This window comes from Poeciliopsis prolifica, unplaced genomic scaffold (assembly GCF_027474105.1).
Source record: "Poeciliopsis prolifica strain line A6 unplaced genomic scaffold, Auburn_PproV2 SCAFFOLD002, whole genome shotgun sequence".
In the NCBI taxonomy this organism is placed as follows: Eukaryota; Metazoa; Chordata; class Actinopteri; order Cyprinodontiformes; family Poeciliidae; genus Poeciliopsis; species Poeciliopsis prolifica.
Window position 1 is genome coordinate 7,941,758 of NW_026562377.1, and position 144,179 is coordinate 8,085,936.

The 144,179-nt window shown below is 35.6% G+C and overlaps 1 protein-coding gene across 1 annotated transcript; it reads left to right on the forward strand.

Annotated features, from left to right (window-relative positions):
• Positions 1 to 11,651: 11,651 nt before the first annotated feature.
• On the forward strand, positions 11,652 to 69,679 carry brinp3a.2 (bone morphogenetic protein/retinoic acid inducible neural-specific 3a, tandem duplicate 2). Its single transcript, XM_055057611.1, is given in 10 exon segments — positions 11,652 to 12,296; positions 28,887 to 29,252; positions 44,945 to 45,135; positions 49,117 to 49,307; positions 53,727 to 53,832; positions 54,048 to 54,284; positions 56,464 to 56,686; positions 62,526 to 62,653; positions 62,656 to 62,867; positions 65,374 to 69,679. Coding segments are annotated over 9 exon segments (2,280 nt in total). The 5' UTR covers positions 11,652 to 12,296; positions 28,887 to 29,031; the 3' UTR covers positions 66,145 to 69,679.
• The last annotated feature ends 74,500 nt before the right edge of the window (positions 69,680 to 144,179 follow it).

Sequence of the window (144,179 nt, forward strand, 5' to 3'; positions counted from 1 at the left end):
TATTGCATTATTTCTTTTTGCATAATGTTCTGATTTTTTCAGAAATTGTAAATGTTTTACTTATTCTCCAAAGTTTCGAACTATTGAGATTCAAAACTCTCAGACCTCATTACAAAATTAAAACTATTAGTTTGCCTGTCAATTGGAAAAAGGGACAAAATGAGCGGCTGAAAAATTAAACAGTTTAAAGCAACTGGAATGCAATGTGTGCAGTGTGGGTTCCACTTTTCATACCACATGTCCCTGTATTACCTTGTGATGGACTGACAACCTGTCCAGGGTGTATTCAGCCTCTCTCCAATTGATTGCAAGAGATAGGCACCAGCTCCCCCACGACCCTGAAAAGGATTAAGCTGATATAGAGAGTGGATGGATGATCTGGTTTTATTACAAATAATAGTCATAAAACACTTTGAATGTCATTGTTCATCATTCATGTTTTCACATTTCTTGTCAAAGAAAAAAGTAATTGGATTGAGAAAAATAGATCACTAAAAAAATCTGTATGCATGTGTACAATAAATTTTCCAAATCTCTGCTCAGATGAGATAACATATGGAAACCCAAAAGGCTTGAAATCAAAATTAATCACATCAATTTTTGAAAAGCCAAGGGTCCGTAAGCAAAATTAGCAAAGCAGATGAGCGGGCCAATAAGAGCGTGTCCTGTTGGAAATGAGGCATTATTGTCAAAATAGACACACACAGAGAATGATATTACCTCTTTGGCATTGTATGTCTTTCTGAGACCCAAGCAGCTGGAGTTATATTAATTAACTTGGCATTAGCAAGGCTGGGCTTTTGTCAACACCAAGTGCGCGAGGGTGTTTTAGGACTATTAAATTAGGGCTGCAACAAGGGAATGACTGCACCAGTTTCAGGGAAAATTACAGCCAGGCAAATCCACGAGGGAGGAGGCCTCCTCTGGTAGCTCACAGTAATTTAACACGACTGTCAATCACTGTTTGCAAAGGGCCCCTAAATCCCTTGTCTGTTGTGTGGATAAAACAACAATGGCATGGTTTGGCCACAGCGCTGTTTTTTCTGTAAATATTCACCAAAAACCCTAAAAGACATTTAGACTATAAATAAATCTTAATGGATGATTATGTGCTTTGAGAGAAATTCAAATGGTAATTATGCAGAATTTTAATTAAGCATATGACACACATGGACTTATTATGAAACTGCTGCAAAGACATTCTTCTACTAATGACTATTTACAATGTGATTATGTATTTCAACATATCTTTACGTGATTAAGCACAACTGAGGTCTGTATCTTCACTAACTATTGATTAACATATCTTTATTCTATGGTCATTCTATTCTCTATTGCTTTCAAAGATTTGGGACCAGCAAAGATGCTTAATGTAGATTAGCTAGTTGACTGACTGGCTGCGATATGACATCTGATCCACATTAAAAGTAAATGCAATACACTGTTTCAGTCCAGTAAAAACAAACAAAAACAACTAATTATTCAAAAGGATTTTCTTGTTGTGAGAAAACGTGGGAGACTGCTGAGAAAAGCTGCAGTTTTTTGAACTTACTTGACTTGAGCCCAAAACATCCTAATCTGTGATGAGTTTGATAGTATCCCTTTAAGTGTATAGCAGGCAACATTAAATAGACTTGTGCTGCGTAAAAGCCTGTGTTTACAAGCTAAAGAGCTTGATACCTGTCTTTAAAGTAATACGAACTGGACCACAGACCTAAAAGCAAAAATCTAACACCATTTAAGGATAAAACAAACTGCTAGATCAAGCAGAAATAAAAAGTCAACACACCACTGGTAAAATGCCAGGGCTTTGTGATTAAAAATCACCATTAAGAAAATATTACAAAATGTTGCCAACTTTTAATGTGACACTTTTATGTGTCTCAGCTGAAATCAAAAATGTCTTCGGACACAATAAAAAAAGGTTTTGAAACTCCTTTTGACTCAGTTTGAAAATTCAGTATGTTTTGAAATTAGTCTGTTAGCATCGCATGTCTTGACTTCTCAATTTTTAAGCTTCTTCAGGTGAAAGCATGACTATGTATTGATTTGGAGATTACTTACACTAACCGATAAAAGAAACATAATCCCTCTTTGTTTTTATCTTTTGAGCAAGTCTCAGTAGTTTTAGAATATTTTTGCCCACAAGTTTGAAATTGTGGCTAACAGTTAAATTTTAGTTTCATCAATCCATGATGATGGAATCCACAAGGTTTTGGGAGCTTTCAGCCTTGTCTGGATATTTTCAGTGGAAGAAAAAGTTTCTATTTTTTAGTCCTGCTTCTTCATCCTGACATTTGGAGGATACAGTAGATTGCTGTCATGTGTGGAATGCTGTTGATCTCTTGGCAGCCTGTGTGACTTGCTAGTCAATTTTCATCACCTATGAAATGACCAGGACACTGTCATCTTTATTTTCCAATTACTGATGACTGTCTTTTCTCTGTCATGAAATGCAGCTTTGAATTATCTGTTCTTCTCTTTACTGATACCTTTGTAGTATCAGTAAAAGTGAGATCACTTTGATCATTTGCAATCTTTCTCTGTATTTATGGCTCTTGAGATTCTTTATAAATGATGAAAGGCATGTGTCCAAGCAGACCAAATCATTATATCAATTCAAACGTTGCTTGAGCAAATTCTTATCTTGCAGGTTGTTACAGCCTTATATTTTTTATAATGTTCTTTACTCTGTGGTTTTGCAAACAGAACTGCATTATAGTAGTGTGATAGTAATTATAATGTACAATCTTTTCTATAACCACTATTCAGTGATAAAAATACAACTTTATGATTTTAATTTGTTTGCTTAAGCAAGAGTTATGAGAAAAAAACACTTTATTTGTTGATGTTATTTTCCTTCTGTTTGTCAGCCCTGGGTTTATCTTTGAAATGTATCAATAGCAAAATCTTACCAAAGCAATGTAATATGAGTGAGGTAAAATTCATTTTGGGTCCCAGCTGTGATATCGATCATTTATATCACTACACATATAAATGTCATGCTTAAGCCTGCACATTCTTGGCAACCTCCTCCTCTAGCTGGTTATTTTGACATCTTTAATGATGGAGGTGGACTCAGCAGCAGACTGGACAGATCCTGCAGCAGCATGTTCGTCTTTGATAAATTAACTGTGGACAACACAGTGCCAAACTCATCACATCTCAGACAGCTTAAGTAGTCGTAGGTGTAATGAATGATTCAGTAGACCCACAAAAATAGTGTCAATTTGTAATGTCCTCCAAATGTCCAATCACCTCAGCCTGCAGCCACAGAGCTTACAGATTTGTTTGAAACCAACTGTAAATTAAATTTTATTGTTGGGATTCCTTTCGCTGACTCATGCACTTTCCCCCCATTTTTGCTTTCCCCCACTTCACTCTTCTTATCCCAGTGCTGTCACAAAATGGTCTTCCTTGCTGCTTTTATATTATCTCTGTCAGCAGAGGGCCCATGGATCTATCAAGCCAAGCTGGGAAATACAGATAGTGACAGGGGTAATGTGGACCGGGTCACTTCACATGCTTTAACTTGTCCGTTTCTCCAGCACTCAATCCCCCACAAAGCACAGGTTGAGAATTTATCTCTATGACTTCCTCTTACCTTTATGTTGTTTGTTTTCTTTCCTTGCTAAACCAACAGAAAAGAGAGAAATAAATGAACTGAAATACAATCCCTTTCAAAAAAGATTATAGTCATCAAATGTCTTTAAATTTGGTCACATTCCAACCAAAAACGTACATTTTCATGGGTATTTTATGTGATAAATCAAGAAAGCTCAGTCAAACTGAATGTTTGTTTTGGTGTTTGGCGAATGTCATAATAAGGATTGACCTATATTATACTTAATTTCCTATTAAGTGTGGTTAGCTTCCCAGTACCCACTGATGAAAATCATCCACCTGGTGGATGGGCAGTGTTAGTGTTCATTTAAAGTGAGTAAATCAGTAAATCAGTAAATGGTCTTTACAAGTGAAGTTGGTTTTCTTTCTTTTTTTTATGTAGCACCTTTCACAATTATTTACAAGAAGAGTTAAAACATTTAAACACAAGTAAATGACAATATAAATGTAATCATGTTTAAACTCTTGTCAAATATCAAATTAAAAGATACAAATAAGAATAAATTTTAAACAGTAAAAATCTTAAAGTGGAAAAACAGGAGCAACTAAATGAGACCAACTTAGATTGGACCAACATAAACATGGGATTTCATTTCATCAGCTATACTCAACATAGTTCACTGCCAGAATTATAGAATCCATAATTTATCTAAGTGGTACCAGTGTGACATCATAAAATTGGTTAAAAGTTATCAAAAGAAAAACATATTATGCCCCAATCCAAAGAAATTCCAGAAGACATGAACGACAAGGTCATTGGCACCTATTATCCTTAAAAGGTTTAAAAAGCCATTTCTAAGAATCTGTGTCGCCGATAAAAACAGTGATAGAAATTATCTACAGAGAAAACACAGAACAGTAAAAAATCTCTAAGATTACATCATGTTCTTGATTCAACAATAAGAAAGAGTCTGGACATATTTGCATACATGGTAAAGCTTAAAGGCAGAAACAAAAGTAAAATGCTAATTCACTTGCTTTACATCCGTGAGACATAAGAGGACCTTTTCTGAAGGTTTCTGCTCTGTTACATCTCTTATAAAACTAACATAGAAGCACTTGAAAAAGGATATCTCTCACTGGCAGTCAAACATGGCTGGCCTAGTGTGATGGGGTGGAGTGGCTTTCTTTCTTTAGGTCTCAGACGACTTGCTTTGAATGATGGAACTATGAATTTGCTCTCTACTTGAAGCCTCTTAGTGAAAATGCCCAACCATCTGTTTGTAACATTATCCTCAAGTGTGCTGGGGTTATTATGCTTAAGAGGTGCTCTCTATTTCACATAGGTCCCGTTTAGTTTGGATAGTTTTTGTCCCTTAATAACTGAAATTACAAATTTCTGCTTAGTCTGGTTATTATGTCAGTGGTAGAGCAAACACACCATAAATACTACAGTCCTTAATTCCTTAACATTTACTGAATGTCTTTCTCTTCTCTCTCTGTTGACCTGTATGTCAAGTTGCCAGTGAATAAAAGACACACAAACCTGAGTATTATGAAACAAACTGATAAAAGTGTGAGGTGGCAGATACTTTTTCATAAATTGGATTAAGTTGGACCAGATGTAAATGGATCTGAATTTAACCATGCATAGCAAATGTTGTATGATATTTTGTTTGGCACTACATTGAAATTATTTGAATTCAATATATTGTCAGGGAAATGTTGTATGCTTAAATTCTGTTGTATTAGGTTTCCTGGAATCTTAAAAAGCTTCAAAATGTTTGTATCTAGGTTAACATGTGAGGGGTTAAAATATGACATCATATTTATGCTTTGGTCAGTTGTTTTTAGTGAATTATGTGAAAGTTATTGCTTAAATTCACATTTTTAATCATTTGAAGAAAGTGTGGCACACTTTTTTGATGAAGAATGTTAAGAGATTAAGCATGCAACATTTAAATAATGCAAGAGTTTATTAAAGACTTATTGGGTTTTATTTTTCTAAAAAGTTTCCTCATTAATGCCTGTGTGAAATCGAACCAGGTGATGCTTTTAGAAGATAGAAGTGGAGAAGCTCCTCAGCTGGAGTATGAGATTGGCCTTTTGACTTCACCCTCAGGCTACTACGAAGGGACTCTTCAGCCCATGTGGAGACAAATTGTGTGTTTTTTCTTTCCTGTCAGCACACATACACACCACCCCCAACAAGTAATAGTGTTGATATGAGTTCCCTAGTACACAGACAAGGGTTGCCTGTTGTATTGAAAAGAGGGGTCTCTGTATACTCTGATGGCCGTGGGGGAGTTTTTGCTTTCATCAACGAGGTCAGCCTCTCAGCAAGAGCTTGTTGCTGCCTTGTCATTTATCTACAGTACATTACATGTGATGGATGGGCATTGAAGAAGCTGCAGCCTTCTTATTCACTGCTGTATAACGCTTAGATAAATCTTTGAGCTTTATATATATGTGTTGTTGTTTTTTTTTCGTATAATGAGGAGCTAACACTCTCTGTGGCCTCTTAGAATAATAGTAGAAGACACAATTAACATGTTTTAAAAAAAATTGATTCCCAAATTTGACATTTTTTTTCTCTCATTGACCCTGGGGAGAGTTATGCATTCAAAGAAAAACACCTACAGTCATAGTAGGAAAAAATGTGTAACCCTCAGGGACCACATTTCTCATCTGGCCTGGGAATGCTTTGGAATTGCTCCCAAAGGATGATGGCCCTATGTGGATGTGGATACTGAAGCCTAGGGCCAATCTGGTGGATGGACGTAGATGGATGCAGATTTAGAAAAAACTTCAAAAATCTGGAGGTATCCTATTTACTTTCTGTGATTCACCTGTACCACTGCCAATAATACAGCCTCATCAATGTTTTTTATACATTGAACTCATGATTTACAGTTGGCAAACTGTATTAGATTTACAACCACTGCCTTGCCTCATCCAAACGTACTACTTGTCATTGAATTTCAATTTTTGCCTTGTCTGACCATAAAAATTTCCTAAAGAAGGTATTTGAATTGCACATTTGTGGCAGGTGTCAACTTCAGTCATGCTTGAAGCTGTCAATCTTTAAGCAGGTCCTGCTTTCTTGCTCTGCACCTCTCAATCCTTATTGATGTATTAACTTGCTTCACTGTGGCCAGTGACACTTTTGTTTTAGCATTTCCCCCCTTGTCAAGCTTTAGATTTTTTTTTGGCTGGGTCTGCACAGGCTAATCAATTTTCTTTTTATGTGAGTGTGGCAGGTTGTCCTGGAAATGAGTGGGAGTTCCAACAGGATAAATATCATAAATATAAACTAAGCTTGTTTTGAAATAGAAAATAAAATTGATCATATAGTTTTAGAAAAACTCCCCTAACACTGACTTTAAACCTATTGCAATATGGAACAATGTTTTGAGTGGATCATTACCAGGAAATGAACCATTTAATTAAAAGTCTTCTTTCACAAATCATACACAAGTGAGCAGGCAAAAGAAATTGAATGAATTTGGAGAAACTTAAGTATGTCATAAACATTTTAAGTTTGATAATAAAACTGTCCATCCATACAATTTCTTTAAATGGTGTGGGAGGACAAAACTTAATTTCTATCACAGAGGTGTACTGAGGAGCTGTATTTTTTTCTTTTCTTTATCATCTACAAAACATTAATTCTTTGGACTGTTTTTGCTTTGTTCTTGCTGCAGGGCAACAGCGTTACCAATGTCTTCACTGTGCAGCCCAGAAAATACTTGTGACATGAGCATATGACTGCAACGGCAAGGAATTTGGTGCTTAGGTTTTTTTTGCAATTACGCTTCAAATAAGTATTAATAAAAATTCAACCAAACTGAAGTAGTTGTGTTATTTCTTAATTTTGAAATATATATTTTTTCTATTTAACTGGCAGACAATCAGAAGAATTACCATGACAATTAGTGTTTATTTTTTTAAATATCTTTCAATTTTTTTTTTTTTTTTTGAGTTCCTCCTATGACCCTCGGTGAGACTTCACAAGGTTGCAGCCCCTTACGTTGAAAAACACTGGTTTAAAGGATCAAGTTTGAAAAAAAGCAAGTCTCATTTAGTTTTTGTCTTTGAAAAGGAATACATAGAAAAAGGTTAACTCTTGCCAAACACAACCTTCGTGAGCATTGTAAAGACAAAAACACCACACCAGAGACACTTTTTGGGACACATAAAGTTGAATGACCTTTCTGAGGAGTTTAAAAACTTCCATCTGTTCATAAAGCATTTGTCCCAGGATTGCAGAGATAAGCACATACTATAATAAACAGGGCAAGATACTGCTGCCTCTGGTTGATATTGTAATACCGAATCTGTGCTGCAGCAATAGAAATGGGGGGAACTTGAGATAGCTTGAGGTAATCTGTATGAAGTATGGGGTATATTCATCCCAAGCACCAAATAATCCCACCTGTTTTAAATATAGAATAGATAACTGCTGGTGCAATGGTATTCTGGGGGAGATGATAGACGGTGAAATGGAGTTAAAATGAATGGGCCCTTAGTTGAACAGACCTAAATTCATTCCACGGGCCCAGTGGAATAGAGTTATCTGAATCAACTGTCCTCGATGGCTGCCTGAGGGATATTGAAGACAGCTAAGGTCAAATTACAGGAGAAGTCAGCTTGTGTGCGACTGTGGTGAAATTACCTTAAGAGTTTACCAGAGCCTGACAGACAGCCAGTCTGCTATGTGATGATCCAGAAATGAGTCACACTGCTGAAAAAAGAACATTGAAAATTATGCTTTTTCTGAATAAAAGCCACAGTATTGATAAACACACCATCACACACTGTACTTAAACAAATACCTTTCCAAAAATAAAAAATGAAATATGTTCTGGATGTGACTAATCCCTGGCATGGAAGAGAATTTCATCCTAAACAAAACACTCATATTAGTAATTAAAACTAAAAAAAGACACCAATATGTGAGATTATGTTTACTGTCTCTACTCATCCACAGAGGCACGAAGCTTAAATGACCATGTTTCTCTGCAGACACTCCCAGGTCCTCTAAAGAGGCTGTGCTGAAGATGTAAATTAGTTACACATCCTCGCTCATTAAAGACACCAGAGCAGCAAATCCACTAGGTTGCTCCACTTCCACTATAAATGATGGGGATCCATTTGGGGAACATCATCACTCATTATTATGTTAATATATATCATTAAGGCTTCATAGTGAAATTAATACAATTACACTACTTAGTGGGTCACAGCCAAGAAAATCATGTGGGAGTGAAGATGGTTTCCAACATTAAGCCATAAAACATTTTCTGGGCAATTTTGTTAAAAGAAAATTACTAATTGAATTTACAAACACTAAAGTGAATTTCAAAACTATTCAGACCTCTTGAACTTTTTTGTATTTTACTAATTTTCCTCCATGAACCTTTAGTGGTATTGAAAGTGTTATACAAGCAAAAGTAAAATTTAAAAATGTGAAGTTTAAAATGTGAACACTGTGGTGTTTATTTGTATTGGTCACTCTGAGACAGTGCTTTGTAGATTGACCTTTCAATTAAATTACAGCTGCTAGCAGCTTTGTTCAGCTGCAAAACCTTTTTTTTTTTTTTTTTTTTTTTTACAAATTCTTCTTTGTAAAATACTTCAGATCTGTCAGATTGGAAGGACAGCATTAGTGTAGAGAACATAGTCTTCACACATCCTCAAGTCATTTTAGCTTTGGCCTTTGACTAGGCCATTCTAACATACTGTAAATACATTCCATTGTCTCTTACTGTATCGCAATCTTTCCTGAGTTTTCTTACAGCATTTCCTTGTATTTTGCTACATCTTTCCTACAATCACTCCTGTCCACCTTTTCTGTTCTTTCTAAAGAACAAACATCATGATGCTCCCTCCACCATGAAACATATCAGGAGTGGTGTGTCATCGGCTTGGTCACTCGCATTTAAATGAAATGCAAGTTGCATTTAAATGAAATGCAAGTTGCATTTTAATCTCATATGAACTGAAAATGTTTTGGCAGGCATTCTTCTTTTTTGCTCTTCCATGTGGGAAGACTTGGGAAGTCCACTTCAGATTGTCCCACTTGGCTGTAGAGCTCTGCAGCCCAGTGTGACCAAAGGTCTCTCACATATTCTCCTCACACAGCCTGTCAGTTTAGGTGGATGGCCATGTTTTGGTGAGTTTGTAATTTCCCCATACTTTTTTAAATGATGGATTGAACAGTTTTTTTGTAATATATTAAAGTTTAGGAAAATGTTGTATAATTTAACCCTGCTTAAATTTATCGACATCATGATGCATCATGATCTTATTTGTTCATTAATGATCTCAATAGGAGCCAAATGGCTTTCACAGAACAAAGGCACCCATAAATGGATTAAAGTTTACTTATGTAATTTTTTAAATTACACAGGTGAACTCCACTTTGTAATTTGGTGACATTTGAAGCTTGTGCGTTGTTCTGTGTGAAAGATGTTGAATGCAAATGCATCATGCCACAATTTTCCAATTTGTATTTTGGAGTAAAAAAAAAAGAGTGGTGTAAATGCAAGGTGCTGTGCACAAATCTCATATTTTCAATCTTTCTGGTTGTCTTCCACATTAGCACTCACAAGCAAGCACCGACCTGGAATGGCTTAAAATGAAAGATAAATGGTCCGTGATGGGGACAGTGGTGCCATTTTTCTAATGTGGCAAACATGGATGGGTTCACTTGAGAAAATAGTTGAATTAACAATATATTGCCAACTTTTTTTAAATTTTATTTAGGTTGTCACTGTTTGCCCCTTCGTTCTGATCAGAACCGGGACTTGGGAGAATAAAACGGAGACTGTGTCACGCCGGATGAGACACAAACCTCAGCAGGGACGCGACATAAATCAACTTCAGGACCACGGACAGCTCCAGTCCGCCACAGCATACTAAACGTCCGCTCAAACACACCGGGAAGTGGGTTAATTAGCACCACACTGAGGCCGCAGCGCCTACAGAAGAACTCCAGTATCTGATAGCTCTCACGGATTAATTTTAGTCGTTTCAGGGCAGATTTAGTCCATTTCCTTCCGGCTCAGAAAAATTACCAGGTGAACCTTAGACAGCACCTCTGTGACCTTTATGTGTATGAGAAACTCACTAAGTTTCTCTACAGCACTTTTAATTCGTCCATGGCTATTCATAATTAGCCTAGTGATAAACATCTTGGGTGTATTTCAAGCAGGCGGTCCTGAAATGTACCTGTCAAGAAAAAGTGTCCGTCACTGAATGATGCACAGGCTTAAAGCTGTAATTCTAACACAACACTTCCCTTGGCTCTAACGGCACATTAATTATTCCTGTAAAAGCCTTTAATGAAAAAAGAAATGGCACTAGAAAGGCAACAGTTTCCCTCCCTGACCAGTCAGCATGCTACACTCTCTGGAGGTGATTTTGATCAACGCAATCTAAAATGAAATCATGTGCCTGGTTACATCGCTGGTCCCAGCAGCTATAATGTGTACTGTCATGCTCATTATGAAAATGCCAGCCCCCATTCGTTCACTCTGTGGCCACATCGCCGCTGCGTGATGGTTTGAACAGGACAGCCTTTGGAGTGCCACTTAATGACTCACGGTTCATGCATAGGTGTGATCGGAGAGGATTAGACGTTATGCTCAACACCTTTTGTCTCTTCAAACTAATGTGACAGCTCAAACAGATAAGGACTTAAATGTTGACATCTTCTCGGGAGAGGGCGGGGGCGAAATTCTTCAGGAGGGGAATTCATTTAATTTCATTGCTCAGATCTTCAGAATCAAATGCTGCATTAAAAGAGGCAGATTAAACTTAAAGTCAATGTCATTTTCCTCGCAGGTCAGCGTTTCAGCTAACGCGAGGAATGGAAATGACTTTTCACAAAGCGCTTATTATTATTCAAGCCACGTCGCCTACCTCTGTCCACCCTCCTTTGGCAGCTATTACAGAGAGCTACTTGTGTTTTAAACATGTGACAAAGTGAGAGAGGGGCGCAGGGGGAGAGCTGAGGCGCTCATGCCTGCTCTGTGCAGAGCGCCTGATGACAGTTCCTACAGGATCCGGATCCTGCACGGCGATGCGGAGTAGGCGAATCAAGTAGCACAATACGCGGGGAGCAGACCGAATCCGCAACAGGATATTTCACAGTCTTCTTCTTGTTTGAGTGTCTTTTCACGTCCTTGCATTTCATCACATCTGTCCGACGCTGGACCCCACCGATTCCTGACCGCAAAAACTACACTTAGGGGTCCCTCTAATCTAATCGTCAGGTCCTTTGCGCGCCTGGTGGCTCGCTCTTCCTCCCTTCTCTCCTCCTCTTTCTCCTCCTGCTACTCGTGTCTTCTCTTGACTCCATCTCCTGCTGGACGATTTCATTTTGTAAAGTCATTATCCCCAGAAAGGTCAAAGCCTCCGCTTCCTGGAACCTCGTTTTGCTCTGGGATAAGCTTGAGAGTCGCCGTGCTTTCTGAAAGTTTGTCATTGGCATAGAACCGCAAAGGCTGCTTCGGCTGTCCGTGTTGTTGCCTTTCTTTGCAAATCACTGTTACCTGTTTTCGGAGCCCCGCACGTGCATTGTTTTTTTTTTTTTTTCATCTTTCTCTGTGGAGTGGCTGTTGAACACTGAAATGAGTTTCGTTGCCATTCCTATTACTGATAACGCTGAGATTCTGCAAGAGAATGGGACATACTGAGTTGAACTTTAAGTGTTGTTCCAAACCTTGGTAAGTAACTGGTAATTATGCTTCTATGTGTCAAATTTGACTGTCTAAACAGCTTTTTTTTTTATTGGGTAATTGCTCTTTAGTTTACTGGAGTTTGGTTTTATGCATGAGATACTGTGTTCCTGATCACAAAATAAGCAGAGACTCTAGAATGCTGTCCACATTTGCTCCACTACAGTTTTACACATGTGCATAAAGTTCTGTATTTTCCGAGGTTCTTCGAAAATGCATACACACAAGCTTTGCTCGCCTGATTTGTATGAGCACATTCTTTTTCTTTCCCCCTTCCTACCTATTCCCACCCTCACCCCACCCCTCATCAACACTGCCAGCCTTTTTCTGCCTTTCCAAGAAACATCTCTAATCTATATTACTTAGGGTGTATTGGTATTCTCCACCTGAGGAGAATCAGATCTCCAACACTGATGTGTGTGTATAAATGGGGTTGCACAGCATCAGCAGTGAAGAGGAACCAGTCTACTGTTGTTCCAAAAAAAAAAAAAAATAAAGCTCCAACTGATTTGATAATTATACATTTCACCCTTAAGCGTCCCCCTCAAAGGCGGTTTCTGAGTCAGAGTAACCTCATGAGATCATCAGTGGAGGCTGTGATAGCGAGCCAAAAGCCCTCAAAGAAAGCAAATAGGATTAATCATCCTGGCAAAATTGCAGTTTGGCTTGGGTGTTGTTGGTAGTATTTTAAACTTGACTTCACATAAAATCTGTGTTTTGGAGACACTTTATGACACTGGGAAAAAGTGGGTTGTTGTTTTTGTAGAGCTTTGTAGCATAAAAAAAAACAGGGTTGTGCAGCATCTCTCTCTGCCACTGGCTGAGTTTGCACCGAAGTGCCAAAGCTGGTTCTCTGTTCTCAAGTGTCCTTTATCTATCCCTGGAGACCAGTGAACCTTACCACATCCAGGCCTGAAAGGCAAACTGTCTCCTTCTTTCCTGTGTCAGTCAGCAAGACCACAGTCAGCACACGTCCTGAGTATCAAATAACTAATTTGTAAGATCTGAGTTTGGGTTGAATATGTTCATGTTCTATCTTTTGTCTCAGTTTATTTGTTTACCAGGGCGACAAATAGATATATACTGTACACATGAGAGGAGACCAACTGAGTTAGCAAACTGCTTTTACATAAAGCGTGTGCCTGAGTTGGAACACATGTATACTTGAGAATAATGCCTGAGGCAGGAATTACATCCTTTAGAGGGCTCCTTGTTCTTACAGCTTAGTGTTGGAAGGCTGATAGGGCCGAATGCAGCATCATTTATATGTTTGATAGCTGGCAAAAGAAGGAAGAAATGGGAGGAAACAAAAAGGAGCTTTGCCAGCCTCCTCCCACAGACTACGCAAGTAATTACAAATAATGCTCTGCAAGAGGCTTCTCCAGCTTATTTTTGGAAAGACAGGCCCATACGTTTTTTTTTTCTCTTCAGTGCGGTGAATAACAGCCGCTGATGAATGTTTCGAATTAAGTTAACCATGACTGATGTCTAATTGTAGGTGGGAGTATGAAGATTGAGGTAAAATCTGAGCTTAAAATAGATGTTAAAGGGGAGAATATTGGAGTCATAAAAGCTTTGGGGTTCGGGGTCTATTTCAGGGTCAATTTTTGTAAGGATATGCTGAATGTCCACGGCCCATTATTTTATGATAATGAGCAAGCCAACGAGTTTTACTTCAATGTAAAATTGAAAAGAGTGGCTGCAGGGAGAGAGAGATGAAGATATGAGTGTAAAGGAAGGAAAGGAGAACTTTATAAAGAGGTGAAAGAAAAAATCTCATTGAGGTACTTGAGATAGACTGGGCATTAAAATAGATTAGTTTGTATTAAGAAAAGCTGCAGTACTAAACTAAAATATCTCTCTGACTAAGACAACTGGTAATTGCTTGTATAGACATATTTTGGAGATTGGCAGATGCAAAAACAACTGTGTTTTTACAGCAAATTAAAAGTTTTATTTAGTGAAATATGCTTAGGTAGACTTCATTTAAAATGAAATTCTAAAAAATATACAAACAGACAGGATTGTTATTTGATTATTTATGTCTGGTGGTTTCTGGTGACCACTGGATTGTAGCAGGGAATAACAGCAGCAAAACAGAAAAGCAAGCAACGAGCAGAGAGAAAGGACTGGGTCCCTGTAATTTAAGATGAACCTTTGTCCCTGTTCACACAAGGCCGCCACTAGAAGAGATCTATTTGGGATTCACTGTGATTTATAGAAGTGCCACTCTCTGTGTATGTTCTCTGCTGCTCAGTTATATGCAACTATAAAAAAAGTTTACACTTTGAGTTGCAATTGTTAAAGCCACCTTTTCCCCTTTTAGCTTTTGGCTGAAGCTTTTATGCACAATAGCTCTAAGATTTACGATACACATGTAGAGGTAAATACTGAGTTTTGACTTGCGAAAACAAAATAAATAAAAATATGGAGGATTCTCCGTTAGATCACACAAAGGCATTTTTTATTTTATTTGATCTCTTTTACAATAAAATTGAGTTTCTATTTTCTTTGTTAGATTTCCAATTTTTCCAGTCGGGTCTCCATTTCATGTGGAAAGCGCTTTTTTATTTATTATTTGAACCATGTTTCTCTGTTGGCCTGGGAGTTGTCAACTGTCAAGTTTCTAGCTCTTAAAAGAAAATTCTGACATTTTCAAGCTCAGATTAGATTTTTTTTGAAAGCACAGGGTGTTATGCTCCTTAAACACAATGACACAGTTTGCCACAGCAGAGTTGCACTGTGAATTGACAAAAATGATACTCGCTTTTGGTTTTTCTGCTATCTCATACCATCTCTTATGCAGAACCGAGAGTAGATATGGCAGCCACAGGAACAAACAGCACATGACATTAATCTTTACTTTTACTTCACCCCGATATTGGTGCCACAGTTATACTCAAGAACAAATACTTAGATGTGCTTTGTCAGTTTCCAATTAGTTAATATCCAAATAATTATTTTCATCTGTGTAAAGCAATTGTATCCTTATCAGGAAAAAAAGCCTTATTATTGCAGCTCATGTCATAATTCCATTCTCTCTGTTCCACAGTGTGGCATCTAGGCTCACTGCTTGTTCATTTTGATGCGGCTCTCTGTGTCTTCAAATACTGCTCTGGGTTGTTAGTGTGGGAGAGCAGTGGCTCTGACTGTGTGTTTTGGTGAAATTTTCTCTAACACGAGAGGGGATGAGACGTTATCATTATGAGAAGAAAGTGTTAAATGCGTTTGGAAAAGCTTATTGGTGTTATTGTTATTGCTAAAGCTTATTAGAGTTGTGGGAGAGAATTGGAATTATGCAGAATTGTACTCACTGGGCCTTGTATTAATTACAGGTGGTAAATTGTTTATTAACCAAAATAGTGAATTAATCAATCACATTGATTGCAGTAAATTGCAACTACATAGATGTGGTGAAAATGAAATGGGTATTGAAGTAATTTGAAATGTGTTGCGGTATTTGATGTTACCTGATAGGCTAGGCAGAGAATTTCTGAAATCGCTATTCCTCTGTTTTTGTATGCTTTGGTATGCATAAGCTTTTGTATGCTTATCCATCTCCTCATGCTTATAGAGAATAGTTCAAAAAACATAAAATGTCCGTTGAGCAGCAGTGGCCTGCATGAAAATGCATTGTTGATGTCAGAGATCAAGTGAAAATTTCTGCAGATCCATTCAATACATTAGATTTGTCAAAAACACCAATTCTTGCCAGGAGCTTTATGACAAATTCAAGCACATTATGTAGATTGATTACACACAGGTGGATGCTTGAAAGCTTTTATTTGTGTTAAATGATGATTTTCTATTCACAGCTAATGAAAACATGACATTTAAAATTAGAATGTTACAATGGACCTATTAAAACTATTTAAAAACAGAATTATAGGATTAAAAAGAGAATGTTTAATACCTGCTTAAAGGTAATTTTCACAAGGTATGTTTGTCTTGCAAACAACCTATGGGGACAAATATTCTAATTTACTGAATATGACTGTAGACTGGATTGAGTTGATACAGCAACAGTAGTTTAAAAAACCACTAATTACAACCAACGTACACAGGCCCACCTCCAACATTTCAAATCTAAAAGTAGATAGACTAATGCAGCAGAAGACCATATTGCGTGTCAGTCTTTGGTGCTTTCAACAGGAAACTGGCCAGATTTTACACAGCTTCACCGAAATGAAAACTTTGTTGATGTCTTGTGGGAGTAGTGTAAATGGTGTGAGGATATTTTTGGCATTCGTTAGGCTGTCTCTTGCTAACTGAATCTAGTCAGTAGAGATCTGCAATGATTTAAGATTTGAAAACAATTCTTCTTGAAGTGTTGGCAGTAAAAAAATTCAAAAAGGATCCTAAGAAAAAATACTATTGCTTGCATGTTATAACATTGTAATTATAACAAGTTCCCACACACAGATAACACTCTATCATATACAATTAGCTCGTGACATAAGGCAGCCTCCAACAGATTGTTTTGAATTTGTCAAAAATTCAAAACAATAATAGCTCTTACATTTAATGTATACAGTCTGTGTTCACCTAGAGATTCAGCTTGAGATTTTGTTGCAACATTTGAATCACAAAAATGACCCAGTAGTAATGTAATTCATTCTCCCATGTAAACAATGTAGATTTATTTACCTCTGGTGACATGGAATAGTTGTAGCTGGAAAGAAAATGTATAGGAATCCCCTCATCGTGATAAAAACTGTTATAATATGCTCGTTTTAAACATAACGTACTTGGGATAAATTAAAATGCAAAAATTAAAACTGTTTACAACAAAGGAGAAAAGGAGAAAAAAGCAACACACTACTCCAAAGGAATAACGGGTCTTTATGTTTGCAATATCTCCTTCTTTTTGTCTTGTTTAGGCCTCTGTGGCACTTGCTTTACAAAACACCAGCATAAATAATAAGTACCAAGCACCTTTTCAGACAGATGTCACAACCTGCTTCACAGAAAGGGTAACCCAACAAAATACACAATAATGCACAATACAGAGAACAGAACACAATCACAGTCATACATGACAAAACAGGAAAGTTTTATGAGCTTTGAAGATCACTGTACACCATTCTTACAGAACTGGGCTTCATCTGTTCTGTTGCTAATTGGATCTACAATAACTCAAGATGTCAAAAAAATCAATTAGGAGGCAGACATTCCTGCACAACTGCTTGCGCAGAGATCCCATCCTCCCACAGCTACATCGCGCACATTACACTTCAAACTTTCATTTGACCTTCCACTGATCCACATATCTCTGATTCATATCTTCTTTCTTCAGCCATTAGTATATAATGATTATAAGTGCATGTTTGCAGCTTTGTAAATGTGTGTTTATCAGTTGGCATGTGAGCACTTTTAATTGTGACATTTCTTGCCTTTGAAGTCTTCCTCCCAGGACACCACAGCATCTCATCCTTTGTATTTTTTGTATGACAGCCGGATGAGTGCAACTGGCAATCGTATTAGAATTTCACAAAGGCTGTGTTTTACCCCTGGTGCTGGTATGAGAGGTATTGTTGACAGTTGTAGAAGAGAAGATAACTGGGTTAATTAGGGCCAAAAATCTCATTAGTCAGCACGGAAGGGAAGTTTTAAAGTTTATCAGTTCCTGTTTCCTTATTTTGAGGATGGTTTAAGGGCTGGCTTGCAGACAAGTTACAAAGCGGATGCTGTTGGAAAAAAACATTGAGATGAAATATTTTAATCAAATCCCCTCCGACAAAGCGCTCGCCTCACAGCCATCTCATTCTCCATCATTGTTTTTCTTTTAATGTGTTCCAACTGCAAGATATCACAAATGGTGCCTCATTTCAATTTGCACATATTCATGCAAACAAAAGCGATCTGCGGTGGTTTAGTCTTCCAGTCATGGATATGGACACAGAGAAGCCACACAGCCAGGTAGATTCACACACAAACAAGGCTCTGGTAGGTGACCATCGCTGCGCTGGCATCCTCCAGTAAGAGAGCAGATGTTCAGAGGCTGAATGCTCTTTTTTGTTCCGGTCTCTAAAGAAAACGGCTGGTGAAATTTTCAAAAAACAGATTGAGCTTGGGAGTTCCCTCATCTCATCAAGCTTACTGTAACCTCCTGAAGACAGGCTGAGAGTCAGGGTCCGACAATCCAGTCAGTAGCCAAGCATTGATCTCTAGAGGAAACATGTAATTTTGGCTACTTGCTTCAAAATTTGGCCAACACAAATAAATCAGTTGATTGTGAGCATTGCAGGTTGTTTAAAAAAACACCCAGCAGGTGAAATTTTTAGGATATTCCTTCTGTCAAACTGACAACATTGTTAAATGAGTTGAAGAAATCAGAATCAATTAAAGGTTATTGGGATAAGCCCTAATTGTCAGGTATAATTCACTCAGAAAAGTTTCATTGTATTAAATGAAAAGGCTTTTTTTGTCACAAGATGCTGGAAAAACAATTCAGACTCAGCCTTTGAACTGAAACTGGAAGATGTATTATTGCATTTGACTTGATCATTTGGAAGGAAAATATTACATCAACCAAGTAACAGATTTTTACACAGATGTCTCAGATTGCCGGAGGACATGCCAACCTGATACAATGCACGTCAAACCCATGTGTAACTACCAGCACAGCTTGTAATGAAAAGTGCCTTTGGCTCAACATCTTATCATTTTATTGACTTTCTTTTAAAACATTTTGCCTCGAGGAAAAACATTTTCTTTAGATCATTCATGGGCACATTTTATTATTTCTGTTCTTCACTTTAAAGAATATGCTGTACATATTTTTTATGTTATGAAAAAAACAATATATTTTATTCTGATTCTTTTTTAGCACTGTATTAACACTTGTAGGAGGTGCCTGTATCATTTCAAACACAAAGAAAACCACATGGTTGACAGTAACATGCAACACTCAAGTTTCTGTTCAAGCTTCAGTTAATAAATAAATATATATATATATATATAATATATATAATATATATATATATATATATATATAAGCTTTATATATATATAAGCTTTTATATATATATATATATAAGCTTTATATATATATAAGCTTTATATATATATATATAAGCTTTATATATATATAAGCTTTATATATATATATATATATATATATATATATATATATATATATATATATATATATATATATATATATATATATATATATATATAAAGCTTATATATAAGCTTTATATATATATATATATATATATATATATATATATATATATATATATATATATATAATATATATATATATATATATATATATATATAAGCTGCATATCTTTTTTCAAATTCTGACATGAACTTAATTATATGTTCTACAATATAAAAATACTGGAAAGAAACTGACAGAAAATTTGGCTGAATATTTTTCCATTAAATAAACACCTCAGAGTTAATTTGATATTTTTACAACCGAATGTCCCAGTGCAGCATGTGCAGCTGTTGGGAAAACCCCCCCTCCTCAATCAATATACCTCTGACTGGCATTTTATACATTCACAAAGTCAGGGCTGACTGAATGCTCCAGACTGCCATTTGGACTTAAGCTTACTTTTCTCCAGTATTTTTGATGTTTACTTTCGGCTTGATGTTGTTTCAGGTGAGTAATTAATTTAAGTGCAGAGCGAGCCTAATAAGCTGCTCTGCCTTAGCAGAGTGCCATTATTTGACTCCATTTTCAGAATACACGAGTAGCGGATTGAACATTTTTCAGGTTTAATGTTTCTGATAAAACACTGTGAGCTGTTGCAAGTGCTCTGTCGCTGGTGGTTGATTACATTGTTTTTTAGATGGGCAAGCATAGTTATTGATATGTGCGAAATGATTTTAATGGTTGCAATGTGATAATTAGGTTGTCTTTGAGGAAGGTTAAGCAGTATTTAATCTGACAACAATTAGCCATCAATATACTGCTGTTGTTTTGATATTGTTTTGTCCATAAATGTAAAATTCAACCATTATTTAAAAAATTGCCTGTTTTTGTAGCAATCGTATAGTCCTGTATGTCATTAAAACAACAAGAGCAAAACAGCTTATTTATTTGGCCATTGATCTGCTGAACCTTTAGGTCGAATAAAGACAAAACATTGCAATTAATACAAGGAAGTGGGGATTTTTTATGAAGTAAATATTTCTTTCAATTAATACATTCTCATCAGAGAACACTGAATGGATCCTCTTGTTATGGTGGGTGTAAGGAGTTATAGAATTAGAAACATTTTTGGGAGTCACATAAATGTTCTTTTGTTTCACACCAACTCTACGGTTTCATGTCGGAACATGAAAGACCTCCAAATAGATATCTCTTCCCTGACGAAATATGTAAGACCTTGACACAGGTGTTTGAAGGATAACTTACACAGGACAAACCATCAGTTCATCAGATAACAAGCCTGAACATGGTGTGCATGGGAACACATGTCAACTCTCAATTTAGAAAGACAATTGCTGGACATTAACTTAAATCCTGATGTTAGCTTGAAAGCATGATATACAACGATGGATGCACATTTGTGAAAAAAAAATAATAATTTGCACAAGAAACCAACACTTACTTGGTTTCTTGTGCATTAAGCCCATTTTCAGGTTTAATGTGGCGAAAGGGTGACTGTTTAGGCTTGAGGTCCTCATCAGTATTTTTGTATGGTAGACCATACTAAAAACTACATACACATAAGTTACATAGTTAATGTATTCAAAACCATATAGTGACAGTAATATTGAATTCAACAAGTAATCCTGTCCATAATATTATTAATAATAGAAATATTACTAAAGGCGTAGAAAAGCATTACAGCTAGTCATAGTTCTGCACAGATCACATCTTAAATATGGAGCAATTATCTCTAGTGAGACAAAAATGTTCAGGTGGAAGAGTGTGATCGATTTAAAGTCAGTCCTGGCTGAATTAATTTAATTTTGTGTGTTGTCAGCTGATTCACAATAAACATCTCATGATAATTCAGAAAATAAACAAATAAAATGAAAACACAGAAATATATAATTAGTTCAATCAACCATTAGGATAAATTCAAAAATACGCATACAATTTGATTCGAGTTATAAAACAGTGCATTGAAGTTTCGATTTTTATGTCAATTGATAAAAAGTTTTCAGAAAACATTGACTGCATCAAGTCACAGGTTTTGCAGTAAACCCTCATACTGAGTAGGTCTGTTATTATAGATTGAAGAAACAACTTTTAAGTTAGATTTCTCTCGAGGAGAAACACAACTTGCTGATAAGAATTGAGCCAGTAGTAAAAATATGGTGTGAAAAAGAGATTACAAAAGGAGTACCTCCTATTATTAATAATTTGAATGAAATTTTTGAATACTACTTGTAGAGTAATTGTGATAATGTTTTCACAACTGTCAAACAAAACAAAGCACCATAGCCCTTGTAGGGTTTGGATAATAAAACCCAGCTGCTTTTGCTGCAGTTCATCCTATTTTGCTTCATACTGAAAATAGAACTGGCATCTGCATACTTAGGGGATGCAAATCTTCATTATATTTGTGTCTGGGAAATCTCTTTCTCATCATTTGCACTGTTGTCATAACTCCGTTGAGAGGGCCTTGCACCATCAAAAAATGGCTTTCATTTTTATTCAGCATATCTGAACAGCCTTGGGCTATTGCTGGCACACATTGTGCAAAATTATATTTGAGTGGCTTTACAGGAGCCCCAGTGCTTGTGCTTTGCATCAAATGAAATTTCCATCCTGTTCTATCCTCCAATCTTTTGATATGTTTTTTCAGATTAAGGGTTTTCTTGCCTAAAGAAAAATTGATGGAAAGCAGTGTTTGCATAAGATTACAAATATGACATTTTTTTTTTCAAAATCCAAACAACAGAGTCTGCTGATAAAAGCTTAGTAGATAACTTTATTTGATTAATAATGTAATACTGTACCTACCTACACCAGCCCGAATGTTCGCTGGGAAAACTGTCACAGTAAGCATGTAAAATGTGGCGAATGTGAATCAAAACTGGGTTTCAGAGGTATTTGAGATTGCAGAGGAGGAATGGGGGCTGTTTGAGGGAAGAAGAAATTACCAGAAAAAAACAAAGACTATGAAAAGTCGGAAGAAGGTGTTGATGAGAATAGACATGGCAGAATTTTCCTGCATCAGCTTTTGGATAGCTGCCTGGGGGCTGATCGGATTAAAGAGTGTTTTAATGTGACCTTTGTGCTGTATTTTGATATTAACATGCTACACATTTCCTTTTGTGCAAGGTCACATTTTCTACACAATAGGCACAATGTAGACTGAGAAAGTTTCTACCTGTGATACAGAATATTGAATATATGTAGCTACACTGTCTGATTGATTCATTATCATACATTTTGATAGAGCAACCTAGTCTTAAAATAAATACTGTAAGGCTGTTGCCCATAACCTCGTCAGATTTTGACAATACACTCAAAGGGTGGCTCTTTACTGCTAAAGAAACATATGCTGAAAAAGAGGCAGATACTTGAGCTCAAACAGAGAGCACGGCAGAAGACAACAGAAGTGCTGGGAAGACAGATCTCCCTCTGTCTCAGTGCGAATAAACTATTCAGTACAGCTAGTATGAGAACAGAAGCTGTTAAAGTAGTCACTCACTCTTTTACTGCTCCCACAAAAAAAAAATGCAGCTAAGGAGACATTGCAGAGAATATGGTTGTTTTCTATGGTGAAAATCATTTTTCTTTCAACTGTTCTTTTAAAATTCTATGATGTGCTTAATTGCCTAGACTGTGTTTAATATTATAAGTAAGGAAAAATTCAAAATTTCAAGTATGCAGACTTGTTTCCAAATGTGTCTTCCTTAGGTATTTTCTCATTGACTGTAAGCTATTTCCAATTTGATTTTTGCTTATCTATGCAATCAAGATAAGTGGGGGGCAATAAGCCAAGTAAAAATTAAATTATAGTAAGTTATCTTTTGATCCACTTCAGAAGACTGATGTACAACATCATAGACAGGCAAGATGTTCTTAGTGCTCAGAAAATACTGATTTACTCTGAATAAAATAATCTCTTCTTCTACATAATACAGCCAATGAACTATGCCACAAAACAAAGTAAGGGATATCATGGATTATTTTCTAATTATATTTTTGTTGATGTAATAAAATAATTTGTTGATATATCTGGGACAATTCCAAGTTGCAACCAATGCTGTGAAAATCTGAAAAGCTTTTTGTATAAATGTTAAAAATTGTTTGATTTTCAGAAAGTTCAGTATTGTTCTCTCATAAGGGGTACAATACCACTGGATCCATTGACTAGCATGTAAGAGTTTTGAAGGTTAACATTAAGTGTTTAAACTAGGTAGGATTTAAATATTTATTATTATTATTATTATTATTATTATTATTATTATTATTATTATTGTTGTTGTTGTTGTTGTTGTTGTTATTATTATTACCAAAAATGTCAAATAATTGATTGCAAATCTCTTTTAGAGATTTGGGATTTTGGAGTCACTAGAGAGGACTGGTCAATTCTACAGTCAGGATATCAAGGTGCCTTTCTTTCAAGTCTGCCTGCAATTTTTTTGTGCAGCTGAGAACAGGGCTTTTTGGAGATCACTCCAAAATACGCACTTGTTTTCATACAGCCACTTAGCAAATTTGCTTGCATTCTTAAGGCATACAAGTAGAGATTTAAGATGTGTCTTAAACAATTCCATGCAATATAATTTTTCTGACAGTGCATCTTGTGAAATGTAGCAGTTCTTTTCTACAGCAAAACAATTCCAAAATATTTTGCTGTCACCCTGACTTTTGGCATGGTGTTCTTGGATACCAGGAATCATTTTTGTATCTCTTACTGATGTAACGTGAGAAAAACAAATGGTTTGTTTTCTTTTAATTTTCAACAGTGAGAAGGAAAATATTATATGTAATGGTTGTCCTTTTTTTTAGTTTTTTTTAAAATATCTAGCCATGTGAAAGTTAATGATGCATGCCCCTTACAAATAGAGTCGATTTAGAAGCTGATTGTATCACAAAATAAAAGACGATGGCATATTTTAGGTTTCCAGCTTGTTTTATTGTGTCTTATCTGTGATGTACAAAGGGTAAATAAAAAAGCAAGGTGTTACATGCTGCTTTTGTTGCTGTCAAATCCAGACATCAAAATATTCAATGCTGAGTACACCAACAATAAAACAACAAAATGGTTACAAAGAAAACCAGGTCCATAAAAGGCCAGGGTTGAAGCAAGGACAGACATATTCAATAAATTTTAATACTATTGCAGAGTTTATGTATTTCAGTAAGAATTAACTATTCACAGAGGCTAGCTTTCAAGCCTTTATTTTTATTATTTATGATGATTTTCCACTTATATTTAGTAAAAACATGACATGACCTTTCATATTTTCTTAAATTAGACCAATGGAAAAAAAAACTCTGAATACAGACTGATAGACCCAATTAAAATCAGACTTACTACACCTTAAAGTATAATGTAAAATTGACTTTTTTGAGCTTCACATCATGTTATGATGTTATTCTTTCATCTAAAACACACCTGGATTGTTGCTTTGATACTTTCATGCATGTTTGAGAAATACTTAAATCTCCACTGGTAACCACTCTGGATAAAGAAACGAGTGGGGTAACTGAGCGCTGCCTTTTCAACAAATCTCCTCTCCGGAGCTACAGTCTCCTTACTGAGCTTCAGAGTTACGCATTACGTAACTCTGCCACTTTACCATAACTCTGCCACTTTCCCATAACTGCCACTCCGCTCCTTGAGCGCTCAAGACAAGCGGTAGCTGCAATTAGCTAAAGCTGGAGAGTTGGAAAGAACACGAGCTTCTTAAAGAGACGGAAACCCGGTTTGAAATTTGAAATTTGCAATGTCAAATTTATTTTAAGTCATGTGTGATATATGCAGTATTCTTATACCAACTTAAGGTAACATGGTAACGTGACTGTGCTACATAATGGTGCTATTAGTCTGTAAAGTAAAGACCAACAAGCCCCCAACTAAACAAAATGAAGGGATCATCACATCACAATTACATTGTCAGAGTTTAGAAAAGTGTTGCTGTTATTTTGAAAGCAACTGTAGGGTAAACTAAAAAGCATAATAAAAACAATATGCGGGGGTAAAAAGCGGATGGCCAACAAATTTCAAATGTACTACAAAATACCGCAACAGCTTAGGGTATAGCCTCCATCTTTGGATTTGTTACTTAGTTTTGGAAATTCTGCCCAAAATTCTACACTTATTCCAAATCATTCCTAAAACTGCATTATATAAATATTGTTTTTGTATATATTTTTATAGAAAACTAAAGACTGCATCATCATTTAAAACATTCCTGAAAAAAAAAAAAAGAAATTAAGGTTTAGGATTAGTTCTCATTTTCATATTTTGGTGTGCAAGTGAAACAGATGCTTTATACAGAAATGCTCATAAAGACTGATTCTAGTAAAAAAAAAAATCAGATTGATATTGATTTTCAAATTGCTAGGTGATGTAATCTGATTAAAATCACTGAATCAAAGTTCTCTGTGATAATAACATTTCAATAATTAACTCAGGTGCCGCTCTCTGACAGTTCACAAACACATAATAAACGGTGATCTAACATTTTTAACCTGTAAATGTTCTTCTGATCCACCAACTAGTTTGAATACTATCTGTGCTGTCAACCATGTTGTCTGAGTGAGGTGATTTTCCAAATGTGCTATCCTCACAAGCACTCACATGGTTGACTGAATTTGACAGAATGTCATCAGAATATTGTAATTGGACTTAAGATCATACAAACACCAACGCGCGTTGGTTGACTCAATACGGACATCGAGACGTGAGTTCTGTCCAGACAGCATGACATTTCTCTTCATTTTATAAATGTCGATTTAGCTATACAAGCTCTTAAAAAAAACAAAACAAAACACATTTTTTAGAGTATAGTAATGCACTGTGTGGCCCAAAAAATAAGTCGCCATTTGGAATTATCTAAGCAAATACAGACGAGCCTCCTGTTTTATAATTGCTGCAACTTTCAGTTGGCAACAGCTTCTTTAGGGGCCGATTCCTTACTGTGCATCAAGTAGAGAAAAAGAGATCGCAGAAACTATTAAAATTGGATAAAGAACTTTCCGGCATATTATTAAAAACTGTAATGAAAGGGCTGAATCAACATCTTTCAGTCCCAGTGTATAAGCTTCTGATTTTCATTTGACAAATTTACAAGGACGTTCGAGGCTTGGTCAGTAGTATTTTTAACCTTTTTTTTTCAAACATGCATCTGCAGAAGTCACTTAATGTCTTGAAAATATGAAAGTTTTCAGCAATATCTTTTGTTGCAGACATCTGAAAATACCATAAAAATCATTTTAAAAAGTGCAAATTGCTAAGGCAGATGTGCATAAATCTGTTACATTTTTCTGTCAGCTAATTTCAGTTCATTCTATAGAGTGTGGATTCAGAGCAAATACAATTTCAAGGCACTTTACAAAATAAACAAATCCAGTTCATGGACTGATATGTACAGCTTGTCTGCACAATTCTTATTGAACAATTGAGGTGCAGTTAGATACAACTTAGCGTAACAGCACATGGTAAAAAAAAAAAAATCTAAATCTAAATAAAAAATCTAAGTAAATTTATCAAGTCATTAACTTTGCAATGTCTGACACAAAAGGTTATGTGCTGACAGTGAAAATAAAATATTCGCTTTTAAACCTGCTGAACCTAGTTTTGTGTAAGCAGCTATTTGCTACTATGAGAGTTTGAGAAGACTGAGCAAACACACCAAACACACAGACGCTGTGGTCCAGCAGCACTTTATAGAAAAAAATAAAGATGTAGTGGCTTTGTTTAGGAAAGAAACACAGCTAAGGAGATATCTTCTGAGCCATTAGTGAAATGAATAGGCATGAAGTTAGTAGCACCATTTGTTCCTTTAATTATTTTGTCTATAAGAAAGATAAAATGGAAGCATATTCTAAACATATGCAACTGAGAACAATAACAACCTCTGTTTTGCACACAAACAGTGAAATAAATCAGGCTATGCATTGAGGGGATTCTTTCTTCTCACAGCTTCCTGCCTACACTCTCCAAGTATGAAACAAAACATTCCTATAACCAAGATAAAATGAAATTTGCTTCATGACGTTAACATTCAAAAACCATCATCAATGCACAAAAATGCAAGTGAACAGCAATGCATGACATGATCCATTAGTTTTTTATTTTTTTTTTAACTGATAGAGAAGTGTCTGTCATTTCTTTGTTGGAGATATTTTAATTCAATGACTACTACAGTTTTAATATGGTTTTAGTTTTGATATTGCTCTCACAGTTTTGATAGTGAGAGCTGAAAGTCAGTTTTTTCAGTTAAACAAATTTAAATAAACTAAGTGTTAAATTCTACTTCACTCATAACTAAGTTCAGCTTAAAGTCAGTGTTACCAGCAAACACAGGTAAAGGCTGTTTCACTATTTTTAACAAATGTGCAAAGTGGTGGAGTATTTAAGCAGAATATGGAATAAATGGCATTCAAAATTAGTAGAGGTTTTTAAAATGAATCTGCTGTTATGGGAAGTTGTATGATTTTTTCTGTTCTTCTCTTTGTTTAGCAACAGTGAGAGTCCAACTTGCTGATATTAGCTTGTTAATAAGCCCACCTATTGGGCTCAGTTACTTAACATGCAGTCTTCTGCTTAACTGACCTGCTGCTTTTGTTCATGAGCTTAGCGATTGTGCTTTTAAAAAGAATCAGATAGTGTTGGGTGGAGCTCTTTTAGTGTTCACACCATGTCTTTTCAAAGAGCAAACTATCTTTCTTGGAAACAAGAAGGATGTGTAGAATTATGTCCAAACAGGTTGGTTATTTCAAATCATGGAAATTTTCTCACTTGAAAACTTTCCAGACTTCAGGATGAGCGATGGCAGCTTACCAAAGTGACCTGAAGCTATACAAACACTACACTTGAGCAGTAACACTTAAATGTTTTTTTAAATAGCAATTTTTTTTTAGATTGGCAAAAGATTAATGCTCCCAAGTGTGTACGCTTGTTTCTAAACATAGGAGCAGGATCCTATAAAACAGGCATCAGAAGAAATGCTCAGTACATAAATAAATGAATAAATAACTTGGCTTTAAATGAGGCAGCTCAATTCCCAAATAATAAATGATAAGTAATTCACTGTTGGTAGCCAGGAAGTTGGACTATGAGATTTTTGCTGTGACCTTTAGCATTTTAGGCACTGTTATCTGTTTCAGGTTTGAGGAGCTTTAGTGAAACTCCATCCAGCAGTCTGATTATCTTATGGGCATACAAAATGTGCTTTCTTGATGAAAAGTAGAAACTAAAATTTGAACATTACAAACAAATGATTTTCTTAATCGTAATTCAGTTTGTAATGATCTATAATGTACTTCTTAATGAGAAGTCAACTCACACTTTTCATCCTGTGCATGGAATGAAATGCCTTTAAAATTGATTTTTTTAAGCTTTTCATTATTGGTTGTATTCTGTCTTTTCTGGTTACCATGTTGCTTTTGTTGGTAACTGTGTGTTTATATTTTTCTAGGCGTTTGGGGGGCATTGAGGTGATGCAGGTCCCTCGGTTATCCCAGTGGACGAGCCAGCTAATGACGGGTGCATTTGTCTGCTGAACGTCCCCCATCACCGCCAGTCTCCATCCCTCCTTCCCTCCCTTCCGCTCTCTTTCGCTGATGGCTCTATGGGGCATCATCAGCCTCAGCCTTCATTGCTGGGTGTGTTTACGACCCTGCGTGACAGCAACAGCTGCTCCAGCCAGCCTCCCTAATGACAAACCCGGGGGACCTCTCGACTGGCTCCTTTCAGATAAGGGGCCGTTCCACCATTCCCCAGAGTACATCGACTTTGTGGAGAAGAACCGGCAGGGCTTCTCCACCAGATACAAAATATACAGGTGAGCTGTGCTCATGTGATGAAATGCCTCTTTAAATATATCTACACCTTCACATATTTCACCTCATTTTGTTTAGACATTAAGCAACTCTCTCTTTAGTTTCACAAAATAAAATTTGAAGTTGCCTTGAAAAATGTTCTTATGCCTGTAAGATTGTTTCAACATCAGTGTATCAGTAAGCATTGGTATTCATACAAGTTTTTCTTAATCATAGTCTTTGCAGGAAATATGAAATCAGAGCAACTTATTCATTTCTGAAACCCTCCAGCTATCATATTTGATTAATAAAAATGTGGAAATGACAGGTAGGAGACTTTCTTTTAAAACAGTTATGTTTTTGAATTAATGAAAAGGAAAAATATATAGGCACTGAAGACAAAGACTCTAAAATATTTCTGAAGGTGGCACAATGTAGTAATATGGAGTGAGAGTCATTCTGCATTATTCCACTGGGGTGCATTTATGACATCCCTGCTTTAGTTCACTTTAATGAAACACTAGTTCATTTGCCTAGAAAGTCTACTTTGTTTGGGGAGCTTTGAATGAACAATTGAACTCTGATGTAGACCAAAAGAGCAAACCCTGGTCCACCTGAAAACCTAGGTTTTGCTCCGGCTAAATGAACTCTGCTGTGGCTTGAATGCATATGCAAATGCCAAGTGGACTCATGACTGCACCAAAAGCAAAAAGTGAACTATAGCACAGGCTCTTATGGGTCAGTACAACCAAACACTGAATAATCTCACTGATACATATTTTGAAAAGTGTAACAGAGGAAATTGTCCTTTGATGGACCCCAATCTTTCCACTCTTCATTTTGTCTAATGACCTATTTCTCTCATAACGTTGTACAGTATAATAACACAGTAGCAAATGAATCAATGAGTGTTTGTTGCAAAACTATTTAGATTTTTTGTGAGTGCCTTGCTGAAGTATTCATACCCTTTGACTTTTATTATAAAACAAAATGAATCTAAAAATCCAAAAACTGCAGCTCACATGCAAATGCAGACTCTTTACTTCTAGTACTCTAACAAAATTCAAAACAGCCATTTGTCAGATTTTTGGAAGTATCAGAAGTTGCAAATGTTACATTTTGTCAATTTGTATAAGTTTCTAGTGTAAATATAGCTGTACTGTGAAGGCCTTAGAAGTTTACTAGAGTCAGAGTTAGGTTAACAAACAAAATCTGAAGTACAGGGATAGCACATGGTGTAGAAGTGGTGAGGCAGCTGCAAATACAGAGGCTGTTATTTCTTGATGCAACTGCTCAGGGTTTGATTCCAGAAGCTGAGATTTTTGCCTCCCCCATTATCTCTCTTCATTTTCTTTCAAACATAGAATTTAGATTTCATTTTACTCGTCTTGTGAGTCTTTTTAGTTAAATTTGGAGCTCATTGAAGCTCTTTAAATATATTCAATGTGTTTGAACTTATTTATTTGATCTGCCACAAATAAAGGCCACAAGTGGCAGTAAAAAAATAAATACATGTTTTTTTTTTGGTTTTGTTTTTTTTTTTTTAAAGTATTGGACTTCTCCTGGAAAGCCATTTTTATTACATTATCAAACAATGGAAAGAAAAGGCCACAACTGCAAACATACCTGGACTTGGCGATGCTCCCAAAGCGATAGACCAGGCAAGGCAAACATTAATCAGAAAAACATCTAAGAGGGCCAAAGCAACTCCATAGACTTTCTGCAGTTAGGGTGGAGAAATCTGTTAACATTATTATCTGTTGATAATTATTAGTTTTGCAATTCACAAATCTAGTCTTTGTGGAACAGCAACCAGAAGAAAGCTTTTGTTGAAAGAAAACAAGAAGTCACATATCACCATGCTAATAGCACGATTCCCTAAGTCATATGCCGCTTGCATCAAAACATATAGCAGACAAAGAAAATATTATGTAGGAAAGTATCCTGGTTAAATGATATCAGTGTATAACTTTTTGGGCATCATTGCATCATTGCACTGTGTAGCAGAAAGCTAATACTGATTTCATACTTGTCACCCTGTCACTACAATGGACTGTGATGTTAACACCATGCCACAGGGATACTATCCTCTTTTCATTAGCAGGGAAAGATAAATTAGGCAGTGTTAATGGGAGGAAAGGTTGGCCAAAAATAAAGAGAAGATCTGAGAGAAGTTATTTGATAGAAATATAGGACCTAGGATGAAAATCCAATTTAGTTAGAAGCTGTGTTCACAGCCCTTAAAACTATGTGGTTATCAGTTTGTTTTAAGATTTTCTAGAAATTAAGCTAAGTAAAAATAGCAATTTAGGAACAAACAGAGGGAATCTAAAACCAATGGGCATACAACATTGTAAAAGAAATTTAATTTGTTAATCTATATTAATTTCTGTGTGTTGTCATGGAGAATTACTTTAAAAAGAGTATCAATGAGATGAAGTGACAGATTTATCAAAACCTTGCAAGGTGAGAGTAATTAGACAGTCAATGGAGTCTGGCAAGTCTGCTCCAGCTATCTGTGGATTCTCGCAGTTTTTTATAGGTTGTAGTCAGATCTTGCGACAGGAGGTTATCACTTTTTTGTGGGTATTTCCCGACAAAGGGAAGAGAGGCTTGATTGAACTAAATGCATGAAGTGGTGGATTGTTATGCACCATGTGATTTATGGAGCTCAACAAATCTCCATAAAGTTCAACTCTTTATCCTCTATTTGATGGTAAAGAGGATAGCTTTGATCCTGATAAGTTCAGGAAGGTTACACAAAGATTGGTCTCAAGCATGAAGGATCAACTCTCTGCTGTTTTATGATACAGATGAGAGAGCTTTTGACCAATCTTAAAAGACAACAATATTCAACTAATCTAGAAGAAATAGGAATGAGGAGCACATTATAAATTTTTTTATTGCATTGTGGATGCAAATAAATCTCTGATATGTATGTGATAAGAGAGTGCATTTGCTTCTTGATGGATGGAAATACAGATACAGGGAAGTATTGTTTGTTTTTTTAGTGTTTGTTTTAAACCAGGCTACTAAAACTTAGATAGCAGAGAAAATATTTAATTTCTTAATTGCAACAAAGCTTCCAAATGGGTACTTAGATATTCAATTAGACTGATAGAGATGAAATGGAAAAAGAGTGTATTTTATTTAGTCTAATTAAATTAGATGCAAATTTTCCAAATGTGAGTCCAAAGACAAAGATGAAACTATAGTTACCTGTTTTGTTTTGCTGTGTGAATTTCAGTGCATACACTTTGCGCTGCACTACGCTGATGCACATTTAGTTCTCCCCTATGTATTTTGAAATATTTTAATTACTCATATGTTTTATTTTAGGGACTTTCCTTATTAAACTATAACCAAAAGAGGGAAGAGAAAATGCAGCTGATATTGAACAGTGGTCAGAGTACTTTATGAAAAACCCTTTTATGGATGGGTTGATAGCAGGCTGGATTATTTGGCTTGGGTTGTCATGCTGAAAAGATTCCTCACAGTCAGGCTTCAAACAGTCTGCTGTGGACAGACAGAATCAAGATGTGCTACATGCTTGCATGAAGTTATCAGATGACTCTATATCACTTTCCTCTGGCTTCCAGAGACGCAGGAGTTCACCTGATCATGTGGTCAAATGAGATATGTTGATTAGTGGCGTAAAAGAAAAAAAAAAAGATTTGTCATGACAGCAACACAGTCTTAGGTGTTGGAACACAAGGGTATCAGTACAGATTGTGTCATGAATCACATCCATCGTCACTAAAAAGGATGTTGTCCAGGCTCCTGGAAATGGATAGACAGGGTTCTTGACATCTATGGATTGCTGTGGGGATGCTTTATAGCTTATGTGATCAGTTGCCGTGTTTAAGCTTTTTAATATTTCCTTCTCTGGCAAATGGCAGTGGTCCATTGGAGCTAAGCTGCATGGGCGGCAAGATTAATAGTCTTATCATGTGGCCAAGTGATTAGTGAGCTCTTAGTACTTATTACTCTGCATTATCACAGAATCCCCTGAGAGGTTTCTGTCAGCTGCAAGGTTGTGTTTGAAGCCCTCTAGATTACCACAATGCGGCACTGATTAATAGTGTTGATATTAAAAGGAAAAACTAACCTAAAAAGTAAATAGCCTGTAAATCTCCCCAAATTGAATTCACTTGGATTCAGTCCCATTCGATCTCGTAAACCGAACTAGACAGCTGTGGGATTGTTTCTGTTTTGGCAAATAATAGCTTTCTTTTAGTGCCTATGTGGGTGAACTGGTGATGGTTTTTGTGTTAGCTTTCAAATAAAATAATCAGTAGTATTTTTTTATTTAAAAAAAACTAGTTCACTGAATTTTTTTTTCTCAAGGGATAGTGCTGTTCTTAACTAGTAATATTGGTCCTTAGACACAGTTAAATTATGTACTTAAGTAAAAGAATGAATTGTGACTTAAATATGGGTTTGTCAAATATTGTTTCTTAGTTAATAATCAATCAATATAAAGTTATTTAGCACAATCTGAACTCCTAAGCTTCAGACATCTATCCATATTCTAAAAAGCTGCATTTATTTTCTGACCTGCTATGGAGCAGATCTCCCCCAGTCCAACCTTCTGATTAAATGAGTGAGTTGCTACATATCATGTTTATTGACCAAGTCACTAGATTTACTCAATAAGTGTTTTATCTGGGCTTTAGTTTGGCTCAAGAGTGCAAGCGTGGCTCCTTTTCAGGAGTGAAATTTGCCATGGGAGCTTATACTCCAGCAAGGTCTTTTGTGATATGTAACACCTGGCATTCCCTACGACCAAGGCCATTAAAAGCACTACCTATAGTGATTACCGTCTCTCTCTGAGTTGGAGGGAAATGCTGACAGCACACTTTTACAATTCTTGGCTCACTAGTCAATCTCGTTGTGTTTCTTATATTTGGTTTAGATAAAAAAAAAAAATTCTGTTTTATCATCAACATATATAATTTTTGAGACAGGGTTTGCACACTGTGTTTATTGTTAGACTAGTTTGGACTCTCCATAAGTTTATCTATCAATATGTCTGATTTCAGACATATATTTTCAGACATATTGAAATCAAGTTCTAGTTAGCTGCTTACTGTCACACTACGCTTTCTCCACCACACAAAAAATATTGCCAGAATATTCTTCGCCTCTCAATACAACTTTTCAAATGTTGTCACATTGTACTACATAATAACCAGGAATTCAAAATGTGTGTGCCCATTGAGAAAAAGACTTGATTTATCTGCATAGATTCAACATAAAAAAACGGAGTTACATGTATTCTGCTCTAGATTTTATAAATCAAATGTATAAGAATATTTTCAAAGATGCCATTGGAATTTTTAAGCGTATTTAAAAAATTTAAATTTACATGCAATATTTGACTCAACAGACACTCTTTTGAAGGAATACTTTCTTAGATATTCAGAAAGTACTGCAGAGGCACTGGTTGTCAAGAAAGATTGCAAGGCATACGTCAGTTGCAATGCGATTCTACAAAAAAAAAATTATTATTTTTGGCTTGCAGGACATGAATGTTGATGTACTCCTCAGGTTTTAACAAGTTGTGTCGTTTTTCAGGTGCGTTACCTGTACATCAATAAATAATGAGCTATAACAGCTGGATTCCAATAATTCACCAGACACAATTTATTTAACAAACCAGGGCACATATGGTACGCCCTCCCTCTGAGGTTGATGAAATCAAAATAAAAGCTACTTTCTGTTTGATACAGGAGATACTTCAAATACAGGGAACAACAGCAGATTTTGTTAGCCACAGGGGAATGTGCAGAAGCTCTGAACAGAGTTTAGGTGAGAGTTATAAGGCACACTCTCTCTACGGTGCTTCTTAAACTACCAGTGCTACATTTTTGCTCATGTTTGTCGCCTCATTTCTTTTCCTAAATTCTTCCTTAAAGCTTTCAGTTGTTGCATGTGCTCCTAAGGGTTCTTTAAAAACAAATTTGTCAACCTTAAGAACAATTTTCACCCCCTTTTATCATTTTGTAGAACTTGATAAACTTAATCAATTCTGTGTATCACAGTATACCTACTTAAATTGGTTTATTGCTATAGGCTATGAAAGATCAATATTTCTCTTGAAGATAACAAATGTCAATGATGACATTATTACTAATGCTATTTTTAGTGGCGGGGAGTTTTAGACTCCCCATAGGTTTATGGTTATGGGTGACAGACAACGGTGCAGGACCACACACAGCTCCTACAGACTGCAGAATATTTCAAACAAAAATAATGAAATGGACTAAATTTAGTATAGACATTCTTGTCCCTAGGCAAATGAAACCTTGTCCTTACTTTGGGGATTCATTAACTTTCCTGTAGAGGTACCAAGCACTTGGCATTTTGAATAAAATCTCTCCACACCTTGAGATTGGACTTTCTTAAAATCTCTAGGATCTTCTTTGGTGTGAATGTTAGGTTCAGAAAATACTCATTTTAAAGAAAATCATCCTAAGACACCACAATTCCATCAGTCTTGTAAATTGCTGTGTTTTCTGCAAACTAAACCATAAAGTATGACAATTGTCCATTACATATTTTGGTCATAGTTTCACTGAGCTTACATGTGTACGATTTGTGTAGCTTTCAATATTCATCAACTGATTATACCACAACAAACTTTCAAATATACTTTTGGTTTTTGAATTGCTTTAACAGTACAGAGAGTGCTCTCAAATTAAAGTAATCTAAATTATGAAGCTATAATTTAGACTATGTGAGATACACTGGGTCAGTCTGACATTCCAATAAAAATATTTACCATATTTTATATCCAACATCTAACTAAGTAGAAATGCAAACTTGATAAAATAATTTACTCTGGAAAATCAGCTAACGTTTGTTGAAAACAAGACTTTGTAAAAAGACATAATTTGTCAAATTAACACTTTTGGCAATGTGTTTTGCTCTTTCTTTCTTTCTCTCTCTCCCACCCTTTGCATATTCTTGTAGTCATATTCTCTAGACAAGGACCCTTAAGCATCATGCAGCACAGAGCTCGTGGGTAAAACAAATAGAGGAGGCAAAATCTGTCCCTACAGAAATTAGGCTGATCTACTAATTTCACTGTGTTACATAAGAATGGTATCCCTTTCCTGGATTCATTTTTATAATCGGTAAATCATGTTTGTTTTGCCTATGCCTATTTCTTTTCCATCTCTACACACGATTTTATATATATATATATATATATATATATATATATATAAAAATAAAAAAAATTCCCTTTTCACCCACTGCGGGTGGTTCTTATCCTCTGAGCTCGGGTCCTCTACCAGAGGCCTGGAGCTTGAGGGTTCTGCGCAGTATCTTGGCTGTGCCAAGGACTGCACATTTCTGGACTGAGATGTCTGATGTTGTTCCTGGGATCTGTTGTAGCCACTGCTCCAGTTTGGGGGTTACTGCCCCGAGGGCCCCGATGACCACAGGCACCACTGTGGTCTTCACCTTCCAGGCCCTCTCCAGTTCTTCCCTGAGGCCCTGGTATTTCTCCAGTTTCTCGTGCTCCTTTTTCCTGATGTTGCAATCACTTGGTATTGCTACATCTACCACAACGGCTTTCCTCTGTTGTTTATCCACTACGACAATGTCTGGTTGGTTCGCCATTACCATTTTGTCTGTCTGGATCTGGAAGTCCCACAGGATCTTAGCTCTGGCGTTCTCCACCACCTTTGGGGGTGTTTCCCACTTTGATCTCGGGGTTTCCAGTCCATATTCTGCACAGATGTTTCTGTACACTATGCCTGCCACTTGGTTATGTCGCTCCATGTACGCTTTCCCTGCCAGTATCTTGCACCCTGCTGTGATGTGCTGGACTGTCTCAGGGGCCTCCTTGCACAACCTACACCTTGGGTCTTGTCTGGTGTGGTAGATCTGGGCCTCTATTGCTCTGGTGTTTAGGGCCTGTTCCTGGGCGGCCAGGATGAGGGCCTCTGTGCTGTCCTTGAGTCCAGCTTTTTCCAGCCATTGGTAGGATTTACTGATATCAGCCACTTGGGTTATTTGCTGGTGGTACATCCCATGTAGGGGCTTGTCCTCGCATGATGGTATCTCTGGCACCTCAACCTCCGTTCCCTGTTGTCTGAGACATTCACTGAGCACATTGTCTGTTGAGGCTTTGTCCCTGATGTATTTATGGATCTTAGTTGTTTCGTCCTGAACAGTGGTTCTCACACTCACTAGTCCTCTGCCTCCGTCCTTGCGGCTCGTGTACAGTCTCAGGGTGCTGGATTTGGGATGGAACCCTCCATGCATGGTTAGTAGCTTTCTAGTCTTAATATCTGTGGCTTTTATCTCCTCCTTTGGCCAGCTGATTATTCCAGCAGGGTATCTGATTACTGGCAGGGCATAGCTGTTTATTGCACGGATTTTGTTCTTGCCATTGAGCTGGCTTCTCAGGACTTGCCTTATTCGTTGGAGGTATTTAGCTGTGGCTCCTTTCCTTGTGGCCTCATCGAGGTTGCCATTTGCTTGTGGTATACCTAGGTACTTGTAACTGTCCTCTATGTCTGCTATTGTTCCTTGTGGGAGTGAGACTCCTTCTGTGTGGATCACCTTCCCCTTCTTTGTGATCAGCCGACCACACTTCTCTAGTCCGAATGACATCCCAATGTCAGTGCTGTAGATCCTGGTGGTGTGGATCAGTGAGTCGATGTCTCGCTCACTCTTGGCATACAGCTTGATGTCATTCATGTAGAGGAGGTGACTGATGTTGGCCCCATTTTTGAGTCGGTATCCGTAGCCAGTCTTGTTGATAATTTGGCTGAGGGGGTTCAGGCCTATGCTGTATATGCCACATTTGATGGACACTTGTGCAAGTGGTTTGCAGTTGGCTTCAAGCGTGGTTTTCCACAGCTTCATCGAGTTTGCAATGAAGGCTCTCAGAATCCTGTTGATGTTATACATCTCTAGGCATTCAATGATCCAAGTATGCGGCATTGAGTCATAGGCTTTCTTGTAATCGATCCAAGCCATGCACAGGTTGGTGTGTCGGGTTTTGCAGTCTCGGGCAACTGTGCGGTCTACGAGGAGTTGGTGTTTGGCTCCTCTGGTATTTACACCGATACCCTTCTGTGCCGTGCTCATGTGTTTATCCATGTGTTTGCTTATCTTGGCCGCTATGATGCCTGACATGAGCTTCCAGGTTGTGGAGAGGCAGGTTATTGGTCGGTAGTTGGGTGGGACTGGACCCTTTGATGGATCCTTCTGGATTAGGATTGTCCGCCCTTCAGTTAACCATTCAGGGTGAGTCCCACTTTGTAGCAGCTGATTCATTTGGGCTGCCAGTCGCTCATGGAGAGCAGTGAGTTTCTTTAGCCAGTAGGCATGGATCATGTCTGGTGCTGTTTAGTTTTTCATGCCTGAGACCCTTTGACATCTGTCACAGTGATGGTTACCGGGGCTTGCTCAGGGAGGTTGCTGTGGTCCTCTCGTAGAGAGATCAGCAACTGTGCATTGCTGTTGTGGGACGCCTCCCTGTTGTTATTACCCTGCCATTGAGAGTACACCTTAGCTGGTTGAGTGGAGAATCCTTCTGGATTCATTCTCCCTTGTGTACCTCTTTAGGCGGCTGGCCAAGGCTTGGAGCCTCTGTTTGGCAGTTTCAAGTGCTTCAGGTATGGGCATCTGACTGTACTTTCTGGGTACTGGTCTTTTCATTGTACCCTTGTGGAGCTCTGTGGAGCTCTTCCCTCCTTGTTACCTTGATTTTAGCCTCTAACCGTCTTTTCCATGGTGGGTATTGGGTCTCATGGTTGCTCTTATAGCCAAGTATCTCAAGGATCACTGATGCTGAGTTGTAGATCAGCTCATTGGTTTCTGTTATGGTGTTGGTAGGGATCGTTCTCAATGCTGCATTCACATTCTCAATGAGACTTTCTGATGGTACTTCACTCAGCCGTTGTAATTGGCACCGAGGAGGCCTGGTTGTCATTCGGGTCATGATTCTCTCTCTCAGGTCAGCAGCTGTCTCGTTCAGCTCTGTTTCGCTCATTGGGGCCGTGTATCCCCTCACTGGGTGGGGACTTGTAGTTAAGTCCCCACAGTCCTGACATCCGGGTTCCTCCCTTTTGCCGTAGCATTTGTGTTGTATCTCGTCAATCTCAAGTTGTGATAGCAGTTGCCGTTTGCGGATGTTGGAACACTGAGCTACTAGTTGTTTAGCGCTTAGTGTTGACTGGGGATGTCGAAGTAACCATTCCTTCCCCAGTCTTTGCATGTAACCTCTCTCACTAGGGTTACTTGAGTAGTAGCATTCCAACAGATCCACATTTTCATCTCTCGCCCATTTCCGTCTTGTTCCAGTAGCCCATTTGTCATCAAGGTGCTCTGGTTCCCCAACACCTGACGCAGACCTTGTTTGGCCGGGCGACGTCTGAGCCGGCATGTTACGCAACTTAGTATCTCTCATGGTATGAGGTAGGCAGTAGCTTGAAGGGTCTTGCCTAAGGACCCAGACTGGATTCGAACCCCGCCCTCTCGGGTGATATACTGATGCCTTATGTATTGAGCTATCCAGTCAGCTATATATATATATATATCTATATATATATATATATATATATATAGATATATATATATATCTATATATATATATATATATATATATATAGATATATATATATATCTATATATATATATATATATATATATATTGTTTGGGAAGGTCTATCATTTTGTGCAGATCAAAGAGCAGTTGTGATTGGAAGTGACAATATTATTTTTTGTACTGGTCTTCCTCATGCATATCTCTGCTAAATTTTAATAAATGCTCAATGACAGGATAAGATGAATTACCAGAATCAGTCCTACAAGCCACCTCAGCAGTGATAGAGTAATAAATTCGCACCACGTTATGCAGGTAATCAATTCCCTGCTTTTCTTACTGATTGAATATGAAAGCAGTTTAACTACTGCGTTGAACTAAATGAAGGAACATTTGTGTTTTTGAGGATGCATGAGCATATTTGAGTTTGTGTGCTTTGTAAATTCACTGGAAAGCATCCCCATGGCTTGGACTACAAACACAATGTGGGCCTTCCGCCTGAGCCACCTGTTCACAGCAACTGCTGCCAAGGGAAAGCTGCCATGTTCACCAGGGTGAAGGTAGGAGGGATGACATAGGTTTGGCCCGTTTCTAAGCATATTGTATTAGGATAATCTCTTTGATTACTTCATTGGGATACAATATGATTGCATACAATGTCTAAGAAAATAATAAACTGTATGTGTAGTTTTGAAGTTTAAAAATAGAATAAAATAAAAGGCAGTTGTTATGTACTGCTTAAATGCAAACCCACCATTCTAAAAATATTTAACAAAGACTTTAGCCTTAACACTGTTTTAAACATATTTCTACAGGAATAGCATCGATACTCCTCCCTATCCCACCTACGTATCTGCTACTAAATCCCCTTTCACACTGTAGTGCCAGACCCAGCCTGCCTTGCAACCCAGGTCAGTCAATGTTTTTCATGGTGTCTCTTTTGAACTAAATCTCCAGTGAGGCGGGGTCACTGCCTTGAGTGCTGCAATGACCATGGGTACTGCTGTTACCTTCACCTGCCTTGCTCTCTCTCTCTGCCCTGAGCTCTTGGTATTTGTTGACTTTCTTGTATTCCATTTTTCTGCTGCTTCCATTGTTTAGAGCAGCCATTTCAATCATTACGACTATCCTCATCTGTTTACCAATGTTCAGAATGCTATTTTCCACTCAAAGGTGATCTCCCCTTTGACCTCAAGGTCTCCAGTTCTTATACGTTTTATCATAAAACATAAAACTTTTATGAATACACTTTCTCTTTCCAAAAAAATAACATTCATGGCGTGCCCTCCAAATGCAACCCACATTTGGAGGGCTTGAGTCCTCGATGAGGCTGTTGCAGGTTCGATTTCCGTACCCGACAATATTTGCCGAATGTCTTCACCCCTTTCCTGTCAGCCTGGAGGGGAATAAAAAAAAACATTCATACAACCTGTTCTTTTGCATGCAAATTCACACAAATTGCATAGAATTTGTGCTTTCGTCTTATTCTTGATTACACTTTACTTTTTGAGGAAAGTGGAGGCTCTATTTTTACAAAAAATGAAGAAAAAAATATATAAATTCTAAGAACTCCTCAGTGAGATAGTGCTTTGAGAATTAAACTTGTGAAACTGATGTGCCACTGCAAACAGGAACAATAAAATTGATAATAATAATGACTTAGGTGGTTGTAGGAGGGATTGCAGACCCTAAAATCAACTCTGTGGTGAAACCCATTTCATTTCGTCCTCTTCCTGCAGGATGAACCATTTGGCCTATCGAGGTTTTAAGATAAGACAGGGCTAGCTTATCACAGTCACTGATAACGGAAGAAACGAACGACGGCAGGGATTTGCGAATACGCTTTCTGTACCTGTATCACCCCCAAGCCCCCCTCCCTATGTATTCCTCTTTTTTTTTTCTTGCACAGAACATGCTGCACCTTTAAACTTCTGCTTCCATGCTGCAAAGTGGAACTCAGGAGACACTGTGTCCCATTTGAAGAGGTCATTTATTTGTATAGCATAAAATGAGGTGGAGATTTATAACTACACTAGATATGTCTGAGCAAGAAATTAGTCAGTGGCTTTGTCTGAATACTACAGTGTCAGCAAAAAGGTCAACGAGCACCACTTCTTCATTTAACATCATTATGTTTACTTCCCATACTGCTCATAGCTCCCATTTAACAACGCGTGCAACCGTCTCCGGCTCTCTTAATATGTAATAATAAATTAAAACTAAATGCGAAGCAAATCTGTGCTACCTGCTCTTTAGGTTTTCTGTGCTATAGTTTGAATTCCTAGTGATTTACACCTTGTATCATTTAAACATCTGTGTGTTCGAGCTTTCCTCATTACTCCTGGTTTAATGTGATATATACCCTTTCAAAAGGCCACACTCCTTCCATCCATCATCTGCAGCCAAGGTTGCCCAACCCTTTCTGATTACAGCAGTCAAGCTTTTACGGTGACAAGAGAGAAGTGCAACATTTGACTGATTGGACAAAGCAGTTCATATAAATTTACTAAAGGTTTATTTCCGGTCGCACAGTGAAGTATGACCAAAAACAATCTATCACTCAAGACAGCATTTGATTTTCAGGAGGCATCCAGATGTAGCCCTTTAAAAATGAATTTCTTTAATAAATAAATAAATAAAAAAAATGTTGTCTAATATGATTTATGGTTATCAAAGAAACATTTTTCCTTTCATCTCATATTCACCTGATTATCTGGAATGTAGCTGCTTAGTGCCAGGCTGGCCTAAGCCTGGCACTAAGCAGTACCAGAAAACCTAATATCACATCTATAAGATACAATTTCCACTGATTTCCACCAGTGACGTCTTTCTCAGAATTCAAAACTTTGTAGAAGTCCATGAAGTGCATTTGTAAAAAGAGAAAATTAATATCCAGAGTATGACCTCAAACTGTTGCTCTTCTGTAGCTAAAGCTTGAAATTTGAAATCATAAATTCTAATGAGCTACAATTAAAGTTGATGAACTAAGTTGTTTGGTTGTAAAATGCTTGCATTTTATCCTCCATTCTTATGCCACATCACATACATGCTGTTTTACATAAAGTGTAAGTGAACATTGGATTTAAAGTTGGATTTGTCTATAGTTATTTTCTTATCTTGGTTCTTTGAAGTTCTGGCTTTGCTTCCCGTCATTCTGCTGTCCACACAAAATACAACAATTAACTTAGAAATATGAAAGAAATATAACATTTTTGGACTTACTGTACTATTATTTATCATAAAAAAATATTTAACTAAAATTAAAAATTATGAAAGAAACATTTCAATAGCATTACTGGAGAGACAAGCTGACTTGGCATATAATTTGTAGAAGGTGTAAATCTGTAGAAACAGATAATAGAGACAGAGTGAGAGTTGTGTGATTCGGTTAACTTTTAAAATAAACTCCTGATTTGTTCCCCCATGCAAAGTGCTTGAAGTCAAGATGACCTGCATGGATATTCATTTATGGCAGATATGTCTCTGGCCTTCACTGGTTTTGTGCTAACATTGATAATACTGAAGCTAAAGTTAAATGGAAAACGGACAAATGCCCCCTGTCATATTCAACTGAGCCGTTTCCTGGGTAACAGCTGTAATTGAAAAGGACTTAGCAAACAATGCCGGTCTAAGATTGTAGCTCACATTTTCCTTGGAGACTAAGTTTGCTCATCTGTCATGGAAAAATACAGCTTCATAATTTTTAGTTTTTTCCAAATATAAAAAATAAAGGCCATGTTTTTCCATGAAAACATAAAAATGTGCATTATTTATGTGGTAGTAGATTAAATTCTATTTAAAGGCCAATATTTTTATGAGTGGGTATACAATAATAGTTCTCTCTTTACATTAGAAAGATGCTTTAAAAATATAGTAAAAGTCATGGCAAAGGGAGTTGAACATGTTGGAAATTCTGGAGCAGTGCATTTATGTTTGAAAGATTATTTCTATTAGAACAAGTTTGACTTTTTGTATCCAGTTTCACATTAAATGGAGCCGTATTCAAAGGAAAGCTTCTTTTATGCTTGGAGCATGTAGGAGAGATTTCATTGGTTTCAGGTGATAAGTCTTTGGAAGCAGTTAAGCAACCGAATACGGAGGCCCAGAGGCAGTTCATGTATAAATGGTGCCCTGGGCTTACCAATTTTTCTGTGTCTGATTCTTTCTCTTTTTTTTCTTATCTTCATAAATTTAATTAAGCTTTCCAAAAAATCAGTAACCAGTTCAAAATATTGAATTGAGGTTTGAATTTGAGGTTGTTTGAGTTTGTTTTGTCATTTGTGCTCCTTACTTGTTTTTATTAGTTCTCCCTTGTTTCTATTTTTACTTCAGTTCCTCCTTAGTGATTCTAGTTATGTTCATTTATTGTGTCTAGTCCTTTCTTAGTTACCTTTTATTATGTTTCTTAGTTATTTTGTGGGATTAATTTTCTAGTCCTGAGTGCTCTCCATAGTGCCCTGTGTCACTTCCTCTCTCTCTCTCTCTCTCTCTCTCTCTCTCTCTCTCTCTCTCTCTTGCCTGATTTCTACTCTCTCACCACACCTGCAACCCATTAGCTCATCAGTCTGGGTCTTTTGTTCATCATTCAGTCTCCCAGTACTTAGCTAACTCATTCTCAGTCACACTTTGCTGGTTCCTGCTGTTTAATCCTGAGAAGTCCTGTTACTTGACAGGACTTCCAGGTCATGTTTAGGGCAGATAATGTTGTTTGTTTGTCTTCACTGATGGATTAATAAATTAGGCAACTAAAATAATTATTTTAAGTAATTAATTGAACTGATTAGATAGTTTATTTTAAAAAATTGTCCATGATAAGTTATGTTTCTCAGGTTTAATTACATTTTAAGATCAGCTTGTTTACATCTTCTTTTCCTGGCTCCTGCTTTTGGTCAGCCATTTTATAAGTTACTTTAAACATTTAATTAATAGGCACATAACCAAAATAAACAACCTTGTGTGGAAAAACAGCTTGTGGGTTCTAGAAGTCTGGCCTCCCTGGAGAATATTAAAAAGTAATGACTACGCTTTTTATTTTTTAGCAGTTCATATGAAAATGCATTTGATTTCAGTAACTCACATGTAAATCTTTGGAGTTTTTATTTTCTTTTTTTACTTTATTTTTTGTTCTTGTGTGACTATTGTTAACAGGGAGTTTGGGCGATGGAAGGTGAACAACCTTGCAGTGGAGAGAAGAGATTTCCTGGAGTCACAGTTACCCTTAACCCCAGAGTTCATCAGAAACATTCGTCTTCTGGGCCGCAGACCTACAACCCAAATGATCACTGATAATCTGATCAAGAAGTACGGGACTCACTTCTTATTAACAGCAACACTTGGAGGTAAAAAAAAAAAAAAATGAAAAAAACATTACTTCTTATCTCTGACTGATTATTTTTGTTTTTAACATTGAAAATGAATTAGACAAGAATGCAGTTTTAGCATTGCAGCATTTTTGTTGAATGCTGCAATGATGTCAGCTTTGGAATGTCCACATGTTCATAAATTTTCTTTTTCTGTTTGACATTAACACACTTCCAACACTTACCTGAGCTACTGATACTCTGATCTTTTCAACAGCATCTGGTGTGGGAATCTATTACAGTAAATCTACTTCCAACATATTGAATTTTTAATGGAATGCAAAGTGTGAACGCTTAATAAATAATAGCTAGCACATTTAATATTCTGAAAAGTCCCCTGCTATGTTATCAGTGCATACGAAGATACTGTAAGGACAAGGCAATATTATGCAGTCATATATTCTGCGTGGATTCACCAGTTGAATTTAACTTAATTCCTTTTAAATTAACAAGGAATAAATAAATCAACAACATTCACTTCAAAAGTGCTTTTGTACAATGACGTTTTGAAGTCAGTTATGCAACATTTTCTTGAAGAACCCTACAGAAGTGTGCTTTTTATAGCAAGACTCTGAACTTTATGAGGTTCCTGGTGTGAGACAAGAGCATTATTGACTCTAACAGCCCTACAACCATTATTGTGTGATTTATGAATGTGAGTATGAGAACGTCAGAAAGAGATTTGATACACTGTCACAGAAAGGGAAGCTATGTAAATACTTCTTTCTTTGGAATTTCGTATTTTTTATATGTCTATGTTTCACTGAACGTCCAACAGTAATGCAAAGTGAAATGAAATAGATGCTGTTGTATGTAATATATGCTATATGTGCACAACAGGTGAAGCTACAAAGTTAATCGGAATTTTTCCTTTTTCTTTTTTTTAATGCTATTGGCTTAAGACAAAGTAATAAAACCACAAGAATGTACCTTCTTTCCTTTTCTTTTAATTATTTAAAAATTTCAGATTCCAAGCATTTAGCTCATAAAATACAGTATGGGCCAGGGTGAAATCTTACTGAATTAATAATTTTTCTAGATGATGATCTTGGCTTCACTAACTTGTGCAACTTGACATAATAAAGTCTTCCAGGTGTTCTGTATGGACAGCAGATGGTGATTCACAGTACTGGAGTTTACTCAGAGTAACCAAAAAACATCCCAATATAATTTAATATATTGGTTTAATATGTAGGTTGAACCCCTGTACTCCTGTAACGCAGTCAATCTCAATTGTTGTTTTTCAGCAAGACATTTTCTCTCCTTGACTGCTGGTGGTGGTCAGAGGGAATGACTGACTGTAGTTTGGAGCTTTCTGTTGTCCTCTGACTTGATAAAGCACTATACAAATGTAGACCATTTATTTGTAAATACTTGTGCAGGTCATGATCATCCAAAGCTTGATTTTTTTTTCTCCACAGACTGTTGAATGCTCATGCACTAATGGCTCACTGACTTTCCTAAAAAGGAAAAGGAATAAAAGGAAAACTTTTTAAGATGCCAGAGAGGTCGAGGCTTCTCTCAAAGAGATTTGCTTTTACAAAGCAACACTTGTCAATTACTTTGAAAAGGTTGCTGTTGTGAGTGGCTGTACATAATGCAACCATCTCTGGCATCCTGAGCTGATGTTGCCCCACAATCTGGCTCTCAGCCAGAGTGTTAGTGTCGTAGACAGAGGAGAATGAGGAGTTTGCTTTGGATCTTCGCCCGAGAAACGTCTCTGCAGTTCCGTATGGATTGCCTCTGTGTTCAGAAACATATGGACTTAATGAAATTAATAAATAGATTGTGATATTAGGAGTGTGCCCTTCAGCAGTTGAGCAAGAAAGGCAGTTGGCAGAAAAATGACTCAGAAGCATTAACACTGCATTATAATGAGAAAGATGATGTGCAGTGTCTGAGGAACTCTTAAAGCATAGACCGTCTGCTGCACCCCAGCCCTTAAACTTATGAAGAGGCGATTGCTATGATCAGTGGCTTTAGATCCTGGGTGGCATGGCCTATTCTAGCTATGATCAAGAATCCCTCTGCTTTGGAGGTATTTATGAAGGCTGTGCTGGTGTTTCGTGAAACTTATAATTTTCTGTATTTTTGAGTGGCTCTCCTGGAGCAAAACTAATTTTGTTTTAATGTTAAGCCACTGTTAATCTGCTAATTAATTTCTGAAAATTGCCCATGAATGTATTTGTGGTGCAAATGTTTCTTGCTTGAAAATTTGTTAAATGACATAAAGTATAAAAATTGGGAACTACAGTATAAATCATGCTTACTTCAGAGAAGAGAACTGAAGAACCTAATGAAAAACATTTTTTAACATGTATTTTTTCATCATCTTGGTAATTTGACCACCAGTCATGGTTTCTCTCCAATGTTTGTAAAACAGTATTTGTTGACAAAGCAATTATTAGACATCTAAATTGAATAAAACATTTTAGAAAATCCCAATTTGTAAAATGAACACAAAGGGTATGTGGCCTAAAATACCAGTTTTCAAGAATAGACAGATTCAGTGTTTCACATAGCTTTCTGGGGGTGCAATTTGTAAAATTCCAAAAAGATGCCAAAAACATTTAATAGAAATCATCCTTTTACTGTGAACTGTCCATTGTTCATGACAACCTGTTCATACATTGAAGCCTCGTAGTCATAGTGGTGATCACATGCATATCTTTCAATCTTAACTCTTAAATTATGTTTTTTTGGCATTTCAGAACAAAACATATAAAGCAAAAAAGAAACTTGCCTCTGATATTTTTTTCCCCTCACGTTAGATTCATTACTAAAAAACAAACTTGCTATTCAGTACTCTTTTGTTCACCTACTACAGTGCATCCTTTCACCCTTTGTTTTATAATTTATTTCATATTGGAACATATGTACAGCTTCGGTATGGAATTATTTCAGGACCAAAGGTAGCTAATCCAATAATTCATCTTAGTTCATAAATACTTTACTTATCCAAAACCAACATGCAATCTTGTAATGACTCATACGATCCAAAATGTCTTTGATGCTGTGGCCAGGAAGAATTTCCAGTAGAATTCAGTTTTGCAGCAAATATACTTGTACTTATATGTAAAATTATGATGATATTCTGTATATTCTGGATGAAACCATCAGTTGTTAGCAAGCACTTCTAATCCACCTCATGTACTCTATAAGTCCTAGTTTGGTCATATGGCTGGAAAGCCAGGCTAAGAGGTGCTGGTGTTGGGAACATAATCAGTGGAAAAGATGGTTTGAACTTCCTCCTTTTCTCTCTGTACTTTGGTTCTGCTCTGCATCCCTGAAGCCTCCTTGTCAATTCCTCTGGGATGTGGGGTTGTAGTTCAGGTACTAGTTGAGCTTTTGAAAGGCTAATCAGCTGCTCCCAGTCATAATCTAAAACACTTGTTGCAGTGGTTATGAATCTTAATAATAGCCAAAATAGTAAAAAAGGGGCAAAAATTCTTCCAGCTGGACAGTATCAAAGACGGAAGGGAGTAATTGTCTGAAAAAGCAATCAATAATCCAAAAAAATATGAACAGAAGTCTGCAAAAGGAACAAATCAGAACAAACATAATAGAACTACTCATACATGCTGCCACAGTGAAAGTGCAATTTTACAAACATTAGCAATAGACTTCCAATCAAAAGCATGTACCTAATGACACTGAAGTTTTCTGGGAGTATTCATATTACTTCTGGTGCCAAAAATAGACAATGAAGAGCTACACTCTTATTCAAACATTTGGAAAGCATCACACTTTGTCACTTTTAGATAAACAGTTCATTTTAATGTGTTCTGGGTGTTAAAGCCAGAGAAAATGTCTGAAATCACACAGACCACTCTTAATTTTTAAACATGCCACTGCAGAATATTCTCTTGAAAGTTCAGAGAAAGGTTATTGCAAGGCTCTGATGCACCTCTGATTCACTTAATAAAACAACGAGATAAATTCTGTGCTTTTTCCACGCAGGGGAAGAGGCCCTCACAATATTTGTGGACAAAAGGAAGCTGAGTAAGAAAGCAGAGGTGAGCGATTTCTCTGGTAACTCCTCTACTGTGACTCTGGAAGCTCTGCACCAGCTCGCCGCTTCTTACTTCATTGACAGGGAGAGCACTCTGCGCAAACTGCACCACATCCAGATTGCCTCCACTGCCATAAAGGTAATGACTTTTTCCTCAAGATTTTTTAAAGATATTATTTATGGCAGGAAATGTACATACTATCACATTTTCCATCTACATTGACTCTCAAATAAAACAATGACACATTAAAAAACCTCACTGATTTATTGACAAAAGTCTCCACAGGTAGCTAGAAAATAGCTTAATTCTCTATCTCACACCTGGCAATTTCTTGTTTTCCCTCCTATTCACATTTATAAATTACATTTATTAATTTTGAGTATCTTTGAACATTTGAGTATTCTCTTAGACTAAAAATTCATCTTTATCATGGACAACTGTTTTAGACTATTTTCAGTCATATCATTTCATATTATATAGTGCAAAAAGCACAGAAGAAAATTCACAGTAAAATGTAAAGTTAAATAAAAAAAAAAACTAAAAAAAAAACTTTTTATCTCAAAGCTGTGTATGGTCCTAAGGCAACTAGCCTATTTCCTGTCTGACTAAGGTCAATAAATGACACAAAAAACAAAAACAAAAAAAAAAACAGAAAACCAGCTGTTGGCGAGGAGAACCATCAACAATTATTAGCTCATCTATATAAATGCCATAAGAAATACATTCAAACATTATGATACCAAATCCTTACAGGGATCAGTAATTTCACCCAGTTTTTTGACAAAGCACAAATACTGCAACCAAAATGTCTAACAAGCTAAACCCCTCTACTCTTACAGTCAAATCCCCAGCATGTTGTAATTGTGGTTGTCAGCATGTTAGAAAAGGTTTATCAAAATCTAAAACTAAAATGTGTGGATTTATTAATAATTGTTTTTTTTTTCTCTCACTTATTGTCTTTTAGCTATCAAACATAGTACAAGTGTACATAGAAATATTGATTAAAGTTTACACAGATCAAATGTGTGCATATTTTTTATATATGTATTATTGTTTAAACTGGGCTCATTTCAAACTGTTTGAACACATTTTAAGCAAATCAATGCTCAATCTTACACATTTGAATTTCAGATTCAAATTTAACATCAGAAAGATGGCTTGTTGTGCACAGTTGCCATACTTAATGTCCTTAGTAAAACGCCATTACAACATCAATGAGAGCTAAAAAGAGAAATGTTCCTTTTATTCGCCTGCTTGTGATGAAATATGATCATCAGCTGCTTTGAGCACATTGAGTCTGCAGGAAGCACCATGATGGGCACATATGGTGAGGGGGAAGATAAATGAGTCCAGTGAAACACGGCTGGGGACAAGTCACAAGCTCCAGTTGTCACCTTCAGGTAGCATGGGGTTAATAGGGTGACAGAGGGAAGGGCGTCCCTCTTCTCTGCCATTTTCTGTTCTCCGGGCGCAGCGGGAGCTGGCTGTGGTAGCTGGCTGTGGTAGCTCCTTTTCAACAGAATATGAGTCAGATTCTCTACACTTATGTCAAAGCTCTGTGGCTGTTTCAATAATTTGTTCAGAGAACGATGAGTTTTCGCAGTAGAAGTGGGCACACCAGCGGAGTTGCGGCAAATGCTTTTGACTGTTTTATTTCTGGGAATCAAGGATTCCTTCTGTAGTTACAGAGGGAAAGAGAGTTTGTGCTAGTATAAAGGCAGTCATCTTGTGTGACTGACAGGTGGAAAGTGGAAAAAGCACAGATTCACCTTTATAATCAGTGGAAAGTGAGTCAAAGGGGTGACAGATTCTTCCACACTTGTGCATCCTTTCCAAAACGCGTTGACCCACAAGATAGCAGAACAGATTGGAACTCTCTGCATAAATCTAAAATCTAGCAAGCTGAGGAATGAATGAGAAAAGACCGATGAGGCATTGCCTGCATGCTTCAGCCATAAAAATTGCAAATTGAAGCTCATTTTTGAGGAGTATAAATGCATCACGATGCCTTTGAAATGTAGAATTTTTCCAGGATTTGTTGGTGGTGGGGAAGTTTTCTGATTGGATCTGCTTGTTTGTACAAAGAGTAATGCCTTCAGATATATCCATGAGCAAAGGGATGTATTTTTGTTGCACCTTGCAATTTTTGTGAATCAAATCAATATAGATTCTTCTGCGTTACTCAAATGTTGTTTGCCAGTCAGTCTACACAAAGTGATAAACACGGCTTCAGTCTTGACCAAGAGAACAGCAGGGACCTTTAATTTTATCCTGCCATCCGATGGCTTGCCTCTAGATTTATTGCACTCTTGTAATGACAAACACATTTCTGTGTACCCAGTCTCTCTCTATTGATCTCTGTCTGTTCCATGACCAAATGGATTGGCTATAGTGGGGAAATACCAAAGTATATTCATTAAGAACTTCATACTTATTGTGAGTTGACTGTGTTAATAACTTCACATTTCTGCTCTGCCTATTTCTGCTTTTTTAATATGATTCCCATAATAAAAAAGCAGTGTCTTTTGAGCAAATAGTGTGTGCTGCGTAGATGTACTGTCCAGGCACCAAACTGCACTTTTCAGATCCTAACAAATTTGAAATTTGTAGGAAGACCAAATCATGTAAAATTACCTAAAATTCTAAACTATAAGTCTCCTTTATTCCTGTGGGATGATACAATTTAAACAGATTAAATAATTTACTCTCAATTCAGCTGTGTTATTCTGTTACCACATGAAAATCTACTTATACTTAAATTTACAAAGCTGTGCATCTTTCCATTTATAGCATATTTTGTATGTCCTGCTTTAAGTGTTCAGCCTGAATTTATTCTCAAACCCACATAAAAAAATCGACAATTTTCTGTCCATAGGATTGATTTATCAGTATCACTAGAGATCACATTTATTTAACATTGAAAAATGTTGGGTCCAATGGATTAAAGTATCAAAAAAAACAAACAAAAGAAAACAAAAACAAAAAACAACCACAACTGTTGTGCCCATGTATATGGAATCAATTAATGTGGACAGACCATACACATATGCTTTATAGGTTGATGGGCTATTAAATTGTTATGAAAAAGGTAAAAAAAAAAAAAATGCTTCAGTCACACTTATTAAATTTGCATAACATTTCCAAATCAGGTAACATCCTAAAAATGGCTTGTGAATAAACATATGATGTAAAAATATTTTTAAATAATGTAAATAATATGTCAGTATCTAGCGCTGTGGGTAATAGCTGAACATGGCGATGGCTTCTGCTGTCATATTTGAAACCTCCTGATGTTTTATATTCTCTATAAAACATCAAAAATATTTTTTCTCTATTTTTGTTTGTTCTAAATTTCTCAATTGAGATACCCTAGCAAAACACATTATCTCTACCTAATAAGAAAAGATGTATTTTTTTTGTAAATAAAAAAAAACAAAAATCTTGAAAATATATGGCATATTTCTGCCTCAGTGTACACAGAGCATCAAGTTCCCACATCATGAGAGACACTGTTTAACAAAGAGGAGAGCAGTCTACCACAATATTCCTCCATCCACAGTGCTTCCAAATTTTATCATAGGCCTACAGACAGGTGGCTAATAATGTCCTATTAAGCTTTTTGTAATATACCAGAATGTATCAGCAGTGAAAGGCAGCTGCTAAGCAAAGCGGAAATTGAATGTCCTGATCATCATTCAGTGTTTTTTCCATATGGCATATCATATGGCTCATCAAAAAATTCCTTTTAAGGATTAAATATGCATGTAGTTTAGAATCTAGCATTGTGTCTCATTTCCTCGCATTCATATAAGCATTGAGATTAATAAAGTGATATTTAAGTGTATTTTAAGACATTCAGTGAAGCAATTCCCCTTTCCTTCTGTTTTGAAGAAAGGATGTTTTGTCATTCTATTTGTCTTTTTGTTCCTATGTTTTATGCTGTTTTATAAGAGAATACTGAGTTTGTACATACATGCAACAACAGTTTTTTATTCATCCCTTTATGATTATCTTACTTATCAACTTATCCCAATTATCTCGCCTCATCCATCTGTCCACAACAACTGTCTCCAAACAAGCCTGAGTTGGACAAAATTGCTAAGCAAAATACAAAGTCAAAAAACGACAGAGAGAAAAACGAGATCTACTTAGATGCACGTCACTGTCACCATAAGAGAATAGGAACAGGTAAAATAGGCTCTTGGAGATGAAGTGAAGAAAGGGGCTTTGTGGCAAGAGTCATTTGGAATGTCCTTAATTAGGGGCTTAGCCAAAATAAATAAATGAATAGTGTGGAACTATTCTTGCTTTAAAATGAGAACAGCAAAGTGCTCCTTCAGCTCCTTTCAGCAGAAAGGAGCTTACTTATTTTACATTCAAATGTACAATTGATTATGTTAAAATGGCTTTATTTTAAGAGAACAGGAATACCAATTTACATTACCCTAGAAACATTTTTCTTTTCTCATCAAGTAAGAGTACTCTTTAGGTTAGCGATGTACTTTGCTAAAATGAATAAAGTGGAGTAGTTATAAATTACATTTTGTTGTTGCCCAGGTGACTGAGACGCGAACAGGCCCTCTCGGGTGTAGTAACTATGACAACCTTGACTCCGTCAGTTCTGTCCTCGTTCAGAGTCCTGAAAATAAAGTCCAGCTGCAAGGTTTGTAAAATCTTTACCTGTTTTTCTCTCTCTCTCTCTCTGTCTCTTTTTGTATGTTTCCAAATACATGTGTTTGGCACACAGATTTATAGATTTGTAGATTTTATTAAGTAAGTTATCAGCTCTTTATGACCCCCAACCCCCCCCTGCACTTTCACTGTCACTCCCTTCATGCACATCTTCATGGCAGTACTAAAACCAGCTTGATTTTACAGGCTTGCAAGTGATCCTACCAGACTATCTGAGAGAAAGTTTTGTGCAGGCTGCTCTCAGCTACATAGCCTGCAATGGAGAGGGCGAGTTTGTCTGCAAGGACAATGATTGCTGGTGCAACTGTGATCCCAAGTTTCCAGAGTGCAACTGCCCCTACATGGACATCCAAGCCATGGAGGAGAGCCTGGAGAGAATAACAGAGACATGGGGGTTGCTTTATAAAGAATTTGAAGAATCAGGTGAGAAAGTCCTCATAAAAAACAGGGAATTATTGCTTCCTCTCAACTTGTTTGCCTCATCACACTTGTAGAAAATACGACTTTTGCATATAAATCATTTATATGAGAGAGGGTGGGCATGAATTCAGGTATTTTATCCGCACCATTAAACTTGAGTGAGAATCCTATTCATATATCTCTCCCTACTCTGATTTAGGGTTGAACAATAATAGCTGAGTAAGAGTGTTGGATTCTCTTACATATCTGCATATAGAAAATTAAAAACATGACATAAATAGAATAGAATAAGATAAAAAAAATGTAAAAAAGAAACAACTTTCAGCTTGGCCAGTTTACAGTACGTCTGCAGAAGATTAATCAGCTATAAAACCCATTTATTGCTAGTCCAGCTTTTCCAATCACTGGGGAAACAGAGGTTGAATAGAAGCTCTTAGCACAATGTTTTGTTATTATTGCTGTACTCGGTCACCCTGCCCTGACCATTATTACTCAGGTGAAATCAAAATTGATGTCTTTTTATCCAGATTTGCATTATTCTGAAATATTACTCACTGCAATTACCTTCAAACTTTATGTTTTAATTGCTGGCTGTAAAGTGAGGGCAGAAGTGTGTCCAGAATGCAGACACCTAAAAGTGTCATAAAAATGTCCTTCAATAAGAGATATCACAGTGCAGTGCTTTATCGACTAAAGATGCAAATAAGTCCTAGCACTAAAGCAGAGAGAGTATAGGGCTAAGGGATTTTATCAAGTGCCAAAAATATAACATGGCACTTTTAGTGATACATTAATGATGTAATGCTGCCTGAGATGTACCAGGTCTTCTGAATGTACAAGTATATCTCCAATTATGTTTTTCTTAATCAGAATAGAATAGAATAAAATGGAAACTACATTTGTTATGTGTTTGTGTATTTTTTTATTAAAATGCAAATGTGTCACAATAAGTACATTAACACAACCTACACAATATATCTAATGTACTTTCATGTCATTTAACATTTTAATACTTTTGTTTGCTCATAAAAAGATGTCGATGTTATACCAGCTGATCAGTAATGCAAGCATGTTCGTCCCATAGGTCTCTGTAAATAAGAAAAAGAGATTGTAAATTGTGTGACAAATAGTTTACAAAATCATTAGATACTGCCTGTTAGGAGAATCTGACGATTATAAGTTTTGGGCTTATAGATAAATATTAGATTTTAAGGTCTAAATTCATATTTCATATTCTTTGTCAAAATAGAAAGTGTTTGAACACTGTCTTTGGAGCAGAATGAAAAATGGGGTCTCTACTGGAAAAACATAAAGGGTGCATCCAGTATGTTTTTTAGTGTACTTGGCTGCATGACGATCTGTTGTTCAAGAAGTGATTCTTGTCATTTATTGAGGTGCGCGCTACATGAACAAGCAACAAAAAAGCTACTGCTGAATTTATGTGACGGAAACAAGCAATAAACATGAATGCAGACTTGTTGGCAAGCTTCACATGCTGTACACTCATGACAGAGAAATCTAAGTAAGAGCTGTGTGGTGTGACTCAATGTTTTTCATCTGTTCAGATGTAAATTCACCTCACACTACAAACTTCTCTCTTGTCCTACTTTCCCAACCCTGATAGACTAAACTTTGGCTTCTGAAAAGTACAAGTTTCCAAAAGACTTATGTATGCAAGACTCATACAAAACATGGGCGGAATGACTTCTAAGTGAATATGATTTCCTGAATTCTTGTAACTACTTTTTGCATTGATACAGGAAAATGTCAGGTAAATTTCTATCACATTCACGTGTTCACTAAAATTCAGTATTACTTTTTTTTCTGTAAATATGAACTTCAATTCTCACATCTAACTACTTTTGAAACTGCCAACCTAAATATGTTCATGAGTCCTGTGCTACAGGTACAAGTACAATTCAGTGCTGATATTGGACAGAGTTATGCAAATGGTGCTAAACCGCACTTCTTGCACTCCTCATTAAATATGATTTCTAAAAATATCAGGAATTGGCTTCTTTCTGTTTGGAAAAATATTTTCTAAACTGAATTGTGGTGTTTCTGTCTATAATTTTTAACACAATTTTGTCCTTTACATATAAGTCCCTGTCCTGCTGTGCTGATGCCATGTTTCAGAACATAAACACTCTGATGATGTTGACCCTGATTATTGTTGCTACAGATGAATTTAAAGCCTTCTACACCAGACTGCCACAGAGCTACTTCCTGAATGTGTCATCTATTCAACACTTGTGGTCCTTGGACAGCCTGTTCCAGTGGCGGTATGAGCAGCTTGAGAACAGCATGCGGGTCCTCTCCAAACGAGCCCAAAGAGTTATTTTCAAGCTCTTCAGTCTCAGTAAAAGATGTCACAGACAACCTCAAATTCGGATACCAAGAGAGCGGTGAGGACACATTTATATTCTTTCTTTATATGTTAAATATTTGCTTAAGTCAGGGGTTTTTAAAGAGTAACTAAAAAAATTTAACTGTGAACATTTAGCCAACTTCACCAAGTTTTTGCCAGCAATAAAATGGATAGTTGTTTTTTTTTCTACCATTTAGGTGAGCAAGGAAACAGAATCTGGGCCAAACACATAAAAAAAGAAGGAAATACAAGATCTGAAGATGCTCCTCTGCCACAGTGTTATCTACTGAGCTCTGGGAGGTTTTTGACTGGAGGGTAAATGAACTGCAGTCACAGCAAAAAGTAGTTCATACTTTTGTCACTGTAAATGACAAGGCAACGCAAGCATCATTTTGCATTGCAATACCCACAGCTTAAGCAGGTAAATCCCACAACATCAGGAAAATATGTGAATGGGATAATAAGTATAACAACAACAAAAAGTTTACAGAATGAAAACCCCTGCTTTAAGTGACTCCACTTTGTGCATCCCAAATTTACAGCTGTGTTTTTACATGCTTTTGTCATGTAATTCTTATTCACTTTAAACTATATAGAGTGATGATTTTCTTTCTTTTTCTCTCATTTTTTTATAAGGTAAGCACCAACCTCCCTGAGAAGTTGGATGGTTTGGTCATTTTTTTCATCATTAGTATATCGTCATTAGAATACAGTTAGATTTTTAAAATATTTTATAATTATTTTTTTTTGTCACTGGCCTCACAGTTTAGTGAGGCCAATGTTTTATTTTTAGAAATAATACCCAACGCCCCCTATATCAGGGGCTTCATTTTTTTTCACATAAACAGCAATGGTTTATTGAAGACATTTTTACATTCACTAAAATAATCAAATGAGCAATTAAAAGTTTTCAGAAAAATAAAGAAAACACTGGTATTAAAGCTAAACTTTTATATGCCTTGGCCGCCCCAACCACCTTCATAGCGATGTGGTGTGTTATAGCTATGCTTGGCTCCTTCAGTGTTTACTGTCAAGGAAAGACAGTCATTATTTCTGTACCAGAAAACAGTCACTTGTCAGTAAAACCTAGACAAGCCAATGCGAGGGCGCTGAAGGGGTGTTTGCAAAAGGTGATGCTTCTAGCCATCACTGTCAGTCATGCTACATCAGTTCAGCTCAGCTACCACAGTAATGGCAGTAGCAATGGTGGCAACAGCACATAGATCAACTGCCAGATTAATCCATAGAGGGTTCTTGACATACAGTTTCGGTCTCTTTTCTCTCTCAGCATTCCTGCTTCTGAACTGCTCTGGTTTCTCTTCCACAATATCAAACTCACATTAATCGCTTATCTATGCAGCTGATATTGCCTTCCACAGCAGGAAGTTTTGTCGCCAGCTTCTAAACCTTGCTTATCTCAGTTTTTACAACCACATCATCTTTAAATTGTCTCCTAGGTTTTCTTTCTCTACATGGTGATATTAACTCTCTATGGAAAGCCATTTTGAGCTGAATATTTGCACCTTTGAGAGAGGAGAAGGTCTCTCATCGACATCCTATTTTCTACACCTGAGATTAACAAATGATTTGTGATTGATTTTTGCATCCCTTGTCTTATGTTAGAGGCACAGCACATTTTTGCTCAAAGTTTGACTATTTGCATTAATGATTGAAACGACAGACTCAGATCTTTTTTTTATGTTTTCTGTAAGCTTCTCAGAAAGCGGTTTCCTCATATGCATCTTCCAGACTGTTTGAAGGCTTTTATGAAGGGATCTTGTTATCATCCAAATACTTGTTGAACGCTGTAAGAAATTCACTCTAAAATTATTTTATAGATTTTTAATAATCCTTTCAAGGCTAAATTTTCTATAAATGTTGTCTTTAGATTTATGGTCATGTCTCATGCAATTTAATCTCGCATGAAGGACAAACTGAATTTATAGTTATCACATCTTTTAATCTGATTCTATGTACATTTACTTCATGATTGACTTTGCTTGCTTATCTTGCGTGGGTTGAAAAACTGGTTGATTTTGCATGCTTACCTTCTGAATACCTTTCGCGACATTCCGAAAGGTATTCATAAGCATTTAACTATTTTACTTTTAGTCATATTACAACCTCACAGTTTAGTGATTTCATTGGAATTATATTTCATAGACCCACATCGAGTGACTTGTAAAGTCAAAATGAAGCATTTTCACAAATAAAAATCTGAAAAGCATGCCTTTCAAATTTATTAATAACCATCCCATTGCAGTTTTGGATATTAAGTTTAGGCTCACAAACCTTGTGGAATACCAAACTGTATTCATGTATTAAGTCTTTTGCTGTCTTAAATATTTTAAGGCGGCAAAAACTATTTAATACAAAGATCTATTTGTATTAAGCTTCACTCATCTTCTTCTCAACTCTGATCAGCTTCCCTGTTTTCACTAATGAAAAGCATTCTTACATTATGATTCTACCACCCGTTGAGGTAGAATCATACTGGTGGACATGCAATTTTCTACAACACATTACATTTTGTACGAAGGGAAACATCTTTTTTAAATAATTATTTTTAACATCACATCTTGTTTCCTGTATTTGACTAGCAAATTGTAAACATAACTTCTTGGAGCTTTCCATTTCCATTTCCACTAGTACTTCATAAAGATCTGATTAGTGAACTGCACTACCAAGAGTTGTTAGGTGGATAGACTCTTACCATATACGTGGATATCTGAGGCTCCTACAGAGTTGCCTTGGGTCTTTTTTCTGCTTCCTCGTAAAATTCTTTGTTTGGATCACAATTCAATTTTGGTAGGTTGCCAGATAGTTGTATAAAATGTTGAAAATCATGAAATAGTTTCATTCAACTTCATAACTATGCATTTTTGTGTCTGTTTTATAAATTCCCTATGAAAAACTTAAAAGTTCACAGATGTAACATGACAAAATATGAAAGAGTATTAGTAACAGAAAATAGAATATACGGCAGGTGATCTGGAAGAAACAGCACAATGCTTCCACATGTGTCGTTTCTACAGATATAACAGTGAAGATGTTGGTAGTCGTTAAATAGCAATCTGACCAGTAATAGGGGGCACATCAGTAATGACTAAAAAAATAAAAGTTTCTATGTAGCAATTTTTCTGTGACTAAGGCACATTATTTAGTGGTTCCATAAAAACATTGTCTAAAAAGCGTTTAATTGCAATGACCACACAAATTCTCAAGTTCACTTGAGGAAGTATAATGACCCTTAACAGTCAAGCCTTCAGACAAGGAAACTAACAGTGTGCAATCTGCATACTGGTTTAATTCCTGAGTGGAAAATTAACTTTCCCTGTGATTTCTTATTTGGTAGCCTGTTGTCATAATTCTCAGTCATAGTATGAATAGGCTGGTTCAAAGGAATTCTATTTTTACTTCAAATCTGTTAGATACAGTGATGTCCTAAGTCTGCATGAAGAAGAGTCTCCTCCCTATGGTAACTAAAGACACTGATTAGAAAAGACTTTAATGGAGTGAAAAGCAAAATCTTCACTTATTACAGAAAGTACTTTCAAACATCCCCTTCATTATTTTTTCCAAATTGTAATTTCAATTATGTTTACGTTTTTTACTTTGTTTTTCATAAAGCATGAGGCACAGGGAAATTCATCTCAAGAGAGAAATGCTGTCTGTCACTTTTTTTTTCTTAGAGATCAACATTTTAAGCTGCAAAGTGAGATACAAAAGTAGACATGAATGATAGTTAGATGAAAAGAAAAATGTATAAGCAGGCAAGAAACTCCTGAGCTCAGACAGAAACCCTATCTGAAATCATATTCATCATCTAACAAAGGAGTGGCAATAGAAATGGAAAACAAGGACACAAGCAAAATGGGCATAAATGCAGCCGTAGACTCCAGCAAGAGAAAACCGACAAGCTGACAACTGAAAAAGGGGAAGATGTGATTATAATTGCATGGAGAACTAACTGGGAAACAAGATGCAAGTGAAAGAGGAGACAGAGAAAATGCAGTTATTTAAGATTAAACGTGTCTCACCAGGAGAGCGGAGTCTAACAGGCAGCAGCAGTGGGCAGAGACGGAGAGCTGCAGCAAAGATCTGAAGTCTCCAGCAGTCTTCATTTTGTATAAGAAGTGATAATTGTCTCAAACCTATACATGAGCTTCTGCATAGATATATGATTTATGCATTTAAGGCGGCAGGATATTTTGAAGTGATGTTCTGAGACCAGTAAGATAACCAGTAGGAGCTTCCTCACATTGATAAGGTACAAAGCTATATAAGCCATCCACTCACAAAGGATCTTTATTAAATTTTATTGCTGTTTTCTAAGCCAAACATTTTTCATATAAAGCTAAAGTTACTTTGGTTGACAGTGTGTGCTCTTGTCAGTCTGAGTCAGTAGATGTGACTTCTCAGTCCACTCTTGTGTAGAGCAGAAGAAACTTTTGGATTTTGCGACAGGCTGTCAATTGTGCGAAAGCAGCAAAGATAGTATGTGCCCACAGTTAGTTGTGACGACCTTGTCAGGTGACAATTTGCCGAGTTGTTGCAGGAGCAGATGCACTGGCGACATCAGCCAATGGATCTCCAGGGTCAGGTGGATAATTACAAACTTAGTTTAAGAAACTAGATGATACATATTCATTACTCATTACTCGCATTACATCCCAGAGATATATGCCTTTCCAGATGGTTGTAAAGTGCAAAAAGAAAAAAAAAATCTACATGAACTAATAACGTAAAAGAAAGTTGGATATGTTTTCTTCTGCACACGCTAATGGCAATGTAATATGTGTACTGCAGGGCAAAGGAACTAATAAATAAAATAACTTAAACAATTTGCACTTTTAAATTATGTATATATTTTAAAATTCCCCTTTTTAAAACTTTTGCTTCCTTAAAAAAAGTATTTTTTTATAGTTCTTATGGAGAAGATTCTTATCTTTTTGGATGTTTACAGCCTTTTTCAAATTAAATTCTGTAATAGCCTTTAAAGGAGACAGTTTCTTAGAAGTTTTTTCCAGGCCTAAAAGATCACAACAGAAAACTATCAGAGCCTTCGCTGTCTTTACTCTGTTAAAGCTGTTGGCTTATCCACAGGTCCTCTGTGAAGTAGAGAAAATGTGCTTTTAGTTCATTTCACAGAAGCTGCATTTTATTTTACTATTAAAATCTCAAAATTTCTGAACTTTGGTTAACTTCTCAATGAAATTTAATAAATTTTCCAAAACACTTTACAAACACTTTAAATTTAGCATAAAGTTTTCCTCAATACAAACTTATAAACAATGCTTTTTTTTCCAAACAAAAGTGCAGCTTTTACATGCTGATCATTTCTCTTCTGTAAGCAAAGATGATAAGAGGCATAAAGGGATCATGGTGGAAAAATTGCAGTAATAAAACTACAATTCACATTGGGGAATTGTGTGCATGTCTGAAACTAAGTTAGCCTCCGGCTACAGTGCACTTCTAATATTTATGACATAAATTGATCAAAGATAACGTTCTCTGCTCTTCTGTATGTCTGTCATTTTCTTTAATAATCATCAAGCATGGCAGGAGTTCAAATTCATAAACATTCATGAGAATCTCAAACAGAGAGGAAAATGTAGACTGATATTCCTGGTAAACAACACATCATGATAGAACAGTGTTAAATGTTGGGCAAATTTTCTAGATACATTTCTCTTGATCTGAAAATAACCTGAACCAGGATTAGTTAAATTCTCTCTGGTTTGTATATTTATAATGAGCCAGCTGTCTGATGGCTTATTATAAGACAGGTGTCTTGTAAAGCTTTTCCCCAGTTAACCAGCTCATGTTGAAAGTGTATTTTGATCTCTTTATATCACTTATTGTCATTCCTGCAGGCCTCACTCCTACTGGCTAGGACATATCCAGTCCCTCCTGTACTGCTCAGAGAACAACCAACTTGGAACATTCTCCGAGGAGCTTCACAGCTGCAGCTGCCGATATGAACACAGCCCCTGTCAGTCGCCCCACCCTGCTCTGTTGGCGAAGGCTCAGCCTGTGCAGTGTGTGCACCAGACAACCACACCCGATGTGGAAGCTGTAACCCAGGATTTGCCTTGATGCAAGGGGCTTGCAGAGCTATGGTGGCAGACTCCACAGAGAACTACCTGGGCTTTGAGACGGACCTCCAAGATTTGGAGTTAGGCTACCTACTGCAGAGAGCAGACCGCAGGCTTGAGGTATCCCTTTGTTCGCTTTTGTTTAATGATGTCAGGTTCACTGCTAGTTGAGCTGTGCCTAGAAAAAAAGACACACAGACTCCTGGGAATCCATTGTATAGTGGCCAGCTTCTGGCAAAGGGAAGCTTTATAGTTTCTCCACATTTCTGTTTAACAATTTGTTACACTGTTTTTCAATGGAATCTATTTGTTGTTTTTGTCAAACTTAGCTGTGTAATATCTGTGTGTTTAATTTATTTGTTTGACCTTGCCAGATATTGAATATATAAATATTGTTGGACTTTAAGTATAACTGTGTGTGCAGATCTTCTATGTGGATGCCACAGCACATTAAAAACAGTGATGGTACATTTGACAGGTAGCATTTTTAGATCAATTAACCCAATTTCTTTAAACCAAATAAAACATCTTCAAATACATAAAACTTCACATAAAGAATAACACGACATACTGAAATGTTTTTTTTAATTTATGACATAAAACTTGCTCATAAAGCAAATTACACTTTTTGAAAAGAGCTTTCATAAGAAAGTATCTGGATTCAACTTCCTGAAAAGACATGCTTACTGTTTGAAAAGAAATTAAGACAGTGAAAAGCAACCCGGTGATAGTTGAAATTAATTTGAGAATCTTGTGCAAAGGCTCCAAAGCCAACAGTCTAACATGTTTTGACAGTTTCGTGGTTTGTAGCATTTAACTGTATTCGTAAGAGACTTTTGCAGAGGTCTTAGAAGAGCAAATGCTGGTGTTCAATTATTCATTAAGACATTTTACCAGTGGATGAAAATCAAGACAGCAACCGATATTGCAAGAAGTGGATGTATCCTGCTAGTTTACTCCAAAGTCTGATCATACAACAACAAAACAAAAGGCTATTAATTATTTCCCCACTCTTGTGGCCAGTTAGATTTTTTATAAACATTTTGTATAAACATCAACAAATATAAATAAATAAACAAAACAAAACAACTCAAAGATCTACCTGATTCTTGCAGTGGTACAAAGAGGATCTTCACTAATCCCAATGCTGGTGCAGGTGCATATCTTCTGACCCTGAACTTGTCTTCTGTGTATGTCAATGACACAGATGTCACAAGTTTGAGTCTCAGCCTGACAACATTTTCTGCATGTCTTCTCTCTTTTTTAAAAGCACTTGTGTACTGGAAGCAAAAGGCTTGGACCCTACTTCTTCAAATCATTCATGTTCACAAAAGATTTTAGAGAAAGGAGGTGCAAATCCTAACTTCAAAGATATATATTACATTTTCAAACCTTGCTTACAACAAAAAATAAAATACAAAATTGACTGAACATATAAAGCTCTTTTCAAGGGGTTAAATGCCTTGTACAGAGGCACATCTAAAGGAAGACCCTGAGCTCAATTTGAGGATTGTAAGACAATTACTCCCTTTGAGCTACAATCGACCCAATGACCAGCATGGCCTCATGGATCGCTAACAGGTTTTTAAGAGTGTATTCTCTCTCATGCTTCTTTCATTAAATATCTGTTAGAAAATTCCTGTGTTACAGAAGAAATCTGTATAAGTTTCACATTATTACATACAATGATCATACATTTATGGCTAAAACTCTGAGTTTTGCCACCAACATTTCTCTTCTATTCTCTCCTGATGTCACACCAAAAGTATTAAAACATCAAAATTTATGTTAAGAAATAAGGGTCAGGGTACTTTTCCTTCTTTAGTACCTCAAAATATTGTGTTGTAAATTAATGATTTACATCTGTTTATGTGATTTTTATTTATTTATTTTTTTTAAATCCAAATCAAAGATTTAGGCTTAGGATTAACTTAGAAGATCTGAATAAACACTCCAAATCTATAACAAAAAGAATGAAAGAAAAAAAATGGAATGTTTTAGTTAATAAGAAAATCTCTGGATGAAAGTAAAATGTATGGTTCAGATGGGAAGTTGTTAAAAATAAAAGCTTTCATATATAAAAAAAAAAGTCTTTTGTTAACATCATAAAAACAAATTCTAAGAGAGTTGTTAGATGTAGTGAAGAAAAAATTAATAAGCAATGCTTTGGATTGGTTCATTTGTTTCCCTGACAAAATAAAATATGATTCTTATCTTAAGAAAATTGAAGGTCTTGAACTTCTATGACAAAGAGGTGTGAAGTGTGTCTGCTGCTCTTTTTTTCCCAGGCTAGCTTTCTTCTTCCTTTTCAGAAACTAAATCTAATAACACCAGCAAGGCTTGCTGTTCATTTAATATTGTACATATTCTATATATACATATACATCTAGGATTTTATTGAATCTTACAGTATTACATAGACTCTAATGAGGATTTTGAAAATTATGGAGTTTGCACAGTGTGAACTGTACAACTCTGTACAATACAATTTCTTCATCTTCTTTCAGTGATTTTTATAAGGATAATGTCATAAATATAAAGCTTTCTAAAAGTAGCATGCATTTAATACACATCATTATTTTTAAATAAATTAATTGGATTTGTTTGTGTCTTTTCGGTCACACAGGTTCATGCTATTTTCATCAGCAATGACATGAGACTGAACAGCTGGTTTGACCCGTCATGGAGGAAGAGGATGCTGTTGACGCTAAAGAGCAACAAATATAAAACCAACATGGTTCATATGCTGCTTGGAATATCCCTTCAAGTTTGCCTTACAAAGAACAGTACCCTGGAGCCCGCTCTCACTCTTTATATTAACCCTTTTGGTGGGAGCCACTCAGAGAGCTGGTACATCCCCGTCAATGAGAATGGTTTTCCAGATTGGAAGGCCACTAAATTGGACCTACCCTTCGAGTGTTACAACTGGACTTTGACCTTGGGTAACAAGTGGAAGACATTCTTTGAAACTATCCACATCTACCTTCGGAGCCGGATAAAGACTCAGGATGGAGCAAATGACAGTGTTTATTATGAACCTGCTGAAATTACTGATCCTGCTCAGAGCCTGGGTTACATGAAGATAAACAGCATCCAAGTGTTTGGCTACAGTATGCACTTTGACCCAGAGGCAATTCGTGACTTGATCCTCCAACTGGACTACCCTTACACACAGGGCTCCCAGGACACGGCCATCCTTCAACTCTTGGAAATACGAGATCGCGTGAATCGCCTTTCCCCTGCAGGCCAACAAAAGATGGACCTGTTCGCCTGTCTCCTCCGCCACAGGCTCAAACTCACTCCCAGTGAGGTGGTTCGCATTTTTGCCTCCTTGCAGGCCTTCAGCGCACGTTTACCTAATTCAGTGGAATATGAGACCACCAAGCTGTGCAGTTAACAGCTGGTTGAAAACTCAATTGTAAATTGTGTACAAGGAAAACTTTTTGAGTCCTTGATACAGATGCATACACATGTGCTTTGTCTCTATTAATTATGAAACTCTATGGTTAATCATGAGGCAACCAGCCATGGACAGCTGAAGAATGTACTGGACAATGCCCATTTCAGTGCCATGTGAAAAAATGGGCTGAATCTTTGAGAAAATGCACAACTGTTTCTCAAAATAATATTTCTGCTGTAGAAACTCAGAAACCACTGCATACAGCTGAACCATCCTGTTTCAATATGATTCTGCTCATTTATACTGTAAGTACCAATGCTAAATGAATAGACATTTTATGGTTAAAATGGTACTCTCTGTTTGTTTGTATTTTTATATGTTTCTTTGCTTTAGTGACTGTGCACTTTCCATGACTTGAAGATTGCAGTGGTGTAAAACAAGATTTTGTAGATAAATTGATATTAAAGACATCATGTTATAACAGAGTTGATCCACTGAAAAGTTGAGAATTTCTTTCAATGCCACAAAACAAGTATCATTTCCTTTTGTCTGATTAACTTTGGCTTTTCTAAGTGAGGAGTATACTTAAATGCCTCTAAAACAGAGAAAAAAACACCCTGAACAAGAAGATACATTTACTAACCTCTTTATCAGGTACACATTGCTAGTACTGTTGTCCTGTATGGCAAGATGTTGAAAACATTCCTCAGATTTGGGATCATATCAACATAGTGGTGCAGCACAGTTACTGTGTCATCTGGACATCCAGGATGCAAAGCTTCCATCCCATTACATCCCAGAAGTGTTCTGTTGGATTGGGATTTAGTATCTTTTTAGAGTTCTGAAGAATAATGAATACACAGAAACAAAACAGTTTCAGATTTCTTAGTTGAGCTTTTCCATTCGGTCTTCTTTTTGGCTACATGCAGTATGAGCATGACATGATCAGCACCAATACCGAGCTAAGTAGTAATATTTTAACTGGGAATCCCCAACTGCCAGACCCCAGCTGGTACCATGCTTATATCGATACCTGAGTCCAGAGTAATGAATGTGTAATCATTTTTGTGTCCCATTTTCCATCGCATTCTGACCCAATGGTACACTACAATATTTGGGAGGAAAAGTATGACCCATGGAAAGCAAAAACTGAACAGTCCGTTCCTATGAATGATGCACATTAACACCTCTTAGCCAAAATCAGACTGAATGTTGCAGCTTACATTGAAACTCATAGGACCAGGCAACATCCAGTTGTTGTTTTTTTATATTACGTATTTTAGATGATAGACTGAATTGTTGCCTTGGTTCCTTTTCTTTGGCAGCCATAGTAGCACCCTGTGAGGTCTTCTGTTGTAATCTGCTTCATGGTTCAATGTGTTGCACAACTGAAGATGATGCTCTTAAAATCTCACTTGTCAAAAGTGCTTTTTTTAAACTTTTTGAGTCTTTCTCTCTTAACACAAGAGATGGTTGTGGGTCAAAATCAAAGTATAAATCGTGCGTATACATCAATATCCCACTCTCTGATTCAAGAATACAATTTAGAGATATATATCCCTTTTTCGGAAATGTTATTTTTCAGTGTTGTGAAACATAACACAGCAGGTTTCATCATCATAAAGGCTTGGAGATAAATATAAGCTGCTCAAACAGCTTTGACTAGAAGAAGCCCATAGTTATGGTATTTGAATTCATTTTATTTAAGTTATTTTATTTAATTTAAGTTATGTTTCCCGGTGATTTAAACTTTTCAATACAATCTTTTAGGGGTTAATAATGCAGTGGGTTTTACATTGTCTATTCTGAAGGAAGGAACAGTAAAAAAAAAAAAAAATGTATTCTTGCTTTCCAGTCAAGCATTCAGTTGAATGGGCTGTATGTTATGAATAAGGGCTGACTGAATGTGTTTTAGTTCAGTTTTCCATTTTTCTTATCTTTTCTGTTTTTGAAGAAGTACAAAGAATTTGCAATAATGCAGTGTTTTTTTTTTCTGTTTTGTTGTGAACATTTTTAACTCCCTTATGCAAACACATATGGTTGGGTAGTGAGCTGTAAGCTCTGTCAAGCAGCCACGAGTGCACAGCACTGAGCTGTGGTTAAACAGATCCAGTATAGACACTGACAGAGGACAGTAGCTGCTGCTATTGTACTGCTGACATGCAACTTCAGCAGTGTGTCCACTTTTAGAACAAATACAAATTAGCTCAGACAGCATGCTGCATTTCTGTTCCACTCAAATGCAAAGCAACCCATTACCAAACCATGCTTGCACAAAATGGCTTTATGTGGCTGTGTCACCTTGTCAAAGTATTCTGAGAAGAAGGAGCAAAGCAAAGTGCTCTATTTTTAATCAGTGTCATTATCCTGCACTCAATGTTGTTTGTTTGTGTAATTAAATTCGTTCATGGCCACAAAATTTCCATAACTTGGATGTTTTCTTAAAACTATATTTAAAATAACCACAACCCCTTTTAACAATGTAAATATGAAGTGGAGTTATTTCTTATATTACCTGGGCTTTGCAGAACTCTGCAGGTTATTTGTACAGTTTTTGCATCATCAATTTTGCAACTTGTCATGTTCCAAGTTTGGTCCAAGCCTTTGGAACTTTGGGACAGTCATCTCATATGTTTTTCATATGCGAGAGGGATGATGTTAACATAAAATCCCGTATGATGTTTTATTTGCCCATAAATACAGTTGACTCGCCTTGGTTGTTTTATGTTGTGGCAGCAGGGCCTGCTGTTGATAGCTGCTGAATATAACTACTAATGTAACTTGCAATGTAACTTAGTTACTTTTACAATGAAATAGTCATTAAAGTAACTAACTTAGTTTTTCAAGGAGAAATGAGTGATCAGAAATCTTTTGCAAAGTAACTGCATGATTACTGCTTGTCATATTAATTGTTGAGGTTTTTAAAGCATTTGATCTTGCTCTTGTTTGCTGTGATTTTGTTGGGGGTTTTGGCAGTTTAAAACACAATAGGGTATAATTGGAAACTGTTCACAAACATGAGGTGCATGAAGTATGACCTGCTGGACTGAAAGAGACCACATTTCAAAATAATTAAGCAAGCTATACAGCTGTGTATATCAGCTGTTTTTCTTGCTGTTATATACAGCAAGAAGAAATTTAAAAAGACTTGAGGAGAGGTCTTAATTTTATAAATTTACTTTCAAGACCATTTAAACTGCAGCATAATTCACTTCTTACAAGTGACAATGGAGTCTTTAAAGCAAATCTATTTTTATTTCTGTCAGTCAATTCTAAATAGCATAACAGCAAGACTGCAGTAGTGTTCTTTTAGCTTTATTCTTACTAATTTGAAAAAATAACTAATTTCTGAGTTTCCCAAAGTAATCCATAACTCACATAGAGGGTAAACCATTTGACATTTTGTTGCAGCAAGACTTTATTAATTTTGAATGCTGAAAAGTCACAGGTTTTAAATTAAATTTTGCAGCCCTATGTTTAGTTTTACAGGTTTGCTTTTGAATGTTCAGTTCTCTCTTTGAGTTCAATCTTATTGCCATTGTTTCCAGTTTAAATGTAATTTAATAAAGCTAAAGAGATACAAAAACCTGGAGGGCTTTTCAGTCCTTGATCAAATGCTTTGCTTATGCACTGTAGGTCAAAGATTCTATCAGCTGTATTAATGTCAGGTGCAACATGCCATCTCTAATCAGGGAGCTTGTATGAGCTTCAGTGACACTATGGACCAAAGGGAAGTCAAGCGCCTGTGAAGGTTAACAGTCATCACCTCAATTTGTCTACTCCTCCCATCAACTCGAACTTGTGTCAAAAGCTACATTGGATGGGGGCTGTTTATGGATGAGTAGTGTTTGATGAAATGTAAGTGCTGGAATGCATTACAAAATGTCAGCATGTCTATTACCTGAAAGAAGCGGTGTCAATTACACAGAGGAAATGAGTCCTGCACCGTAGCATAGGAAGAGCAGGCATAGAATATTTAGGGACACATGCTCTGGTTTGTGAATCCTTTGTGATGTTGTGTCAACCTAGGGCTATTAAATGTTCAAAAGTGTTTTTGGTTGGTTTGAAAAGAACTGTGGAGGAAAGATTATTTGAGACAAAAAAAAAATCAGTGTGAATATTCCCCATCTTTATGAAAAATGCTTTAAAAACTCCACAGTCTGAGGAATTTGGGAGTTGAATTGTCTTTTTTTTTTTAAGGAAAAAGGATGTTCGGGACTTAAATATATCTATGTATTTATTCATGCCTCTAAAGAGTGTCTGTGCCTCCTCCAGCAAAGTAAAAAAATCCCTAGGTAGTTCGTCCATAATTACAATGTTTAACAGCACTCTGCTCATAGAGCAATAACCAGACTGGTCCCTAAAAACCTTTCCTGTCGAGGCAGCTCACTATAATTTATTACTGCTTGTAAGTTGCTTTTTTCCCAGCAGTTCCCCTAGTCTTTCTTGTGACAATATGATTATATAGGAAAATATTGATTAGAAAATCTCTGACATTTTGTTGTTTGTCAGTTTACGATAGTCGAGAACTACAAATCCAGCTAATAGCGTTCTCCTCAATCCACATTATGATCAAGACCTCTTATAACAGAAAGACTGTAACAGTGTCTTACTTTCTGTTTGACTGAACCCGGAAGAAACTTTTACATAAATATTTAATTTGTGCATTTGATATAATAAATCCCCAGACAACAAGATGCCTTACAAGAGTTTTTATACTTTCACATTCACTTTGAAAGAAAACTGAAATAGAATATGTCTTATTTGTTACTGTAACTTATCTAATCCGTTGGCCCTCAAATGGATCTCAGCTCTTCCTCAGAGCGACAACCGTATGACAGAGACCTGAAACACCATTGCACCGATCATTAATAATAATTACTTGCAAAGCAAAGTACTTCATCTATGAAGCAAGAAAACAGCTTTGTTAGTAAGTTTTAGCTGATGTGTTGTAGCAAACCAAACTCTCCAGAAGCAATAGAATTGTAAAGCTCAAGTTGGAACTTAAAACTATTGTGGATAATTTTATACCAAAAGTATGGAATTTAAAATCTGAATTGTCATTTTAGAAAAAATGACATGTGTACTGTCATTTAATAATGAAAATACCCAAGAGATAATTTAGCTTTAGCTTTAAGACAATATTAAGATCCTTCTACAAAGCAGGAACATTTCTTGTTGTTGAAATTTATTAATTATTTTTAAATTAAAAAAGAATTTACTAAGAATGTATTTTGTTTGTACAGCATGGAATTATGAAAAATAAAAATTGAACTTGGGAATTTTAAAAAAATTAAAATGGAAGAAAAAAACATGAACTAGCTTCATAGCTCATGGTTTAGGCATATTATTGAAAGGAGAAACTTTTTCCACAGTAATTTATTTCCTACCTTTAAGATTAAACTCGATGTTTTGCAGCACTTTATGTTCAGTTTACTTATTCATGTGTGTAAAGTAACAAGATATGAAATGTGATTTAATTGGCAGAGTAAAAGCACAAAATTTCCATAAGGTTAATAAATTGTACTGTCAGAAATTATAGGAGCGCAGAGACACAAATAAACAGTTGTACACATAAAGTGAACTTTTGCTAATTTCTGGACCTTCTCTCAAAAGTAGATTCAGATTTCTCAGCACATAGTTTGGGAACTTCTGGGCTTTAACCATCAACTCATACAAGCTCACTTAGTAAGAGTAAAATATAGGGAAATATTCAAACTTAGGAAGTAAATAAAGCCTACTGGGAAAGAAATACAGCAGTTGTGCGTAATCATCAGCTTTAATTCCTAAAATATGATGGAAATACAGTTTTACTCCAATGTAGCAAGAGTGAGAAAACTCCAAAATAACTTTTAAAACCACATTTTTATCAAACTCTGTGATTCACATAATAGATGAAAGTGTTTTATCGTATTCACTGATAAAATAAGGCACATCTGAACATTTTAGTTACTCTGCATTGTAATCTATATAGGGCCAGGATTTTAGTTTTCAGCAACAAACCCTGCAGAGGGGGATTTTTTTGTAACAAAAGATTAAGACATAGAAGTGCAGTGGACAAGACATTTCTCCACTGCAAAGTATAAATATAGAGAATCTGTGACACCGTAGGCCAGTTTTTCCTTCAAACACCCAGTGGATCTTGTTAAGATTTCAGAGCATCATGGACTCCAGGAAAATCCAGTCTTTGTCATTGAAAAGCTCAGCGGCCCCTACCAGAAAACTGAAAATGGGTCACCATTGGGCCATTTAACAGGACAATGATCTAAAACAGTTGGATAAGTCAACACAGAAATGGTTAAATGAACGCAAAATCAAACTCCCACCATCTCTGTTGGGAGACCTAAATCCTTAAGAGTACTTATGTGGACAACAGACAAGAAAAGTTCATAAGAGAAGACCAGGGATGCTGCAGGATCAAGAGAGATTGTACACAAAAAAATTTCGAATCTCTCTCTCTCTGTATGTTCTACAAGTTGCCACTTTTACCATTTGTGATACTGAGAAAATAAATCGGCACGTTTGTGAATAATGACAAAGTCCCCTGCTCTGAGAAACATCCATTTCACAGATATGTGCTTGTCCTGATCAATACCTCCTGCAGTAGTTCTGCAGTGAGTCTAAATCTCAATGTCAGAATGGATGTGCTTTTACTTAAAGTGTAGTGCTTCAGCTTTTGTACAGACCAAACTTTTCCTCTCTGGAGACCCGACAGGGGAATGAAACATAGAACAGGAGGAGAAGGCAAAAGGTAACTGTCGCCCGCCAATAAATCAATACGCTGCTTTATTACTTCAGAGAACAAAAGGCTCTGCACCAAGATCGATTACTGAGCTGAGGAGCCTCCAATATGAAAAAAATATAAATAAATAAAACTCTGCTGGCATTTGGCTGTTCCATCCCTACGACCAGATCAGCATCAATTTATTACTGATGTGATGGTTTCCGCCTGATGTGTTTTTGTATAAGCACAAATCAATCCTGAGTTTATTAGCTGCTATGAAGCATTGTAAAATGACATTACTTCTGGTGCTAGATGAATGCCATTCATTAGAAGGGCGGACTGGATCGACTGATGTGCTGAGAATAACAGACAGAGAGTAAAAGAGGTATTAAAAGCGGAGCATTCAGGTCTTTGGATGAACATAGCAGTGACTGGATATTATAATCTTCTCTGTGAACTTTAACATTTAATAACACATGTAATAGAATCAATAGTATACTTTCCACATGCAAGAAAAACAACGACCCTCCAAAGTAAATGAAGCAAAATCTGCTAAACAGAATAACATTTTAATCAATAATTATGGATATAACTTTAAAAAAATAAAAATCAAGTTAAATGTCCGCATTTAATCAATCACCCAGTTTTAAAAAGTTTAACGATTCCATTTAGTAAGTACCATAATTAAAAAGAAAATTAGCTTAAAGCATAAAAATGCAGTTTTACTGTTAACTGTTGGTTTTCTTTTGATTTATATGGCCACTTTTTTTTTTTTTTTTAACTGAGATCCAAAAAAGCTGGTTAAATGCAACAACCACTAGATTCAGAGATATGTGAAAGAGAAGCTTTGTACTTTAAATCATAAAAAAGTAGCCCTCCAGGATTTATTTTGCTTTCATGGGTATCTGTAATGTATGAGTCAGTTTTCAATTTGGGAAAAAAATAAAGTTCTTAAGGCTCCTTTTAGTGCCTGAGTGACGACAATCAGCCAGGAACAGGAGGGACCTCCAGTGCCAATCACTGCCCCTTGAGCTGTTGCTGTGGTTACCTCTCAGTGCACAGATGACAGCCGTCCCCTGCAAGGAGGACCTTTGGAAGCTGACAACAAGCAATGTTTCCAGATGTTTTATTGTTAAATATCTGGCATAAACAATGTGTTATAAGCCTATGTTATGTATGATGGAATTGTGTATTTTACAATAAGTTTGTAGGTAATGCTGAACTTACCTGCAAATATTTTTATTGGTTAAACAATCAAACATTCCTTTCAAAAGTTAAAATTTCACCATCTTCAGTCAGTTTTGTTTTTCATGTTCCGTTATATTGCATCTTGAAAAAAAAAAACTAAAAAAAAAAAAAATTCCTTTAGAAAATGCAAAATTGTGGTGTCCTTGTAAATTATCTCACACAGAGAGGAGAAAACAGCATGAAACAATCAGCATAGAGGATGGCAGAATGAGTCGGACACTGGCTCTACTTTCATTATGGAAATATTCTTTCAAAAGTCCTCACACAACATGGTGGTAATAAGACTGCTCAGACATCCCTGCAGAACACAAATGTTCCACGCTTCAATGAAAGTGCAGCTCATAAACCACCAAAAGCACACTGTGAGCTCACTTTAGAGTGATACTCCACTCACATTCAAGGACCACTGATTTATGTGAGCTAACAGTTGCTGAATATATACTGTATTACTTCAGCCGTGCCACCGCCTTAAATAGTGCAAAAAGGAAAATAACTGACACGTAAAAATGTTTTCACTAAACTAGTGCTAAACTTGTGTTAGTGCTTGTTTCAGCTCCAGTTTTTTGCATTTCCACCATAACATGTATGTGATGCAGGTCCTGTGTTAGTACCAAGTAGGAGCTTCACCAGTGAAAATAATCGCTTTGATGAGAGACTGGCCAATGGAAATCAAAAATTGAGCTAATATTTTAAGCACCATATTTAACACATAGCACTACCTATTGTATAAAACTGCGCTATATACAAATTCATCTATTACCCAAATTTTGTACATTCTCTACCCACATATAAGTATGTAAAAACTGCAGACATTGTAAATATAAATACTTTTATATATAAACATGTAAACAAAATTGTTGTTTTCAGCCTATTACCCTAGGATATTAAAATTTGATTGTGAAGATTTAAAAAATGGATTAAAAACTGTTTACCTTTATTAATGATGGCCAATTCTTGGTGTTCAAAATATTCTTCAGGTCGGCAGCCACACATTTACAGATTAGTTGAAAGACAAATGACAGTACACGCAGGAATCTTATCAGCCATAATAGGATAATTGGATGTGAAACTGTCATTTTACCTGGTGAGTTACTGGAAGGCGAAGGAGTGCGGATGTGGGGGGTAATAGTGAAAAGAAAACAACCAGCAAAAAAAAAAAAAAAAAAAGCAACCTAATCAGCTGTCCCTATCGAGAGCCATTTTATGCTGCAACATCAATTACTAAAGAATTGCTTTAGGGAGACTGTGGCCAGGCTTTCCATTGCTTCCCTTATTAGTCTCTCCTTTGCTGTGACATGTACTCATCAGAGGATTCAGGCACAGCCACGAGACAAGGTCATTTATGAATTATTGGGATTGTGTCAGATTTTAGCAAGTATACAGTCTCACAGTCAATGTCTGGATCTGTGTATGTTGACAATAGAGTGGATTGTAAAATCAGCATTATTTGTTCTCTGGACAAAAGAGGCCAAAGACATATTACAGTAGTAACTCCAAAAGGATTATTCTAAAATATTTTCACCTTGAGGGTTTTTAAAGTGCTGACTGGAAAGGTTGCCTCTATATATAATGAAATATCTCTTCAAATAAACAAGTTTTGTCAGGGTTTAGATCTCTATTTAAGATTCCATTAAAGGTATATATATAAAATAATTCTGATAATTAGTTTGCCACATGAGATATGTTTTTATTTTATTTTTTTATTGCATATAAGTGAATAAAGTGAAGATAATCGCTTTTGTCTTCACTCACTGGTCAAGACAATTTAAAGCAGAAATTTGCTTTAATTTCTTCTTTAAAGCAAATTAAGAAAAAAATCCCAGCCAATTTGTCAGGAAGGAAAGTAGAAACCTCCACAGAGCTACAAATGTTTTGACATATTATCACAATGGTTTGACAGGACATTGTTTTTTTGCCTAAGAGTTTCAAGTTTGTTCAAAGGAATGATACATTTTCTTCACACTCCAAGTACTACAGGATTCTGTTCTTGAACCTCTTCTTTTTGATATAAAAAAAGATAAATATTTTCTTTAGTCAATTATTAACAAAACTAATAAATTAGATCAAAATCACCAAACCTAAATTTTATAAAAATAAACAAACTTTTTTTGAAGTAATTTCAATAATGAAAAGAATCAATTGTAATGCATGTGTGACTGAATTAAAATGTTTTTTTTTGAAATGTTGTGAATTGATGCTATAAAAGTAAACTGAATTGAATTAAACTGATATCTGAAGGGGCCTCTTTCAGTTGTAAACTGCCTGGAATGCTGGTGGGAATGTCCTGTCCAAGGAGGAGGCAGAATCTGAGCATTTTTTTGTGTCTAAGGTTTGTATGTTTCAGAAAGCACATTTTATTTCTCTGAGGAATCATGATTGAACACTGCATAACTGTTAAAATCAAAATTAAACTAAGTATTCCTGTGACAGCGAGACAGTGAGAAACAAAGACGGCACTTCAAGGTTGGAAAATGGCTAGTTCAATCACTTCAAAACACAAAAAGCCTTCTTAAAAAGGAATGATTGAAGATGGGAAAGTTCATCCTAAGAGACTACTTGTAGGCTTTTTTCAATAAAGCTTCCATTACAGACACACACAACATATCAAATCCTGACCAGCCCTAAGTGTTAAGAAATGATCATTAAGAGCCTCAATGCTCCTCCAAATGTTGCAGAGGATGCTTGTACTCACAACCTCATGGTGATGTATGTCGGTAATCAGCAGAAGATGTTGACTGAACGACTGGGATAATTAAGGTTGAACCAGCAAACATAATCAAAGTCCAATCAGGCTGCATTGTGGCAAACCACTTTGCCTGAAGAAGCCCATGTTAATTTATGTCCCAATAAAGTGTTTGGCAAGGGGAGCAGAAGTTGTTTTGTGTTTAAGTAAGCATTTGATCTGAACAAAAATAAATATTTGTAGATTATGATAAAAACCTAGTCACAAGTGGCAGCATAGATTTACTCAGCACTTATGTAAAGGTTTTGGATTGTTATAAATTCCATAAAAAGAAGATATTAAAAATTAGGTTTTATATTCCACCTTTGTGTGTGTTTTGATTACTTTTGCTTCTTACCTCCTCCAAACATCATTTAGCATCCTGCCCCAGGGTGAGGAGAAAATGCAGTTTAATGCAATTTAATAGCTAGGAATTTGTCAAGCAATTTGACATTTAACTTTCATGTCTTTTCTTTTACGTTGAACAAATCACAGTTGTTTTTATTTGTTTTTGCAAATATTTTTACAAATGATAGTTTTGTAAATAGTTTTTACAAAACTAATTCACAACATTTCAAATAGTTTTTGCAGACTGAATTGAATGTAACATTTGTCAACAAACATATTTAATTCAGATTTAGTAATCTTTGGCTTAACCCTCCCACTGTCTTAGCACAATGCACAGAAAATGTGCATTGTCATGGAAGGACAAAGGTGAGTGTGGAGGGTGTCCTGTCAGACTGTCAGTTACAGAAACCACACACATATGCACACACACAAAACAAAAAAACTTGGAAAAGCTCACGCAGGGTCAGTAAGGTCGCAGTGGATTCCACAAGGGGTGAAAAACTTGTGGGGACCCAATGATCCTGTTTATTAAAACTCCAAGAGGGTTAAAGGGAAATAAAATGTTCACCTATATAAACTTTTGCTGAACTGAAAAACATTTAAATGACTGCTGCAACCTAGACCCTTCCTCCAAGAAGCTGAAAGGCATTTTAACCACATGTTAATTTGTTAGCTACAAATTAAACCCCACAAGAGGATGATCATTCCATTTTAAGAACAGAAAACATTGAATGTGAAACTCCCACAGTGATTTACATTGCCAGTCAAATAGTATAGCCTGAAACATCTTCTATTGTATTTTGTAGGTTTGAACTGTCACGCAACCAATTGTTTTCTGCTGCAAGTGGAAAACAACATAAGGAGCAAATAAGGAGCAGTTTGATCCTGCAGTACGTATGTGGCACCATCGTAACCTAAGTTTCTTAGTGGTGTATACAGTGCATCCTCATTGGTAACATGCAATATTAACAGGTTGCTTGTTTAATTTTTGGGGTCAGTATACAAATGTGTTAGGAAAAAGAAATCCAATAATTCAAGTTAGCATTTAAGGAAGAAACTAAGGTCTGTTAGATAGCATCACCAAACCTGTACACTCACTACTTCCCAATAAGACTAACAACAGGATTTTAAAATGAAAATCTCAATGCAAACATATAAATCTGTGGATTTCTCCAAATATTTCTTTTCATTTAGTAGATGTGTTGTGTAATAGACGTGGGCAATGCACTAAAATAATGATGAGGCGGAGAAGCCTAGTTTTTAATAAAGGAATTTTATCATTGTCATCACTGTATTCATAAACAAGGGTTAAAAGCTGTAAAACTGCTTTAGCAGGAGATATATATTATTGATTGAAGGGGTAGATTAGAAATTAATGACTCATGTGGTCCACATTGAATAATCAATTTCAATTATTATCAATTTCACAGTGCAGCTGCTCTGTAACAGTTCCCAATATCAGCTTTGGTGGCATTAATTTTTCAACTTCTTGGAGAGAATATGCACATACATTGAAGGAGTGCAAGCAAAGTGTAGTCCAAGCTACAACAAAACATGAACTCTGTTGCTCTCCTACCACAGGTGGAAAATCTCGGTCTAACTATACTACCTTTTTGTCATCAACACAAACAGATCCTCCATTTCTCCCCTTCCAGGCAAAGCAAAGTGCAAGAATTTGGAGAGAGGAAGTAAGATATCTCTGTTTTCCCACTTGGCCCTGAAAAGCATCCATCACACAAGTCTGATTTAAAATGACATTGATAAGGCGCCTTAATGTGTGTGTCTGTGTGCATCTGTGCATGTAACTACATGTGGTAGAGAGGGAAACATCTCCCCTGAGGGGGGCAAGTGATATTTTAAATCCAAATTGCTTGGATCGGGTGATTGCTCCACGCAAACAGAGTAGTGACATCTCAATAGGCATGCCCTTATCAGAAAAATAATAAGGCTAGTTTCATGACCAAAACTAGATATGCAGACTGTCAAATGAGAGGAAAAAAGGTCCAAAACAATTGAACCAAAGACGATGCTTATTAGAGAAGTTCAATTTGCATAAATTGTGTGTCAGACATATTGGCTAAAATGTCAAAAACTAAATGAAAAAAAAGCTTTTCTAATGTCACTGCTAAAATTGCTTCTTGATCAGTGTGAATGAATTTGACAAAGCAGTAACATTATGGCTGTCTTGTGGAAATAAATTGTTGCTGAGACATATATCAAACATAGCAGCAATCTGCCTACCAAACCAAATCAAAACTTGGCTACAGACATTCAAGATTCTTTCTCAGACTATAGTTACATCTTGATGTGGAGCTTCTGACAAAAGGCATATTTAATTATTTTTATGACTTTTCTTAGTCACTCCTGCTCAGGCTTGCAGCTCATGAATGTTAATCATTATCATATCTGAAGATGAGAAATATGCAAAGACAGTAGTTGGGGTGTCTGAAAGTAGAAACCTAGAAACCAAACAAGGTTTAAAAGCACTCTGTTCTTAGCCCAATTTACCTATAGTGATGAATGAATCTGAAAGTTTTAATAGAATTCAGGTTGACAACATTTCTGGTTCTGACAAAATTTTAATACAAATAATAGCTTTTTTTTTTTTTTTTTTACACAAAAATTCTGAGCCTGAACATTTGTATTAAGTCTCTGGTTCTTACAACAATATCTTCATACAACAACAATGGATGTCAAAGCTGTTTTTCTTTTTTTTTTTAGTTTGGCCTACTAAGGGTTAACTTTTACTTAAAAAACATTATTCTTTGCAATGTGATGCAGTTGAAAGACTTTCCTATTTGCAACTTCTGAACATCATTTCAGTAAGTCCCTTTTAAAAGCACACCAGAAGAAGACTTCTAATGGATCAGCTCCATCTCAGACACATTCAAATCATTCGGCAGATCGCTGGTGGAATGTTTCTGAGAATCAAGCCGGAGGGCCTGTAGTGTCATGCACTTCTATAACAAATGATGTTTTCACCCTATACTTGAGAATATAAGTATTCTGCATGTGTATGACAGAGTGGTTCCAAGTAAATAGAGTTGTTGTGATTGTCATAATCATCATTAGGTTTGCATGTGTTGTTTTCAAAAAGCAAATGTGATAGTTAGTGAAGCTGATCATTTATGCAGGAACTGCCACCTTTTAGAACTTACAAGCATTAATTAGACATCCATTATGAACCCAAATCCATCAGAAATGTGGACATTATGCCGAGTGGCAGCTCATTATTTGGGGCCTACGTTGTATTTTATATGCAAAGGTTGTTACAGTTTCTTAAGCTTTGTGTAAAAAAGGAGTAGCAAAGCCATCTGTTTCCAGTGGTTCAAGATGCAGTTGGAATATTGATAAGGACTCAGGTGTTTCTTGCTACATGTGCCAGTTTGATTATCTATCAGATAAGACTGGGCAGCAGGTTATCAAGAAACTTATCAATCCTATCAATCAGTTCCCCGTGCAACTTGCTTTACTTTACTTACACTAAAAGGATCAATTTAAAAATCATAGAATCATTATTTTTATAACAGTAAAGTGCAAGACTATTTCTGCTCTTACATGCTAGAATTTTTCTTCACATTTAGTTGGAATACTGTTGATAATCAAGACTCAATGACTGAAATATTGAAGTCAAGATATGTACTGTGACATTAACATCTGTGGAGAGGCTAGCTCTTTTCATTCCTCTTCTCATTTTGAGATTATTATGAGCTCTTCCCCTGAAAACAGAAAACATTTCTAGGAAGATTTGGAATTTGTCCAGATTATATTATTTTAAATATCAATTTTATAGGTGTTGATCCATATTAAAACTTTTCTTTAGCCTATTTTTTAAGAAATTTGGTCCAGTTTTTTCACTCAGCCAGCAAGTTAAATAACTTTCAAGAGGGGATGGATGTTCCCTACTTTCTAAACATTGGGTAGAAGATGTGAGGTATTTATTTGTTCAGGAGTTTTATAAACATCAGTGATATCAGTGGAATCCCTTGTGCTATGCCAAAACACAGTTTGATCAGCCTTCCTTTTCAGGAAGTTGGCCCAACACATGCTTACCTGCTACACGTCACATCAGCACATTTAAATGTGAAACATGGTCTAATTAATTCAGCATGGGTGTATCGTATGGTGGATGGGGGGTAACGTGGACATGTCCCTCAAACAATCTCTATCTGTGCACCGGCTTCCTGCTGGTGCAACTGCTTTATTATTTGTTGTTTTTCTGAACCAGTTTTAAATGTACCATGACCGTATACATGCCAGTTTTACATGGCAATGTTCGTTAAAATTATGGCAGTGTCTGAGAAAGATGGCTTTATAACGTGGGGATGTAACACGACATCAACCAAACTGTAATCTGGTAGCCAATGGGAAAATCTGATTGCAGTTGCCACTGTTCAACTCAACAATGGCAGCATTATGACTGACTTTGGCAAATTATTGTCGAATTAAACAAATTTGCACAAAATTGTCATGTTTTGCACAGACACATACGGATCGCACTTTAACCAATTTAAACAGTTTAGCTCCAAAATGGTTGACTTGGGATTAAATGATCTTTAAAAGGTTACATATTTTTGTTTGGGATAAATTTGTGCTTATGATTTTTACTTTTCTATTGACTCTAATGATTACTTCATCACAGAAAATGTGTTAATTAGAAACTGATTAAAAAAGAAAATTCAACTGTTAATTTTGACTTAAAACAATGTAAATAAAATGTGTTGATGTCTATCATAAAACATATTTTTTAACTTTGCTCAGTTCCAATGTGCTTACATTCATGTCAACACATCTAAGGAGTATTGATTGCTTTTGAGATTACTAACGCTGTTTAAGCCTGTTTAAACTTAATTGCTCCCCAGTGTGTTGTGAGAAACCATGACAGTTTGTATGATTATGTGCTCTATATTCACATTTCCACCTACGCAGCCAAGTGTAAACGAATATTTCTGTGGGTGCTGCCAGGAAGAATTGTGGAGGCTGAGTAATGTGAAAGCCATCCATCATGTTTTGATCACCATGTTTTTGAGCTCAGTGTAATCTGATGATAAACTGCCACATAAGTGGCTGTTAAGTGAACAAGAATTGCATTGTTTCTTTTTTCCTTCCTTACATGAGCATTATAATTTAATGTTTACAGTAATCACCTGACAACAAGGTGAATGTTAAGTCAGCTACCCTGTTATTTATATCTGCATCTCACACAGTTGGAGCCACTTCCTTCTTTGATGGGCAGAAACATTTGCAGCTTGGTTCTGAAGAATGGCGCAGATACTGAATATGAGATCCCTTGACTGGTGTAACAGAACCAAATTATGCATAAGCTGTGTGAGAGAGTGTGAAATGTGAAGCCAATCCTGTGATTACACTTGGGTAATGTGACAGTCATCAAATATTTATAAAACAGAATCATATCTTTGAATAACTAAACTCATGTGAACATTCTCAGCTTAGAATTCTGAAAACATTCAATTTAAATCTTGTTACTTGGATAATAGTTACACTGCACATTCACTCACTTAAAAATAAAAAAGCATCTATCTATCTATCTATCTATCTATCTATCTATCTATCTATCTATCTATCTATCTATCTATCTATCTATCTATCTATCTATCTATATATCTATCTATCTATCTATCTATCTATCTATCTATCTATCTATCTATCTATCTATCTATCTATCTATCTATCTATCTATCTATCTATCTATCTATCTATCTATCTATCTATCTATCTATCTATCTATCTATCTATCTATCCATATATATATATATTTATATATGGTGATGTAACCATATATATATATATATATATATATATATATATATATATATATTGGCCCCATTTTTGAGTCTTATAAAATGACTCAAAAATGGGGCCAATATCAGTCACCTACTCTACATGGATGACATCAAGCTGTATGCCAAGAGTGAGCGAGACATCGACTCACTGATCCACACCACCAGGATCTACAGCACGGACATTGGGATGTCATTCGGACTAGAGAAAATGTGGTTGGCTGGTCACAAAGAGGGGGAAGGTCATCCACACAGGAGTCTCACTCCCAGAAGGAACAATAGCAGATATAGAGGACAGTTACAAGTACCTAGGTATACCACAAGCAAATGGCAACCTCGATGAGGCCACAAGGAAAGGAGCCACAGCTAAATACCTCCAACGAATAAGGCAAGTCCTGAGAAGCCAGCTCAATGGCAAGAACAAAATCTGTGCGATAAACAGCTATGCCTTGCCAGTAATCAGATACCCTGCTGGAATAATTAGCTGGCCAAAGGAGGAGATAAAAGCCACAGATATTAAGACTAGAAAGCTACTAACCATGCATGGAGGGTTCCATCCCAAATCCAGCACCCTGAGACTGTACACGAGCCGCAAGGAAGGAGGCAGAGGACTAGTGAGTGTGAGAACCACTGTCCAGGACGAAACAACTAAGATCCATAAATACATCAGGGACAAAGCCTCAACAAACAATGTGCTCAGTGAATGTCTCAGACAACAGGGAACGGAGGTTTGAGGTGCCAGAGATACCATCATGGGAGGACAAACCCCTACATGGGATGTACCACCAGCAAATAACCCAAGGGCTGATATCAGTAAATCCTACCAATGGCTGGAAAAAGCTGGACTCAAGGACAGCACAGAGGCCCTCATCCTGGCCGCCCAGGAACAGGCCCTAAAACCAGAGCAATAGAGGCCCAGATCTACCACACCAGACAAGACCCAAGGTGTAGGTTGTGCAAGGAGGCCCTGAGACAGTCCAGCACATAACAGCAGGGTGCAAGATACTGGCAGGGAAAGCGTACATGGAACGACACAACCAAGTGGCAGGCATAGTGTACAGAAACATCTGTGCAGAATATGGACTGGAAACCCCGAGATCAAAGTGGGAAACACCCCCAAAGGTGGTGGAGAACGCCAGAGCTAAGATCCTGTGGGACTTCCATCCAGACAGACAAAATGGTAATGGCGAACCAACCAGACATTGTCGTAGTGGATAAACAACAGAGGAAAGCCGTTGTGGTAGATGTAGCAATACCAAGTGATTGCAACATCAGGAAAAAGGAGCCCGAGAAACTGGAGAAATACCAGGGCCTCAGGGAAGAACTGGAGAGAGCCTGGAAGGTAAAGACCACAGTGGTGCCTGTGGTCATTGGGGCCCTCGGGGCAGTAACCCCCAAACTGGAGCAGTGGCTACAACAGATCCCAGGAACAACATCAGACATCTCAGTCCAGAAATGTGCAGTCCTTGGCACAGCCAAGATACTGCGCAGAACCCTCAAGCTCCCAGGCCTCTGGTAGAGGACCCGAGCTCAGAGGATAAGAACCACCCGCGGTGGGTGAGAAGGGAATTTTTTTTAATTTTTTTTTATTTATATATATATATATATATATATATATATATATATATATATATATATATATATATATATATATATATATATATATATATATATATATATATATATATGCTCATATATATATATATATATATATATATATATATTATATATATATATTATATATATATATATATATATATATATATATATATATATATATATATAACTGTGTGTGAATGCCTGCATCTTTATCATTTTTATCTTCTGATAAATAAGATATAACCATTCTTACAAATGTTTTAGCCAACAAAGCAAAAGTGGAAAATGATTACAGGGAATAGAAGATGTCCATCACGCTGGGCTGTTAATAACATACAACAATGCAAACAGTACGAACTTTACATAATCGCACTTAGTTTTAGAGTAATGACACTTGCAGGGTTAAACAAACATCTACTTTTTATTGTTGTTATGTCACTTATTGTACATATGGTTAGACTACAATTATATTTGAAATTTTTGGATCGTTATAGAATTTAATATGTAGGAGTGGAACAACTAAAAGCTTTAGATATCCTTGCTATACCTACCCCAGCATTAAAGAACGGTATGTACCCTTTAGCAGATTTGTCATGCTGTTAACCACGAATCATAAACCAGAGAACCAATAAGAAAGGAAAAAGATGGAAGTAATGTAACGATAACTGTGAAACCACCACTTTGAACTCTGTGCTATTTAGTTGACTATTAGAGGGCGGGATGCTCAGCCATCAAAGTTATTCTAAACTTGTTAATTGCAGAATTTGATGAAACCTGCATTTAAGCGTTGCACCTGCTCATGCGCACATCCATGTAATATAGAGGTTGAACTGATGTTCCCATGGAAGCCTCCAGTCTGGCTGCATTTTCTGAGTCATTAACGATGCACTTCTTCAGAGTGGGTCACCGGTTTCTGACAGTGGGAGCAACCAGAAACACAGTGAAATGAGGTACACTCAGTCACAAATAACGACATAATGAAGGATATTACTTCCCTTTTCAATTTATGTCATTTTTTTCCAAAAACCTATAGATTTTTTTCCCTTTCCAATTTACTCGACATGCAACAATCTGAAACAAAGAATTTAGCACATTTGCAAATTTTGCAACTATTATATTTTTAATTACACTAAAAATAAAATGTGTAATGTAAACTGATTTATTTTTGAAAGAAACTTTGACATATGGATAAGAAACATTTTTTAATGAAAATTAAATGTTACATACATCATTGCTCAATTAGTGTGCAATTATGCACAGTTTGTTGAACAGAAACATTTGCTTAGTGTTATTAATGATAGCCTGCCAACATTGTTTTTTTGTTTTGTTTTTTTTTCCATTTTCACATCAAGTCTGCTTTGACAGGCTGTTCCTATCCTTAGCAACCTGACAAAAATCTGCAATCATGGCAGAGACAGGAGATATTTTTTTCTCCCTAAAACTTGAGAAAGAATAACTTAGGTTCAAAGGCAAGTATTAGCAGATGCATCAAATTTATGTAAAAGAAATAGCAATTTAAAGTGGGTTTTAATTTCTCAGCACTTACAGTGGCACCCTTTAATTTAGCATCTGGTTGAAATTCTAATTTACTCTGATCCATACTTATCTTGTTAGAGCTTAGAGTTGTTAACACTTTGTTTGAAGTTTTCCCACAGCCAAAGCCTCTTCGTTACTTTTGGCCATGTGTTCTAATTTTGGGATCAATAAGCTGGTTTATTAGCACTTTTTCTTCATGATAGCACTCCACCATGCTGAAATGTCTGCAGATAATCACCTGAACTGTGTGTGAATGTCTGAAGAAGTTACCCAATGTTCTTGGGCAGAATTGTGAGTAGGTCTGCTCTCAAGGATAAGAAGCAGCCCCTCATGTAGCTCAGAATGCCTCTTAGCTGGTTTGATACAGGACTTATGTTGTGTCTCACCTTCGAGACATGATTTAGTAGAAGTTTCAAACAGTCCTTGGAAAAAAAACAAAGACAAAAAAACTTTGTTGCCATTTTTCATAGTTCAGTAATCTTTTTTTTTTTTTTGAGACAAATCCGGTTTACTTGCTGTCCTTTTTGTTACAAGTTTGATTTCTAAAGATTTTTTGACCCTACTGTGTAAATATACACACAGCCATCTGCTGTAGGGTAGGAATATTATCATGACATGGCCTCTACGGAGTGGCTTACACTAACATCTGAAATATGAAACAAATAAATAGTTCATCAACTATGTTTTGCATCCCATGAAACAATTGTAAAGGACTTGTGTACTGATAATAAAAAAAAATTCAGAAGGATTTTAAAAATTGGAGCTTTTTTTAAAAAAATAGATAATTATATGTTTTAGAATGAATCTGGATTTCCTCATTTAAAGAGCAAAATAGTTACACTTAAACATAACTTTATCTCCCTTTTGAAATTGCTCAGAGAGATACTGCTGTATTATCAACTTGAAAAAAATGTGCATGACAATAATTCCTTTATTAACACAAAACTGCATTATAAGATGTAAGATAGCAGTGTTTGCATAGAAAAGGTATGAAGACTTCTGACCTTATGGAAGTGTATGTGAGGAAATATTGCAAAATATTAATTTCTTAAATAGTGTTTTTGAATGTTGCTAGGGAACATTATTCCCTTAGCAACTACTGTGCCGTTTAGTAACTGTTAGATGCCAAATGCTTTGAATACAAATCAGATCATTTTATTCAGCTATTGTTCATTGTTCACTTCTTTAGATTATTGCAGACTTAAAGTAAGATAAAGATCAATTAAAAACTTTGGAAGTAACACTGTTGCAATTTCTAAAAAAGAAAAGATTTGTGATCTGCAGATTTTTAAAAAAGAAACAAATAGTGCTGGTAACATCATCAAAATGTTTTACAGTGTTTGCCCCTGGACTGTTTGCCAGATTACCAGAAGTTTAACATGGCTGTGACCAGCCCTCATCAACTCCCATTCCAACACCTCTCAGCTGTGAGTGTCTTTTCACCTTTCACAAAATAATAATTAGTTTGGCTGGGAGCTTCCTCTTGTGCTGGCACAGCATCCCAGTGTAGCAGAGATTGGAGAGGGAGAAGCAAGACTGTTCATCTAGATAAAACAGGTTTATATTTTCTCCCTGGTGCATGTTTAAAAAGCAAGAAAATATGCATAATAAAAAAGCTAATCACTAAACATTCAAAACATTGACTGTATCCCACTGAATTACTTAACACCCTAATGAATACTGTTTTTCTAGCATTTATCATATTGTTCATTTGGAGAATTGAAAGTTTTCATGAATCTCACCAGCTTCTAAAATGTGACCTACTTATTCTCTGCGTCTTTAATAAGGACTGACTGAGGGCTCAAGCGGCCTTAGCGTATTTGTGCCTAATGCCTGGTATGGCAGAGAACCGGACACTGGTGGGATCAGCTCTTATTCCTTCTGCCTTGAGATATTGCTCTGACCTCTGCAGTCGGCATCCCAAGATTACCTTGACATCTGCTGGGTGGGTTTCTAAAAGCTAATTAATCCCTGCTGACCTTAGGTTTGGCTGTCTGTTCTAAAATCAAGTCTAGTCTTGGGGTAAAGATGCACTGAAGGTCAACTCACAGCTGTCCTATGACATATTCATGGAAAATGATGTGAGGCTTTTCTTGGACAGCTCTTTGGGAAGGCAAGTATTAAATTGGAAAGTTTAATACTTGTCAAAAACTTCAAGATTCAATTTTAAATATGCATTTACATACATAAAGAAATTGAATAACATTTTTTTCAGTCAATAATCTAGTCTGTATATCTCACAACCCACACTTCACATTTGAATAACTGCATTGTTTTTTGGCCTCCTTCAGCTTACTGAATATTGCATGCAGTTTCTACTATGAGGCAACATTATTATTCATGAATAATATTATGCAAAAAATATTAATTAGTAAAGACGATGCCAATATATTTGGCAGTGTGCTACAGGACTGTTGATAGTGCTTGTTATTTTTCTTCTATTTCTATCATCCTCAAGTCAGAAAAATAAATAAATCAATAATTATTACTAAAATCCCAATGAAAAGTTAAACTCTGCTCTGCACAGAGGTAAGATTACTTTATTTTCAGAAAATAGGGACTGCTTACACATACTTGCTAATGTATTGCTCTAGTTTTCAAGCAGGTGAGGAGGGCCTTGGGCAAAATTAGGTTTATCTGAGCAATGTTTGCTAGCTATTCTGAAGGGACCAGATAACCGTTTCCGTTTGTCATCACATAGATGAGTGTGCTCAGCTGCTGCATCAAGGGAAATTACTGGAGTGTTGTCTACATAGGAGATCCAACTTTTTAAATATGTCGGATATACTTTATGTCGTTCAGAAAATGTACCATTTACTGTCAATAAAGGTCAGAAAGAGAGGAAGAACTCACAAAATATTTAAACAATTTTCTTTTCTGTCCTTTGGTAAATGTTCAATTAATTTGTGAAGCCTTTTTTTTATTTTTTGTTTTAAGCATGGTTAAATTGCGTTGCTATTCTACCACTACTCTATTATTTTCAGCAGCACATTAAGAAACTTTGAAGTCGAGTTAAATCATTTAGTCTGACAAAAAAAAGTGAAGTTGCCCACCTGCTCTGAAGAAAGAACTACTGACCGATCACGTCCCATAACTGTTGGACTTTACTACAAGCGTTAGCTTCAAATATGATGCAAAACAAGAAACATTTGGAGGAACACTGATGAACTATCTAAACAGATTGCTTCTCTGCAGGTTACCTTGATGAGGCTACAGTGTCATGACACACAGCAAGGGTAATGTCTCTGGCCTTGCTTGTACACTGTACGGTTGAATGCACAAATAGACCACTGGCGGCACGCCTCTTAACAGACAGTGAGCATTCAAGTGTATAATCATGCCAGGGGTTTGTAGCAGTTTACAGCCAACCCGTACCTTCACCCTCTGCTGAGATGAATTGTACTTGATGAACTGTATCTTACCTTTACACTTGAAACAGTACACAATTTATTGGAAGACCTCTGCTTACCCAATATGTTTGAACCCCTTATCAGAGAAGAGTCTAATTAGTCTCAATTTCCCTGTGTTTATTTCTTCCTCTTTTTTTTTTTTTACCTCAGACCTTTTGAGGATAAAATACACACAGGAGAGAGTTCACTACCTCATTGCCAAACTATCCTGAAGAGAAAATGTGCACATTCAAAACATACAATTATTGAACCTGTGGGGGTTTTATGTAATCATGTTTTTTTTTTTTTAAGTTTCATTTCAGCTTTGCAGATGGAACAACAGTTTTAGCAGTTAAAATATTAGCAATTTAGCATACCATAACATTATATATAAGTTTACAATACAATTTTTGGAAAGCTCACTAAAATGTGACAAAATATTATTTGACAGTGTGCCACAGATTTAATAAGTTTTTAAATAAAAATGGAACAAAAAAAATCTCAAATTATTCATACTTGTAATTATATATTTTGATTTTGAAAAAAAGAGGACACTTGGCCCACTCCTGAAACGCTTTTTATTTATAATACATGTAAACTCATGAATTCTTGACCATCTAAGGGGAGAGAGAGATCATTTGGCCGTAGCTTAAAGATGTTATATGATAATAAATTAGAATTATGTGTCTGTTTGGATCTGATTTGTTTGAAGTGTTTTGTTCATTTGTTTTTGTGTTAAATAAAAATTAAAGGTTAAATTAAAATATAATACAGAAGTAAGTATGCCTGCTTTCATAACAGAATAAATACAAAATTTTCACATTTTCCAAGTGAAGCTAAAATACCAGGCTACAAATGTTAATAAATTAAGAGCCATTTCATAACCAAAAGAACTGGTTGTTCTTTGGGAGCTGAGCCAAAAGAAGCAGAATTAAGAGAGCTGATATTAATGATGGCTTCCCATCATTAATATCAGCAAATTAAGATTCAAATTTTTAAAACTGAATTATATATTGTATTAAAACCAAAAATCCATAAAGAGAGCTCACATCCATTACAAAAACAAGCAAGCTTCCACAATTTTGGAGCTTTTTCTATAGAAGAATAAACATACCTGTGTGGCGACAATGGTAAATGGATTTGAATTCGTAGAAAAAGAAATTATGAATAGTTGGCCGAGTATCACATTGTGTAAATTTAATGCTTGAATCACTTCTATACCGCATTGTTCGAGCCCTTCAGAGAAAGCCATGTTGCGCTGTGGTGCCACTATTGTTCAGCAAATCTTTATTTCTTTCCCAACACTCCAGATGCCTTGAGACATTTTGCCCCCTCCAGGTGTTGCCTAGAAATTAGCCTTCAAAATCATATCTTAGATGCATTGAATTTGCATATGAGATAGGAGCTAACATGGGGACATATTACCAGAATTAATTTCTGATTAGGTATTTATATGTCATCAAGCTCACAATTAGCACAATTGTTTACCAGTTTCTCATTTGATTGTCATCTGTCTTTTGTGTCTACATAGTATTATATTCCTAAATATTATTATTATTATTATTATTATTATTATTATTATTATTATTATTATTATTATTATTATTATTATTATTATTATTATTATTATTATATGGTAGTTTTTGCATTAAAACAGATATATTTCAACTTTATAATACTATCTGGAATAATATATGTTTACTATTGTCAAGCGCTCAATTTCAAGTTCAATGGATGCATTAAAATAAAGCTGTCTCTTCAAACAGTCAGTAGTATGTAAGATTAACTTTTTTGAGTTTTACATCGTGTTATAATGTCAGACTGAGAAAAATAAATAAATAAATAATTAACGTAAACGGAGAAGTCTTTGCCCATTAAGTGAGCAGACTCCTTTGCCCTCCTTTCCCTAGTTTGTTGTCCAGTTGACCCTGCTCACGGACATGATTGACAGCCTGCTGGGTTCTCTCACCTGCCTCCAGGTGATCACAAAGACAGGTGACCTGTCTAGCAAAGACCAGCACTTCGACCTGTAATTTTACAAGGACATCTCAAAGTGACAGTGTGTAAGAAAAATCTGTCCATATAATGTAATGACAAGAAAAGAAAAGAGAATAAAAGTAACAGCACTAAAAATCAGTTTCAGACTTTCAGACAAGTAAAACTCTGAGTCGGAGCAGAAAAAGATTTTAAACTTGTAAAACCTATTTAGTGCAATTTGCAGAGAAGGAGTGGACTTTGTCATTCCAAACTAAAACAAGATTTTTTTTCCTTATCTGATATTCAACATTAACCGGTTTTAATCTCTTTCTATTATTCTTCTTTTACCATCAGGGCAAATATTATAACTGATACATTTTTTTTTTAAATCAGCAACTAGCAAATTTTTAGATGGTAAATTAAATGTTATTATATAATGTTGATAAATTTTAAAAGAAACACATTATTATTTCATCTGATAATTTAGGCATAAGGACAAACAGAACAGCTATGGACTCATTTAGGGATGTAGAGTTAGGAGTGCTCTAATGATTGTGGAGTAGAAACACACACACAGGTATATATATATATATATACACACACACACACACACACACATCTGTACTGGTATGTGTATGCAACACCACTTCCATATGAGAAGAGCAAATGTGATGTATTAGGAAACCAGGGATTTATGGTTTGTTTGTGCTTTAAGATGGATATTTCCAAAAATGATATATCATTCTCAGCTCATGGATTAACTGGTTTGATGAAATACATGTATGTGTGCAGCAGCAGCTAGATGTAAGGTGTGCTGGAAGGTAAGAGATAAAGGTATGAACAGTTGAGGTTCGATGAATGGAGATATGTTTTCCTTCTCTTTCCCTCTGCCTTTTTTCATTTTTTTGTCTTCAAAGCATGTGTTCTGGAGGGTGCAGGGTTGCCTGGCAGGTGGATTTTTTTTGTCAGCATCCTCAAAGTGATACTGCCAGGTAGTGACTGGAGATCCACTAATAAGGCTCACATTTATATGTTATACCATATGCTGAATATAAGGTTGCGAATCTCAAAGAGAAAGTGAGGATGGTGAGCTCACCATAAATTCAGTACACATTTTAAATTTTCAATACAAATAATTTCAACGCTCATTGATTAGGTGAAAAAAATAGGTGTCAAAGTAGAGTTGAGCCTCATGGTTTCCACAGATATCTTCACAAATTAATTTCTACTTTGATCACTATTTTACTCCACAGATTCTTGACTGGCTTAAATCTCAGTTCATGCTGATATGACTTTCAGTCAGAAGAAAGTCTTTAAAATTAAAGATGGCACTTTTTCCAATAACACAAAATTACATTGTTAACTCTTTGAATATCACTGTTACTCATTATACTTAAATTTTCAAAAGACTTTATAAAGATTGCAGTGTAAATACTGTTAGTTTACACTACAATCTTATATACCTTATACATGATCTTGATTTTAATAATTTCTACAGTAAATTTACTCTGATGTGTTTTCTTGGTTTATTTTAGTCGGCAGCACATAGTAAAAAGATATCTTCCAGTACTTGACTTTTTCAAGATACATCTTGTCAGGGATTGTCTTTTGCTGCAGTGTGTGGCAAGTTCAGCCAGATGAAATCCTTGTCAACTGTGTCACCTTATTCTTGGCCAACCCCAGAATCCCTCTGAATTGTACGAACACAAAGCCTTTATGAATTTGTCACCTCCTGTCATTTTATCTTGAGCTGCAGGCAGTCTTTGTTCACAAAGCCTCACAGCAACTGCAAGCTGTTCTCTGACAGGATTTTTTCCCATCGCGTTTCTGAAAAAAATGGCAAGAGTGTTCTCAATGTTATCAGAAAATTATTCAGAATAGGACGTATAGGCCGGTCATATCTCCCTAAGTTGAAAGCCACTTTTATTCCTAAGTCTGCATCATTTGGGTGGGCCCTCCTGTCCAATTAGCCATCATTAATTCATTGTACATGTTGGACAAAAAGGAAAGACGAATGTTAAATGAACTGATTACTCCATGGTAATTATAGGATTTTCAAAAGGACATCTCATCTGTCTTCTTAACCAAGGCACTAAAGACAGAGAGTAGACAATGAGAATGGTCATTTCAATATAGTGCGCTGAAAGGTTAGTTTTCTTCTACAATAATGAATTTTAGTCTCAATGATCAAGACGTAATAAGTTTTATATTTAAAAAGACAGATTTAAATCCTTTCTTTATACTAACCCTTGACACTGACTTGTTTTTTACAAATTAATTTAATTATTATTGCTTGTTTCAATGAAGTGTGTGATATATTAACAAAAAAATTGCAACTGTATGTTCCTTTTTATATTTGAAATACAAATAAAATTATTATTATTTATTTATAAATAAATTAATTAATTAATAAATAATAATAATAATAATAATAATAATAATAATAATAATAATAATAATAATAATAATAATAATAATAAGGAATGTAATTATTTCATGAGGTACATTGTAACAATTCTGAATATTTTTACATTTAATTAGGTAAGTAAAATTACCTTTATTTGCATTTGCTTATTTGTTCTTTTTATGTTTAATATCTTGGCATTTCAATAAAGCTGAAACTGAAGAACAACAGATCGTTTTTTTTTCTTTTTTTCAGTCTTATATTGACTTTTCTGAAGCCTTGAGTAGTTCTGAAAGCGATTATTATTTAGCTGTTGATAAACAAAAACTAAATGTGCTCACAATACAGAAAAAATGGTTAAATCCAAGGCAACATTCAAATCAGTCACTTAGTAGTTAAACATGAGTGATCGTTTAACTACTAGGTAAATTTAAGGTAAATTTGTCATTAATTTCCAAACTTTAAGATATTTTGGGAAAAAAAAGTTTATATCATACCAATACTTTGAAAAAGACCAGATTTAATCAATTAGTCAAGTTTGTTTGCATAGCACATTTCAGCAACCAAGTACTATAGTTTAGAATGCTTTACATCACAGAAACACACACACACAAAAAAAAAGTTACAGAACACACGATTACGTATCAAAATATTGATTATTGTTTTTCTTTTATAATATTTCACACATTACTCTAAACAGATGGGTTTAAAGTAAGGTTCATAAGTAATTTAAAAAAAAAATTGTAAGACACAATAATGTGTCAATTGTAACAAGTAGTAATACTGGCTTTAAGGTTATATGTAAAAAAGAAAAATAGCAGCAAAAAGGTGATCTGAATCTTCCTGCTGGACTGCTAATGTCATACTTGTTTGTCCAGGCACTAGTCTGTCCACAAACCTATTAAAGCAAACACAGTGAAAGCAGCTAATTTGTGCCAGTGGGGCTGTCGGAAATTATTTTTAGACAGTCTGATGATCTTCATATTGATTCTTGAAGTCAGTGGAAAAGCAGATTCTTAAATTTGGTTTTACGTCATTGTTAAAAACACTGCTACTAACCTGCCAGCATGTATAAGGTGAAAAAGTACCAATGGAAAAATACACACAAAACCACCTACTGTATGTCAAAAGCTTATTCTAAAGGAGAAGCCTGACTCAGGCAAATATCAGTGACAATAATATATCAGTGAGCCCTGACAGTCTTATGAAATGTGGATTTTTGTGAAATGATAAACTGAAACCCATATGGCAAAAGAGTTGTTGAATTATCCTGTGAACGGTGGTTGATTACATATTGTCAGAGCTTGTTTTGTGAAACAAGCTCTGACAATAACAAAGCTTGTTTTGAGAAGAATCAGGCTGAAACATGACAGCCAGTTTTCATCTGTCTTTTTAATGGACACAGCACATTCTGTCCACTTGATCTGCCATTGAACACTGAAAGTCAGGATACCAGTTTATGAATCTCGTTTCTGATGTCCTCACCTTCAGAGTGGCATCACGAGAACAAAAGACAATGTGTTGCAGGGGAGACCATCTGGCCCAGTTAACTAGGATCCGTCAACTGCAGCTAAGGCCAAGTGACCTTGGCAGGTAAATGAATCTAGAAATGCAGAGACAGTTCTATTAAACTGCCACCCTGCTAACATCGGCATGCAGACATTTTGAGAAGATCCTTCAATAAAAATGAGAAAAGGTGAAATAAAAAAAAAAAAAAAACATAAACTGAAAATTTAACCAAAAAGATAATTATAAAAAAATAAACAACATTAGCGTGAGATAAATGTTTTTCTTTTTTTTGCATAGTTCTACTGTGACAACTAGTGCATAGTGCAAAAACTGCAGAACAGGGCATATTTAAGCTATATAAAGACAATTTAATAAACAAATTACCAAAGCTCATGTATGATTTTTTTTTTGTTGTCATTTTAAAATGTTTTCTTGAACAGCTTAGAATATGTATATGTTTGGATCAAAGCCAGCATGGTTTGGAAATAAAATGTGCTTTTTTGTTTAAAGTTTGTGAAGAAAAGATATCTAGAGAATGAATACAGAAAATCAGGGTTGAAAAAGGAAGAATAAAGCATATTAAACACCCAGAGTAACTGCAAGCCACAACAAAGTGAAATGGCAGAACACACACTGTCCATTCTTCCCAGTTTCAGAGACATTTCTCTCACAGTGGAAGCCTAAAAGAACACCCTGGACCCACTGATTCATTTCTCAGAACAAACAATTTACTGCTGTCTACTGGGTCCAGTCAACTTGAACGATCCTTGTGATTCCCTGAAGGAAACACTGCAGCTGAAATGGAGCATTGTGTTTCATGGTCTGTATCCTAAAGATTGATGGCATTTTTTCTTGAGATGACCTCGACCAAATCAAGAACACTGCTTAAATGTTAAAATCATTACTCACAAGGAACAAAGTCATAGACCTACCATCAAGACTTCCTACTTGCATTACTTGTTTAATAAGACCTCCTTCTTTGTAATGCTGCTGTTATACATACAGGTATTGATACTGTTTAAATAAAATATTTGCAATGAAAATAAAGTGCATGGATCAACCATGTACCCTGCCTCTCGCCCTATGACTGGTGGATAGGGACCAGCCCTCCCAGTCTCACCCTGCTAGGACAAGCGGGTTTAGACAGTGGATAGATGAATGGATACATGTGGCTACTATCTTGTTCTCATGGTGAGACTCTCAAAATAACTTACTATCTCAAGCCTGCATTGATACAATGCTTTGAAATTAATCTCATAATATATTTCAGGGATAATTAAACTTTTTAAAAGTAGGTTTTTGCCACCATCTTATCATGAGTCTGATGCACAGGGAATTTATATGATTAATTTGTGTATTTTATTACCAGCTTTCACCAAACAGGATCAAAAAAACATTATGGATAATTGAAAAGTAAGACCAGATTCTCAGAGAGGTAGGGGAAAATGGATTTGGATGAGTAATTCTTTAGAGCAATGGGATTTTAAATTCTGTGGACCATAAGATGCATATGTTAAATGTAGAATATCAATAAAAAATTATTGATATTCTATTATGTAGATTAACATGTTTAGGTCATAGGGCATGTCAAGCTGTGCATGAAAATACACTACACTTCATTCTTTTAACCTAAAAGTATCTGGAGGAAGTTTTGGATATTTATCACATATTTGGGGGAAGAAATTAAGGTTGAAAAATTAATCTTTTGGGATAATATTGAAGAAAGGAAGAAAATTAGAGATAAAAGCATACACTTAATAGCTGGCAACATGCAACTCTCAGACAAAAGGAGCTTTAGCCAACATACAGTCAATAGATAAGAATATGTGTTCCGATAAGGCTATGTTGCACTGAGAAAAGAGGAGTCACTCCGACTTATACTTGCCTAATTTTTTGTATTTGTTATGAAAGCAGGCATTCTTACCTTTGAGTAATATTTTAATCAAAATCAAAATTTTTATTTTCAAGACTGCATACAAATCTACCAAACAGAAACAGAAGCAGACTCTGTAACCGACTTTGTCCCCTGCTTTTATATTTCCAATATCTTCAACTAGCATCCAGACACTGCTTTGTTTTTGCAACACACTGTCCTCTGCACCACTGACAGAGGTACTGTGAGTTTTGCCTTGAGCACAGGGGAGCCACTGTGAGTGAGAACTGAACAGAAAAAGGAGAACAAAGTGAGCTCAGTGATAGTGCCAGTGGTTTTGAGCATGACCCGATATTCCCTCTGTGAAAGACATAACTGAATCTGTTTTAGCCTTTTCACAAACTTTTTGGATGTTTCAGCTATTGTAAGGACTGCTGGTATCTAGAAAGTGGGATTTGTGTAATCCCTTTCCAACTTTTTTACCTTTTGCTGTTTATTCAGGCAACATAAATTATTTGTGTGAAAATCTTGTATCATAAGCAAACAAATCTGATCACAATAGAAACAGTTTCTTTTTTCATCTCTAACACTTATGTATTTGGATTTTAAGCTGAGCATTTCAACAAAATTCACAAATATACCAGCATAACAGTACATTTGCTATTGTTTGGGTATAATTTCCATTGCTTTTAGAGAGGAGCCATTTTATGAGAATGTAAATTCCCTCAGAGCCACGAAAATAAACTACATTCCCAGATATCAAATTAATTGTTAAGATTGGCTATGGGCTGCCATGCGGGGCAGACTCCACTGTCATGGCTGAAATGTAATTTATGCAGCATAAATGAAGAAGAATTACCATGCCATGATTCCAAACACCAAACACAGAAAAGAACATGTTGCGCTCACAGCAACTTTGCCTTTTGACAAATACCAAGCAGCACATTTCAACATAATTTATTCTTTATGTGGGGCTTGTTTCCTTGATAAATTTTTAATGAAGGTTTTGTATCCAAATTTCTGATTCACTATTCAGCTGGGATGTTCTTGGGATTAACTTCTTTGATGGAACCAGATTAATTAGTCCTGAAATAGAAACACTGGAAAAAAGTGACAAATCAAATGAATGCACTAAGAATGTTGATTTTGTGTGGCTCTTTGCAACTAGTTTTGCACTAACATGTTTGTATGCAACATAATTGTTTTCACCATTCAAACAAACATTGAGTCGCAGTTAAGTAAGTTTTTTATATTTCAAAGAGGGATGTTTTTTTAATGTTCCAAGGTTTTTAATATTTGTAGAAACAATAGATTAGCTGCCTACTTTGTGTCCACAATTTCACTGAGCAGAGCAACACAGACCTTATTTTGATTTTACTTAGTGTTAAGTTTATCTCGCTGTCATAGAGACACAAGTACACCGAATTAATTTTAGAATCTCTTCAATCTAAGCAGTTTAGCTTTAATGTTGATTATTACAGTTTGGAGAAAAAGTATTTCTCCCCATATATTTATTCTACTTCTGTATTCTTGGCACAATAAAATGTTTTATATCAACAATTAATGTTAATTGGGGTGGCAGTGGGGTGTCCATTCTGACCATGGGGTAGATATTTCACCCACTTGGCCTTCTGGTGGTTGACAGAAGGCCAAGTGGTGGTGACTGAAGGGCAACATCATGTCTGCTACATTGTAGCTTATGACTATCACTCTTTAATGAGTATGAATGAATGAATGAATGAATGAATGAATGAATGAATGAATGAATGACATTGTGTAAAGCCCTTTGGAGTTAAAAAATTTGACAAAGTGCTGCACAAGTGCAGGTCATTTACCATTTACTAAGGGAGATCAAACAACAACAACCTGTCCAACTACAAATAGTGCTTTTCAATTGATAATATCATTCATCATAATATCATAATAATAAGGAAAAATGTTATACAGTCTGATGTAAAAAATAAAAATAATAAAAGAAGGATTTGTCCCTCCCTTCCTAAATCATAGCTGAACAGATATTTCCCATATTTTATGGAAAACTAGACACACCTTGGCCAGATAAACCCAGCAGAGAAAAACAAAGACCTACCTAACATTTATCAAAAAATATTCTGGAGAGCTTTGTTGGAAAGTGTGTTCTATTAAATCTCAAGATAAAAGCAATATAACATTTCTTTAAGATAAGGGCATCAATCAGACACTATCATAATTCAGGCAAAGATTTACACATACAAAAACAAATGTAAACTTGAAAATAAGTGTAAATCCAATCTACAGACATGCATCAGGACTGTGTCAAGAAAATTAGGAGAATAGCAGATGCAACAAATTTAGTGTATCTGCCTTCATGTGCTGATTACCAGAAGGCATAAAATAAAGGGAGGATAATATGCAAATGTAATGACTTATCACCCTCAATCTGATTTATTAAGTCTGAACGTGATTGTGTGCGTTGTTTTTGCTTTACATTAAGCATGGCTAAACTGAAGGTTCAAACTGGCATGTAAAATGTCTACTGAGACATGCCGGGCAGTTCAGTCCAGGAGGCCTTTACAAATTCTCTTTTTAAACCCAATTGTGATTCCATGGCAGGACAATTCATCACATTCATCAACATTAACCAAAGCTGGATTGTATGTATTTGAAAAATTTGCCAAAATTCCATAGAACAAAGAAATAATGTAAAGACACCCAAAATGAACATTTGTTGAAACATTGTTAAGATGATCAAAAATATGAGGTAACCAAAAACACAAAAGCAGAAATATGTAGGAGAAAAGAAAACTGTTTTTCACTGTGCTTCATGTACCTCATAAGTTATGTTCCATAGTTTAAAATAACCTCATTATCTGGAATAAAACATTGTATTTTAGCTAGTGACTAATATTGTGAGGTTCATAGTAAAAGTGAAAACATAATTTCACTTTGATGCACTATGTTGGCATATCTAAAAAAATGCAGAGTTTTATGTAAAGCATCTTAAAAGCACTGAGCTGTACAGGTTGTGTGCTGACAATAAGAAGTCTCAAGGACATGATGAGAGACAAAGCTGAACTTATCCGTGCAGGCAAAACACGGACATAATGACAGACATGATGCTGCGATAGTAACATCAGTTCTTACATTCCAGAATGTAAGATTTTTCTTCTCTTTCAAACTTCATCCTGCTTCTATCACCATTAAGTCAATGACTGAGTGGAAAAGCTAAACTATAAAAGAAATAAATGTGAGCTTACTTAGCCATGGGGTGCTCTGTATGTTCTTGTGCTTAATTTATTTTCCCATTAAAAAGATTAGCAACGTCTGCATTGGTGCATAGAAATTTTGTTTCAAAGACAAGATACCTATTTAACAATTTGATGGTGTCAGTTTCTGAAAGTCAGATATATATGTTTCAAACTGATAGAAGGAAACTGAAAACCATAACTAAGCACATCTATGATTTATTCAATCTAAACATTTCACCACACAACTGATCAAATTACAACTGCAGTTGCAGTTTTCACTTAAATGACTGACAAAATCACTTTTGAACACTTTGTATAAACAGAAGACAAATGCATTGAAAATGTGCTTTCTGATTGAAACGATGCTTTATTTATTTTTTCTTAAAAAGGTAATTGTTGTCTTTAAACCGCCATATCACCACCACCCATTCCGAGAGTCAAAACAAGAATAGTTTGAGTATGCCTCTAAAGTTTAGTTTTAATCAAAATACAGAGTTTTATGTTGAATTAAATCAATAGACTTTGCACTGACTTTGACATTTGAGCAACTTTCAGCAAATTAATACCACCAGATTTTGGAAACCCTGAAAAACATAGTTTCTGCCAGGGTTGAAATGTATACTAAATGTACAACATGAAAAAAGCTCAAGCTGTAACAGCATAAAATACTAATGAAGCACGTGTATAGTTGAAATCATCATGCTCTGTGGCTAACAAAAATCTAAGTTAGTTAAATATGTCAGCCCATATTTCAGCCTTCCACACTCTTTTGTCATCCATAGTATAAATGGTAAATAGAAATCACAAGGGTCATGTATTGAGTCTAAAATGTAAATGCACCGGCTGTATCTATTTAACATAGAAATATTCTGCAATAACAAGATATTGTCAAGAAACCTAAGTGAAAAAGGAAAATGTGTTTAGACGGTTAAATGAACTACTGAAGCAAGCTTAAGTGGTTGTGTTACTGATCTTACGGTGGATGAAAATGAACACCAATTTATTGGATTACTGCAGATTAAGTAAGAAATGGTGTGACATGGTGAAAATAATAAATAAAGATAAAACTTTTACTCCATTGCTTCTATGTTTTGTTGGATAATGCAGTGCAATTTCAGGAACTCATTTTGTTTTCTTTCAATGTAATGTACAGAAAATTATTTTTATATATACATTTTTATAAAGTGACTCTTGGGGGAAGTTATTTACAGGACTTATGACAAATTAGATTTAAGCTTTTCAAAAGGTGTTGTTGGTGATATTTTTTTTAAGAAAACAACCCATTAACACTGTACAAATTTTTTTTTAAAAAGTCATAAGTCCCATATACAAATGTAAATTAAAATTTTAGTAATTCACTTATTTTTTACTAAATACAACATATTTAATGCATTTTTAAAGGTTACAATTATAAGTTATAATTTTGTTGCTTTTTAATTTTGAATTTTTTTGCTGTTCTGATAAGCAAGTCCAATTGATGAGTAAATATGTTCAGCATATTAATGTAAGCAATTGCTTCTGCCTGTGCCTGTTCAGTTACGCTGTGATGTACTAGTTAATGATTTTTGTGTTTATTGTTAAGTGACTGATTACACTTCTTCTATATTTATTATTTATGTGCATTATTGTTAATTCTAAATTTTTGAATTTGTTCCTCATTTGCTCATTTGTCCCACTTTTAGAAACAATGTTCACAGATTCATCATTCCTGCATTAACATAGCAACTGACCACTAATCAGTGGTCATCTTAATTTTTTTATTATTGTTTTTATTTATATTTTCTCCAGCTAATTTCATAGCAACAAAAACCCCATTTGGCTGCAGATCTGCATCCTTGAATGTCTTTGGTAAAGAAAATGAGTCTCAAGGGGTCCATAAAGGGACACAAGTGTCAAAATGCACACTTAGAGTGATTAATGCTCGAACAGGCCCATAAATACCTGTTATGACCTTTTATTAATTTGCACAGAAAAGGAAGCGAGTAACAGAAAAATTAATTGCTGCAACAGAGACATTATTTTTGTGTCAGTGAAATGAATATGAAATCTTATTTAATTACCAAACGATAGGTATTAACGGGATACTACAGATGTGAAATCTGGAAAACAGCCGGGGGAGTTTGTGAGTCAGTGACAAAGGTAGCGGGATTTTAACGTGGGATAAGGATTTTGCTGAATGACACCTTCAGGGTTTGTTGCTTGCTTGCTCTTAATGTGACAAGGTCAGCTTCTATTACCTGACACTGATGACATTTGCTCCACAGATTTTCTTTTCTCTGGCAACGGCACGCAGATGAAGCAGCTTATAGAAATCCTGTGAACATCCCTTTGTTTCTGTTTCACCAGTGTTTTCTTCCAGCTGTCTCTGGAGGGGGCGGATTGATTGTGCATTACCCTTGATCCTCTCACTCCCTTGTCATTTTGAAGTCGGGCATCAAAACCACGATACTCCACAAAAATGACAGTGATCTGGTTTGACCTATCACAGTCTTCAAGAATCTTTTTTTTCGAAAGGCACAGCGCCACACACATTCAACTATCCAGATGACCCAGTTCTCACTCTCCCCTAGTGGCAAATACTGATGGAAAACTTTTTTCTAAAATCCTTTCTTGATTGATCGAGCTATCAAAATTCAGGTTCACAGATGCAACCCCTTGTCTTGGCATCTATAGTCACTGGTTTGTTCTGTTCTAATTGGCTCATTTCACTTTATGAATCACTTAAAATAAATCCTCAAGCGGCGATATTCTCAAAGGCTTAGCCAGCTGCATTCCAAATGACCTGAAACTACTCATTACAAAGGACATTCAGTTCTCTCTACCAGTTCCTTGCTTATTAAACTCCCAGTTTTTTCATCTGCAAATTATTCATGGGTTGACAGTGAATAATAATTAAATGAATAACAAAAAAATAATAAAAGGTCCAGATGTGGTAAAATGTTCTACATACGAATGCAACAAAAAGTACATAATTCTATTCATAATTTCCTCATATGTGATAAAAATATTTTGCACATGTGGTTTCATATTGCCACACAATATAACACAATGTGTAAAATACATGTATGTTTTAATTTTGCAACTGTAGGACATTTTCAAAGTATAAAAGTTTGTAAGTTTTCATCAGCATATGTTGAAAAGTCATTTGACATGGCATTCAAATTTTAACTGGCTTCTAATAAAGATGTTAGTGTTTGTTACCTGTTTAAAGATTAGTTAGTACAGCATAGCCAGAACAGTGCCTTATAAATAGAGTGTATTTACCTTTTTTCATTCCAGGAGTTTCAAATTGGCATCACTTGTCATTTTTTGTGGGTTTTCACAGCAGCATACCTTGTAATTCAATGATGTACACATGGAAATTTACACACAAATTATGTTAACAGAGTTTTGTAAGTAGACATAATGTATAATCTAAAAGTTTCACATGGCCATTAATTGTGTATGTTGGGTTTGATCTGCGATTCACACAAATTACAACTTAGATTTTCAAATCTGCATGTTGACTATGTGTAAAACATGTGCTTTACATGTTTCACATTTAGGTGATTTTTTTTTTTTTTTTTACATTTTATTCCATTCACATCTTCTTTCATATAATTTTGTACTAGCTTGCTTAATGTTTTTGTTGATTGTCAGAAATCTCATTGCATTTCATTTTCATCTCATTCTAATATCATGTTTGTTGAAAATAACAGACTATGGGGAAGTGTAGTTACACAGTTCTATACCAAATTGGCAACACATCTGCAGTAGACCATATTGTGATAAAACATGCCAAGCGGAATAACAAAATCTAAACAAAGAAACAGGTAAAAGATTATTAATCTAATTTACAAAACTCATCTACATAACAAAATTATCTACAAAATAAAACATTTTATGCAGTCCAACTCAAAATGTTACTTTAAAGAAAACAAGCAATATCATGCAAAACAGAAAACCAGACTCTATGATGCAATCAGTGACATCATACAGTCATTTAAACAGGAATTGCAGAGCTGGCCCCTCCCATAAAACCTGCTGGGCTGTGGCATCTAAAGGGACAAACAATGGTGAGTTTAAAAGAAAACAAACAAATCAAACATTGATGTTTATCAAATGGTTTAAAAGTGCTAGCTTTAAATAAAACAAAGGTATGGATGTAGACTTCAACTTAATGCTACCATAAACAAACCTGGGCTGGTGAGTGAAGCAAAGTTACAACAGCAATGTTTAAACTAAAATATTATTATCAACTATATATTTAAGGGACAAGTGGTAAATAATCCTAATCCCAACCACTTTGTCATACAGGCATAAAATTATCTGACAAGCAGTAGTGAAAACATGCCACTAGGTTAGTGGACACAATGCGAATATTAAGAGGTACATTTTTTTGTTACACTGATGCAAAATTAATAACTACTATCTCTAAACTAAGAAGTTCCTCAGGACTCAGGAGATACAAAGAATTTCAGACCAATAAGCCAGTGCATAACGATAAAACTATTTATAATTGTGACACTGCAACATGATCTCAAACTCCTAATAGGAGGTAAAACCATCATTCAGCATGCAAAGCTGACACGGCAATGAATTATACCAACATTTTTCATAAACAAATCTTGATTCACCAGGGGATCTTGGCTCTCCAAATGTTGTCATACAGGGTGCAGTTTAATTACCATCTTCCTGGAGTGACTTTAGACAGTTTGCCCAGAGGGAAAGTGAATGTTCGTGTGGGCAAAACGTTATTTCATTAGTAGTGATAATATTTACTTTGTCGCTGAAATTCATGAGTGCCTGTTTTCAAGCGATTTCAGCTCTCTAGTATAGATTTAATGTGTGTGGTAGTTCTGGCTGGTAGGGTGTTGCTGACATGTATCTTTTCATAGTAAATAATAAGCTCATTAAATGGGTGAAATGTTTTTAAAAGCCATTATCTGCCCCATTTCACTTTAATTAGGCAACTGTCTCTGAAAGCTGCATGCACATCTTACAGAAGAATTACTTTTTTGTCAGACAACAACAGAATGTTGAGTGAAACTAATCGAACATAATGGCAATGCCAGTTTTCTGACAGGTGAAATAAAGAAAGAAATTAGTCACCCTGTGATAATTGCCAAAACACCAATGGATATGATGGTGTGTAGCTGTGATACACATGTTTTATCACAGCTCTGAAAACTCATCTAGTTTTCTGACAAAACACAAGGTGACTCAGTTTATTTGTTGATTCATATATATATATATATATATACCTCAAATGTTTATACCTCAAATGTTCATCAGTTAAGAACACCAATATATTGATTTGCACACTTCTCCTTTATGTTACGTTCAAAGAGGTTTCCAAAGCCTCTTGTTGGACTCTTGCACATTTTGAAGTCTGACGGTTCAAATCAAGCGTACAAATTGCTGTAGACCTGCACCTGAGCAAAGTGTGGAAAGACACCCGCTGGGAAAGGTCTTTGGACTTTTGATTGTTTTCCTCTGCCATTCTCTTTGTCCTCTATGTATTGTAGTGGATGAAATTAAGAGAATGATTTACAGAAGAAAATTCACCAAGTTTGTCTTATTAAAGTTTTTACTTCTTTTCAGCTGAGACCCTTCCTCCAGTAGGGAAAGTATAAGACTCTTTCTTATTGATGATTGATAACAGCTCTGTAATGGCTGCTCTGCAGATCTGTTCGCATCTGCTCTCTAACCAGACAAACAGAGCTTTAAGGGCAGGGAAGGGAAACTTTGAAAACATTTTGACAAACAAACAGTTTACAATTTTGCTTTTTAAAGCGCAGTATTATGTGTTTTCCTGGTGTTTTTATAGCACCAGGAAAACAATCAGCTATGTTCCCTTTAGTTATAAAAACGCTGCCTATAGCAAACATTAGAAAAATTACTTTGCAAATTAATGCAGTGAAATTGGACCTCTGTCTCTTTAAGAAGCTCCTGCTCTGTTTGATACTCCCTTCAACACATGATCCTTACAATGTTACTTCTTTATGCCTTTAATATCACTGTTAATCTGGGATGAGCAAAAAGGATGGATGGATGGATGGATGCTATAGAGTGCTTCAAAAATGGTAAAACTGTCAATGTTCTACTTTTCTTTGTTTTTGCAAAGCATCAAAAAAGATTTTTTTTTTCCATTTTGAAAAGACCCCACAAGATTGCAACTAGAATCAAATAATTTTATTACATAACCATATATATAATTTCATTTGCAATAGTCCACATAATGAAGACATTCAATTATACAGAAGCAACTGAAGGAAATGATTAAAAATGGTTACGGCAGAGTAGGGACAGGGGAATTAACTAAAAGTCCTTAATTATACTTGGTGGACATTAATCACATTGAGAGATGAGGTTCATTTCCCACTCATCTTAATCTTCATCACGCAGAGAGCAGCAAAGAGGACTGAACGGTTGGGACCAGAAACGCACAGTACAGCACATTCAGTACCCTCACCAGCTTTGCCATGGAGACAAATTTTGTAAATGAACTATGTTCCTGTGTTGCTACAGTTAAGCTAATTTTACTAATTAAAGTTATGATAATTCCTTCAATTTTTGGCATAACTTCTTCTCAACCCAGTAATAATGTATTTAAACAAAATAAAATTAAATAATGGATTTGCTTCTACATTAGAATTTAAATCAAGAGCTGGCAGAGGTTTTATTTTATTTGAACTATTAGACAAACATATTTGGAGAAACATGCTTGGGGCTTTTTTGCAGATCCTGTAAAAATCTAAACTTTTGAATTTCCTGAATTCTGAGGTTAATTAGTTTTAAATTATTATTTTATTTATTATGGAACTAATTCCATTCCTTAACTGTCACTGTGTTTTCAGTAGCAATATTATGGTTCTCTTTGAAATTTACAGATTTTTTTATTTATTTATTTTTTTTTTTTATGGAGATAAATAAAATACATCACTGATACGAAAGGGAGCCTGACAGTTTTGTAATTTCACATAGTTGCATAAATCAAAGTTCACAATTTTGAATAATTTGAGCCTTATTAGATGTGATTTTTAAATTTGATCAAATTAGTATGAAATGAATTAATGTTTGAAGAGACCGCTATTAAATAAGCATGAGGGTAGAAAGACAACAAGGTCAAACTTGTGTACACACTCTGTCTCTTTTCTACATTGTTAGAAAGACACTTTTGTAAAAACTGAGAAAAGTGAGGAAAGTTGGAAAGAAGTGATAATTGTCACTCAAGTTTTTGAACACCAAGGTTATGGTTTCACACTTTACTCAAATTTAAATTCTGTATTGTAAAATTAACATTTAAGAGTTATTTTAAAACTTCAGGAAGCATCTGTCTTAGTGAACTAAAAATGGAGCAAATTTTACGGCATGATCATGTGAAGGCCGAGAGGCTCAAATTTTCTGTATACAAAATAACCTGCAGGATTGTGGACAGAGGCGCAACAAACCGATAAAAGGGATACAATAATTTATTTTAAAAACAACTAGTTAAAAAGGAAACATTTACTGAAGAAGGATCATTATACAAGTCCATATAAAAAAAGTCTTAACTGGCCCACAACAGGGGGAAAAGGAAGGGGCGCGGTCCGCTGCTGCTCACACGTCCAGCCCGGTCCAAACAATCCTCCAGTCACACGAACCTCAGTGAGCGCTAGCCAACGGCTCCGTTCAGGGGAACACGGTCCTTACTGCTTCTGTACGTCCAGCTTGATCTCCGGTTCTCAGCCCAGCAGTCCCACTTCCTTAGCCGGCCGCCCCTCCTCTGCCGCGACCAGATTAGCAGTCCTCAGGGCCGGTCCCTCCTGTAGCCAACGCCTGAAGCCAGTCCGAGCCGTCTGCCGCTCCTTCACGCCGTCACAGTCCCAATGGCCTTTTTACTCCTCCTGATCTGTAAACAACTTGATGAAGATGCGGATCAGCTGTGTTGCTGCCGTGGGGCGCATGCGGCACGTGACCAACAACCAATCAAAACATGCAAAAACACATTTAATCCAATAAACTAAGAAAAAATAAAAATCCAAAACAATATCAAAATCTAAACAAAAGGAAAAACAAGGTCACCTTGCCACAATCATCCTAAATCTAGCTGAACCATCTACACTAGTTCTAGAAATGTTAAAACCCTTGAGTGAACTTGCAATTTCAGAAAGAAGTGTGCTGCAGGGAAAATAACAAATTAGATACAACAAAGTATGACCTATTGTGCTCTCCGTTTTTACAGAAGATAAAATGTAAAAATGTTTCTCTTTTTCATTTCCCTAAAGAATCATTTCTGCTGTGTTTTGAAACAGCTTTTTTAGAAAGTGTCTTTCTAATGAGCAAGTGCAGATGCCATTACAGAGCTCTTGTGGAACATTTTGATTCTAACAATATTATACTGGGAAAAGTATAGAAAAAGTTGTTATTACCCTGGTGATTTTCAGACTTTTACTAATTTCTACTTTAAATCCCATTGACCAAATTCAATTTATGTTCAAATGGTCAAATAACATACCTTACTTGGAGCAATTCTAGTAATTAAGAAATATTGACAATTTTGAAAATACCTTGACAATGTGAAAAGGAGGAACAATGTAGAAATTAACAGCCCACATGTAATTATGTTAGATTTTTCTGCTTTACAATGTGGAAATGTGGATATGAGATTGTGAAGATATCAAGGCGGGGTGTTGTTGCATCAACATTAACTGTAGCATAAACAGGAATTACCCTTAGAAAATCTCACAAAGGAACTCACAGATGAATAGTAAACATGTGTCCTCTACCATAAAGAAAGAATAGCATAAACAGGAGACTGCTTTTAGGTGAGCTCATGTGCAAAGACACTGTCAAAATGTAAATGATTTGATGATTACAGGAAAGAAAAATAGCATCTCACAACATCTGTTTTATTCTGTTTTAATATTTTTGTTGTTATGCTCATAGAAATATGTTTGCTTACTTGATCACAACTCATATTCTTACTGCAATTGTTAGGATATTATTGACTTTCAGTGAGGGTTTTTTTTTACAGAGCACATTCTTACTCAGCTTTGCTGAAACACAGCAGTTTGATTTACAGGGTTATATAAAGGGAATTTCTTGTAAGGTTTAGAAAGAATGTTTCCCCCTATGCTATCAGCAAAAAAATAACAACAGCTAAAATAATATAATCTGACAGCTGGCCCTTGGCATATTATATGGATTTGTGTGCCTTCTCTAAATCACTATCGATTGTTTTTACGGAAATATTCTTTTTTTTTTTATTCCAAGCCCTTACAGGATTAATGAAAAATAATGCTTTTATCTAACTCTAATGCCAACACAATCATAAAGCTTTCATAGCTTCAACCTTTGAGAGAGCAGTGTTCTCATCTTAGTCATGCAATTTCTCTGCCTCTCATACACGCTGCCTATTTATTTCCTTTCCCAATATCTACCATATTCATTGTATTCTAACTGCTTAGCATAATAAAAAAGAACATGTCGTCATCTTCTTTTGTCACATTTACATTTTGCTCTTCACGTAGGTCTCTTAGCTCCTCTGCAGTTTGCACAAGCAGGCTGAGCTCAGCAAATCTTGGATGCTCTAAGGATCCATGATGAAGACAAAACAAATATCTAACTTGTCATAGAGATAGCTTTATGGCATGGGTAGGTAGTGTAAAGTCAAGACATTTTGCTCACATCAGTTTTATTTTTACATTTCATTTAAAAACCAACTGCACAATTCTAATTGTAGATTTTGTAAGCTTTTTAAAAGACCCAAACCAGCAAGATACTTCTATAATTCACTGACCTGAACTCATTAAAATGGGACTAAAAAAATCTGATTTATTTTTGTATTTTGAGCAGTTGAGGGTGAGAATGTAGTAAAAAGAAAGTCTAGAAGGTACAAACAGAATTAGTTGCATATGCAGAATATTTTTTAATAAATTCATGTTTTCTTGGACCAGCAAAATCTCACTCTGACTTAAATGCAACAATTTTAATTTGTGTGTACATTTATTCATAGTGGGGAATCAAATCCACTTTAAAAATAACTGTTTATAACACCATCACTGCACAATTATCACTGTGATTGACAATGACTTATAATGAACATAATTGAAACTTTTTAATTTAAACCTTGTTTTATTTTCATATAGCAGACTTTCTTAGAACTTATAATTACTAATGAATAACTTTCTGTATTGCTGGACTCAAAATATGTCACAACATAGAAGCCCATTTTCGTTTACCCATTGGCCTCTAAGCTGAACAGAAGCCCATTTTTATCTTGCCACCACACAGAGTGAACAGGATGGTGAATGAGGTAAAACAAAATACAACTTCAAAGCTCACTGTCTGAGTTGTAGGAATGAGTGGCATCTTGGGTTACCATATCTGCAAAACAACTATTTGCATGCAAACCAGCTGTAAACATGTGAAGTTCAAGTTTTGATTAGATAATAGTGAGATTGAGGATTTGAAAAGCAAAGACTTCATATGTGGCAAAACATATTGACTGTTAATCAATCAAAATAAACCAATAAAATTTTATTTGTATAGCACATTTCAGCAGCAAGGCATTTCAAAGTGCTTTATATCATAACAAACACAAACACACAGAGTCATCAAGCAGGGGATTCTTGCCTTTGCATCCACAAAATGTTTTCTGGTTACACTCCTACTGTGTTATATAGAACAAAATACCTATTGGTATTTTTATTCCCACTCGCACTCACAATCATGCAGTTTACAACGGTGTTAACAGCCTTTCAACGGGCTTCTGGCACAAGGCTCCGTACACCTCTTTCATGGAATTTCGAGGAGGGACTTCGTTGTCTCTCACGGATTTTTGTGCAATTCTATGGTGCATGGTAGAGTCTAGAATTTTACAGGGTTTCTGTGACGTGCAATGACCCTCAGTCACTTGCCGTTTTTAATATACATCAGTGGATTTGAAAGGCTGCATGACTGTCCTCCAAAACCTCTGGTTAACATGTTCATGTGCATGGCATCACAAACTCTTTAATAACCCACTGCCATTAAAATAAAACTTTAAAAAAATAAATAATAATAAAAAATCATCAAGAGGTCATTACTGAGTCTTTTAGCAAGTTAATGATCCAGAATGTGGTTTCGCCAGACCCACGATCAACCTTCTTCCACGGGTATCTGGCTCCCCAGACTTAAATCAGAGAAAGATTGTGAAGAGAGTGCATGGAGAATCTACAGAAAAAAATTCAGTCCTGACACACCTTTATCAAATTAAACATTGAGTTTTTCTACATTTTTCAGTTTAGGGTTATTCAATAAATGTATGTATAAATGTATACATTTGTATGTATAAATGTATACACACAGGTGCTCAGAATAACCTCACCTCGTTTATTCTGAAGCTATTTAAAAGTTTTTTACAAATCATTAAGAGAGATGCAAAACATGTGTTGCTTCACCTTGCTATTAGTTGCCATATATCAGTTTTGTGAAGCGAAATATATTATCTGGACACTTATGCTGATGTAGAACAGCAGACCAATTCATGGGCACACTGATATATTTTTACATTTTAAAATGGAGATTGGAAAGTAATTATTTAAACCGAGTTGTTCCATTATGCTAAAACCTTTGTTTACTTTGTTATAGCATTTATACTTTATACATTAGGTGTATTTAAGGCTGTGAGAAAGGGTGAAACAAATTGCAAAATTTATGATCTTGTACAAGTTGGCTCTATGTTCAATGTTTTTACTACATTTTCTGCACTCTTAAAGTAATTTGCCGTCCATTGTTGACTGATAATGACATAGCTGAAAATGGAATCTCTCTTTGCTTGAAGCACTTTTTACACATACAAAATATCCATTAGTCATTCCTGAAAAGCATGCTTTGAGCGCAAACTGAACCATCCTGGGTTTGGGAAAAATATTGCCTTGCTTAACAGAAGTGACATTCAGGCATATGCTGAGGTCTCGCCTGTGGTCCAAGCTTCTCATTAAGTTACCTGGCATTGAGCAAACAGAAATAATCTTGTCTGGTTTAAGTTAATACTGCCCACATGGCTCCTGGTTTTCACTGACAGAATTTGTTCTCTGTGTTGAAGCTTTTGCCCATAAAAACTGAATGTATCCCCATTGTGCTGAAATGTATTTGTGTCTGAAACAACAAACCTATAGCCAACAATACTATAAGTAGAAACAGTGTAAAATTTATGTGGAAGCAACCACAAAATTCAAAATCTGCTTTATGGTAACTTTAATTAACAGAATGATGGTATTTATATGTGCTCAGCTGTTTGGACAGATGAATGGATGAATGTGGCATTTCAGGCCAAATATTGTGGCAAAACAAATTTTACAGGTCCAAAAATTTCTTAGTCATCTCTTAGGCATTTATTTTGATGTTTCCATGATATTACTGAAGAAAGCAGTGTTTATGAAGTTTGTCGCGAAAACCATATACTTGTTGCAGCCTTATTATTTTATTTATTAATGTATTTATCTTATATTTAGTGATATTTAAATTACTTACAGCAATAACTATGGCAATGGGTTAATCCAGAAAATAAACACAGGTAAACAGAGGGCCACTGAGCCACAAATGAAAACAAACAAAAGATAGTTGATCAGACAATTGCAATTCATGTGTAAGTGGAAAGTATCAGAAGATATCAAAGAGAAGAAATTGAGTCCGTATGCTCTTCAGCAGCCTACGGCTACAGCAGTATTATTACTAGACATTGCTCTGGAAAACCTAAGTCACTCTAATCATAAACTCACTTCTAAAAATAGCTTATGACCCCATGTATACTAAACAACTTTACTAAAACAACATGTTTGTGTATAAGCAAAAGTATAACAAAAATATATGAACAGATCACAAAATTTACCTGTGCCAAATTGCTATTGTTTACACCTCACAAGGCAATGTTGTGTTCAGACACAGTTTAAAATATTTAATTGCTTGATGGGTATTAATGTTGCCTTGAGAAGACAAGGTAATATTAATTTTATGACAAGCACAGCATGTTCCGAAATGTTCTAAATTGTAATTACTGTCTCATATGAAAATTTTCCATATTCATGTCTCAAAAGCTTTACCAGACATGTTGCATTGCTTTGGAGTTCATGTATGAAAGCCCTGTGTTTGAGTATTATTATTACTTTTTACTGCAGACAGTAAAATCATTGGTGGAATGTATACTTTGAAAAATGTTTTAGGGCTACACAAAAAAAGATAAATATTTGTCCTGTCAATAAAGCAAACAATAGCAATGAGATAATCTGTAACTTTGAAACAAAAACACATAATTTGTGTGAAAAGCACAAGGGTATTTGTGTGAACGTGTTTGTTAGAGACAATTATGCTGAAAAGATTCAGTGTTATCAGTGAAACATTTGAATTGGCTTCTGTTTAATCTGTAAAACAAGCTACAGGAGTAAAAGGACATGCACATTGGACAAACACAAAGCCCACAGAGGAGAAAGTCATTGAAAGGTATAGCATTAAATTTTTCTCCGTTTAATGATTTTATTCTGTATTACTCCCATTGAAACGTGCCCTAACCCCACACATGCACAGGTGATCACTTGTCTCGCACATTCTTCAGTGACATTTAGCCGAAGTACAGCATAGGCTACGGTGATAAAATGAGGGAATTGAACAAAGAGTTATGAAAAAAAAAAACACTTTATTTCAGCACTCAACACTGCATGTTCTACTGAGGTTCAAAACCAATCACTGTGATACCGTTCGTAGAATCTGTCTGTATCCTTTCATGTTTTCGATTGGAGATGCACTTAAAGGGGCAATAGACAAGAAATTAAAGGTTAATATATATATACTATTTATATTATATTATTATAATACAGTCAGTGTTAATGTAATTACTCATTTCATTGCCCTAACCCCACATTAAAATTAAAGGACAACTGGTAAAACTGTTAAATGTACATCACAGGCACCAGATTTTCAATTGAAAAGTAGACAAAAGTTGAATCACAATGAACTGAAAATTGATTTTTTAGCTTTAAGGAATCAAGAATCAACTTTTTCTACCAGCTGAGAGGATTGATATCTGCTTATCTCTTCTCTCAGCCTGCAAAAAACATTATGTTGACTGAAAACATTAAGTCTAAATCCATTGAAGTATATATTTTTGAGTAATGCTGAAAGTGATTCTTACATTTAACTTAGCTATTAAAAATGTTAATCACTCTAACATTTCTTTTTCATTTTTGCAATTGAACAGGAAGAAGTTCCATGTGCCTCAGATACCGTGTTCCAATCTGCATCATACATTGTTGCAGATGTAGCCTACATGGGCCAGAAAAAACTTGAACAACTTATAGATGAGCATAATTAGAAAGAAAATCTTGCACAGCAGAATCTTGGTAATCTCAGCACAATTAGGAAAGTTGTGTTTCATATACTGCACTTGTGTTGAATCCAATAATTCCCTTGGTACATGCAAAAATGGCTGATCTGTCATTTAATCATCATTATTGGGAACAGTGAGACTCCAGAGACCGCAGGGGTTTAGAAATCAGTTAGTCAATAAATCTAACAAGAACCTATATTTGGGAGCACTTAGTGAAGATATTTATTATAAATGCCCAAATCTAGAGTAATCATTTCTAATACATACTGTGGTGAGATAACAGTTACTTCACAAGCATACAAGAATAAGCATGACTTACATTGGAAGTAGAATGGAGAGCCATATTACTGTAATATAGGTCATCATGGAGTATAAATCACATGGAGTATAAGTCAAATGTCATGAAGAGAACAAAACATTTTTAAGTTGGACATAAGTATAAGTCGAATTTACAAAGAAATTGTCAAATGTGAGAGAGATCTAGTCCAAGTTTGTGATATAACCCAGTGACAAGTTGCATTTAGTTACTTGCTTTTCAACAAACTGACAGAAACACTTAACCATGGCTTGGAAGTCTATATCAAAGGTCAGGAACAGAAAGATGACACCGCTCCAACAGGAAAACATCTGTGCAACATCAGTATTTTCATAAAAACACAGAAAACATTTCAGCTTTTGCAAAGCATCAAGTAAGGCCTGTTTTTGATCCTGCAGATTGTCGCATTGCATTTGAGTGTACTGCAAGGCATGTGTTACGGCCCGGCTCGGAAGGCCGCAACAAAATTAGGAGGACACGGCAAGCAGTCAGTGTTAAGCCCTTGAGAGGCATTTATTTTTAAAAGAATCAAGTTGTCTAGGAAACAGCAATAGACGGCCCAAGGGGTGATCGACCCGCGCCCCTTCAGTCTGGTCCCTTCCCACCAGGAAGCCCGGGACTCATCCTGGCCTGGATCTCCAGGTCGTCTGCTTCTGTCAGTCACACCCATGAATGGAACGGCACTCCCTATATACCATCCAGGTGTCTGTAATGGAAGTTCCTCCCACATTGAGGACCTTAATTGATAGTTTTAATTATCACATGACACACACACAGGACTGCACAGCAGGGCCATCACAGCATGTATCACGATGGTACATCACAGAAAAACAATTTGATACTTTTTCTTTGATGAGTCCCACAAAAATGGGACTTTGACAAGCTGTACTCAACAAACGTTCATTGATTTTACAAAATAAATTAATAAAATAAGCAAATTGTAATAAATACAACTAATATTATTGATAATTAAATAAAAAATAAGAAAAAAATCTAATACTGTGTACTGTTGCTGTTTTTCTTGATTGCTTTGATGCAATTGTCAACTAAGACATTTTCAAAACAATTAACACACAGGCCAAAAGAGTAGACCCCAGGGTTTAAGTGACGCATTGTGTTTATAAAAGACACTAATCACGCCAAAGCATTAAAAAAATGATACAAAAGAAAATATGTCCTTTCAAATTATCCTTCAAACTGACTGATAAGTGAAGATTTTTGAGAAGTAGATTATAATTGGTGGTTCAGTGGGTTCATACTTATATAGGTAGTATCTAAAAGGTAGAAACAGATTATTTTCTACATATACTGCTAATAGTATTGGTAGACTTACACTTATAGGTGATCACCTTTTTTGGTGTTTGCATGCATTCATTGTGCATTATCCTCAGTAGTGCATAAAAAAATCCACTATATAAATGAAATTAAGAAATAATATAATTTAAAAAAGCACTTTAAATGATAGTTTCACGAGGTATATAAATGCACTGTTGTGGTATATAAACAAACAGTTAAATATTCTTTTTGGAGTATTTTAGTAACTGAGTTGTTGTTTTTTTTGTGTGTGTGTTTTTTATTGTTTCAATGTTTCTTTGTTCAAAAACTTATGAAGAGTTTTGACATTCTCAAAAAGTAAATAAAAAAATCTAATTAATACAGAGCATAATGGGAAGGCAATTCCATTATGCTGGTATTTCTTTTCCTGAAAGAATATTCTCAATACAGATAGTTTAAAACTCTTTTGAATGATAAAGATTACTTCCATGTCATTGACATCATTAAGTGTGCAAAATTCAAGAAGGCAGTGAATAAAAGTCAATTCAGCAGCAGCAATTACTTCATGCCTACAGGAACCTTTTAGCGATAATCAAGGTATTGGACACAGTGATTGCTATTTTAGCTACTATAACCCACTGGCTTCCATATAAGAGCAGGTAGTAGTTAACGGCTGTGTTTAACGTGGCATGTAAGTTAAAAGAAAATGTGGATGAAGTTGTTAGCACTCATTTTAGTTTTGAACATTCTTTCATGTGAACCTGTCACCAATTCTAACTTCAGAGGAGATAAGGAGAAAAAAAACACACAAAAAGACTTAGTCTTTCAAAGGTTTAGCATTCACATTGTTTCCTTAAGTTAAAGTTTCTATGATTCACAAAAGAAAATTAAACTGTTTTCTGTCTTTTTTAGTATGAAAACAGATTTAACAAGAGACTTTATGGTCATCTTTCTCAATCACATACTCTGCCACATACTGCTGATTAAACAGCAGCAAGCTAATGAAGAATTTTCCTAATGAATAAGAAGATGATTATAGTTGAAGATGACGATATGAGGGCAAATTTGGACAGAGGAGAAGAATGGCTTAAGAAAATAATAAAAAAAAGTGTTATCCTTTAGTGGAGAAAAGCTTACTGCTCACAAAACGTCTGTGGTCTTTGAGGTCACCCATTCAACATTGCATACATAATATGATCTCTCCAGGCAGTTTTGCAACTATTTGTACTGTAAAACATGTGACACATTAAACAAGCAGGTAAACAACTCTGATAACAGTGACCCAAATGATAACTCAGGTGGATAACTAAAAGATATAAACAAATATTAGTTTTCGATATAAACATAAAGTCATTGTAAGTCGCCAGTCTTTTAAAAGAGAGCTGAAATATATTGAACAATCTTTTTTTTGTTTTTTGACATACACCAATTATTCTAGTATTCCTCAGATTTCTGTCAGTCATATTCCCTTTATTTCATAAATGTATTCTTTGCTCGTTGTTTCATTCAGAAACAAAACATACATTTGCATTATTGAGAAGAAGATGCTTAGATCTTAATGTAAGTTTAAATATATATATATATATAAAAAAAACTGTTTTTGAGATTTCACTCTTTGAGAAACCAGAGGTAGGTATAATCTATCATTAACATATCTAATTTTTTAGTTGTTTCTATGACCTTGGCTGAAAACATAATTGTTAAAAAAAGAACATTAAATTAGAATAAGTTGAATGAAGATTACACCGTCTACATCTCCACAATGTTAACAATGTCAGTCGCAAAGCAACACTGAAAGATTGATGGATATATTTATTGCCTAAAATCCAACCTGGAGCAATAAGATTGTAGCCGCTGTCATTGTATTTCCTTTTTCTTTACATTATAAACAAATGCAAAACAGGATTGAGCATAATATAGTATTTATTGACAACTCAATCAACTTAAACAAAATGGTAAAAGTATGCAAAAAAAAAACAAATTAAGGGTACTGTGTGGTTCAATTGGTAAAACTTGTACACCATGTTCAGAGGATATGGTTCTATGCATGTCTTCAACCTCTCTCGATCTTGTCAATTTACTATTAAATAAGAAATAGGCCAATAGAGCCTAAAAAATTCTATATTAGTGATGGGAGGCCTCAATGGGTGTGTGGCACATTTTCCAAACTGTGTCGACACTGTGTTGAAACTTACCCCTGTCACTTACAGTGACATCTGGCGGATTTAAAAAGTAATTGCAGGCAAATTCATTAAAGTCGGGAGTATTAACCGGTTCCTCCTCCTCACGTCGGGCACAAGAGATTCTCAACATTGTGGAAGAGTTCCTGTTACAGTAAGACAAAACTTTGGAACAAATCCTACATTTTTCACCTACAATATACATAAAAGTTAATTCATGTAATCTAACTCATATATTCCATGGAAAGGAATTTGAAAAATCCCCCCCAAAAAAAAAGATCAACAGTGGAAATGAGAACAGAATAATTATTTTCCATGGTAAGATCAAAATGATCCCATATGGAAGAAAACTTCCTCTTCCTCTGTTGATCCATGCTGGTAGTCAAATACCAGCCAAAAACCAACACAGAGCAAAGAACACAAAGTATCTTCATCCAATAAAAACAACAAACATGTCGACATAATTTCTCCCTCATCAATACAATTTGGAGCGGTCACACCCAAACAACACGACAACTGTGTCGGTCACATGGTTTTCCTCAAATTAATACGAGCACCTACACGGGGTTTTAATCTTGTTTGCGCGGTGCATGTGCCGAGATTTCTGTGTCGTCTGGCCCATGACAATTCTTTCTTCCTTTTTGTCTGTCTAATATTGAATTAACAAAACACATTTTAAACATGAAGGAACGTCACATTTTTTTGTTAAAGCCAACACTGAAAGTCTATCTAAAACCCACAGATAACCTATTGTCGCCACTTGCTGATTTGTTTGTTCCCTCAAATATTCGGCCTCAAGATTTTCTGAAGAGCTTGAACTTTATGTCAATTGCTGTGTCACAATTATTTTATGTGCAAATGATACAGCCAAGTTTTGAAATTAGTATTTTAGCTTGTGTATGTCTTCCATGGAAATGTCCTGCTTATGTAATCAATGAAAATGCAAAAAAAGAAACAAATGTCTTTCAAAATGAGATAACCTGCTGATTCCTCAGCTTGCCCTTCAAAGACACTTTAATCTGTTACGGATTAATATGCATAACATTTTTCTATGCTCAAGCTTTTACCTGTTCAAGTAAAAGCTGCTCTGATGATGCAAGGTGATGTACCTAGCAACAGTTTAATTTGGTTTTAATGTGAGTATATGGTTCAAGATAACCTGAACTTCTGAGTGTTTAATTTAGACATCTTATTTTGGTATATTTACCCTGACATAATCATGCAATATTTTTTATTATGCTCTAACAGAAAATACACTGCTCCGAAAGCCCAAGAACATAACATCTGATACAGCCCCAATGGGCAAAAGAGAGTTATTTTTACCCCTATTACAGTATTTCAGAAGACCAAATGGAGGGGATAGGACTTGAACAAATACCTAAGGCAGATGTAAACCATGCATTCAAAGTTTCTTTTAAAGACTAGCAAAATGTCTTAATCGCTGAATCTACTGTAAGTTGGTTTCAAAAATACTTTCAGAGGGCTGTGTGAATTTTCTTCCTTCCTTCCTGCTTTGTTCACAGAACATTTTGACCTTCAAATTACTCATTATGGTTATTTAAGTGCACAGCTTTTAATATCTTCCTATTATTATGCACTCATTGCTGGCATCTATGGTGTATAGAGTGATGGCAAACTGCCATAATTTTAGTAACATTTCAGCACCTAAGGAGAATAATGGCTGACAGTGAACTACTAAAATTGGCATGTTTTTTTTTTTTTTTTCCTGCAGCAGTTTTGAAAGGTAAATGAAGACAGTCAACATTTATTCTTTTCTTATCTTTGAATTAATGTAAATAGTTTTTAATGTCTTCAAATTTCTCACTCTTTTCATACTTTTGGATTTGTTTCAAAGCAGGTTTAGACAGATATGAATCAGACACGTAACGTAAAACCTGTCGTATAATAAGATAAGCACCATATTTTCTTGCAATCACTTAAAACAATTTTGCTGCACATACTTTTTTTGCACTACATAGTTAAATTGCATGGTTCATTTTAAAATGTTTACAAAGTGACAGACATCCCCACACACACATAACTAAAACACATTTCCACAGCATTTAAAACAGTGGTTCTGAACCTTTTTTGAGGTTCCAAACCCACCAGTTTCATATGCGCATTCACTGAATCTTTCTTTAGTGATAAATAAAATATGATTTTTTTTCCAAATTCAAGACATAGGTATATGTTTTTTTTTTACTGGTGCACAAAATGAGCCATGCATGAACATCATTTTGCTCAAAGAACAAAACCAACAAAGTGCATGAACTCACAACAAATTACGGTATTGCTTTATTCTGGCCCCCCAAAAATATTTCAGCACCATAAAAGAACCACTGATTTAGAAGTAGGAGCCAAATAATTCATTCTGCATTGTCTAGCAGCAACATCAATAACTGGAGCTTTTTAACTTGTCAATGTATAAAATGGAATTTAAACCTAAACCTTAATTTTCTGTAACTCTCCCAAGGAATGAATACGGTCATATCCAATCAATTTGAATATTATTAAAAAGTTTGCTTATTTCAGTAGCTCAATGCATTGAGTGAAACACACTCAACACACACACACAGCCTGATGTTTTCAAGCTTCATTATGTTAATTATGATGTTTCATTTACTGATACTTAAAACTCGACATTTAAGCATAGAATACTACATCAGAGCAATCAAAAACATTTTAAATACAGAAATGTGGGCTTGACAAAAAACATGTTTACCATCTTAAAGGATATTTTTACAATGTACTTTTTTTTGTGGGCTTTTGTTGTACATCTGAACATGTTCTCTCAGTAAATTTCTATGTATGGTCTAAGTCTAGCAAGAGACGAGGCTTGGGAGCATCTTCTCCGAGACAAAAACCATCAGCATTTGAACTCCTTAATGGTGTTTTCTTTATACACTCCTCTTCTCCTTGTACACAGAAGATTGCTCTTTAACTGATCTCTCTGTGAAACTACAGAAGTTTCTTGATGACACCACTGTAATTGGTGATGAGTCCGCATACAAACAGGAAATATATCAGAATGTCCAGCGGTGCGGTCAGAACCACCTGGAGATTAAGCTTCTCAAGACTGTGGAAAGGGCAGTTGACTTTTGGAGAACCAGCTATTTTTTTTATTAGAAAAATGCTGAAAATTCATGTACATGTTGTTCCTTTATCAATATTTTATTTTCTTCTAAAGTATATGTATTTATATATTTCATCTGTACAAAGGGAGCATCTCCTTATTTGGTTGAAGACAAGCATCTAAAAACAGAAGATTCCATGGCCAGGGTGATAAAAGATGAAACATGTTGGAAAGCTGTGGGTCAAGTGTGTATGAGATTTTTGCTAGGAACAAGGGAGGAGGATGCTGAGCCAGTTCCACAACTGAACCTACTGAATAATGTGTGTACTGCTCACATCCAGCCTGAACAGACACCCATCTATCTGATTTTCCTTCTGCTTGAAGCATGTGATATTCTTCATCTCTGGACACACATCTCTCATATTCTCCACCAGGAACTTGCTCTCCAGCCTCCCTGCTGCTTCAATATTTATTTTTATGTATACTCTTCAATAACTTAGCACTCCCTGAAGGAAAGTTCTGCCAGCAGTAACGGGGTAGAATAATGTAACAAAATAATGGTTGTCTGTCTTTTTATACATACTCTGTTCTCTGTTTTTGAAGTAACTGATCCAAGAAGTGTCAAACAACAATTGCCGCCCATAGATGAGCAAAAAACTAGACAGTTAAACAAGAAAAAAATTCCCCAAAGTGAAAATTTGTCCAGATATGTATATTATTGCAAATACCTGTTATGCTGGATTTTATTACAAGAAATGTGATTTACTTTTTGTATTAGTGTATATTTAATTCATTCCTGGAGGCTCATTTTGTTGTGCCTAGTAAAGGAATATCTCTTGCATTTTGCAGCTTCCGTTGAATGACTGCACTTCTAAAGATGAAATGCTCTGTTCCCCGTCACTCTATGGGGGATATACGTCAAGTGGGGGGGACAGTCAGAAGTACTTCTGTGAAAATACCGCCCTGGTGTGAGATCTATAAATGGTTAAGCAACACTTCATATTAAACACTTGTTCCACACATTGAAGGAGAACATTTTTAGGTCTCTCTCTTTTTAAAGTCAGTCCTGCAGATCTAAAACACAGCTAAAACTCTGAATTAACAAACCTTTTCTCAGAAAAATATACTTGAATAAATAAAAAGAAAACCTTTCATTTGCTACTATAAAGACATCTTTAAAAAGCTGCTAATGGTATGCAAATAGGGCCTATAAATATTTAGCTTTGCAATAAGCATCATATAATATAACACAAATGTATAGCAACTATTAAATATATTTTTTTGTGTGTGTGTGTGTGTGTGTTTACTATTTTGCTAAACAATCGGTGATTAGGACGGCTGATAGCATAAAAGTCAAGTTAGATAAACAACTTTGTACTTTGTGGGATTTCATAATTCACTGAACTTGAACTCATCCATTGGTCTGAGCTGAAATTAATTAGTTTTATGCTCAGCTAGATCTTACATATTTGTAAATATATTGGATCTTTTTGGCTATTTTGTCAACTACCCTGAGACTGCCCTTTCTTGTGAATCTATATAGATGACATTGATCAAATTGTACTGTCACATAAACAGAGAACGGCTTCTTTATTCAGTTAATAAGAATCTTAATTAGACATTTAATAAATAATTCCAAGAGAGTTGTTTTTCTGTCTATATTTACCCTAATTTTGAAACCAAATAACAGAATGACACACTTTGGACAGGCTCTGTGAATAAAACTGATGTCCAATCCTACATTTTCTAGTTTCAACAGGAGCAGTCAGCACAGCCCCTTATCAAACTTTGGTTGTGAATTATTTTGTATTTACTTTAAATGACAACATAATATTAGAAAAAATGTATGCTAGAATATTATCCTATGTGCTTCTTTGCAGCAAACGAGCATTATAGCAGCATCTCTATCAGTGTTCCAAAAACATGACTTTTAGGGTTAGTTGGTACTAATTATCATAAATAATCTTTATGTATTAGAGTGCATGAACATGCTTGTTTGACCAACAAGCAATGACATATTAAATTCTTTTGAAGGTAAATACAGTATCTTAATTATTAGCTATTCATTGCATCTTCTGAATGATGGCAAACAGGTGTTATAAAGAAGGTTTTGTGTAAGTTGAATGATTTGGTGGAATTTCTCGTTTGTGTTTATACGGTGGAGTTTTGACCTGCATCGGCTGTTGGTTTTAGAAATCGTCTTCTTTCCAGCACAGCCGGGAACCATTGTTCTGTGATTACCCCCCGGGATTCCAACTTGGTCACCTCAAAGGCAAGCAGATTGTGTTTGTCAGCTTGTTTGTGCACATTTCAGTCAACTGTAGTGTACAAGCATGAAAGGGTTGCCTTCTCATTTTTATTTAGTTTGAGCTTGTTTTACTTAACAGCTGTAATTGTTTCATCATTGATGCATATTACTGTTTAATTAGGTGATCTAAATGATAATGTGACTACAATTACTAGTCTTAATAAATATTTAATCTAACCACAACATGATCTTTCACCTTGTGAGGGACCAGTACAAAAAATGTGAATCCTTATAATTAACACAAACCAGGATGAAGCTGGTCCTTTTGCACCAAATTATTGCAAAATATTAATTATTATGTTGCTGTAGAGGGAAACTTTGTTGATGCTTGTGAGAACTTTTTTCTGGAGAGTGATGCTCACATTTGGCTTTAATGGTCACATTAGTCATTTTGCTATGATGGTTGCCATGTAGTAATTACAGTAATTATGCTCTTAGACTGTGAAACTAACGCTTTGAAGGTCACACTGAAAATTAGCTTTTTTCCATCGACATCAGACAGCTACAAGCCTTAGTTTCCCTTCTTTAACTATGTGTAACTCAATTCCAGTTTCTTAAAGTGTGATAGGATGCATTAATAGCAATGTTCATTTCTGGAGTGAAATGTCTCGGCTTGCAAGTACCTTTCTGAATTCCTAGGGTAAAACACACACTTTTGCTATTTGGGGCTTTTTCTCAGGAGGAGACGGAAAGGAATGGTTTTATTGATGCAATAAAAATAGTTAACCGATCTTTAGCAAACCTTTTCACTCCCAATGACCCATGTTCCATTGCAAACATTAATGAATTAGGCTTTGGATGTTGGGCACAAAGTATCTGTCATGGTTTAAAGTCTTTTTGTACCTGACATTATTTTTTAAAACAAATACAATTCTGTAACATTAGTCAACATTTGAGTTGAGTATTTTGTCCCAAAGGGTAACAGGAGGAACAACATAACATAGATCAGTTGGTTGCTGAGCAGGTTGTTGACACATTCTCAATACAAAACAGCAATAAAGTTGCTTCGTTTATTTCAGTATTTTAACTTGTCTTTTAGGTGTAGCATTTGCTTGAAGCTACTCTTACGTGCCTTGATTGCTGAATTTTTCTTGCATTGACAAATGTGAATATGCACCCATTCATTTATTTCTAATTTGCTGCTGAAACACCTGAATTTCCCCACTCTGTGAAAATGAAGGATATTTCTATTCTCTTCTATTAAAAAAAAAAAACTAAAAAATGATTTGACACTTTATGGCCGCATACATTAGTGTGCTAAATCGTTCCAAACTTGTCCCATCCAGGATAAATTGTAGTCTTTATTCTCTTTGAACTCAGACAATTTGTAATTAACATTTGACCTATCTGCTCTTCAACCTTTCAGTGTAACAGCTAATTCATGAAAACTTGTCCCATGTAACCTCATTAGATCACTGGGTATGTGTGTAAGGTAATGAAGGAGTAACTACCAGATAAAAGGCCTGGTAATCAGGTTTTACTGCCAGAACATTATGTTGAAACAACATAGCTTTTTTTTTTTTTCACTGCCCCCTGGGTAACATTGAGATTCTCTTAGCAACCTATAAATGCACGTTATTACCTTGCCATATCTAGGCCATTGTTCTGTTTCTTTGTTGTTGGTTTTGCATTGTTTTTGTAGTAAGTAGCTACTTAAACAACAAGTTCTCAAGATCCAAATTGAGGATACATCACTCATGATGGAGCTGTCAGACTAGATGATATCAAGTTTCAACTTAGGTATAGTATTGCATTGCAGAGAGGGAATTCTTTACTGTTTTTTCTCCAGTTACCAGTTTAGACCACTTAGATTTACCAACACTTTTAAAACAGCTATTTTAAAAGCCTATTAGGCTGTTGAGGTTAGGTCTATTAAGGCTTTTCTTTGCCCTTCACCTGTTTATCTCCTGGATTACCACCACAAACCTGAAAATAATTAAATGACAAAGAAAAACATTTTAATGAAATGATTTGTGCAATAACACAATTTCATACTGAAAGGTTTTATATGATTGCAGAATATTACTATGGGTCTTTGACAAATCACACATGGCACATTCAGTTCAAAGGGAGGCTGAGGCAGTGAAGTAAAAGTCCTAAGAAAACCATGGTATAGAGTGGCATCTTAAGCTTACCAAGCATTATGCAGTTTATTTTTTTACACACCTATCTCTTGAAATAATATTTAAAACATTTTCAGAAATGTAAAAATTGACATCTACAATAAAACCATCAAAAGCTGTAGGATTAGCTTAAAAGAAGAAAATAGAGGACCATAGATTTTTGACATTCTAGGCACCTTATACAGTAAATGGCTTGTATGCTTAAGCCTTTTAAATTTACAGGAGAAAGCTAAGTATTCAAAAATTATGGATGTCTGCTATAAGAAAAAAATGATATTCTTTGCACGTGTGATTTTGACCCATTCTTTCAAATCTTCAAAGGAGGGTTTTGGGAGGGTTATTCATTCTTGTCTGCAGTTGTTTCCATATTTTTCAGTTGGATAAAAGTCAGGTTGGCAATTTTAGTTTCCTTTTCTGAAACCAATCAAGAGTTTTTTCAGCTTTTTGTTTCGGGCTGTTGTGCAGAACCATATTGTGTGGATCTCTGTTTTTATTAATCATGCCACTCTGTAAAACTTTGTTTGATGAGAAACCTATTTAAGTCGTCAAGTAGTACTACTGTAAACAACTGATATGGATTTGCACATATCAGTAGAATTATAGCTGGCTTCTTAGGTTTTTTATGTTTGTTTGTTTTAAACTTTTTGCAGATTATTTTATTTAATGTGCAATAATTATTTCCTATGTTATGATTTTTTTACTCAGAATGTTTTTAGTGGATTTTTGTGGCTTGTGCTGATTTCATTGTATTTGTGGATTACTCGGGGCAGTGATGACGTCTGGTGTCATTCTTTGAAGAAGACAAAAACATTGATGTATTCAACACTTACTCTACGTGCTGCAAGAGGGGAAAACACAAAACAATGCTTGTTCTGCAGTTCACACACTTTACCATGAGAAACATCAATAAGGTGTGAATCTGCAAATCAATGATTGTGTATCATGTGATGCCAAGTGTTTTGTCAGATTAAGATTTTCCCAGATACAAATGGAGAAGGTCTGGACATACTCAGAACTTCTGTGAAGCCAGAAAAAGAAGAAAAAACTAAGTATCTTATCGAAACAAATTTGTGATGAATACGCAAGTAGAACAGCAAATCTCTAAAACTGCAGACCTTCTGAGGTGTTCCTATCTGCAGTTGTTATTAAAACTGTGCCAAGGAAGAAACAGTGGTGAACCAGAAGCAGGGCTTTGGGTGGCCAAGGTTCAGTGATGCATGTTGGGGGTGATGGCCTGCCATTGCGGTCCAATCCAACAGAAAAGCTGTACTGGACTTTAAATTGGTGTAGGAGTTAATGCCAGTTCTGACAGAAATGTGTCAGAAAATATATTATCACAGTTTGCTCTATGTGGGGCTGCAACAGCATTCCCTGATGCCTGTGGGGTCTTTAAGCAGGATAATATGACCTGCCACAGAGTAAGATTGGACTGGGAATGATTTGAGATACACAGCAACAAGGTTGCAACTCATGGGACTTAAAGAATCTGCTATTAAAATCTTGGTGCTAGACACCACTATGCTAACATTTATGTCATTGTCTCAGTGGGTCCAGGGCTGTAAAGCAGAGCAGTGTTTTTATTGTGGTCCTTTAAGGTTAGACATATGAATGAACAACATGAATATACACCAAGAGGGACAGCATACAGTTTTGCAGCTGTACCAATTCATAAATTTCAGTGAGAAGAAGAGTTTTGCATGTAGAACAAAACTGATATTTGCTTAAAATGTGAAATAATTGATACTATTTACTTCACTTTGAATACTCAGAATACATTTTTAACCCAAAATCAACTACAGACTAACTCATGGGACAATTTAAAAGATTGGTGATGGTAAACTTTTCAGTTTAACAGGCAGATAAATACAGGACGTTTGAATCTATTTGAAAGAAATGGATATTTTGCTGTTTTACGACCAGGTAAAAAAAAAAGTTACAACCACTGATTCACAGAAAACAGCATGACTTTTTTTTCTCACTTAAAGATGTTGTGACAAAATGTCTTGTTTTTCTGTCATGTCTACTTAGATGATGTGCCTCTCTCTTATTTGTGTTGATAAGTCTTAAAGAAATACACAAACCATTGTTGGTAGGAATCCCCTGAGAGAAACAAAGCTGTCTTTGATGGCACGCTTGGCATTCATTACTGATAGGGATAAATCGTTTAGACACAAGCCATCTGTGAAGAATAAATTAACCTAACCCAAAAATAAGAAAAAAATAAAAACAGCTAGAGAAACCAAAAGCCTAAAAACAAGCCATATGACATTCAATGAAAACACATTCCACTGTACTAGTTTAGCAAAAATACAAATATTGAACTTTATTCTATTTTTGTAATATACATAAATATTAAATCTTATCTGATCACTTTGGCCCCACACTTGTTGTTGGACTTGTCTAAACATTTCTAGTTTTGTAAGTTGTGGGAGACGTATGTGTGTCTGATTCTGTTGAAGAAATTGACACATTAAATTAAAATAAAAAATATAAAAAAGTCATTTATTTTTACAAAGATTATTTGTGTGCTTCATAAAGCCATAAGAGTTGAAGAAAAAAGCCTTATTTAGTGCATTTCTTTTACATTAATTTATTACATTGAAAACATTTATAACACTTTCAATTCCTTGAATTTGAAAAGCCTTGTGTACAGCTAAGGCTTTTCAAACGACTTTTGAGTAATTTATGCAATTGATAGAACAGATGTTTAAAGCTTTGGTCACCATACTTGTGTCTTACTTTGCTCTAATCCCCACAAAGTAACCTCGGCTCATATAAAATTTTAAAATGTTGGTATTCTGATAAAATTAAGTGCTTGGAAACTGCTCAATAAATAAAATTAATAAAACTATAGTAATCAGAAAGATAGTATAGGAGGGAAATGATAACAGAGGTTCTTCATACTTTAAGTGAATATTTTGTTGCTAATCTTTAGTACCTGAAGTAAAAGTAAAAAGACAAACAAAAACCACACATTTAAATGATTCAGTATTGCTGATACTAGAGACTTTCAAGAGCTTAATCCGATAGAGATCCAAGAGTATGATAAGGAAAAAAAACAAAGAAAACACTGGAAAAACAAACACTGTTCATTCAAAAAGAGAAATTTTAACTGGTTCCAAAATATTTATCTCAAACCAGTCTGTATCATTTACTGATTTTAAAGTGTTGATTATATATTATCCAGTGCTTAAATTTTCCATGTTTGGAGAGTTTTCTGTATTTCTGTCATCCTCTACTGAGGTAGGTCTGGTCTAACATCCTCAGAGCTGAAAGTTCTGCTGCAGTGCCCCTCACTGGGACAAAATTGTATTTACTTATATTATAACAGAAAAAACATCCCTGCAATAAATAAATTAAAAGCAGTTCAAAGGAGTATAAGAGAGTGAAATATTTTAAATTAGACATTTATCCACAACCAAATTTTACCCTTTCTTAAAAAAAGTTGTGATCTTTGGTTTTACTCCAATTCCCACTTAGGATTTAACTTTAAGGAATGAAAACAGTCCTTTAATTACAAAAAAAAAGGAAAAAACAAAAACAAAAAATGCTTCCTTTTTTGCTTTTGTTTGAACATTGCATGTTTCTATCTATATTCTAAAGAATGAACAGTGGGCCAACATCTGCTCACATTAACACTTATAATTCATCTAGACACTGACAAGGCAGTGCACCGGCTATCGTCAGCATTGTAGCAAGCTAATTTTAACAAGAGCAAGCTGCCTGACAAATTGAAACCATGTTAACAATTAATTAGCATAAAACAGGTACCGGGGAAACAGGTGTTTGTTGACAAAAATATCATATGGCAACTGTCCACACAAAAACACACTATTATCATTGAGTGACTACAACACCCACAAAAGTGTACCAGTTTGGCTCCACAAAACATTCAAGATCAAAAGGAGCACAAGAATGGATGCACATAAATCTCATCCAGCGTGGAAGCAAAAAGGAAAAAAAAATTAAACCACATAACGTGTGTTCTTCAAAACCTTTTCTTCCAGCTCAAATAATGGTAAACAGACAATAATGCAGCATGACCCCTACTGTGTCTTTGGCTGCTTACTTACAATTAGTTGACTGGCAGATCAGCGGACCAAGGTTTTGATTTTCAGAGTGAGGTTTCCTTGTATGATCACTAAGGAGGCAATGCGTTATCTGTCAACACATCTCTTTTATATTCCTATGATTAAAGCCTAAATATTATATTTGACTTTAATCTAACCTGATGTGAAAAATCTGCATTAAAATATTCTATTGTTCTTCTTGCCCAGATTCCCTTCCTTACTCTGCTTCCATCTGTTCTTGTTGTCATAGTAAATGAGCAGGCAAAACAAGGGGTAAAACAATAGAAAGGAAAACAACAAGCCAAGACTCGCCTGCAGATCTCCATCCATCTAAAACTGACTGCATGTTGAGCTGCCCTTGAACAGAGCATAAGGTGCAAACACTTCAACCCATTGGCATGTTTATTATTATCTTTGATGTAGAATATAATTAATTGGATACTGCGCAGAAACCTTCTAGAACTTGTAATGAAAATCTCACTATATGAGGTCTGTGATGTAGCTGATTCCAAGCAAGATAAAACATGCATAAACACTAATGAGGGTGAGAGTAGCTGCAAGCTTTAAACTTAAACGAAACCCTGAATCATTCTTATCACTAAAATGATCATTGATCTCCTCTGTTGCCGCTGTTCAAAGCAAATCAATCAACCACAATAGGAAATAATAGTGCAATAAAGTATATTTCAAATGGAGTTGAATAATGTTGCACAATCTGTAACAGAAAGTCAAATGGTCATATGAAGAAGAAAAGACTTTTAAAAGGCAGGTGATTTTCATTAAGTCTGTGACTGAGCTTAAATGATTTTGAACAAAAGGAAAGAAACCTCACACCCCTTCTTTATTGTGTGTAATTTCAATGCTGAAAATAGTGTGCACAGATAAATGAGCCAAAGACTCTGATCTAAGGTTAAAACATTTGGTTCCAAGGAGAAAAAGGAGCCTTTTGTTTTGAAAGGGCTTTTGAATATAAGGGCTTTTGAATATAAGTAAACTCATCTTTATCTTGGGGTGCATTATCATAGTTGCAGTGAAGACAGCCATTAGAGTTGTATACAAATCTACATCTTGCCTTTTGGCAACCTGTCAAAAGGCAACCTTTTTGAAAGTTTCACCTGCACTTGCTCATTATGATGGATAAGCAGAGCCACGAAAGAGATAATGGTTTCTCCTGTCAATTCATGGAGCATCGCAAGGCCAAATAGTGTTAAGAACCAATTCAGCAGTAATTTTCTAGCAAGCTGGACAATGTAATTATGAGTATTGGGAATTGCTATTACAATTATTTACAATCTGGTATGTATAAACAATAAACATTAGGGCATTTAGTGGAATTATAAATGAAGCAGCTCCCTGAGTTATTAACTCAGGAATTGTTACAAAACCTATCTGTAGTAAAAGCAGTCCAACCACTAACCTGTCAAACCTGACAAATGGCATATCAAGGTAGAAATAGATATGAAACACTGGGACCTGTGAGTCAGACGATGTGAAGCTTACCAAGGTTAGACAGATCACCCCACAGTGAGAAGTAGGTTTATGTTATCTGACAGGTACCAAACTAATGGGACCACCTGAAGACAAAATTTTGGATAGCCCCAAATTTAAAACTCCTTGACCCAGTGACGGATCATATTTATGCTGCTGATTGTTGTAAGGGCATTTTTCACAGCTCTCTGTGAGCAATTTGGTTCACTGGGCACAGAAGGGAATGTTAAACTAGGCTGACAAAACCAAACATCCACAAAATGAAGCAAAGGTCCTCTGTGACAAAGAGTTTAGAAGGACCAGTGTCTAAGTTTTTTTTTTTATTTCCTGTCATGTCTATTGATTTTACGAGGTATACTTGGTGAAGGAGCTTTGTAGTGTAGAGGTCAGTCAAAGGCGTGGACTACAACCTGGTGTGAGGTTGAAACACTCCAGAGGATTGACCAGAACTGCTGAGAAGAATGACAAAGTCAGGTTGAGTCTGTGAGTTACGAACTGAAAAAGTATTGTCCTTACAGACAATACAGAGAGCAGAAATCCCCCAAAAGAGCACCCTATATGTTGTGTACCTACATATAGGGTGCTCTTTTTTATTCACAAGTAGTGTCTGAGATCTCTTTCCTCATCAGTACCTAAAATGTAATCCTGTTCTGCAATCTGTCTTTCCTTTACTACATTCTTTCACAGGATATTTATATCTGCACCCTTATGACTTTCATTCCATGCTCTAACTTAGAGGACACAAGACAATACAGCGCAATTATGGTGACATAAGATTCTGAGGTAATGACTGTTCATGTATCACTTGTAAAAGCAGTGCTATCAGCAGTTAGTGATCCTGTCACCTTGTTTTGGTCCCAATGTTGTATGTGGGGATTGCTCTTGAGCTCGGTTTAAACAAGTACAGCTGTGGATTTTCCTTATTTAAGTCAAGGTAATTTGTCTGTGGGAATAGCACACCGAGTTGGAGCTCTAGGTCAGTTTATTTATAAAAATTTAAAATAGCTAGGTTAAAATCCAAACCAATTATTCTCCCTCCTTATCTTTTCAATGATTTGATTACATTGCCAACTTTGTATGAATTTGTACCATATGATTTATCCCCTCTAAACAGCGTTTTCTCTTTCACTGGAGCAGACTTGAAAGTGTATAAAAAACCTAGATTATGCATGGTAAGCTAATTCATGGTGGGGCTTTCCATGGTTACTACTGATTAGATACATGCCTTCTCCATAATGCAATATTTTATTGCATCTTACTAATCGCATTTACTTATGAAGTATATGAACATTAATCTTCTTACCTTGCAGAGGCTATCCTAGCCTGATTGGCGCCCTGGGCAAACCACCTTTCTTGCGAACCCCGAACTCCTCCATGAAATTGTTCATGGGGATCAGGGCTGCTGGTGTGATAATGTATTGGGTACTGTTGACATTCAGATAATCTGATTGCAAGAGTGGGGAGTGGGGGGATTTGACAATGAGGGGTGGGCAGGGAGAGAGACGCCACCCTGGGCGGTTACCCATGTCACCTATATCAGAAACCGCCACTGACTCACAACATTTCTGTGTGTCGTTGATATGCTTTTTTAAAAAGCAATGTAAATAAAATCACTATCTTCTATTAAGTATGCACCTAAAGGTTCATATAACTATAACAAGTCTGATGTATGTTTGGAGTAGCAGTCTTGATCTTGAGGAACACTTACTCCGACACACATGGAATGTATACAGGCACCTCACACCTCAGTGATCATGTGGCCATGAGTGTCATTACTCTCAGCATCCCAAGATAGCTGTAGGTTAGCTGTAACAATCTGTTTGTCTCTGGACAGTGACTTTGTGTTGATGATAGAGAGTGTGAGGAATGGGAGGTGTGTGGAAGACAGAGACTAATGGATCAGAGGGTTGAGTGAGAGTAATGAAAACTGTCTGTCCACATTGAGTATCACACGACTCTCCTAAAACTCTTTTTTGACCCTATCCTTTTAGCAATTCTTTAAAAATTGAGGCCAGCTTTTAACCTTTTATTTTATGAAATCACCAAAGAGCATATTCTTGATTGAGTGGTTACAGGAAACAGGAAAATGTTTTAAACTGTGATAATTATGTACCCAGTGATTCACACATTTATTTTTAAATCTATTAAGAGGTCTTGTGTTTAATTCTACTGCTTCTGCAATTACAGGTAAATTGTTTGTGTTTATGAATTACTTTACAAGTAAAAGAGTATTTACAATGATGCTGGAAAAAGGCCCTTCAAACCACACTCTCCCCTGATGATACATCTCTCATCTAATTTTTTTTCACACACATGCACACCAGTTGTGATACTTTAACTGCAAAGGTGGTCCACGTTTGGATTGCAAAGCACATTAGAGTCACATTTTCTGCAACTGCATTACATGTTTGTGTGGTTTGCTTTTCTGGTCTAAGGGTGGCAGTGTTGTTTCAGAATTCGGATGCTCACCACTGAGGTTCCAAAAATCTATTCTGACAGTGATCTGTTACTTTAGTGGAGGATCACTTCAACTTGCTGTTTCAAAGTTAAATTTATTATTCATCCATGCTTAATATGATGCAACAGATTATATCTTTGTGGAAATAATCCCCACTCTTTATTCTAAGACTTCAAATTGATTAAATTAATCTGATTTTCTTGTTAGTAACATCATTGAATGCCACAAGAGAGTCTCTATATCTTCAGAAATTATGTTTTATTTCATTTTTGTGGATATGTAGATTTTTTTGATACAATATTTGTACAGCAGCTGTAGAGTTCTGTAAAGCAACTCAAGCCAACATACAGCAGGGGGCAAACCAGAGCCTGGAATAAATTGTAGCTCGTGGAAAGAATTTCCTGTAGGGAAAATCTATTCCTGTCTTTTAAAGCTCACTGATGTCTGAATGTGTATGTATTTGCTGAGTGGCAGGGGATCATGTGCTCTCGGAGCTGTCCCACTAAACTCAGTTGCATGTGGACTGCTTTTCCCCTGAATTAACCAATTCCTTTAACGAGCCACTGAATTCTGATCAAACTTTCATGGCGCTTCTTGATTTACAACTCCCTGGTCAGGTTCCACGGAGGCTCCAACATGGAGCAGGCCTATCAGCGTCACTGCGTCATTTACACATTAAAAAGGCCTGCCGCTTCACCAATCAAATTTTCATAGAACATCACCTTTAAAAGTCAGAGATTTCTGGCACTGTGTTCTTTGTGTGTCAGCGTGTGATAATATTCTTGCCAAGTGATTTTTTTTTTTTTTACTTCAGTGTCACATCTGTGACTCTGCGCCTCACCAGTAAATGTGAATTTGGTTTTGCATGACCAAGCTTATGTAAGCTGGAACTGAGGAGCGCATGAGTGAGGATATAAAGTTAAGAGGATATTTTAAAAAAAGGAAAAATTAATTAAAAAGATATCATCTCCTTTTATGCTTCAGTGAAAATATTGGAGCTCATTCAAATGTCTCCCATGTGTGCAATCTTTAATTCTGCTAATATTAATAAACTGATGGAAATTTTCAGAAATATATGTATTCAAACTGGGAAATAAAATTTGTCCTAGCATATTCAGAAAAAAACAGCAAAGCCAAAGAAGCACAATAATATCCACATTGTGCTGCTCTGACCAGAGGACAAAAATGACAATGACTAACAGACCAGGTTGGGGAGGTTATATTGCAAAATCCACTTATTTATTTTTTTTTTTTTTCAAAGAAAAATACCTTTTATCATAATATTCTGATAGCTGTTAGAGAAAATAGTATATTGTAATTTCTGACCAGATTTTTTTTTTCCATTTGTGCAATTTTGCTAACTTGTGTCAAACACAGTTTAGAAGACTCAAGTTTAAGACTCCAACTTGAGTCATACCTAATTCAGAAAAATACTTTTCAGACTCGACATAAACTTCTGCCCTAAAGACTATCTCATGTAAAGAAGCAGATTTTTGCTGTGAAAAGATGTGCTTGATTATTAGCAAGGGAAATTGGTGTATTAAGACTTGTTAATGGCTCATAACTTGGTCAGGTTAGTTTTAGCTTCACAATAATGACCATATTAATGATTCACCCAAATGAATGTCATTAAATCAAATCAGAAGAAGAGAAAGAGAAGAAAACAAAGAATAAATCAAGTAAGTAAGTGAAAAGAAAAGGGGGAGAAAGGGGAAGAAATAAAGAAAAGACATGCACTAGCGTAAAAATGGACAATCTAACGAAAACATGGCGGAGCAGTGGTTGTACTACACGGACCATAAAGAGGGACGGACAATGACAATGAGCGGTAGGCAAGATAGCACAAACAAGATAGGAGTTTTATGTCACTTTTGAACAGTGATCCTGTGCGGAGCCGGATACATCTGCAGAGAAGCAGCCGGTAAGGCAGCGACTGTATTTTTGTGAGATCGCAGTTCTGGATTGCCTGTATTCTGGATTAGCTTTAGTTTAGCCGCCGGCTCGTTAACGCCTGTGTTTTAGGCTGTATACTTTATTAATTGGTGATTTTGATGGTTGAAATAATTGTTGCGTTGTGACTTCTAAACAGTGGATTTGATGAAGTTAACAGTAAGACTATATAATGATTAACTAATACATCAATTTAAACTAGATAACAGAACTTGATAGTACTTGTAAAATAAACATTCATGATTAATATAAAAAATATTTAAAATCTAAATATTACTTTGAAATGTTGCACTTCAAAGTTAGCTACAGAACTCAAATGAGTTATTTTGTTTATTTGACTTTATGCACTTTGGATTGATTCAGTGGTTTGCTTAGTATTATTTTCATGGTTTATTTGGTGTTGTCTTTTCAGTCTTAATTTATGTAAATTTCCGTTTTGGGTTGTTTGAATTTTTATTATTTATTTATTTCCTTATTTGTTTTTACCTATTTCTGGACAAACTGTAATTGAAGTATCCTGACACACTCATAAATGAATGGAGGATAAATGAAGAAAACTATGTGGGTCCTTTGAGTGCAATTCGATTTAAAAGAAAATCTTCATAAGTGTGTATATCCTTTTTCAAGTGGGGGAAAGGAGAACATGGGAACGATTTTTAAAAGTTTAAGCAACAGTGACCCATGCAGTTTTGATTCATACAATACAACAAACAAATGTTATTTTAATAACATTCTAGACCACAGAAAGCCATTTCTTGCGCCCTGACTGTGGTTTACATAATGAAAAGCACAAATTCAGTATCTCAGAAATTTTTCATTTTTAGTTATTTTATTTTTTGAAAACAGGGAATGTTGGACAATTGTGGTGTCAAATCCTAATCAGCTCATTTACTTTAAACATCTGCTAAACTTTCTTGAGTTTATGAGAAGGAACAAAAATGTAGTAGAAAAAAAGTGCATTGGCATGAAGAATAGCTGCAATGTTGAGAGACAATCAAGCACAATCCATTTAAGAAATTGAGGAGGCTTCACAATGATGAGACTCAGAATGGAGCCAGCGTATCTCAAGTCATTCTACGTAGATGGATGCCACACACAATCATTTGTCAGATGCATGCCACACGTCTGCATTTATCAAGCTATTCCTGAGCAAGAAGTTGGACTGTTGCTAAGTGTTCCAAAGAACTCTTTCCAAATTAAAATTAAGGTCTCAGAGTCCATAGGAAGAGTGGGGAGGAACAGAATCCACACAGCTTGAAGACCAACGTGAAGTCAGTGATGATTATGGTGCTGATGTTCTTCCACCTTGTTGTCTTATGCCTCTTAATGAAGATTTACATTTTCTTAAACAAAAAAAGTCACTTAATTTAAAATTATTTTGTGTGATATTCCAATTTTTTAACTAACTGAATTTTGAGGTTTCATTTTCTGTGTGCCATATTAGTAAAATTTACAATAAATAAAGACTTGAAATTTAACTAGTACAATATATGATGAATCATACAACACCTAAGTTTCACTTTTTATGATGACTTTTTTTAGATACTCGTAATAGAGAGTGACAGAAGGTAAAGCTCCAGATACAAAAACATTCCAGATTGCATGGTTGAATATATAGAAGGTACATACAGAACTACTTACGATCATTTTAAATGAATGAATATAAAATTTGTACAGGTGATGTGCTGAATATTTGTACGAAGACCCGGCAAACAAGTTATCTTGTATGATTTTTGTGTATCCCCCATCACACCCTTTGTGATGATAATCAGATTTTACAGTGAAGTGACACTGTCAACATTCATCATATTGTTTGACATGTTGAATTTCAAAGTCCTTGTAGAGCAAATGTAATGAATCCAAAGTTAGAGATGAGTGGTGTAGAACAGCCCCTGTTCTCCCACTCTTCTGTCATAGCACCCTTCCTAATCACCCTTCAACCCAACAGACCTGCCATACCTATTGTGCACCTCTCCAGGCTGCCAGCTCTCATGGCTCCCACCTTTTCTTAGTCATTCTTTGATGTGTTCTCCAGAAATCGGTACACCTTGAGTGCAGTCTTGCAGTATGACAGAGCCATCCACCCTTTTCTTCCTTGTCTCCTGTGTGATTAATTCTCAAGTCCAAAACAGTAACTTCCTCTGACATTAATTTCCTATGTAACATGACATCTCTGTAGCTGGTAGGACAGGCAGACCCATAGATGCCTGAATGCTCAATTCTTTCCTGTAATAAATCATTAGCCATTAGGGACCTATGCGCCCTAAATGACTTAAACAAATGAACATGTCTGCTTTAATAAGACCTTCTATTACCCAAGTGTGTTTTAAAGGCAAAGAGATGAGATAAAAAGTAATATAAAACTATCCTTTTCTGAAAATGTGAACATTTTAGCAAATAACTAAACTTTAATCAACTTCTTAACTGTAAACTTTTATGTTGTAATAATACAACATGGTAATTTTAAAATTCTAGTTTATAAATCAGTCCTTTAACTCTTCTGACTCTACAATTTCCCCAAGGGGAAATCTCAAAGGGATTAATAACATGTCTGTCTGTCTGTCTAATTAATGTTGGCTGTTTAAACCTAGATTTTTATGAAAAATAATCTGAAACTTGCCCTAAGTGGGTGTAGTGGCTGCAGTGATGTTTTGCAGCAAGAAGCCCAAGCAGTCAAATGAAAAATTTTTCTGCCATTGATTAAGATTTGTATAGGTGAATTTGCATGTACTCCCTCTCTGCATTTGTGGGTAAATGAGTGATCAAACTTGAAATTGTTTCACACGATAGATAGATAGATAGATAGATAGATAGATAGATAGATATAGATAGATAGATAGATAGATAGATAGATAGATAGATAGATAGATAGATAGATAGATAGATAGATAGATAGATAGATAGATAGATAGATAGATAGATAGATAGATAGATAGATAGATAGATAGATAGATAGATAGATAGATACTTTTGGACTCCATTAATCCTCAAAGTTCCATATATTTTTATTCAAAAGCAACTTTACACAAGTGGGTGTTCAGCCTTGATTTAAAACAACTCAGTGTTTTGGGTTTTCTGCAGTTTTCAGATTAAAGAGTATAGAAACTGAATGCTGCTTCTCCTTGATTGGTTCTGTTTCTAGAAATGAGTAGATTTGAACCAGAAGGCCTGACGGTCTGGAGGGTTAAGATGATGACAACAAATCTGCAATGTGTTTTTTGGTAAGTCATTTAGTGATTATTAGAACTAACAAAAGTTTTTTAAAGTTTATTCTCTGAGCAAAAAGGAGCAAGTGTAAAGACTGAAGAACTGCAGTGAAGTGCTCTTTTGAGATCCTAAGATAATAACTTCAGTTTTGTTTATGTTCAGGTTTAGAAAATTGTGGCACATCCATGCATTGATTTGTTACACATTTCTGTTCAGTGCTTCCATAGGTTCTGAGTCACCTGGTGAGATTGTTCTTTTGATGAAATAATATCACCTATGATGTCTGAAAATATTTGGCTGATGAGTGAAAGGAGTGAATATTTTGTTTCCATTTCAACAAATGTTTTGTCTTACACAGTGCTTTTAAGTCATTAACATATTAAGCTATATTTTAAGCTCTGTGGGTTTAATGTTTCCCTATTGAATTCCTGTAAAACACTTGAATCACCCTGAGTGGTTTTGTTGCTATATAAACCTCCCATGCCTTATCTTACCTTTCTTATGACTGATAGTGGTGTTGTGATGGACTGTATGCAGTCCATCATGTTTTCATGTTTGCAGCATGTTTTATGTTTGCTCATTGCACTTGGAATAACCATAAATATGGCATGCTTATGTACAATAATAATATATCTATAAGTTAGTACATAATTGAATTCAAACCTTAAAAAAAAGAAAAAAAAAGAATTAAGCCTGAATATAAACTAAATTCAGATTTAGGTCACCCCATCAGTGAATTGCGTGCTCATATTATTTACCTCCTCCTCTCATTTTAACCCGCCACAGACTTCCAATTTCAAGCCGTTTTCTTTGGTGAGTGGGAGCATCACAGATCACAAACATTTTAAATGATTCTAGGAGCAGATTTTGCACCTGCCAGTTTCTGTTTCATCCAATGTACTGCTAACAGCAACTGTCTGTTTACTTTAAGGGACTAATTTATGTATTTATTACTGAACAGTTTGACCATCTGGAGTGTAAGCCATTTCTTTTCAGACTGATCTCTTAAGAAACTTAAAAAACAGACACGAAAGAAACTGTGTGGTTTTATATGAAGGGAAACCTGTACAACTGCATTAACATCCAGCCATACGATGCGTGTACCTAATTAAACTTTAGTATCTTTTCAATGTTGAGTGCAATCCAATGTTAATTAACTTAGCAATGGAACCTTAGGGGCTTGACTCACCGAGTCAAGACAGTTAAGGTGAAAACTAAAACACTGAACTAAAACATTTAAAAAATGTAAAACATGTTTTAAAGAAGTTAAACAAGACAGTAACTCACCATGGGGAGTCCACCAGATAATTTCTTGGGACAAACTTTTCACAAAAATCAACTTAACATAGAAATAATTTGCCAAAAGTCTAAAGATCCCTAACTTACCAAAACCCACAAAAACAACATTTTGATAATGTAACTATTTAACTTTTATTAGGTTCTCATCTTGAATGGTTGCCATAAATTTAATGCACTTTCAAAGTATTTTTTTATTTTATTTTATTTTTCCTATCAAGAACCATTCAACTATACAATACATTCTGTTTCCATAAATTATGTTTAAATTTTAGAGAAAAATGTGGCTGTTGAAAAACAGATAATGATTTAAGCACTAATAATCTTTGCATAATTCCGACAGAAATTCTACATATTTTACACACAATCAATTAACTTGCTTAGATTGCATAAAATATACAAAGAGAGTTTCACAGGATCAAAAAATGGCAGTACACAAACTCCAGCAACTACTCTTTATTTCTGTGCATGAAACGTTATACATTGAGGCAATGATTGTCTGTGTGATCCAAGCAACTTGCATACAATGAGACGTGTCAAGTCGTTAAAGATAGATCCCCTGCAACCTTACTTTGTAACACATCCTGATAGATCTTTGCAACTGAAAATGAGCTAGTTCAGCAGTTTCAACATTAATATTATTGTACCCAAAAACATATTTTTTTTATTTATATGGTCATATTTTTTGTATCACTTTAATCTCACCTGTGAGTTAATCATAAGTAACTGAAGGTAGTATGTTTCCGCTTCCTCCATTTGGAGGTTGGTATTTTCCTTTCTTATTTTTATTCCACATGTACTCCTTGTATGAGAGACCGTAAGAAAGAAAAATAAACTGAAGAAGTAAAATGTGTTTCAAGCAAAAACCAGAACAGCCCAATACTGTGAGAACTTAAAACATTAAGTGCAGTGATAAAATTGGCAAAGACCAAGAAAACAAGATCAGTGGATATAAGTTATTGATGGATGACATCAGTTCAATACTCTCTTTCACTACACTCCAATTAAACCTTAAGCCATTGCTGTGCATTGCCACCAGTGCAGGGATCTGTCTTATCTCCCTTAATCCCAGCCCAGCATTACACCGAACATGAAGTTCTGCTACTTCAAGAGCATTACCAACTGACTGGCAGAGGAGCACTGGTAGACAAACTCACATGCTGTTTTTCACTGTCAAAGAGGATTTACAAACAGATAAAAATGAAGAAAAAATATTTATTTTTGTGCACATGAAGTATTTACTGTTTGTGTTGATATTAGTTTCAAATTTGGCAAAAATTAATAAGATGTAATGCAAAGTTACAGGCAGTTTTTCAGAGGCCAGTATTGTCAAATCCAGAAATTAAGGAACTTTAAAGAGGAGCAACTGCTTCCATCTGTTTTGTCCATGAGATGAAAATTATGTTCAACGTTACTGCACCATGTAACCTCAGAGTCTTTAGTGGTATCTAATTGCAGCATTAAACATAGATTATCAGATCTACTGATGTAACTGCTGATTTTCTCACCACCACAAATGTGAAATTCATTAAGCCTATCTTCCAATAATTTTCTAAATACAGATCCTGTTGATAAAGCTGCAGGACCTGATAGCTATCACATTTAATTAAACTGCTAATTATAATATTCATAATCATATTTGGACTAAATTATTAAATAGAAAGTGCATGCAGTTTTTTATATCTCTAGTATATTATACACTTCCTGTCTAATGTAAGGATACAATCTAATATTAAAAACTGCTCAAAAATTTTTGCAAGTTAAATTTATTTCATTAATATTTTATGGATTATCTACTTTTTGTTTCACTTTACTTGACTGGTTATTGGCTGATGCTCTCAGAGCAGCCAGTCCAGGAGAACCATTTATTTTCCTTGGTGCCGATTGGTTGTAGACCAGTGATTCAGAAGACTGAATAACAAAAATATAAAAAGCTTTGAAAATTCTAAAATTTGAAGTATTTGCTATGACAACTAAAGGAACTTTACAGAGGTTGTCTGCAATTACTGTTTTGAAAAGAGCACTATGGGGAGGCTATAAAGCAGATTGAAAGTCTAATGCCAAAATTGTATGCATCAGAGATTTATGAATGCAGACATCTTGGTTTTGATTTATAGGCCCAAGGCCGGTCTGAACTGACCTGAAGTTCGGGCTGGGTTAAGCCAAATTGATATGGTAGGCTCAGGCTTCTGTGACACATTTTTAAAAGGGTTTCAATACAAACAGGACAGGGAACACTAAATGTGCCACATAGACCTGTAATAATCTACTCCCTACAGTCTAAATATAGGAGTAGGTATTAACCCTGCCGAGACAGGAAAGAATAAGATACAGAACTTAGGTGAGATAAAATGGAGCTTGAATATGTTAAACATTAAAACCTGATCAAGTTACATTATAAAGCCATCAGAGAGCAAAGTCAGAGGTCTGGAAATCTTATAAACTGGTAGTTAAAGACTACAAGATGTATGTTGGCTTGTCTTAAGGCTGTTATCCAAGTTGATTCTAAAATTTATATCTTCATACTTGGTCTGCCAATGATAACTGATCATTCTTTCCATTAAATTATTGTGAACGTTGACCACCTAATGCCACTCCGCTGATGCACGTCAGGAGGCAGGCATACACCGAGAGCTAACTGTGAGTCGAACCCTGGACAACTGTGTGGGGATTATAGCCTCTGCACACTGTGTGCCTGCTCTACCAACTGGATGAGGATTCTCATTAATCTTAAGAATTATTGTACTCATGTTCATTCTTTTTCATTCAGCATGACAGCACCAACTATCAAATACATTTTGAAAAAGGTTTGGTTCATAGAGCAGCATCACACAGCAGATAAAGAGTAGTACAATGAACAGAAGATCAACTATTGCTAATTACATTTGCATATCCTCCACATTTGTTCTAGTTTGCACAGAATATCTAAAAAATCAAAACTACATAAGGATGTACACAATATTACCCTTGATGAGAAAAAGAAAAAGAGAGTATACACAGACTTTATTTTACATACACTATATGTTGTATGTACAATATTGACAATTGGCAAGCCACCTTGCAAGAACATCATTAAATCTATTGGATTGTTTTTAAAGCTCTGAATGCTTTGAAAAAGACTTGATATAGCTGGTACAAATCTAAGATAACCAGTTTTTGCACACAAAAATGCAAAAACCTTGAAGTCTTTTTTTGTGCACTGTGGTGAAATACCATCCTTTTCTCTCTGTTGCAAATCAACTGTTGGTTACTTTTCACAGTTTGGGTTTTATGGTTCATATTAACACAGAAAACATTCTGTTTTAACCTCTAAATATATTAAGCTCTGGTCCAGTACTTACTACTAGTCTAACTCCAGAAAGGTAATTGGAAATAAAACCCATGCTCAGTGGAATTCACAGTATGCTGAACTATCCTGAAGTGCAATGTTTGCTGTTATAAAGAATTATTATTTATTATTTCTAAATGTTTTTCTGTGACAAACCTTTTGCCTTGTCTTCTCTCCTGATGGTGCTTATGGGTCTTGACTTAAACCTGGCAAATAGGTTTTTTTTATACTATTAAGTAAAGGATCAGTATTTCCAGTGTCTTTTTCCTCTGTT